We start from the raw sequence: 121,896 nt of genomic DNA on the forward strand, positions 1-121,896 counted from the left end.
AACTGAATATAATCGCTCTGTTCTCATTGCACTCATTTTTAGGATTTTCTACTTGGGGAACGTGATACTGGTTTTTCATTTTTAATAGTAACACGAAGTGTATTTGTAAGAGACGTACTTAAAGTCACCCAAAAATAGTGTATTAACAATAGGACAGATAATGTGAGGTTGTGGCAAAAATCGTGGAAGTGGTACTTGAATAACTAAATTTTGGGAAGCCTGATCCAGTCTACTTTATTCATTTTACAAATGAAAACCTGAGGCCCAGAGAGGGAAAGTGACTTCCCCAAGGTCACACAGCAAGCTAGCAGCAAAGTGGTTCTAGAATTCAGAACCCAGTTGAGTATATTACCTAACGCACTGTATTCAGGTCACTAAGTTGATCATGTCTTAAGAATCAACAAATTAAAAAGTACCCCTGGAAGTGAGTGGTCACTTCTTTGACATCCTGGTACTTAAGCTATTATTATGGAAATCCTCAACTACAACGAGCCACTTTGCTTTTTTTTTAAAAAAAAGGAAATAATATTTTCAGAGTTTTCAAAGAATTCAGGCAAGGCACAAAAACAATTCAGAACTCAGGATACTGTTTTCTTTGGAGCATGTGTAAGGTATGCCTTTGGGTTCCTAATTTCTTTTCATAAAAGCATATGACTAAAGCAGAAAATACGGTGATGACTTTTTTCATAAAAGCAAAAAGGGCAAGCGAGAAAGCATTTGTTTCATTGGAGGACAAAGGATGAATTTATGTGGTCCAGTGTAACCATAGCATAACAAGATTACATCGCAGGGGTAAAATCAGTACAGTGGCAATCGGAGAGCAAAAAGCAAATTGCTTTCCAGCCCTGTCTGGTGGTTCCTGGCTTCAAACTGAACAACAAATTCCCAACCCTCTCCAGTTCTTTCTCGCTAGCAGGCAGGGCTGGGAACCTTTTAATTTCCAACTTCCTTTAGATATTGATTACTTGTAAGTGTACTAGAAACCAGATAGCGGGCTTAATTCTATTAGTAGGAATGAATAACCACCTTCGTCCAGCACCTGCTGCAATGAGCAATGTATTAAACTTCTCCAGCTGTGAAGAGTTTCTTCCTTCCTTTTAGGAAGATCGAATTTGTGTCTTATTACTAGAATCTGGGCAAAAAGGAAGAATTTGAGGTGAAACTAGAAAAAGAGATCTACCCAGGAGTTACCCAGTGACTGTGAGTGTTCTCAGGTGTATTTCCCACTCATGACTCTATATGAGGCTCACAAACTTGGAAGTCCTCAGTGGCCAGACAGGGAATGGAAATGGAGGGAGTTGTCTGGGGAAAGTGGGGACCTGGAGTGTGCCTGCCTCTCTAAAGGGGTGACAGCAACTCATCTGCAGTCACCTGTCACCTTGTGATGTAGGCTCAGTATTGCCAGATATTCTCATCACTAAAGAAATGCCAGAAACCTAGATTTTTGTAAATTGCTCTTATTTTTAAATGTCAGTGACTAGTTTGCTTTTTTCCAAAATTCAGTGTAGACTCAACACAAGCATCAGAGTGTGGCTTCAGCCTGCAGATACCTCTGCTCTGTCCCTTCCCCTAACCAGTCTCGCTCTCTCTGATCTCCAAATGCCAAGCGTGAACAATGACTTTCAGTCTACACTCCAGCCTGGACCCCACCAGAGCGCTATATCTGCACTTCTGTGCTAGGGCCCACCTCCTGGTTTGTGTATGTATGTGTAGTTTTTTTGCTTTGTTTTTTATTTTTTGGACAAACATTTAAGGCTTTGATTAAGGAGAAGGAGCCAATGAAGGAAATAGAGGAAAAGAACCCAGTTGATGGCATCCAACATGGCAGAGAGGTCAGGACGGTCCCTTGTTCTTCTTGTTCACAGTGCCTGGTTCACAGAAGGTGCTTAATAAATCTTTGTGAACAGATGACAAAAAGGAATAAAGTGAAAGACAAATGGAGTCACTATGTTATCCATAAGGAAAAATGACCAGGACCTGAAGCAGAAACTATCAGCCGCTGAAATGGAATCAACAAGGGAGAAACCAGAGCTTATAAAATCAGAGGTCCAACTAGGAGAGAAAAGAATGGTAGAGAATTTAAAATCCCGTAGCCTGAGCCAAAATTGGGATGTATCATTTGGAGACAGAAAGCCTAAATTTGAATCATTGCTCTGCTAATTAGGAGCCATGAGATTTGGGGCAAGTCATGAATCCCACTGGGTGTTGGTTTCTACATCTGACAACAGGGACTAAGATTATCTAGCTCCATGAGGTTATTGGGGGATCAAATGAAACAACGGAACTTAAAATGCTTTGCAAACTAAAAGACACCCCAGAATGGGGAGAGGGGAACAGGAGAGTCAAGTCACGTAGAAAGTGGTGAGTCAGAAGGGCAGTGCAGAGCCAACATGTTTCTTGGACTGTCTGCATCATTTAATGTGTCAAGTCGGTTGTTGGCTTTGCCCTTGACTTGGATCACCCTGATTAACAGGTGCCTGGCCAGCCAGAAGTTTGACTCCGACTAAGCTGATTGGACAACTGAGTGGGGAGGAGCGCCTTAACTTGGCCAGTGATGGAAGACAGCTAAGACAGCAGCCAAAAGAAAAACCAACCTTCTCCATCCAGCTCAAGGATGGCTGGATTATCTGTGAAACTCATCCAACAATCTGTCTCCAAGTGTATGCGTGAAAAAATCCTTCCAGGGCCTCATTGTTGATGAAGAGCGCGCACCAACGAACGAGCTCATTCAGGGTGTGAATTATTTATGTTCATAGGATGCAAGTTTACACAGCTCCATTAACAAAAATTACATCTGGCAACCACTTCTAAACAAATACAGTAACTGTGGTTTTAAGTAGTGAGCTAGGCAATAAAGCAGAGCAGCTTCTTCAAGCCTGCTGAGTAATTCCCTCCTTGACCTCAGCAGCTGGAAGCTCAATAAAGGGTTAGGAATGTGGGCTCTGGAGACAGATAGACCTGGTTCAAATCCTAGCTCTGTCACCTTGGGCCACTTAACCACTCTAAGTCTCAGTTTCCTCAGTTACAAAGTGGGAATAATAATAGTAGCTACTTTCAAGAGCAGTTGTTAGGATTAAATGAGATGACCTTTGCAAGAATCTAAGCACAGGGCTTCTCTCAAAGAAAGCAGTCCAAAAATGATAGATAACATATTCACTCTTACAGTCACTTCAGAATTTTACTTATTGAGATTTGGAGGATTTTAGACTGTGAAAAGATGTGAACACCATTGAATTAAGACTATTTCGTACAAAGAGTTTCTTTTCTTGTGGCCAGAGGGTATATCGAAGGCCCGTAAGAAGCTTTTGGTAAGACATAGAGGACCCCAAATTTAAAAGCCTCTAGGCAACCTGTGAGCTCTTCAGCTAGAATGGCCCCACTTTGACCTGTTTTTTTATGTAGGAGCTGTATGTACCATTTTGCTTGATGAAGTGTTTTTCACTACTAAAAATAAGTCAACCTCTTCATTGTACAAAGAGAGAAGCTGAGGCCCAGAGATAAGTGACTTGTCCAAAAATACATTGTGAATATGTACCAGACACAGGACTGGTTTTTTATTTTTGTTTTTGTTTTTCTGAGATGGAGTCTCCCTCTATTGCCCAGGCTGGAGTGCAGTGGCACAACCTCAGCTCACTGCAACCTCTGCCTCCTGGGTTCAAGCAATTCTCCTGCCTCAGCTTCCCAAGTAGCTGGGACTACAGGCATGCACCCCCATGCCCAGCTAGTTTTTTTGTACTTTTAGTAGAGACGGGGTTTCACCATACTGGCCAGGCTAGTCTCAAACTCCTTACCTCATGATCTGCCTGCCTCGGCCTCCCAAAGTGCTGAAATTACAGGCGTGAGCCACCATGCCCAGCCAGGACTGGCTTTTATGTCTCCAAATGTTTGTTAAGCAAAAATAAATTAGTCTAAATGATTAACTATTAGATAATTAATATTCTCAAAACAACCATTCTGTCTTTAATTAGATCAGTGTTACACCCTGTCCAACATGCTTCTTCTCCTTTGAGACATAGGCTAAAAAGATCTATCTTACATCCAGATACATGGAGAGCCTCTCTTAGGCACACATACACCTTGTACCTAGGATCTGCAGTACAACACAAAAATTTGCACATTCTGTTATTTTGCTTTTGCTTTTATTTTCAAACCAATTCATAAAAGAGCAAACAAAGCCAAATTAAAAGAGATTGGGAGGAAATAAAGAAGGAGAGAGAAAAGAGAATCCATGAAATCCCGTATTAGGCAAGTTCTGTATATATACAATGTCTAGTTTCCAGGAAAGCCATTAAATTATTGTCCTCACATCCTCACATGCAACCTCAGAGCTGGCAGCTGTTGACTATTTATCTGAACCAGGTCCTGTGCTTAACATGTCACACATGTTGATTTTCTCATCTGGATCTCTCAAGTACTCTATGAGGCAGGCATTACTATTCCCATTTTACAGATGAGGAAAACAGAATAGAGAGAATTAAGTAAGTAGCACAAGATCACAAGACAGGGACAGAGCCAAAATTTGAATCCATGTCGGCATAACTCCAGAACTCTTGCTTTTAACCACGGTATACAGTGGATTCACCTGTAGCTACGTGTAACTTACATGAATTGAACTAGATATATTCAAGTAAACAATCAAAACAAGCAGAGAGAGAAAAACAAGTGAACAGTGAACGTGATCCCACCTGTCCTTCGTCCCACTGACCGTAGACCCCAAGATGAGTGTCAGATTGCATATGTGCTTTGATGGCGCCTCCACGGCCACACACACATCATCACCACCACATGCAGAGAGTGACTCTAGGGTTTAAAGACACACTTTAAACACTTCACTGAAGTGTAAGCCAGCTACATCATCTGAGGCTCCAAGAAGCAGTAGTGATCTGGTCCAAGACTGGGAGAAAGATGACTGCATTCTCTCAGTCTCCAACTGAAGGGCAAGGAAGCCCTTCAGAGGGACATTCAGGGAAATTTTGACTATACCCTGTTTTTCTGCTTAGATGTTCACTTGAGACCTCCCTTAGGAATTGTGTCTTCTGCCTCCGGACTGAAAGTGAGCCTAATGGGGAGGCAGGAAGGCCAGCTTCTGGCCCTCACTCTGCCACCATACTGGAGTGAGATATATTCTGTCTGCCAAAAGAGGATCACTTAGGGAGCCAAATGATTAAGAAGCCCTCACTTGGTATTTGGGTTTAGTCTCTGAGGGCTGCAGGAACTGGGTTAAACCAAGTTGATCTCTATGAGGGACTGTCCAGACCCTCAGGAGATTCCACATCTCACACAGAGGACATCTACCTGTACCTCCCCCGTTCCCAACAACTCCATCTTGTTTAGTGCTTCAGGCAATCCTTTCCCTGGACCTATGGGGGAATAAAAGGGGACAGCCTCTTGGCCTGGAGGCACAATTGTGGCTGGCCTGGGGCTCAGACTTAGACTTGGAAACAAAGACAGGCTGCAGCCCATCTCCATCCCAATCAGCAACGCCTGCTCAATCCCAGCAGCTGACCCCTTGATCATTCATAATCTCAATGACGGAAGAGGGTGGCAGGAGCCAAGAGAAGGAAGGAGATCCTTTCCAGCCAACTGCAATCTGAGCTGTCCAATCCAAAGTTTATATTATTAAAAATAAAAAGGGAAATGAAAAAATTGACCAAATGTGGTTATAGGGAGGCTGAGACGGCACACTGTAGGGCCTCTTGGTGAAAGATGAGGACTTCTTATTTCAGCTAGCGGCTTTTGTCTTTATCATGCCAAACAACCATTCACAATAATTTTGTTTTCTTTAAAGGAATTGACCCGTTTTATTCGAACAAATAGACCAGTTCTTTGAATACCAGGCAACACAGCCTTCATATTCTTCTGCAGCTTAGCAAAGTTTCTCAAATAGCAGCTTTGCACGCCTGCCTGGGCTGACGAAACATGTAAATTAATCATCTGGGGCCAAGAGCCAATGTGACTGCTGGAGGAGAGAGTCAAACAGAGCAGTCTGTGGGAATGAAGGTCCAAGGCTCTATGGAACTCAGTGGACAGCAACGCTCTTTGGAGCTTGACCCTACTACAGTAGTTAGACCCTTGCCCAATTCAATTTCACCTGCAAATACTGAAAGGATCTAGAAACAAAGCCTCCTAGACCTGTTTTTCTGCTTGCATTGCACTTTGTAGCACAGTAGCCCCTGACTTCCTTGGTCTGCTCATTGGAGAGGGACCCCAACCGGAGGGCTGGGCTGTAAGTCAATCTACTTAGCTAAGGCTCAAGAAACCAAGCCCCACCCTGACTCCAAGGCTAAGGCAGGTAACCATTTGCTACTAGTACCTTTATTCTGCAAACAGTTTTAGGGAGGGGTATGTAGGGGTGTGTGTGTGTGTGTGTGTGTGTGTGTGTGTGCATATTTAATATTACTATTGTATATACACATATATATCACATGCATATTTCGCTGTTATACAACCCAAGAACCTTTCTCTCCTATAACTCTTTTATTCTCAAATTGGATTATAGGTAAGTCTTTTCTTCTCTTTCCAGGTTATAACTTATGAGGCCAGAATTTTTTCTTGTATCCCTACATTGAGAGAATGCCAATGGATCTTAAAGGAGGAATCATAGAGATTCATTTTCCAGTCCAATGCTTGGCTCCCTACCCAGAGCCCAGTACAAGACTGGCTCACAGTGGCACTCGGTAAATATGTGGCAACTCAATCAAGAGGCTGGTTAAAAGGCTGACTGGGGTTTGCCCCACTCAAAGGCAGTTTCAGGTCCTTGGGTCTACATCCTTGATTAGGCTAGAGCTAGAGAAGACCCCAGCCATTATCTAATAAACACATGCACACACACAATTGTAAGCTCTACAGGACAGGTTAGGATGTCCCAGTGCCTTCAAGGGGCATCCCTTGAGCCAAGGATATAAGCCCCAGTAGTTCATTTAGGGGATGATCCCAGAAAGCACCAGTAGGAGATTTGGAAAGTAAGATGGAAAGGAAGGCAGCCAAAACGTGATGTGTTAATGAGCAACTGAGTCAGATTCCCACTGGGGACCTCTGGGTGACAACGTAGCATGTGCCTCAGAGTTGCCCCTACCAAGGGGTATTTTCTACCAACTCTCATCTGTTAACTGAAGGCTTCTCCTGCAGCTCTCGGTCCCCAGCACTCCCAGATTGCCCTGAACATTGGCCAAGCATGCTGAGAAAGTCCAGTGCCAGAGTCCTGGGTGCATGCAGCATGAAGCTAGGGAGTAAAGGAAAGATGAGTCCCTGCGGGTAGGAGCAGGACTGTGAGAGCAGCTGACACAGCTGGAATCCCCGGTGCCTATAGCAGTGCCTGGAATATAGCTGGTGTCAAAAAATCAAGTTACATAAATGAATGCATTCATTCCATTGGTTTTACAAAACTTTGTAAAATTATCTTCAAAGGGGGGACACTTTGTTCAAAGGAAATCTTATGAACAAAGTTCAAAATGTAAAAGAGATTAAAGGAGAGTTGGCTGATTTAAGGACCAAAGCCCCATCTTCTCCCTCCACTATCTACAGACACACGTGAGGAACATCCAAGGTGCCTCAGAGAACAGGATGGAAAGTCCTGGTCTAATTCACTGGCTTATTTTACAAACAGGACAATTGAGTGCTCTGTCTCTGGTTCATTGGCGTAAACTCCAGTGAATATTAGCATGCCATCTCAGACTCTTCTTCAAAGCAGAAAACCACGAGTTAGTGCTGAAAATCAAAGGTAGCTCAAGGGAGAGTTGGCCAGCGAGGGTGGGCGCCATCCCTGGGCTTTGGCTCAGACTAAGAACCTCCCCTGGAAGCACCTGGGAAGCCCGGGCTAAGGACTGGGATGTTCTTTCCCAAGACTGGGGAAAGGAAGAAGCATTGTTGCAAAATCATGACACCTCAACCGTCTCCAAGAACACAAGCAGTTAAGTCCAATGTCATTTGGGTCCCATTGCTCCAGAAGCAAACTTAGTAGCCAAGGGGGATGTCAGCACCATCCATTGTCACTCTCACAGAAGCTGCTTTTCACAGCTGCCAAAGGGGCTGTCATCTTGGACACACATGTGTGGAATTGAGTCCCCTTGTCCCTGGGAAGATTTGCTGGGCAAACACATCTTGAGGGGGTGGGATGGCTGGGAACAAAACTCCTGAAGAAATTAGGAGCACAAGTTTGTGCTAGAAAGCCAAGTTTGAGGTCACTTAATTGGAATGTACACTCATGAACAGGGAGAAAGAGGTAGAAGGAAAGATGTGTGTCCACCTCCAAGAGCTGGACATGTTGGGCTTCCTGCAGCAATGTTTGGATCACACACACGGTACTCACTCCCCATGAGTCTAGGTCTCTTGCTGCCGACACTGAAAACCCCAGACCAGCTGCCTTCCCTCTGGTCTTGGCATTTTCTGAACATCAGGTGAGGCAGCCAAGTTCGCCTTCTGGTTTTATGGATGCAAGGGGAAACACACCTCTTCTTCATTCTCTTTGGAGCACCCGGCATTCCCTCTGCTGACAAGAAAAAGAAAAGAAATAATAAAAATGGTTTGGTGTGAACCCCAGTGGATATTAGCATGCCGTCTCATTCTATTCTCCAAAGCGGAAAACGAATGAATCATTCTACCTGGGACAACTTGCCCCCTCTCCTCATCTTACAGATGAAAATGTGAGGCCCAAAGAAGTGACTTGCCTAGGACTGCAGTTATTTAATGAAAGCTCTGGAACTAAAAGGCCAGTTTTTTCTGATTTCTGGTCCATCGCCTCTTTTTCTAAACTAACTTTAAATAAAATCTACTTTTTGTTGTTTTAACTCTGCCTTTTTTCCCCTTTCCTTTCCTTGTTTCTTTTAGTTTTTTTTTAAATGTTTAGCTCTGTGCCTGGCACATAGACTTTCATTTAATATTTGTTGAACAAAGTATTATTATGTGAATATATAAATGCATCTCCCTTCTGAGGGAAAGCTGGGGCTTTTTAATTTATTTTGTTTTATTTATATGTGATGGCATTTCATTATGTTGCCCAAGCTGGTTGCAAATACCTGGGCTCAAAGGATTCTCCACCTCAGCTTCCCAAGTAACTGGGATTATAGGTGCACACCACTGTGCCTGGCAGGACTTTTTAATTCATTTTTCAGTCATCATTGATCTTTCAAATGGTACACACATAAGCATGTTGGGTAAGCTGAGTTCTTTAGAGAAAGTTGAGATTGCTAGATGCAGTCGGGGCTCGGAATAAGAAGGGGTGATAAAAAGTCAGCAGCATTTGGTAGCAATTGAGAAGACTGTTACAGTAACACCTCCTTGGAGCGTTCTCAGATCCTTGCCCGTAGCCCAAGGCAAAAAGAAATTCAAGAGCTTGCCTAGTGGCAGGCTGAAATTACTTCCAGTTCCAAAATTCTGTAATTCATCATATCAATTGACCTAAAATCAGGATATCCCTGCTGCTGGCTATAATCATATCAACACCCTCAAAACACTCAGCTTGATAAGGTGATTTATAAAATCTTGTTCCTGTCCAAAACGGCCACAGTGATTGCCACCTAAGAGAGAAGTCTCTGGACATCGGAATGTCTCTGGTGCAGCCTGAGCTTGTCTCTTTTGGTTTTACCTACTTATCCTTAGCACTCAAGCATTGCAAAGCCACCAATAGGTTTCATCTTTGTTAGTTGGGATTTTGCTATTTACTAACCACTCCTTTTTTTCCCAATAAAACAGGCTGACTGTAAACACAATTTTTTTTCAAACAGCACAGACACTAACAACGAAGAAAATTAAAATAGCTGTCAACATTTTATGAGCATCCTTCTTTTCACTTCCCTGATTCTATCACCTAACATTGGAACTTAATCCTGGTGCTGTCAGTGCTGAGCACCACCTTTTTTTTTTTTGAGGCAGAGTCTTGCTCTGTCACCAGGCTGGAGTACAATGGCCTGATCTCAGCTTACTGCAACCTCTGACTCCTGGGCTCCAGTGATTCTCCCGCCTCAGCCCCCCGAGTAGCTAGAATTACAGGTGCCCACCACCTGGCTGATTTTTGTATGTTTAGTGGAGACAGGGTTTTACCATGTTGACCAGGCTGGTCTCGAACTCCTGACCTCAGGTGATACACTCGCCTCGGCCTCCCAAAGTGCTAGGATAACAGGTGTGAGCCACCGCACCCAGCTGCACCACCTTTCTTTACACTGGATGGAGCCCTTTACGCTGCCTCCTTTCATTCTCACGACATCCCACAATGTGGTGACTACTGGTTCCATTTTACAGATTGGAAACTGAGTCCCAGAGAGGTTGTAACCTGCCCAAAAGCACACAGCCAGTAAAGTGACAGAAATGGGTTTCAAATTCAGCCTCCATTTCCAAAGGTCAAGTCTAAAAATAAAAATAGCTACTAACTTTTTTACCTTTACTATGTGCCAGGCGCTATGCTAAGTGCCTCATGTACATTATCTCAGATCTTTACAACAAATTGATAAAGCAGGCTTTATTCTATGATTGAGAAACCGAAGGCAAAGAAGGGTTAAGTGACTTGCCTGGCATTAAACAGTTAGAAAAATGCGACCAAGAAGCAAATTCAGAATTTCTAACTCCTAAGTCTGTGCTCTTAACCTGGGAGCTACATGATTCCCTCCACTCCATAGGCTGAGACAGTTTTATGCATAAATGGAGTCATATGCTACACTCTATTCTGTAATTTGTTTGCTTTTCTCATCGGTAAAGGTGGCAAGTTTTTTGTTTTGTTTTTGGCTTTTTTTTTTTTTGAGACAGAGTCTCACTCTGTCACCCAGATGGGGCTCTCACTCTGTTGCCCAGATCTCAGCTCACTGCAGTCTCCGCGATTCTCCTGCCTCAACCTCCCGAGTAGCTGGGATTACAGGTTTGCGCCACCACACCTGGCTAATTTTGGCATTTTTAGTAGAGACAAGGTTTCATTCACCACATTGGCCAGGCTGGTCTTGAACTCCTGACCCCAAGTGATCCGCCCGCCTCGGCCTCCTCAAATGCTGGGATTCCAGGTGTGAGCCACCACACCCAGCCTGGTGGATTTTCCATTCTTATCTGTAAACTTGAAATAATGTGACCCAATCCTGTGCCCTTAAGCCAACGATTGGCGCTTCCTCTATCTGGTGGTCCCTCTATGTGATCACAGCTCCGCACCCTGGCCCCTGAGCTCAGCCATCTTGCCCTCTGTGACTCCTTGACTCCTTACCTTTCACTCACCTTCAGTTTGCCGTCTCACACCAACCCCTGCAATTTCATACAGGCCACTGACCCAGAACTCAGGTTTCAGACAAACCCTCATTACTCCGATTTGGTCACTTCTGACCCAGACTCTGGAAAGATAATCACCCCTTACAGCCAGCTACCCAGTACTGCAGCCGTCAACACAGCCCTTGCCTTGCAAGCAGTTGTCCTCCCCACCACTTCCCTAGATTTGCTCTGGCTTCATAAACAACTCAATGACAGAAAGTCCATCAGATAAGCTCTAAAATTCCTATAGTTAAAAAATAATATCTAATGTTGTCACTTCACTTAAGTAGGGAGATAAAAGTTTATTGATAAACACGCACAGACGACCCCACTCTGAGGCTGAATTATGTCCATTACTCTGCTTAAGGTAACCTAGCTGTGTGACTTTGGGCAAGTTACTTCACCTCTCTGGTTATCAGCTTCTTTATCTGCCAAATAATGGGTAGAACTAGGGAATCCCAGGTCCCTGAAAACTCTGAAATCCTATTATTCTATGATTGAAAGAAATGACAAGCCTGGTAGCTATTACTCCTATCAATGTTTTTGTACAATCATTAACCAAACTAATGAGGCTGTTTTTGCAATCCAACTGCAAAGTTCACTTTCAGAGAGAAGGGGTGGATTTGGGAAAACTGGACATTGCTGGGAACCAAACACTGAGTTGATCATAGTGTGTTGCCAACAGTGAAAGAAAATCTAGGGGATCCTCACAGAAATGGGGCGCACTTTGGAATGAAGGAGCACTTTCGGTGAGTCAAAAACTGTTAGCTGACTGCAGTCAAGATGAAATCCACTTTGGAAATGTTTGGTTTTTTTTTTTTTAAGTTTGGCTCAATCGCTTGTTTTTCACTGTTCCTTATGTAATCTTGCGAGATGTGGCCTCAGAAAGTCATAAATCATTCATGGTGCTTTGGGGAAAAAAGAAAACCACTGTGCAAAGCAGACACAACTTAAAATGAAATGAGAGAAGTTTGTGCGTGAAACCTTAAAGAAAAGCGTAACTCGCATGGTTCGTAGCCAACACTGATCACTAATTCTCGCAATCTCTATATGTCTCAGTCATTTGTTTCTGGTTTCTTGTGCTTCATTTTAAATGGAGACTGAGTTAAAGATACAGCCTGTCACAACTGCATTGCATTTTTCCAAGAGTCTTAAAAAAGATGCTATAGTAGCGGCATTTTTGGAAACAATTCAAACTGGCAGATTTTTATTTCCTGCTTGAAGAAACCCAGAAGCCCCCCTTTTTGTTCAGAAAAAAATCCCTTTTTCGATATGCTTGTCACTGCTGTTAATAATACCTATGCATCAATTAAACTCTCTTTGTAAAATATGCTCTTCCTCAAAACCTACATACAAAAACACAAGTAGCCCCTGGCAGCCGTAACCCATAAAGCTAACTCTACAACATTAGCACCTTAATAAAAGTGGTTTAGCTGAATTATTTCTGATGTGGCAGCTTGCTACAATGTTTCTAATAAACAGGTAAATTATGTCTTTTAAATTCTCTTTCATAATTACTAACTCATTTGAGCTTCACATAAGTAGCAAGGAGAGTTGTGTGTTCATTCATTAATTTACTCCTTGAACAAACTATTGACTGCCAAGCACTGTATAAGAGTTCTAAAGATACAGACAAGATAATAATGCCCAGCCTGGGCAACACAGAGAAACCTCATCTCTACAAAATTTTTTTTGTTTTTAATTGGCCAGGTATAGTGGTTTGTGCCTGTAGTCTCAGCAACTCAGGAGGCTGTGGCAAGAGAATAGCTTGAGACCTGGAGGTCGAGCCTGCAGTAAGCCATGATCATGCCACTGCACTTCAGCCTGGGCAACATAGTAAGACTCTACCTAAAAAAAAAAAAAAAAGATGGTCCAGGCAAGGTGACTCACACCTGTAATCCCAGCACTTTAGGAAGCCAAGGCAGGTGGATCACCCAAGGTCAGGAGTTCAAGACCAACCTGGCCAAAATAGTGAAACTCCATTGCTCCTAAAAGTACAAAAATTAGCTGGGTGTGGTAGCACATGCCTGTAATCCCAGCTACTCTGGAAGCCGAGGTAAGAGAATCTCTTGAATCCGGGAGGCAGAGTTTGGGGTGAGCCGAGATCGTGGCACTGCACTCCTGCCTAGGCGACAGAGTGAGACTCTGTCTCAAAAAAAGAAAAAAAAGATAATAATCGTATTTGCCTTTATGCCACTCACAGTGTAGTGGGGGACAGACACATAAAAACCATTACAGAGACACAAACCAGAATGAGAATGTCTCCCAAAAGTTAAGTGTTTCGTCCCATGTCAAACAACTAGAAAGTTCTGGATTAAGAATTTTCTGCAAAGTCTAAGGTCTCCAAAGTGTAAGTTCAGAACATTCTTAACAACATTCTACAGCATTTTATGAATGGACAAATTTTGATGAAAGAAAATGAGGACAAGAAAGCTCCTAAACTGAGGTTCCAGTATTAGAGGAATAAGTCGGGTTAGTTATCTCAGGAAGCAGTGAGCGGCCAGCAGAACTGAGAGACATTTCTCAGCAGAACAAAGAGAAGTATTCCCATAGATCTACTTCATAATTTCTCCCCAGCAACCTAGCACAGCATCTGGCATTGGATTGGTGCTCAAGAAACATCTACTTACTCTCTGTTCAATTGAATATAAATTAATCATATAACCTCTTGTGGGTATATTACCAAATGTCAAACAGTTGCCCACTGCCCCTCCCCCAAAATCCTTGAAATCTCGATGTTGCCTTGAACCCCAAATTCTACAGCATGGGAAAGCCTTAAGCCGTCCTCAAGACCTTTGCATGTTTCTGGTGTTAAAAATCTTATTGTTGGCTCACTAATTCCATTCTACCCTGTGTACCAATGTATAGTGTACCAAGGCATAGCGCTTTCTCTATTTTACATGAGAATTCTATTTGTATCTGCCCTTTGCCAAGCTTTCAAGAATTCACTGAAGATCACACAGTTCTGGGGAGTGATTCTATCATGTACAGTGCAGCACAGCTGATTCACCATCTTGCTGGTTCCACCACCCTCTCCCTTGCCCTCTCTCATATCTCCCTCTCCCTTTCTTCCTCTTCACTCGGGGACAGCTCTACGTGCTGTAAGTGCTTTCCAGTAAGTAGACTTGTCAAGGGGTTTTTCTCCACAAAGGTGGATCTCTCCTCGGAAAGAATTCTCAAACCAACTGCTAAGACAATGAAAGTTTTCCGTATCTTATTCAACCCGTGACTGAAATCAAAGATGTAGACCACTGTTCTTTATCTTCAGTGTTTCCTTTGACCACATGATATCAGAGTCCCTATCATAATAGAGCTCTCTTACCTCAATGGAAGAACTGCTTTCACCTTGGTCCAATTGCCAACTTATCTACCTGGTTTTGATTCTCTGGAACCAAAGGCTTTCTTCACTGAAAGTGTGGTCTAATGTGTTCTGGATCTGTAGCTATAAACAACAGGAAAAAAAAAACGTTAAACACCCATTGCAAACAAAGCAAAATGCTAGGGAATGAGAGAGAATTATGGCCTCTGTTCTGAAAGAACTCATGAGCCCAGCGGTGGCACCAACTTACCACACAATTTTAGAAAAATGACTAATCCCCAAGCCTCAGTTCCATCATATGTAAAATGGTGATATTATAAACACCTACCACATAGGGTCATTGCAAAGAATAAATAAGGTAAAAGCAAAACAAAAAGGCAAAACATGTAAAGTACTTGGCTTGGTACATGATTAATAATGACAAATTATGTACAAATGAATCAGTGCTAATTGCTCAATGAAAAGGGAAAAGATGCATAATATAAGGCAGACTGACAGGTTTTACAGGAGAGTTACAATGTCCATGGGGAAATATGGGAGGGAAGGATTCATTCTAATTTAGAGGATTGAGAAAGGATCCTCAGAGTAGATATGAGTTGAACTAAGTGTGAAGAATAAACAGGATTGGGACAAATAATCTGGAGAAGTTTCCATGAGGTGTTGAGAATCAGTGTTGAAAACTTGTGTATTTTTGGTAGTGTTTCAGTCTTGAAGGATGATGATCTTGGCTCCTACCAGTTATGGTGAAAAACTATGTTGCTATATTCAGAAATGATTTGGTTGATAGAAGTCTTTAAAGCTTTGTGGCTAAAACTCTACCTGACTCCTATGCAGTCTATGGGTGGCATAGTTTTTATGAGACTGCAGGTTACATTACCTGAAAGATCATTTAGACCAATACTCATTAGATGTCTCAATGTTGTTGGAGGTACAACATCCTTATTCAAAAGCCGACTCATCATCAGCTCATACACCTCCAATGACAGAAAGTTCATTGCTAACACTATTTTGATCGCAGTTAATACACTGAAAAGAACCAGAGGATAGGAAACCCACCAGGTTCATGGGACATCATGGTAAGAAGGACATAGTTTCCAGAAAGTATAAGTTCTAAAAGGATACTTAGTTTGACTCTAAGCAAGCCATTCAATCTCTCTGGACCTCAAAGCATCTCTCATGTTCCTTATAGCTCTAATATCCTAAAGCCTCAAATAAAAAAAGGTAGCAGAAATTGAACAACATATTATAGAGAAAAATCAACTGAAACCAAGAATGCATACATATTTTGTAATTTTCAGTTACAAAGTAAAGGGATTATTATTACCACTATGAAAGCATTTCATTTGAATTCAACAAGCATCATGTCAGTCCCCAGGGTTACAGAGCTGAACAATCATACTGTACTCCACCCTGGACAACCCATGCCTAGAAAGCCTTGTGTCCAGGTGTGGATGCCTCCATTTAACAGGTGTACCAGTACACTATGGTTTGGCCAGAAGCTGGAGATAGAGCTGAAACATAGGCTGTCATTTAAGTAAAAACTCTTATCAGAGCTATATGAGAGGAACTGAAATTCTTTTAAACTACTGAGAGCAGAACAAGCGTCCATAGGTAAAATGACCACAGAAGTGAATTTAAGTTTTATGTAATGAAAATCATCCTAGTTATTAAAGTTGCCCAACTGGAAAAGCTAATGAATCCTATTGCCAGAAGTATTTCAGAAGGATCTGGAGAACTAACTCTTAGAGTAGTTATAGAAGACATCTTTGCACTGGCTTGGCAATTAGTCCAGAAGATACACAGTAATATGGATCATGATTCATTCATTTCTTCAACATATATTTAGTGAACACTTCCTGACTTTGGGGCCTGTATGCTTGGGTTTAAATCTCCACTGTGCCAATTCCCAGCCTGAACAAGTTAGTGTCTCTGTATCTTAGTCTCCTCATCTACAAAGTGGGAATAATAATCATTCCTGCTTCAGAGAGTTATTGTGAGGATAAAAGTAGATGATTTATGTAAAGCAGTTTCTAACAGTGCCTGGCACATATTGCATAATCAAATAATATTAGACATTAGTACCAGTGATACGTGATATGTTATTGCTATAATATATTGCAGTCAATGGCAGGCACTGAGCTAGACACTAGATTACCATGGTTAAGAAAACAGACATCAATCCTAACTTCCCTGAGTTTAAAGTCAGCCAAGTGGTTGGAGGGTGAAAAAGATAGCGAACAAAAAGTCACAAAAACAAATATAGTTTCAAAATGTGACAATGCTATGAAGGGAAAAAAAGAGAATGCCATGATAGCATATGACAGAGAGGAAGAAGACTCATCTAGACTGGGAGGTGAAGGGAAGAGTTCTTTGAGGAACTGACACTTGTGCTGAGTTGCAGTGTAGATGCACCCCTGCACCAGTGATTTAGAGGAGTGCCCTCATGCTTGACTTATTTTAAGTCCACAGAGAAAGTAAGCCATCTGTCTGCAAAAGTGTGGCATCACTTGGCAATCTGATTCCCAATTTGTGCATCAAGTCTAACATTGGCAGTGTAAATGTAGACAAGCTCTCTTTGCTTTGGCTATTAGATTCCATTTGATTTTCTCTGAAATCGGCAAACTCATCAATAAATCCATCCAGCCATTCAACCATTCATTTATTGATCCACTGGCCAATGGGAGATTCAAGGATCTGTAGCACCCAATGTCAAAAAATTCTGCAAGGGAAGCTGATGTGTGTATAAGTGAAGATACATGGGAGTGATGGAGGGAAATGGTATGGAATTTTTAAAAGTTAGAAATTCAGCACTAATAAGGGTATGAGAAATTGTTGGGAAAGGTGGCATGTTGAAGTATACTGGGGATTCTAAGCAAAGTGAACTCAAAGGAATCAAATCTTACTCAGCATTTGTGTTCTAAAATCAATGCATAAAGCCCAAAAAAAAGTCATAAATAGAGGATAGTCAAAAGTTCTCTTGAAAATCCCTTATGAGAGACTGTGTTGGAAGATGACACTATCTCTCAAGAAATTCGATACGGCCACTGGGTCCTGTAGTCCTGAAATCAATTGTCATTGCTTCAGCTGAATTTGTGAGCTTGCTTTAAGGGGCCAGGTTGTATGAAAACTTTGAAATCTTCCACATTGGACTCACATATGGTGTGATGAGATGCTCATCCTGTGGAAAGACCATGGGAGTGGTGAGGAGGAGTAGCTCTGGCGAGGAGGAGTAGCCATGGCCATGTTTCCTGCATCCTGCAGGGCAGCACTCACCACTCAGCATGGAAAAGCAGGCAGAGCTGTCCCTAGCAGCTTAGCCATCAATTTGCTCTGCTCTCAGCTTCTTTCAGTCTACCTCTTCTTTTTATTCCTGGTCAACTAAATAGTTACCTGTATATGCATTAAATATAAACATAATAATGTGTCCAGTGTAACATGGTTAAAGACCCAAGGTCAGCAAAGAACTGGACTATTCAGGAAACAGCTCAGTGGCCCAATATAACTGGAAGTTGGGTTCTATATTAGTCTCCTAAGGCTCCCCTAACAAAGCACCACAAACTCAATGACTTAATGCAATGGAAGTTTATTATCTCACGGTTCTTTCTGGAGAGAAGTCCAAAAATCAAGGTGTCACCTTTCTTCTCTCACACTTCCTCTGGAGGCTCTAGAAAAGATTCATCCTTTGCCTCTTCCAGCCTCTAGTGATTCTAATTCACTGTGCCCTTGTATCTCAACTTTCCCTCTCTTTTGTTTTATAAATACAACAGTCATTGAGCGTAGGACCCACTCTAAATCTAGGATCATCTCATCTCAAGTTTCTTAACATCATTTCCAATAAGGTCACATTCACAGATACCGGGGTGGTGGGGTGGGGTGAGGACTTAGACACATCTTTTGGAGACCTGCTATTCAACCCAATACAGAGTCTAAGAAAAAAAGTTATAAAAGTATATTGAAGCCCCTTTTTGAAAGGCTTTGAATGCCAATTTTTAATGACTTTGAGGTTCTAGTTCTCTGCAGGCTTGTGATGGTAGCAACTTTTACTTCCATGCTATTTAAACATCTCTCCACAGGGTCTCCTATTCCGCCTTACTGTTCCTCTCTGACATCCTGGAGCCCTTCCCCACCACGTTATGTACTCATTAGGGATCCTGCAGTACAATAAGCTTTAATAAACTTGATAAACTTCAACAATGCTTTTTCATATCCTAATCAAAATTCCCAACCTGTATCGTATCCTCTACATGAGTGATGATTAATCAACTAAAATAATCTTATAAGATTAAGATATTCTCATCTCTCAGCAGAAACCCTACAAGCCAGAAAAGAGTGGGGACCAATATTTAACATCCTTAAAGAAAAGAACTTTCAACCCAGAATTTCCTATCCAGCCAAACTAAGCTTTATGTGCGAAGGAAAAATTAAATCTTTTGCGAACAAACAAGTACTTAGAGAGTTCACCACCACCAGGCCTGCTTTACAAGAGCTTCTGAAAGAAGCACTATACATATAAAGGAACAACCAATATCAGCCTTTCCAAAAATATATCAAAAAGCAAAGAACTTTAACACAATAAAAAATTCACATCAACTAATGGGCAAAACAGCCAGCTAGCATCAAATGCTGGTATTAAACTTACATATATTTTAATTGGATAAAAAGCCAAAACCCATCGGTATGCTGCATCCGGGCCCATCTTACATGAAACAATATACAAAGACTCAGAGAGAAGGAGGAAGATTTACCAATTGAACAGAGAGTAAAAATAAACTAATAAACAAAAAGCGGCAGATGCAATTCTCACCTCTGATAAAGTAAACTTTAAAGCAACAAAGATCAAAAGAGGCGAGGAATGACATTACATAATGGCAAAAGGATCAATGCAACAAGAAGAGCTAACGATTCTATAGATCAACGAGATAGAAAATTAACAAGGATATTCAGAACTTGAACTCAGACCCGGAACAAGTAAACTTAATAAATATTTATAGTACTCTCCACTTCAAATACACAATACATACATTACCACCTCACACCTATTCCAAAGGTGACTATATAATTGGAAGTAAATCACTCCTCAGTAATCGCATAGCATTTCATAGGTTTAAATTAAATATTGGTTGGCTGTTTGTTTGTTATCTTCTTCCCTTACTCTTTCCTGATTACATCATTAAGTATAATTATCAGTATAAAAGAGGTTTTCAATACCCATTACTAAATTGCATTCTAGCCTGGGCAAAAAAGCAATACTCCCATTCTCTCTCCTTCTTTCTTTTCCTTCTCCCTCCTCCCCATTCTCTCTCTCTCTTTCTCTTCCTTTTTTCTCCTTCCTATTCTCTCTCTCTCTTTCTCTAAAAAAAAAAAAAAAAAAAAAGATATTCTCATGATTAATCAAATAAAATAATCTTATTTTAAAATAATAAAATAAGGCACTGGCTCACCAACATTGCTAGAAACTGCACATGTGGCCTTTGGAGTGTGTCCACGTTAATGAGTGCTCTTGCTTGCAGAGATGCAGCTGCTGCTGGGGACACCACCTGAAGCAGGGAGAGAGAAATGCCCTGACTACCTGCTTCTTCTTGTCCCCAAAATATCACTGGCCAAACTCAACTAGAAGCCAGCTAACACAGAAAGCCAGGAGCTGCAGTTTGCAAAGACAAGCTCCCTGTGATACAGAACAGAGGCAGAAAGGGAAAGACACGATGGGAAGACAAGTGGGCCCCAGACCAGCACACTATTATTATCCCCATTTTACAGAAAGGGACATGGAGCTCAGAGAAGGTGATTTAATCGCCTAGAGTCATGCAGCAAGTGAGTATGAGTGTGGACTTTGAATCCAGGTCTGTCTGAACCATAAACCTGAGGTCTTGACAGGTCTTGCCTGGCTCTCACTACCATCATAGAAATTTCATTCACTTTGTCTGACTGCTTGGTCAGGAGATAGATTAAGGTTCTGACAGGCAGCTTCATGGCTGTGAAATCTGCAAGAAAACCTTCCCTGGATTCAAGATCTGAGCTTTTTTTTTTTAACTTTAAGTTCTTGGATACATGTGCAGAACGTGCAGGCTTGTTACATAGGTATACCTGTGCCATGATGGTTTGCTGCATCCATCAACCCATCATCTAGGTTTTAAGCCCAGAATCCATTAGGTATTTGTCCTAATGCTCTCCCTCCCCTTTCCCTCCACCCCCCAACAGGCCCCTGTGTGTGATGTTCCCCTCCCTGTGTCCACGTGTTCTCATTGTTCAACTCCCACCTATGAATGAGAAGATGCAGTGTTTGGTTTTCTGTTCCTGTGTTAGTTTGTGGAGAATGATGGTTTCCAGCTTCATCCATGTCCCTACAAAGGATATGAATTCACTCTTTTTTATATGGCTGCACAGTATTCCATGGTGTACATGTGCCACATTTTCTTTATCTAGTCTATCACTGATGGGCATTTGGGTTGGTTCCAAGTCTTTGGTATTGTAAATAGTGCTGCAATAAACATAAGTGTTCATGTGTCTTTATAGTAGAATGATTTATAATCCCTTGGGTACATACCCAAGATCAGGACTTTCTGAAGGACACAGAGTTGCTATGCTCAGGCCTCCTTCAGGAAAGAACCCACTGAGCCTGCTGCTGCAAGTGGCATCAGCAGACACTCTAGCTGTCGGCTCGAGCTTGGCAGCCTCAGCTTCAGAGAGCCACCTTGCCCAGGAGAGTACCCTTCCCTGACAGCACACATCCAATCACTGATAAAGGCTCAGTCTTTTGGGCTCACTGAGGACAACTCTAATGAACATCACAGTTGGACTTCTCCCTCTGTCCAATCCTGTTTCTTCTCCCTTCCCCAAGTGCCAACCCCAAACAACAAACCCTGACCCTGACAGCCTATTACAGGCCTTGTTGTTGTTACTGTGCTCGCCTTAGAGCTCCTCAGTCTACACATATAGTGGATGATGGTGGCAACAGGAGTGAAAGCCATGGCAATGACCATCGTGTACGTGGTTTTACCTCCTTTCTTCTCTAGACAGTCTGCAGGCCTGGGATTTTTCTGGTTGATTTAGACAGACAGCAAGCGGAGACACCATGAAATGGTGAGGCATTTCATCATTTTTTTGATGATCATCCATTGCTTCATTCCCCCAGAATGAATCGCCAAACTTGTATTTGATTGGAAGGTCAGTGGAAACACGACCAACAGCTTTTCAGCCCCACCTCTTGTTTATTACACAGAAGGCAGAAAATGTCTTCTCAACTAGTTACTGTCTTGATAGTGTCTCCCGCTAGAACTGAAACACAACCTAACGTTCTGTAGCCCTTCTGGGCTACTGGGGTCTTCTCTCTAGAGGTAGCCTAGATTTGTTTCTGCCTTTCTGTAGAAGGTTCCCTCTGAAGACCCCAGGATGCTTGGAGAAGTGCTCAGACCCACTGATTTCTAATGCCAGCCCCAACAGCCACGTAAAGACCTGAAGCATGGTGGGGCTTCCAGAAGCCACCAAGTCCGCCTCTCTGCCCCCAGAAAGAAATCCCCACCACCAACAGCATACACACATTTTCTTTCTTCAAAACGAAATAAATGCCTTATTTTCTTGGCTATCCCAGCTCACCAGTATCCAATCAGATGACACAAGCTACTGAAGCTCTGTGGAACTGTGGGTGGCCTCCTTCGCAGTTTTCTTCCCTGCCAACTAATTCCTGACCTTAACTTTCTTAGGTGTCAGTGCAGCACCTATTATTCATGACTTCATTGACATTTCTTCCAAATCCCTGAAGCTAGTGGTGACTCATCCTCTCTTGTCATCGAGGGGCATCATTGGGCTGTACACAGTACACGGTGTGAAGTTCATGTTAGCTGTTCTCTGATGCCTTGCAACAAAGGTGCTCTCAAAACTTTTAATTTGATGACCTGGAGGCAAACATGAAGATTCCCAATTTAACAGCCTGAAGAATTAAATTAATCAACCTGTGTGGGTCGTGCAGGGACAAGGACTCTGGACTGGCCCCCTTGAGGGTCAAAGTCCTCAGGTCCACAGAAAGTTAGTTTAACAAAAGTCTAAAATGTCCACAGCAGTCCAGGCCTTCCCTAGAGGGACCTGTTTGAATTTACTCATGCACCCAAATGCAGTTTGCACGAAAGGGGTATGTCCTTGAATTTTCCATGGAATATTTTCTTTCACTGAAAAGAACTGAACGTTTACTGGGCTAAATGGGAACTGAGAATTCATGCTCCTGCACAAAACTTGTGTCTTCACAGCACTAATTAAGTCAAACAGGATGACAATTTTCTGGGAAGTTACATCAAAACGCCTAGCTTTGTGGTCTCTCAGTAGTACAGATCCCCTCCATCCCCATTCTTAGAGCCTGACCCACACTGACATTTAGATAAGAGAAAGGGGCTTTGGTAACATAATTCGTGGTGGAGAAAACAATAGTGGCCTTTTCAGTAGAGAACAAGACTTATGCTTGTTCAGTAGAGAACAAGACCACACACAAAACTTATGCTAAGAGAAGGTTTACCCTGCAGGATAAAGGCTTGCTGGTTTGCAGATGTCCTACCTTAATGTCAGGAGACAGTTATATCATTTTTTCCCTTTTCAACCCTCCTCTGTTCCCCACTCCCATATAACTCAAGCCCACAACCACAGCCCCTACCCAACAGCAAAATCTGAAATAAGTCACTGACAGCCTTAAGGGTCAAGCTCAAGGAAAAATGAAACTCTGGGGTTAAACCCAGGTCACAAATATATGACCCTGAGACCACATATAGTGCACAGATATGTCAGTTTGGTTCATATACAGTGTCTTACTTTAAAATTTGAACATGCATTTCTAAATTGAGAGAGACCTAAAATTCCAGTTTTCCGATTTCTCCTGAAAAACAAAAATATCCGGCCACACCTGGGTAGCATTACTGCACAGCCAGAACTAACTGGAGCTCAATAACCAGCACCAGCCCCTTCGCAAGGGTCACACACTCTCTAATTCACTTCCCTTATGCCACACAAGTTCCAGTTTGCATAGTTCTGCTCTGACCCCTTCAGGCATCCAGGTTTGAGTCCCCTGAATTAAAGCAGGGAAGGGAGAAGAAAATGGGAGGGTTGACTGAGAAGAGTTTTCTCTGATGGTTTTTTCAGATGCTTTGGTATAGATGGAACAGAATACCTAAATAAAAGTTGTTTAAACAATAAGGAGTCAGGCACGGTGACTCACACCTGTAATCTCAGCACTTTGGGAGGCTGAGGCTGGCAGATCACTTGCGGTCAGGAGTTCAAGACCAGCCTGGCCAACATGGTGAAACCCTGTTCTACAAAAAATACAAAAATTAGCCAGACGTGATGGCATGCACCTGTAATCTCAGCTACTCAGAAGGCTGAGGCAGGAGAATTGCTTGAACCCAGGAGACAGATGTTACAGTGAGCTGAGATCACACCACTGCACCCCAGCGTGGGGGACAGAGCAAGACTTGGTCTCAAAACAAAATAAAACAAAACAATAGGACTTTTATTACTTAATTCAACAAAAGTCTACAAGTTGCCAGTTCCAGGGTTAGATTGTGGCTCAACAATGTCAAAACTCTGAATCAGCTTCTCTGCCACGTTTTTGGCTCTCTCCTCATGGTGTCAGGATGGCTGCCAAGCACCACATACTCATACAATGACGTGCAAAAGAAGAAAGAGAGAGAATGAAATTTCTCTTCCTATGTCTCTTTCTTATCAAGGAGCAAAATCTTTTCAGAAGATTCCCAAAGACTTTAACTCAGATCCCATTGGCCAGAACTGAACCACATGACCATCCCTAAACCAATCATTGGTGAATGGGAATAAAATTGTCATGTCTCTGAGTGAGACCAAGCATGGCTCATTCCCTAGATCAAGCAGAGGGGTCCATCTTAGCACACTGCTGTGGATACAGTTCTGTGAAAAAGATGGGGAGAATGGTAGGTGTGGGTGACACATACCGTTTGTGAAAGGTGTGGCCATGGGGGGGGCATCCTGAGATTCTGTTAGAATGGCTCTGTGTTGGAATGCTGGGAAACTGAACATGTGGCTGACTGGAATCTGCCTCTGTGGGGTCTGTTGGGGCTATAAGTAAAAAGTAAAGGACCATTTGTCCCTTCTTCTGGACTCTATATATGACCAGCTGACAGTAAGGTCATTTTGTTGTGAACTCTACCACTCCTCCCTTTTACCGTTAGGGGCCTGGCACTTGTGTTTCAGTTACTTGTCTGGCCAACAGAGAGCAGGTTCCCATCCCTACCAAGGGCCCAGAGGTTGTTCTCTGGATTTTCTTCCCCTAAGAGGTGCATAAAAGGGGGTTGCCTTTGAGAGCAGTCTTGTGACTCAGGCCTGCAGTCAGAAGGGCAGCCCCTCTGGTTGAAGCTCTTTACTAAAAGGACTGATGATGTGTTTTCTGGAATGGGAGCCTCGGGTCATAAATCAAGGCTTGTTGCCTGGCCCCATGTCACCTCCTCAGAGCAGCAGGCTCTGAAAAACACTTAACAAATAAAGTTTCAGCTCCCTTTCCCCTGTGCCTCCCCTCCACTCTTTGTAAACCACTCTGCTAAGCTAGAAGAACTGAGCAAAGCTGATGGCTTCCAAAGACCCTGGAACAATAGGAGAACTCTGTCCAAGCCCCTTCCCTCCCACTGCACCAGATGGGAAGGTCAGGCCAGGAGCCAGCTCTGGGGAAGTCCTTCACGCCCTCTGGCTGCCATGCACTCAATCCATGGGTGCAACAGCACATCAGCTGGCAAATGTCAAAAACTGAGAAAATAGTAATTTCAGTACTCCATGTTGACGTCATGCTCTCCAGCCTCCTTCTAAACACATTCAAATCTCTTACCTCATCAGGTCCTCCTGATGACCCTGAGCAGCCACTAGGGCAGTGGTCACAAAAACCATCAAAGCACAGTCATCATGGCCACTATTGTATTGATTCCCTACTGTGCACCAGGCACTCTGCTCAGCACTTTGCATCCATTCTCTCTCTCAATGCTCTCAGCCCATAAGGTAGGGACTGTCCCTAACTCCACTTTATTTTTATTGTTTTTTTTTTTTTGAGATGGAGTCTTGCTCTGTCACCAGGCTGGAGCACAGTGGTGCAGTCTCGGCTTACTGCAACCTCCGCCTCCCAGGCTCAAGCGATTCTTCCGCCTCAGCCTCCTGAGTAGCTGGGACTACAGGTGCGTGCCAAACACCCAGCTAATTTTTCTATTTTTATTAGAGACGGGGTTTCACCATGTTGGCCAGGATGGTCTCGATCTCTTGACCTCGTGATCCACCCGCCTTGGCCTCCCAAACTGTTGGGATTACAGGCGTGAGCCACCGCGCTCGGCCTCCTAACTCCACTTTATAAGCAAGGAATCTAAAGCTCAGAAAGAAGGGGCAGTGTGCCCAGGGCTGCCCAGTTCACAAGCAACAGAGGCAGGCTTTAAGCTCAGATCTCTTCAGCTGAAAAGTCTGGACTTTTAATAACTACTACTTTATTCTCCCAGTCTAGGAAGTGATGTGTTGATGCAGCTGGAATGAATGCTCTTGAAATCCACTTCCTGATTCTTCCTTCTCTCCTGAGCCTTACCTCCTGTTTTCTGACCTCTTCTGGGAACAACCTGAGCCTCAGGTGCTGGATTGGGTGCTCTGTAACCTAGAAGAGCAGGTTCAAGTCTCTTCAGCTTGGTCTTGTCAGGACTCCAGGGCTGAACGAGCCCCAAGAATCCGAAGACCAAATGCCGAGGCAATCTCAGGCAGCTCTGACAGTCCGGGATGTCAGGCCCAGCAGGACTAGAGTTGCCCTCTGGAATCAGTTGGGTCCAGAGATGAGCAGCAGCTGTTACCTAAGCTATGTCAGGACCAGGAGCCAAGGTAAGGGTCCAGGACCAAGAGGAAGAGCATGTGAGGGCTGAGCACAGGGTTTGCACTGGGCAGCTGGGGTCCAGTCCAAGGAGCCTCCTGCCCCAGCTGGAAACAAAGTTCCAGTCACACATCTGAGCCGATTGAGAAGAGAACTCCCACTCAGAATAGGGCTCCAGGCCAAGGAGGGAGGCTGGGAAATAAGGAGCCAAAAAACCAAACCATCTCAGGCAGTTCTGGATTCCCTGTTTTCCCTGTGCAATCTGTCCAATTAATTCAGCTAAAATGTTATTGGCTGATAATAATACCTCATTTCCCCAAGGTAGCACATATAAGAAAGTGAAGCAACCTATTGCACCATCTTTAATCCCTACCATGACTCCCAAAATACAGCAAGTATTAGGGAGTCTCCATTTTACAAGTGAGCAAACCGAGGATTGTAGAGATTAGGTGACCTGTGCAAGGTCTTCTACAAGAAGTGACAGGTAGAGGCCTAGTCACCTTAGCTCCCTAAAAAATGTTCTTTCTTCTCTATCATGTATCTTACTCAAGAACCAGAACTGTGGGGTCTTCACACACTGAGGTATTGCATAGATCATGCATGTATCCATTTATCAACTAACATCTGTGTGCTTGGTGCCAGGAGTGCCAGAATGGATGAGACAGACAGCCTGTACCCAAGAAACTTACTGCACATGCCGCCTAGACTTTTCTGGTGTCCCTCAAAACCCAGCAAAGGGCCAGCTGCCTCCTCCTGTCCCCACCCCAGCCCTATGTGAGGCAGTTCAGGTCTGCTGTTGCATATTACTCATGGCACTTTCTCTGCTCGCTACAGAAACCACACTGTTGACAGAAGCAGGGCTGTGGGGCCAACGGATTAGACTGTATCATTTTGAATCTAAGCTGCATCCTCCACAATCAATGGTCTCTGCTGTCCCAGAGATTTGTGTTTGTTTGGGGTTAGGAGGATTTGCTCGGATTAGCATAGAGATTGTCTGTGCACCAGGGAAAGGGGCCCAGCGACTGCCGATGGACCAGCTGGAATGCAGTCAGCTCGGCTCCTCCCATGAACCACAGCTCTGGAGTGACACAGCGCTTCTGCTGGCTCCAGCAGCAACAGGCGCCTGCCTCTAAGCACGGCGGTGGGAATGACATCTTTTGGTTATCTGATCACTCTCCATCACTGAAACTCTTTAGGAATAATTCCAGCCCCCTCTCCAGCAGCCAGGGCTATAAATAAAGATTCCCTGGGGATTCTGAATCCTGCCCTTCCTTCATCCTGGCTGTCTCTGTGACTCATTCCACAAGCCAATTCTTCTTCCATCTTCTTGATTATGGGGAGGGAGGAGTGAACGTCTGTGCATATCTGCCTGCATGCTGTGTGCATTGTCTTGGTTGCAGTCCATATGCATGCATGTGTGTGTCTGTGTGTACGTGTGTGCTTACCTGTGACTCGGTGTTTAAGCTTAGAGGGTAGAGAGGTGGCTGGGCACGGTGGCTCACACATATTATCCCAGCACTTTGGGAGGCCGAGGCGGGTAGATCACTTGAGCTCAGGAGGTCGAGACCAGCCTGGCCAACATGTTGAGAACATGTCTCTACTAAAAATACAAAAATTAGCTGGGCATGGTGGCGAGTGCCTGTAATCCCAGCTACTCATGAGGCTGAAGCAGGAGAATCACTTGAACCCAGGAAGCAGAGGTTGCAGTGAACTGAGATCGCACCACTGCTGCACTCCAGCCTGGGCAACAGAGCAAGACCCTGTCTCAAAATAAATTAATTAATTTAATTAAATTTTAATTTTAAAAATTAAAAAAATAAAAGGTAGAGAAGAGATGCATTCCTTATACAAGTTTCAGTTTGGCAATGTTAGCTAAGGCTCCATAGTAAACCATATCTACATTTATTAAGGCCCTTTTTGGGCACTGTCCTATGCTAAGCAAGGTGAATAAGACACAAGCTCTATTGTCTTCATGGACTACAACTGCTTAAAGCAAATAAAATCCCTGAAGCGGTGGTAGCAGTTGAGAGCAGCATTTCATAAAAAGAAAACCCTCACCTATAACAGAGAAGAGTAAAGAAAACACTCACTCACTGAGTTCCTTCTTCCCTATGTTAGACACTTACTAAGCGCCACATAATTCATTCCTTACAACAGCGCAAGAGAGTTTCCCATCCCAGTTTTCAAACGCAAGAAAACAGGCCTAGAGAAGTTAAATAACTGGCCTAAAATCACACGGACCATGTGGGCCCAAGGTGAAATGTGAATTCAGGGGTTTGGGCCAGAATCTTAAAGGTCATCTCATCTAAACCTCCATCTAATGCTTGCATCTAACCCTACAAAACTCGTGAAAACTGGTCATTCAGCACCTTGGTAGGAGAAACTCAACTCTCAAGACAAGAGCTTCCATCTTCAGGCAGTGCCAGCCTCTAGGAAGCTCTCCTCTGTGTTGAAGCCAAATCTACCCTGTTTTTATTTCTACCCACCCAAGTTTTCTTATGCCCTCTGGAGCCAATAAAGCAGTTCTATTTCCTCCTCCTTATCACTGCCTTTCAAATAAGTCACCTTCCATTTCCTTACCTGGCCAGGCCATTCCACACTTGAAATTACTTTAAATCCCTAAATATTTGTTCATCACTGTATCCTTCATGCTGGTACCCACAGTGCTGCCACATCCAGGTTAGGTAAATATCAGTTGAGTGAATGAAGAGATACATGAGCTGTTTCAGGGTAGATGGTGCCATAAGTTGCTTTATTAAGTCTTTTGTCTTAACTAAAGATTGCCTGGTTGCCAGGAACAGTCTATTCTGGCTACTTCAATAAAAATTCAGATATGATGGAGGGATACAGGGGACTCTAAAGACAGCTAAATGTAGAACGACTACAGGGACTTGTGGAATGAGAACAATATCAGAAAGCTTTTCTTTCTCTCTCTCTCTCTCTCTGTCTCTGCCCCTTTCTCCTCTCCCTCCACCCACCCCCGTGTTCTATCTACCTTCATTTTGTGTATCTACTACATTCTCTTCTTAGCATGCAAATTTACTCTACTGCACATGGCTCAACATAGCAGCTATCCCAAAGACATACCCCCACACAGCTTCATGTCGGTCAGCATCTAAATGACAGAGACTCTGCGTCTTAATACAGAGGAATCGACTGGTCAAGTGATCACTCCTAGATCTATCAGCAATGGTTGTCAGGCAGTGGAGAGGAACCTCCTAGTACAAAACGTGGCTGCATTAAGCATCTCTTTAGCGAGGTTTCGAAGGCTGTCTTAGAAAGGAGGGAAGAATCTTTGGGAAGGAGTATTAGTGAATAGAATAGAAATGCTGACATCTCTTGTACACCTTTAAATATCAATATTATAAATTGATCTAAGAGGTCAGGATGCTCTCAGAGAAGTATGTTATCCTTAGGATGTCCAGACATGGGCTCTAGAAACTGGAGGCTTTCAGAACTTTGTGCACCTCTGAAATTCTGATTGAGGGCCATGAAGCCCTGGAAAGCCTGACTAGTGACATGGGTGGCCCGAAAGGGCTGAGGCTTCTCTCTTGCAGGAGAACATTGCTCTGGACATATCTGTGGCTTCTTAGCATCTTGTCAATGATCCTGGCCATCTCTGGAAACACAGAAGATCCAATCCACAAGTGCATAACACAAAAACATCTCATTTTTTTCCTCCCTGTGTGCATAGAGAAAGTTTGTATGCGTTCAGAGCTGAAGATTATGCAGTAGGGAGGGGATGAAGAGGAGGGGACTATGGAAATGTGACTGTTTCATTAAAAAAAATGAATAGACTTGTAGGCTAGAAAACCCCTTACAGATCATCTAGCCCTGTAGTCATCAAAGGATGTGCCTCAGACCTCTAGGGTTTCCCAGAAGAACCTCAAGGACCAAAAGAGGAGGTAGCAGGAAAGTATTCAGGAATCCTTCCTGGGTAGACAGGATTCCACCCACCAGCATCCTCTGGCAGCAGTGCAATGCTGCCGTTCTTAGTTTTATATGTTGGGTTGCTATGTATTGTTTCAATGGTTTATAGGTGAGGAAACTGATTGCAGAGAGGTAGAGCAATTTGCCCAGGGTCAGGCAGTGCTGGTTCCCAGCTGTTCTGACTCCCAGAGCTCTCTTTCTGCTGGCACAGGTCATATTGAAACAAAAAAGAGAACAATTATTTCTGACAAGGAAAACTGTCATGAGAGCTAACCATCTGTGTCTCCCACCTGCACAAAGCATCAGGCATTCACTGTTGACATGTTTCCATCACCCAATAGCCTGATCATACAGCTGTACTTGGTGGTATCCAAGCTGTAGAACAGGGATGAACTTGTGGCTTCAGGGCTCAAGCTCTCTAAACTGCCAAACTTGCTCCTTGGGTGTCCGTTCATTTTGCAATTAGCTAATTGGCAAAGGGACCCTGTAACTGTTAGGGCAATTTAAATGCAATCAACAGAACTCAACTCTAATGAAAGAGAGAGAGAGGGAGAGAGAGAGAATGTTGAGAAGCTCTCCAACTGACATCAAGTTGTCGTGGCTGGAATAAATGACAGCCAACCAATCTTCCCAAAATTCGGGGTCCTAGGAGAGGGAGACAGACTGGATAAGCTCTGTTCACATGACCACCTCTTCACTGGCCACTGACATTCTTGTGTGCCAGTGGCTGGTTCTAGGCTTTCCAGGCCACCATATTTACTGTTACCCTTGAGCCAAGTCTTGACTTGTCACTTAAGCAAGCTCTCTATCTCACAAGTGGCCCTTGCTTCTTCTCTTTTTTCCTCCTTCCAACTTGGTTCTTGTCATGCCTCCACTCCTATAATCAAAAGACCCACCTCTTATCAAACTCCCAAGAAGAGTTTCCCTGTGTTCTCAGTGTCTTGCAGCCTGGTGTGATGATTCTTTTATTTGACTCACACATGTAATTTTTTACCATGTCCTCTCTTCTAGGAACTTCAGAGAGGTTTCTTTGGGATTGAAACAGAGGGCAAGATGCAATAAGTGTTACATCCAAAATTATCCCTTCTCTAACAGACCATCCGAGAATTAGACTCAAACTTAGAGTCAGTTCAGTATAAGACTTAAAGGGCAACTCTTGTCCTCCACCTTGGTTGAAGAAATTTAGCCTGGAGCCACAGTCAGTGCCAACATATACTCTCACTGGTTCTCCTAGAAGGCCTACAGGGACTCCATATAAACAGGACCTCTGTGTCAGAGTCCCTGCAGGAGGACACAAATTAGGCCCTCCCCATGGACTTGGCTGCAAAAACACTTAAACACATAATGTCCAAAGCTACTTCAAGCTCTAAGAGTCTATGACTCCCTGATGATGCAAATGGAATTTATTTCTTAGAAGAGGGTGACAAACATCTTACTCAATGAACCATAATTCACTTCACCAGATTCCAGAGACTTCCTGGCTGGTTCTTGAGAGAACTCCCATGGTGCTGAATTTCTGCCACTTGCCTGGGAGTTTATGACATCAGACAGCAGGGTCTAACCTGACCTGTGGAGGAAATTGTTATCTGCACTATGAGGCAATAGGTTCATATATACCCTCAATACCAAACACATCACTTTCTAGTTGACTCAGGCCAATTGGCCAGTGGATGAGTGATTGATGATGGTTGAATGAGTTGATTACTTGCAACAGAGAGAAGTGTTCTGTGTCATCTTCTCCACAAGAAGCCTTTGTTATGGCCCAAAGCCAAAAATAAATAAAAAGAAAAAACTAATTTAATTATGGATGTAGAATTAAGCTATGCTTCAGGATTGGGATGCAAAAAATAATTGATTGTCCCATGTAAATGAGGAATATTTTTCCAATCCCTAAATGGCATGCTACTATGTTTGGGTTGAAAACTCATATGCTGGAAATTTGAAAACTTAATTCCTCATGCAACAGTGTTGAGAGGTGGGACTTTTAAGAGGTGATTAGGTCAAGTGGGCTCTGCCCTCATGAAAGGATTAATGCCATTATCCAGGAAGTGGGTTTGTTACTACGGAAGTGGGTTCCTGATAATAGGATAAGTTTGTCCCTTTCCCCTCTCTTGTGTATGTTTTCTTGCCCTTTCAACTTCAACCGTGGGTTAATACAACAAGAAAGGCCTCACCAGAATCAGGCCCCTTGACCTTGGACTTCCCAGCCTCCAAAACTGTAAAAAATAAATCTCTGTTCTTTATAAATTACCCAGTCTGTTATATTCTGTTACAGCAGCGCAAAGCAGACTAAGACATGGTTGTTTCTCCAAAAATGGGAGTGGCTTTTCACCAATCTAGCCACACTGGTTCTTCTTTTAAAAAAAAAATGTGTTGTCAGGTGCTGTGGCTCACACCTGTAATCCCAGCTCTTTGGGAGGCAGAAGCAGAAGGATAGCTTGAGCCCAGGAGTTCGAGACCTGCCTGGGCCATATAGCAAGACCCTGTTCTCCACAAAAAGGAAAAAAACAAAAAGACAAAAAAAAAATGTATTAACTATGTAATCTGTGACCATAAAACACATACAAGTTAGCCAAATGAACTAAAATGTTCAAATCTACCACCGTGCAATCCAAAACACTATTTGAGATGGGCTTGCCATCTTGAATAGAAAAAGGACTCCCATACATATGACTGAAAATGCAGATGCTTTGGCACATAATCAACTGTATCCTCTGCTCAGTTACACAACTCACTGTTGTTAGTGACAGGCTGGAATCTTGAAATTAATTTCCTCTGGCTGGTTCTTAGTAGCTCAGCATACCTGGGAGTGTTTGGCTATTCCACCTGAAGTGTTTGTAAGAGGGGAAAGAAAGTTGGAAGCAGAAATGGTACATCTCAGCTGCCCTCTCATCAGAAGATGCAGGACCAACTTAGCCCAGCCCACAATGAGAATGCTGAGTAAGATCAGAGTCACAGACTGTCAGAACAGGAAAGAGACTGGGAGAGCAAGCAGTCCAAACAAGAAAGTGATGAGAATAAGCAACAGTAACAATAAAAATAATAATAGTGAAATTTATTTATTTTTCTGGAGATTTTTGCCAGATACCTAGCCAGCATCCACATCAGCCTTCTTCTTTCCTAATAGAACCTCAATTAACTTCCCTCCATCTAGCCTCAGGTGAAACTGACTGTAGCCCTCAACTCCAGGGTGAGTTCCATTGGTCAAATTCTTCCAACCAGTGATTGGTCACAACAGGCATGTGACCCAGTTCTGGCCAATGAGACAGAAGCAGATATTTGCTAATGGGATTCTACAAAAGAGTTTCATTTCAAATAGAGAATCTCAGGAGAGACATCCTTTTTCTTCCTCTGGACACTAACACTAACACATCTGGATGTGATGCCTGGAAGTGATGTAACCATTCTGCTATCAGCCTAAGGTTGGAGCCAATGCTCAGAATCACAAAACAGAAATACAGGAAAACCCAGGTCTTTGATGACAACACTGAGGCACTTATTTAACCAACCTTGAAGACATCCTTTTCCAGAACTTCAATTTAAATAAAGCTATTGCACATTCTTTTTTAAGCCACTTTAAGCTGGAGGTTTGATGAGCTGCAACCAAAAACCTCCCAAGTTAGACAGTGTTTACCATGAGCCAGCCTCTGTGCTTGGAACTCTACAAACATTATTGCACTTAACCCTTTTGACAACCCTCTGAGATCAATATTATTATTATCCTCATCATACAGTTGAAAAAGACAAAGGCTTAGATTAAATGACTTTCTCAGAATCAATTCATAGATATAGAGACTAGATTCAAAATTTAACCAGTCTGACTCCAGAGTCTGTGCTTTTAATCTCCATGCTATGCAATCCAGAAAAGGGAAGAACTTGCTCTAAAAAACAGAGTAAGTTAGTATCATTCAGGGATTAAAACTGAGGTCCAGTGATCTTTCAATGCTTAGGTAATGACAATGATTTTGGAGAGAAGGAGCTAGTGTAGTCATTGGCATCACCTTAAACCAAGGCATCCTTTCTCATGGGACCCAGAGACTGCCTTAAATGTCTGGCTCTTTTTTTCTAGTCGTTGGCCACATTCTCTGGATCTCTATGCTCATCCCCCTTCCACCTTCTTCTGCATTTCTGCCTTTTCAGCTCAATAATTGACTTTTTGTAGCCATTAAAGAGAGACATGTGAATCTCCTGGAAAATCCCCCATGACAGGAGTGAGATCCTTGCCAATGAGGAGCTTTTACCAGCAAGGAAATTAAGCTGTCTGCTGGGAGCATGGAGGATGAGTTGGCAGGTCTCCCATGCTAATTGGTTTCATCTTGATTCAGTGAGTCTCCCAAGCCAGGTGACAACTCAACAGTGCCCAGCAGTTCCAGGCAAAGGAAGAAAGCAAACACTTGAAGCTGCCTTATGCTAAGGATAAGTCACAGGGGGCCCTGCCACAGGGACCTCATAGGTCTTGGATTGTCCATGAGCAAGGAGACATACTGATGATGGCAATGTCATCATGGTGATAAACAGGAATGGAAAGCCCACTCTTACATTGCAGGGTGTTGTGATTATGAGTGTGGTCTTATAATTAAGCAGATACAGACCTACAGATCTGACTCTCAGTTCAGGTACTTGCCAGCTGATAAATAAAAAAAAGAGAGTAATGGAACTTTCCCTGAATTAAGTTTCCTCCTCTGTATATATGAGTAGGATGGTTGTGGAGATTAGATATGATGAGTATAGTACCCAGAACCTAGTAAAGCTCAATGCCTTCAAAGATAATGATATTTTCGACTTCAAAGATGATCATGATCATGATCATGATGAAAAATTGAGTGGATACATAATATGTGTTAATTCTCATGGTCAAAGATTCTCCTTAATAACAACTCAAGACAGATGTCAGACTCATTCAAAGAAACTCTCTTTCTCTATTTTGCCCCATGTTACCATGTTTCTTCCCTCCTTAATGAAAGTACAATTCAGTACACTTGAGCTTTAACCAAATCATTAAGCAGCTCTTCTGTGGTTGGCTACAAAGATGATTTCCCATTATATCAAGCTATGTCAATGGCGAACACCCATCTCAACTGAGTACAGACAATTAGTCAGGCTACCTATGGAGTTGGAAAAGATAAACCAACACAGATATGGTTAATTTCAATAGAGAATGTTGGTTACAGGGCAGCTAAGCTTCAGTGTTCAAAGCTATTATAATGATCTTATCAGACTGATGTTGAAAAGACTTCAACTATCCTTACTCCAAGATCTCCCCATGATTCCATCTATATCCACGATTGAGTCTGGTGTGGTTATCCAGTTGACCAAAATATACATGCCTTGTTTTACATGATTTTGAGGAAGACTTGCACTCAGACTTCTAAATCAAGTGGTATAAGTCAGGCCATGTTTAGACTACAATTTGAGCACTGCTTGGACATCGTATTTGGTTGGTTTTGGATACCTACTTGTTTACCTGAACTTTGCTTTACATGAAGCTATTACACTTCCTTTTTTAAACCACTTTGAGCTAGAAGTTTGATTAGTTGCAGCCAAAAACATCCCACATCCCGTCATGTGCCAGCCTCTATGTGTAGAGGTGGAATATACAGACGTCATCTAGTGCAGAGTTATAACTATGCTCCATGGAGCCGTTGCATTTTGTTGGAAGTACCAACAAGGGTTTGGGGATGAGGGAGCAGTAGAGTCCTCAGAATTCTAGAATGCCCAACCCTCACTTGAAGAGTGTACCTATTTCTGTTTTCCATATTGGGCTTACAAATAATATCTTTCATAACTTTTAAAAGAGGTTGGTAAATCACCCTCCTGATTGAACCCATTTATTTTTCAGGAGAAAAATATGCAGCCAAGAGAAGTCAAGACTTGCCCAAGGTTGCACAGCTAGCTACTAATAAAATCTGACTAGAATTCCAGGCTTAGAGATTAGCACATTTTCCTAAAAAGGGCTATTGGAAGCATTTTTTTTTTTGCAAACATACACCTCAAATCTTCATGGTCATCACTGTACACATCGACAAACATTACTGTCATATACCTACTATGAGTGTGTGGTACTTGTATTTGGCACCTTAGAGCTTAGGAGGACAGAGTGTGGGGGTGATATCAGAGAATACTTCGTGGAAGAACTAATGCCTGAACAAAGTTTTGAATAGTGGATATGAGTTCCCCAGATGGAAAGGGGAAGTAATAGAGTCTATTTGGAGTAGGCTCCTTCAAACATGAAACCTATTTGGAATTAACAACTATGTTATAAATGTAAGGTATATTATTCTTACCAAATTACCGTGTATATCAGTAGAGTCTAGTCAGGAAGCAAGAAGCATATTAGGTATCTCAAACAGAGGGGATTTAATCCTGAAACCTAGTTATAAACTGTTGAAAATAATAGAATAACAGAAAAGAAAATGGGAAAGGAGAAGTAACTCAGAGAGTAGGAACTGCAGAAAGTAGCTACCCCTCCTAGGGCTGGAACAAAGATGAGACTATTATTATTATCTAAGCCCAGGAATGCACTTATGACTGCACCAGTGGGCGTGCCAAGAAGGGTGATGGAATCGCCAAGGAGAAGCCACCAAGCCAGTACTAGTGCCAACACGGAGAGCTCATCCAAGCTAGTACTGAGCAACTGTGACTAAAGTTGGAATTGTTAAAGATACATCACTCCCAAAGACCACATGAGAAACAGTGAGAGAGAAAGAACATGGCTTCCTGCCTTCTCTCATCTTCCAGCCTCCTACCAGTGCTTCACACTGACTGAACCTACCAAGAGAGCCTGGGGTCTGTGGTTTGCAGTGGTGTAGGACATGAGATGCACAGCATGGAAGGACAAGAATGGTGCTGAGAATAAACGGAAAGTAGCCGCCACACTGTATTTTCTAAATTTAATATACTTTATAGCAATTCTTCACAGTTCTCAAATCCAAGGTCTATCCTCCCTCTCCCCACCACAAATACACATCTACACACTGATGTACCCGTATAGCAACAAGTCCAGAACACACAGCAGTGGGCATTTGTAAGTTTTTTTCTGACTGGTACTTGAAGCCTCTTCCTACTGGGGAGGAATTCCCCATTGTCCGAAGATGAAACTCTAGATCCCTGTCTTGCCAGCTTCCCTTGTAGCTAGGAGGTGGCACATGACCTAGTCTCCCTCAATCAGTGTAACTAGTGATACAAAGAGGTAGAGACAGAGAGGTTCCATCCTGATGGAGAGGTAGCCACATCCAGGTTCGAAGAACCATAATGGTGGTCATGCCAGTGGCTGCATCTGGGGTTCAATGACATTTAAGTTCCAATGGCTGTGGCAGCCACATCCTTACTAAACAGCTTCTGTCATGTGATTTGGCCCTTATCCTCTAGACTTCCCAGTGATTTTGAGAACTACCCAAATCTTTTCGATAATCTCATTTTCTGCTTAAATCATCTAGAATAACCATCTGTTGCTTGTAACCAAGAACATGACTAGTATAAACTCCTTCCTTGTTTTGAAACCAGAGATCTTCTATCTTGAACTTAACACTTACGATTGTTTAAATGCTTTAGGGACCTTCATCTCCTATGATATACAAAAGAAATGGACAATGGCAGATAAATAGACTCTGGCACAGAAGCCTCCAGAAGGTGCTAAGATATACTACAAGCCTCCAGCATCCAGAGGTGTAAGAGCATGCTATCTCCAGCCATGACCATGGGCAAGGGGTGCTTGCCTTGAAAGTCAGGCTCCAAACCCAGCAGTAGACACAGAGTTGTTTTTCTGTCTCTCCCTGAAGGATTCACCCTGCCAGGAAGCTCTTGGTTCTGTTGCCATTCCTGCCATCTCCCAAACCATAGATGGCCCTAGGAAGCACTGTCGGAAACAATTGAACTCCACTCCCTTGCAAATTCAGAACCCCCAACCTCCTCCAAATATCAGCCAAGCATTTTCCCAGGGGTAGGATACTTTCCTGCTCCTCCTATTCTAAATTGTCATCTATTAAATTAGTCATCTATTGCTGCATAATAAATCACCTCAAAACGTAGAGGTTCAAAACAATAGTCATTTATTACCTCTCATCGTTTCTGAAGATTGGCATTCAGACAGAGTATGGTTTAGATGAGTTGTTTCCATGATCCACAGAGTTCAGGGATCTCAGCCAGAAAATCGAAGGCTGAAGGCTGCACTCACTTATAGGTTCATTCATTCACATGTCTGGCTGTTGATGCTGACCATTGGCTGGGGGCCTAGTCATCAACTGAAACACCCACACACGTATGTAGTCTTCCTTACACATGACAGCTGGGCTCTAGGAGCCAGACAGAAACTGTATTGCCTTCTACAGTCTAACCTGGGAATCCACACAGCATCACTTCTACCAGATTCTATTAGTCAAGGCAGCTACAAAGATCTGCTCCATTTCAAGGGAAGGGAACAGAAACAATCCTCCATCCCCACCCCAAAGGTGGTGTGTTAATGTCTCATTGCAAGACAAACCTGTGAGATGGGAAATCCACTGATGTGGCTATCTTGGGAAAATACTTCCTACCACAGTCACCTTCAATAATTCCCAGGTTTAAAAGACTTCCTTGGACTCATTCTCCTTAGATCATACAGCAACTCATGCTGCACCTGCCACTCTAACTATATCCCCTCAGTGAGTCCAGAATATCCTATAACCACCCACCCTCTAAGAGGGAAGCCATGCTCAGTGAGTTCCAGATGGTCTTCTGGCTCCTTCTTCTGAAGAAAAACAAATAAACAAACGCAAATGTCAACTCAAAAAGCCTCCCTGCTACAAGCGTTAACCCAACGATACTAATTTCAAGAACCCCTCAGAGCTATCTACGCACTGCTTTTGCTTGCACAGGCTTATTAAATCAATAAACTCCAAGATGACTTTTCTGATGAAAAACGTAAATAAATAAAACTACACAGTGTCAAGTACAAACATGGCTTGAAAATCACTCACACCACTCTTCCCTAGCTCAATTTCCACCTACTTCAATGCCGTTGGTTAAGAGCTAGCTCCTCAGGGACTGACACCTCAGGAAGAAGTAGGGTTCTACATGAGCAATCTGGTTGATGGGGGAGGGAAAAGCAGGTAAGAAGGTGCTTACACAGTCAGGAAGGGGAGACTCTGGCACACTCGAGTTAATGTTCCCAAGCTGGGGACCCTGCAGGAGCTGGATGACTTGGAGGGGGAAAGGTACCAAATAAATTGACTGTGCTTTTAACCCTCAGGCAAAGCATCAGTGATTCATTGTTGAGAATTTTCATAACACCCTCCTGCAGCCCTGCTCTCCCAGGTCTTCAGCTGCAGGCCTGACCTGACTCTGGATGAGACAAGGACAAAATGGGAGCAGGGGAATCAGAATGGGGCACAAACTTTCGACTGCTCAATCTAGGCCCTGATTTTGGTAGGGGAGAGCTGCCTTAGGATTCAACCATGGCTGCAGAAAAGGAGTAACTTGCATCTGTCAAAAAGCTTAAGTTATCAATGCTGAAATTTGAAAGGGGCTCCTCGCGGTAAATGAAAATAACAGCTCTCCTTTGAAGATGGTTGGTTTGCGCCAGTCACTGAACTAACAGCTGTATGAGCATCATATATTTTTTTAAGTTCGGGGTACATGTGCAAGATGTGCAGGTTTGTTACATAGGCAAACATGTGCCAATGTGGTTTGCTGCACAGATCATCCCATCACCTAGGTATTAAGACCATCATCCATTAACTCTTCTTCCTGATGCTCTCCCTCCCCCCGCCCTCAACACTCTGACAAGCCCCAGTGTGTGTTGTTACTTACCAAGTGTTCTAATCATGCAGCTCCCACTTATAAGTGAGAATATATAGCATTTGGTTTTCTGTTCCTGTGTTAATTTGCAGAGGATAATGGCCTCCAGCTCCAACCATGTCCCTGCAAAAGACGTGATCTCATTCCCTTTTATGGTTGCATAGTATTCCATGGTATATCAGTATCGCATTCTCTTTTTTCAGTCTATCGTCGATGGTCATTTAGGTTGGTTCCATGTCTTTGCTATTGTGAGTAGTGTTTCAGTGAACATATGCATGCATGTATGTTTATAATAGAATAATTTATATTCCTTTGGGTATATACCCAATAATGGGATTGCTGGGTCAAATGGTATTTCTACCTCTAGGTCTTTGAGAAATCACCACACTGTCTTGCACAAGAGTTGAACTAATTTACATTCCCATCAACAGTGTAAAATAATTCTTTTTTCTCCACAACCTCGCCAGCATCTGCTGTTTTTTGACTTTTTAATAATAACCATTCTGACTGGTATGAAATGGTATCTCACTGTGGTTTTGATTTGCATTTTATGAGCATTATTTAACTTAATTAATTAATGGAATTAATTAAACACATGTCATTGAGTACCTATCATGGTTTCCTGAAGCTTGTATTCTTTGAGGCAGGTGCTGTTAGAGCTGGGACTGAAAAACAGCTCTATGGAATTCCAGAGCCTAACACATTAACCACGAAGCTGTAGAACCCATTTCTAGTAACTTTCATGCCTTTGGTGACTTGAGCAGTTGGTGCCAGGCGTCCAAGGGTTTGCCTCGAGCTTCAGGGTTAAGCAAGCTGACCTAAAGGTTGAGTATATGTTGATAATCTGTAGAGACAACTCACAGGAGGAAAATGGAGAGGCTTTAACAGACCCAGGCTATGCAGAAAGATTATCAGAAGAACCAGTCAAACCTGGGGTTGAATCCCAGCTCTACCAAACATCGGGTGAGTTACTTCACCTCTCTGCAAAGAGGGAATAAAACAATTAAATGAGATAATGAGTTTATGCCCAGGGCTTTATCCATAGGAAGTGATGAAGTAACGCTTAACAGGGATGAATATGAGAATGGAGATGCAGCGTGGAAGGAGGGGCTCCAAGTGGCACCAGAGCCTGGGAGCCAGAACTGATAGCTGAGTATGCTGCAAAACAAAGTGGAGCACAAGACATGCATGCGGGGACCTCAGAGGTGAAGACTGGGAGTTGTACTAAGCCAAGAAGAAGGGAAAGGTCAGGTGTCGAGATTCAATTCTTTCTTTCTTTCATTCGTTCATTCATTCAGTATTTCCTAGGTTCCTGCTGCATGCAAGATGCTCTGTTGTGCCAAAAGGAGCAGAGACTGGGTGCTGTCTGTGGAAGGTGGGCTGATAGGGAGTCAGGGGCTCAACTGTCATCAAAAGGCTTTTGAAAATACCAGTCCAGAGATTTAGGAGCTGCCCTGGTGGGTCAGGAAGCAAGCAGAAACTTGCAAGTTTTCCCCACAGTTCAAATAGCTTCACAGGCCCTGAATCTGCACCAGGTTCTGGGAGTTTAATAGGCCACAGGGGCCTGGATTGGAAAGGCTTCTCTGGATGGTGTGTCCAGCCTGGATCATCCCAAGTAAACCTAATCACTCTTGGAACCAAACACTAAGGTAAACTCAGTTTCAGGGGACTCAGGCTGGCCCCTCACATGGCCAGAACATCCACCTCCCTGGCAAAGGGCCAAGTAGTCAACAGCTACACTTTGCTGAAGTGCCAGAAACCCCCTCCCCACAGACAGGCCTTGGTGCCCCGCAGGGAGACACCCATTCAGTGGCTTCCTTCACATCTACTAAGCGCCTACTATGTACCAGTTCTGGTCTCGGCCTGAGGCTACAACTTTAAATAAAACAAATGTGATCCCTGCCCTCTTGGGATTTATGTGCTGGTTGGGAAAACAAACAACTAGGAGTCTGCAATCCTTTATCTAGAAATGCTTGTCACCAGATGTTTCAGGGGATAGAGAATTTTTCACATTTTAGAGAGGTTATATAGTTCAAATACCATATAATATGCTACACTCCATAGAATCCAGGCTAGCACATCAGAGTCGAGCACATTCACAGTTCTGTCATCATACATATAAATATTTACACTAAGAGGGATAAATTAAGTAGGCAGATAGTTTTGCATCGGTTTAGGTCAAATTTTGCTACAAAAACTGCAAATTCATTTCAAAAATAAACTGATGTGTGCCAAACTTGTTTTTTTTAACATTCGGTTTTCAGAATGTTTGGAATTTCAGTGTTATGGAGAGGAATTGTAAACAAATTAATTTTAGTTTGTGGTACAATAAAAGAGGGCAATATGGTCATGCATGAGGTAGGGATAGAGCAACTTCAGGGGAGGGGCCCACTCACCACGCACGACCCCTCACATGCATTCGCTCACGTCAGCTCTCTAGCCCCAGGAACGTGATGTTGTCACTTTCATTTTACAGGCAAGGAAAAGGAGAACTGGTACCATTAAGAACCTCATTCCAGGCCAGCATTCCCTACATTCCTTTTAGCACAACAGAGCATCAAACAAGCACCACCACGATTTTACCATGTTCCATACCTCTGCTAGTTCTTCAGTTTCTCCTTTAAATCAAATCATGTTTTTAATGTATATAAATTTATCTGTAAAGGAAGCGCTGTAGAACTACTGTAAATGGTAAGACGGTATCTCTGTAATACACGCAAAAATACACAGCTCTTCAATTTGTTCAACACTTGCCTCTGTACCACTTTAACGCTTTAACACTATCTAAGTAGCCCGCACACTCTGAGAAAGGCTGACCTAGGCTGACAAGTGGAGCCAGCCAGAGCCTGATGCTCTTCCTCTCACAAGGCACTGCCCTTCTAGACCAAGATGGCAGCAAACACCACATGGACCCATTTCATCAGCTGACCACATCCCAGGCCCAGTGACACCATCATCTTCCCAGGAGCTTGTCCTCATCAGAATTAACTCTGAGAGCAGAAGAAGAGTAGCCACCAGGCACTGTGTTACATGCTTTCTTTACAAACAATACCTCCTTGAAGCTTCACCACCTGGAACCAGATGCTACTGCTACCCTCTTAGAAAACAGGAAACTAAGACAAGGGGACACCAAAGTCACACAGTTACTGGAGACAGAGCCAGAATTCAAACCCAGGTCTCAGGTTTACAAGCTTGTGCTCGGTATTTACAATCCCAACCTCCTTAAGATCATTCCCATCCTTTCTGTGCAGCAGACCGTTATGGCACATGTTTACCTTTGTAATAAACCTGTACATCCTGCACATGTGCCCTGAACTTAAAAGTTGAAGAAGAAAAAAAAGATCATTACCAACCTCCCTTTGGCATTCCAGGGCTCTCTGCAGCCCAGATGTATTCAAGCCCTGACATACTGTTTTGCATTTTTTGTGCTATGTCTGCCTCATACACCAGGCTGTGAGCTCCTGGAAGGCATGGTCCAGTTTCAGTGTTCCCAGTCCAGGTGAGGTGTTGCCTGCAATCCCAGCACTTTAGGAGCCCAAGGCAGGTGGATCGCCTGAGGTCAGGAGTTCAATGCTCCCGGTGGACTCTAGGGGCTATGAAAGCAAGGATCTCTTCTGTTTCATTCACCTGTGTCCCCTTCACATAGTGCTGTGCCTGACAACTATAGTAGGTGCTCAATAAATACTTGTTGGTGAATGGACGAATGAAACGTTATATTGGTATCTACCCATAAATCTGGTATTCCCAATACCTAGCACTGTGCCTGGCACATAGAAGGATCTCAGTAAATATTTGTTGAATCAATAAATGGCAGTCCTGTTACTTGAAGATGAAGCAGAACTAAGATTTTGACATTCTACTTTCTAGAATTCAAAAGAATGTGAATTTTAAATAGGACTTCCTTCTGTTAAAAATAAATAAATAACCTAAAGGAAGGAAGGTGAAAGGAAGAAGACAGGACATTAAGATAAATTTAGATAAACATAAAATTTTTGAAGCTTTGGATATGAAATCACACCTGAGCCCAAATGGAGCCATCTTCTGGGGAACGTGCTTCCACAAGTGTGCTTGCCGTAATTCCCAGCTCTTGTGTCAATTCTCCCGAGACTGATGGCAATGACTAATTGTAAGTGATTAAATGTGTTCCTGGAATTCTCAAGTGTTCCTCCTAAGTCAGGTGGAAGATGTCTGCTCAGGGAAGAGAGGAAGCACTTAAAAAGCTATTGTTCAGTGAATGCGGGTGTGGAAGAGTGGGTAGGAAGGGTAGAGGCACAGGCACCCCGTATTTCTCAGGGTTTGGAGAGGAAATATGATGTGAGACGAATTGCATGTTGAAGAGCATATTAGGACCTCTGTCAAATCCATTCCTGTTTTATGGTGTGATCATCTCAAGGTAACATACTCATCAGCCGCGCTCCACTGAAATCACAAATGTAACAACCCCTTTGACAAAATTCTCAAGGGCACAGAGTACTGCCCAGTGCAAGGGAAAGAAAAAAATCATCTTATTTTTCCAAGTCATCAACTCAGAAAGATGCAGGATTGTTGCATATATTTAATGACTTCACATGGAAAAGCACCTAACTCTATGCTCAGCACATCAAAACGAGTAAAACAGCTCCACGTATCCAAATTCTGCCCAGTTCCCAAATAATTATTTATCTAATATGAGACAATGGAAAAATTGCCTGCATTTTTTTTTTTTTGAGCTGGAGTTTTGCTTTGTTGCCCAGGCTGGAGTACAGTGGTGCAATCACAACCTCACCACAACTTCCACCTCCTGGGTTCAAGTGATTCTCCTGCCTCAGCCTCCTGAGTAGCTGGGACTACAGACATGCACCACCACATCTGGCTAATTTTTGCATTTTTAGTAGAGACAGGGTTTCACTATGTTGGCCAGGATGGTCTCGAACTCCTGACCTCGTGATCCACCCGCCTCGGCCTCCCAAAGTGCTGGGATTACAGGCATGAGCCACTGTGCTCGATCATCTTTTATTTTTCTCTCCCAGCAATCCTTTGGAGCCTATTGGCAATGGCTAGAAAGTCAAGGCTCAGACAATCAAGCAACTGATCCAAAGTCACACAGGAAGGAGGTGACAGAGCTGGGGAGAAAATGCAGCTTTTTAAACTCCAGCAACTGTTTTCCTCATTTTCTCTGTTTCTCCCACTAACTGACCTGGCTCTGCTTAGGACTGGTCCCTTCCATGGGTATAAAGTAGGTAGCCATTTAGGTAGAGTGATTTTTAGAACTTCCCCACTTCCAAAAATGTCTCTCTCCTTCAATGGCCTTCCAAGGTTCCTAAAATCCCTGCCCGCTTCTCCTCAAGATCAGGCCCAGCTACTAACCTTCCACAGAGTTGTTCTGTATGGGTCTTTAACAGAGCCTAGGCCTGTCCTTGCTGTTAAACATTTGAGTCAAGACGGTGCTTCCAGAATCCCAATGTCTTCATCTGTAAAAGTAAAAGTCTGGGTCACGTGATCCTGAAAGTCCCTTCCTGCTAGGACATTCTCTGTCACTCTGACCTAAGGGGACATCTAAGGGGTTTGGCCACCTCTTCCTTGTCCACTTATAAAGGGCCCAATGGCAGGGTAAGGACAAGGAGCACTGGCACCTGAACAGAAATGTTCCTGCCAGAGGCTAGAATGACAGAGGCCAATAGGGCTCCCTGCCACTTCCCATTCCCAACCCCTTCCCTCTCTTCCTCTCTCCTCACCCTGCCCAGCCAGGCAGGCAAACCACAGGCAGAGAAGCCCTGGCAAGGCTGGTCTGTGGTGTCTCTGCTGGCTCTGTTGATGATTCCACTTAAAAGGAACCAGTTGTGCTGGCATCTCGGTCCAGCAAATGTGTTTGGTTGCTTCTGGAATGCCAAGTGGGCCACTGAAGAACCAAGAAGGGCCACTGAAGAACCAAGAAGGACCACTGCTCCTAAACCCTGCTGCTGTCACAACCCTGCGTGTCACTGGTTTCCTGCGAACACAGAAAGCAGGAGGAATGGGAGAGACATGGACTCAGGAGACAGCCATAAGACAGGAGGGCAGAGAGAACTATCTCCCATAAATTTTAACAGCTTCCAGATCACAGAAACCGATTCCCAGAAGTGGGGTGTGTGTGTGTGTGTGTGTGTGTGAGTGTGTGTGCGTGCGCGTGTGTATGTGTGTGTTTGATGGCTGAAACTCTGATAAACATCTAATTCTCAACAATACTCAGCAGTTTGTATCTCTAATGTATGTTTGTAACCTAGGGGTTAGCTTGAGAATACATTAGGGGCTGTTAGCAAAACAAACACATATTTATAGACTTCAACAAGGTGATTTTTAAATAGTTCATTGTTATTTGAAAACAGTAATTATTGGCAGTCACTATCTAAGGATTTTAATTGCATTTTTGCATTTAATCCTTAAAACATCCTCTAATGTTACCATGGCAGTATTGATTAGTTTGTTTGGCAGTTTTATCACCGTCTGTGTTGGTATCAATGAATGGAAGCTGGGAAGAGACTTGGAAGGCGAATCCTTCTGAGGACAAATTTGAGCTACTCAAAACAGTTAAAGCAAATGGATTTTAGTTCAAGGGCCAGCTACAATTGAAAGCTAGTGGAGGCTGGAAGCAGTGGTTCACACCTGTAATCCCAACACTTAAGAGGTGGAGGCAGGAGGATAACTTGAGCCTAGGAATTTAAGACCAGCCTGAACAATATAGTGGAATCCCAACCTCCAAAAAGAAAAAATTTAATTAGCCACGTATGGTGATGTGCACCTGTAGTCTCAGCTACTCCGGAGGCTGAATCAGTAAGATTGCTTGAGTCTGGGAGGCTGAGGCTGCAGTGAGCCTTGATCATGCCACTACACTCCAGCCTAGGTGACAAAGTGAGTCCCTGTCAGGAAGGAAGGAATGAAGGAAGGAAAGAAGGAAGGAAGGGAGGGAGGGAGGGCAACTAGTGGAAGAACTGGGTTGAGATAACTTAACTTAGAGGACTGGGTTGAGAAGGATTCGGAGATTAAGTCTGGGCACAGTGGAAAAGACTAGCATAATTGACAGGCAATGCCTATCACGTGTGCTGGAGAAAGAAGCATCACCATATGTCATAAGTATTTGCCATCCTTGCTGAAGAATGAATTCCAGATCTGTCCTCCTGAGCAGGACTCTAAAGTATGCCCATATAGACTGTGCTCTGCACAGCTCCAAAGGGTTCCATTCATATAGATTTTGATGTAAATGGAAGCCCTGGAATGATACAGTCATAACCTGCACAATTGCACCTGGCAGCCCTGCTCCTGTGATGCCTCATGGAAATGAAAACTGTGGTAGGAGACATTGAACTGGACTGTAAAGATGAGTTTTTAAAGGGTAGACAGCTCCAAAAGGGAAGGGAAGAATCCTTGGCCCTGCTATTAACGTGTTGTGTGTCCTCAGGAAAGCTCTTTCTCCTTTCTGGATCTCAGTTTTACAGCCTGTGAAATGACTGTTTAGACCACGGGATCCCCAAAATCTCTGCCAAGAGATTTACCTGGAATGCATAGTGTATGTAAGGTGAAAAGTAGAACAGTAACTTTATTTTTTCCAAATATCCAATTAATATATTGATAAAGGTTACATTTCCATTCTTCACAAATACCTTTATCAACACAGTAATTCTCATACGTCACTGAATCTGGTTTAAATAGTCTATTCTATTCCAATAATCTGCCAGCCTGATCCTCTGCCAGTAGAACTCTATTTCAACCACAGTCACATTATCAAGTCTTCATCTGATAGGGAAATTCCCTCCACCTAACCTTTCTTTCTGAAATTTTTTGACTATTCTTAAGCATTTATTCTTCCAGAAACACTTTGGAATCATTTTACTAAATTCCCTCCAAATCCCAGTGATATTTTCGGTGGAATTGCATTAAATTAATAGTTTAAATTGAGAAGCATTGACATCCTTACAACACTCCCAGAAGTAGAATACATCTTTCCGTTTATTCAAGGCCTCTTTTATGTCCCTCAGTAAAGCTTTGTCACTTTCTTCACGTACATCCCGTAGGTTCCTTGTTAAAGTTATTCCTGGGCATTGCATATTTGGTGGTTGTTGTGAGTAGACTCTCTTTTCTATTATATTTCATAGCAAGTTCATGCTGGTGTATATCAAGCCATTGATTTTTTTGTAGATGTATTTGTACTACTAGACCTGTCCGGTATAGTGGGAGTCATGAAAGTGATGAAACTTAATCAGAAATAGCCCACAAGGGAGAGAGAGAGAGTGGGCAAAGGGGAGAAATGTCCTCACTTCTTCCATCTCTCTCCCTCCTGCCATGCCCCCCATTGACCAAGCCCAGCTGGCAGCCAGATGACAGGGAGCCTGGATGGGGCGTAGGCAGCCCCCGAGCCATGCAGAGCAGTGAAAGACAGGCCATGGAATGGACTTGGGACAGACAGGCCAAGGACCAGCTCAGAGTGTCTTCATAAGGACTATGGATTGCTTCTGAAAATTACATCTGCTCTCAAAGAATGAGTGCTTAATTCCACCATGATGGTCACAAGAATGTGCAAGTTGGTTTGAGAAGAACAGTGAAAGACAAGAGAAAATAGTTTTAATTGGGTTATGAAAACAAGCTCGTGGCCTCCTGAGGTGACTACTCTGATGGGAAAACCCTCCCTATGGACATACTTATTATTATATATTCATTATATTATGTATTACTATTATACATGTTATAGATAGCAGACATATATATGTATTATTTTTAAGTAGGCACATTAACTTATAATTATTCATTATGTAAAATGGGTGTCATTCCAATAAGCTCCCAAAGAGTAGAGATCGAAGATAATCCACTCTCTTCAAGAACCCAGAGAAATGCCTTTCTCAGAGGATAAAGACAAAGGGAGAAGTGAGGAGACTTTTCAGCAGGTACATCCTTCGCTCTTCCAGCAGAACCAAATAAGCCAAATAGAATCCCACTAGGATCAATACCAGAAGGAGGAGGAGGAGAAGAAGAAGAAGAATTATTGTTATTTCTAGATACCAGTATGAACTAATTAACCTGTTATAAGTTATAATTTTAATTTCTGTGTAGTTTAAATTTCTTATAACTAACCAGATACGTTGCTTTGAGAAAAATTCCAAAAGGCTTCCTGAAAGCATCTTGAGGGGCTTCCTGTTCATCTCTGCTCTTGGCATGTAGACGTAGATGCTCGAAGAATGCTTGCAGTGACAAATAGCCTAATTAAAAAGTAGGCAAAAGAATAAACATTTCTCCAGAGGAGATATACAAATTGCTAACAAGCAGAAGAAAAGATATGCAACATCAAATCAAAACCACAAGATATCACTCACACCCATTAGGAGAGTCACTATTAAAAAATCATAATAATAACAATTGTTAGTGAGATTGAGGAGAAATAGGAAGCCTTACACTTGGTAGGACCGTAAAGTGGTACAGCTCCTATGGAAGACAGTATAAAGTTTCCACAAAAATTTAAAAATGGAACTACCATAGGATGCAACAACCCCACTTCTCAGTATATATTAAAAGAATTGAAAACAGGATCTCCAAAAGATATTTATGCACCCATGTTTCCTGCAGCATTATTCTCAATGTTGCGGAAGCAACCTAAATGTCAGGTGAGCGAGTAAAGAAAATTTGATATATACACAATATATACACAATAGAATATTACTCAGCCTTAAAACCCAGGGAAATTCTGATGCATGCCACAACATGGATGAATCTTGAGGACATTATGCTAAGTTAAATAAGTCAGTCACAAAAAGGCAAATGCAATATGATTTCACCGACATGACGTAAGTAGTTGAATTCGTAGAAACAGAGAGTAGAATGGGGCTGGGGGAGGGGAAATGGGGAGTTGTTCCATGAGTCTGCAGTCTCAGTCATGTAAGGTGAACAAGTTCTAGAGATCTGCTGTACAGCAATGTGCATAGAGTTAACAATGCTGTAATGAATACTTAAAAACTGTTAAAGGGGTAAATAGATGTTATGTGCTTTTTTAATGAAAGAAAAAAGGAATGTTTGACATGAGGTGAAGTTGAACCTATTCAAAGACAAATGCCTGACATGCTAACTCCTGGGGCCTTCCCTCTTCAAGGCCCCACCCTGGGCGATACTCCCTGTTGCCACATCTTAGTCAACAGCCCAGGTGATGGTAGAGTCAGGGTTTTTCCCAAGTTTGTGTATCCCACACTATTTAACATGATGCTTGGCACAAAGCCCTCACTCAACCGATGTCCATGGAACAAATGAAAGAGTGGATGTAATGGGTCCTCAGTTTCCCCACCTATAAAATGTGGAAAACGCCTGCCTTTTAAGTGGTGTGTGCAGTGGAGAAATTCCTCTCCATCCCTTTGCTGGTGGGAGGTGAGAATGTGGGGGTTTTCCTTCCTCCTATGCCTCCAGCGTCTGTCTATTCCCTTCCTGATGAGTCATACAGGAATCAGACACTGTCACTCTCGGACAGAGCACATCAGGTACTTGCTTGGGAGCAGCAGACCCATGAATCTGTGCTGCATCCCTTGCAGTTATCTAGGGAACTCTGGGTACAGGCAGGAAGGGGGACTCTGCAGACAGAGAGGGCTCTGGCCAGTGTCCTCACCTCTCCCTTGACAGCCTGGCAGGACCTTCCCATTCTCTAGTTTGGAACCAGTGACCTGTCCCTTTAAAGGGACAGGTACTCCCCAACCAAGAGGCCTGGAAAAGCATCAAGGTCCCCACCCCAAATGTTCAAAAAGGCAGAAGCAATCAGTTAGCAAACGACTGCACCAGGAATCAGGGCAGCTGGGACCTGGCCCTGTGTCTTAGTCCTTCTCTGAACACAGGCAATGATAAGCAAATCCTTCCACTCTCTGTGCGTGTGAAGACTGAATGAAGCAATATATTCAACTGCTTAGCATAGCCCTGATATCTAACAAACAATTAATAATTAATAAATTAATAATTAATAAAAATTAATAAAGACAGCTCTAAATTTAACTACTATTTTCATTAGTACTAGTGGTGGTATATTATCTTCACTATGATCCTCCAAGTGTTATCACATTTCACAGATGAGGAAACTGGCCTCAGAGGTTAAGTGACTTGTTCAAAGTCCTTTGGCTACGAATTGGATCCACTGGTAATGGCCAACTGGCTTCTTTAAAGGGTAGAAATTATTCTGGCAGTTCCCATGGGAGTGTGTGGGAAGGGCAGCCACATTCACTCAGCTCCATTCACACCCAGACAAGCTCTCTCGCTGTGGCTGCATGGCAACCACAACACCTCCAGACCTGGCTCCAAACCTCATATCCTCTCATCTTCAAATCCCACATCTTAAGAGCACCTGGGCACTCCTTGGTTCTGACTGGGTCAGGGGTCCACCCTTAGAGCTGGAGGGGAGGGTCCACCTGGGCCTGACTGGTGGAAGACTCAGGACACAGTTCGGTTACAAAGAGAGGCTAAATGTAGGCTGGGGTCCAAAGAAGAGGCACCTGACCTGTACACACACGTGTGTGTGCATGCACTTGTGTGTGTGCAAATTCTAGAAAACATTTACCAAAATGTTAACAATGATATTCCCTCTTGATGGTGAAATGAGGGTGACTTTCCTTAATTTTCTGTGTTATTTCCATAGTTTTGCAATGAGCACGATTTACCTTGATAATTTTTTTAAACTCCTTTCCTTTGTTTAGTATTTAAATACTGAAAATAACATACAGTTATTTTTAAGACTATGGGGCTGGACGTTAAGGGGCCTCAGTTCTGGTTCTGGCTCTGAGGGACCATGGTCAAATAACTTGTCTGGCCTCAGTTTCCCCACCTGGGAAATGAGGAAAGGGCTACACAACTTCTTCAGTCCCTTCCAGCTCTGATTCTAAATGCCTCTCTCTTATGTAGGCACAGCAAATGAAAAAGTGTGGCTAAGCCAGGTTCTAGGAGACCTGCTTTAATCCAAGGAAAGTAGTTGTTCCCAAATAGAAATTAATCCTGAATGCAAATGGGGACACTTGTGGAGCTGAAAAGGTTTCGTTACAAGTTGCGAGTGCTTTCCAGAACCTTAAAGGAAGACCCCTCCTCAGTGGAGACCAGCTGACCTACTCCAGCCCAGAAAAATCTCTCCCTCCCTTAGACGGAAGAAGGATTAACATTACTGAGTGAGCCTACTATGTGTCAGGCCCACTCCAAAGTGCATTATAAACGCAGTCTAATTTAAACTCATAGCACTTGTGATCATCAGTTGTTTGACAAGTAACAAGACAGTGAAATCTCTTGAAGTGTTGTTTAACTGCCACATCATTATCGAATGTGAGTCCATGACTCTCTTCCCATAAAGAGCCTTGCAAGAAAGAAATACTTTTAATTTATTATTATATAAACCTCAGACCCTAACACAGTGCTCAATAAATATTTGCTAATCACTAGAATCTTCCTCCTATCATCAGTGTTTGGTGGGCTCCATACAGTCAAGGATTTGACCAGCTCATTGAAGCACACAGCTCTAGTTAAGAAAGTGATGATCTTAGTTAAAACTGAAAGGGGAGGAAGAGGAGCGAACAGATCAGGCCATTATCCAGTGTTAGCAGGAATCTATCTCTTTGAACAGTTCCTAACACTCACCAGGCCTGGAGGAAATAGGACATTGGACTGGTAGACTTTGAGAACAAAAGGTTAGAAAACATCAGATTTGGGGGTTGCTGAAAGCAACAGGAGAGCATTGGGATCTTGGGGAGGGGTTATAGTTGAAAGGAAGGGAGAGTTGCAGAGAGGAGAATGGATTTCTAACACAAAATTCACTACAGAAATAGAAAAATTGTGATAGGCACATAGATGATCAAACAAAACTGAGGTTTCAGGAATGCAATGGGCATTTGGAAGCAAAAAGGCTGGGCCAAAAACAAGAATGACAACTTTAAAATGTCTAAAAAGAGAATGTCATTGAAAGACAAAAGTTTCATAAATATTGCTTTATTTTGACTTTCAGTTAAGGCTGAGACCAACCTGCCCTTTTCATTCATTCATTCACTCACTCATCTAATAAGTATTTACTGAGCACTTACTAACCATTAGACACTGCACTAGGCCCTTGAAGGAACGAAAAGAAACACTGCCCTGCTCTCATTGAGCCTGAAGCCTGGGGAGGGAGACAGAGTGTGATCAAAGAGTCATGTGCAGAAGTGTGTAACCACAAACAGGGCGAATTCTATAAAGGAGAGAGGTGATTTTCGGAGAGTGGAGAACAAAGGAACCTTGCCTAGATTGAGTGGGGAGGGGCAAGACGGTCTTCCCTGAAGAAGTGACCCTGAACTGAGATGTGATGAATGGAGAAACACTAGGTAAGAATAAACTATGCAAGTGAAGGTCAATGCCATTTTTTTTTGAGTTGGAGTCTTGCTCTGTCCCCCAGACTGGAGTGCAATGGTGCGATCTTGGCTCACTGCAAACCTCCGCCTCCTGGGTTCAAGCAATTCTCCTGTCAGACTCCTGAGTAGCTGGGATTACAGGTGAATGCCACCACACCTGGATAATTTTTGTATTTTTAGTAGAGATAGGGTTTCACCATGTTGGCCAGGCTGGACTCGAACTCCGGACCTCAGGTGATCTGTTCACCTCAGCCACCCAAAGTGCTGGGATTACAGGAGTGAGCTACCATACCAGCCACAATGTCATATTTAAAGTACAGTAGAGGCAAGACTGGCTGGATTGGCAATCAGAAAACCTGGGTTTAAGACCTGCATCCTATAAGAACCCTCTCTGTGAGACATCCAACCAAGTTCTGGACCTCCACTGGATCATCTGTAAAAATAGCGCTGTTGAACAACCCCATTCAAAAGTGGGTGAAGGATATGAACAGACACTTTTCGAAAGAAGACATACATGAGGCCAAGAAACATGAAAAAGTGCTCATCATCACTGGTCATTAGAGAAATGCAAATCAAAACCACATTGAGATACCATCTCATGCCAGTTAGAATGGAGATCATTACAAAATCTGGAGACAACAGATGCTGGAGAGGATGTGGAGAAATAGGAACACAGTTGGTAGGAGTGTAAATTAGTTCAACCATTGTGGAAGACAGTGTGGCGCTTCCTCAAAGACCTGGAAATAGAAACTCCATTTGACCCAGCAATTCCATTACTGGGTATATACCCAAAGAACTACAAATCGTTCTACTATAAAGACACATGCACACGTATGTTCATTGCAGCCCTGTTTACAATAGCAAAGACCTGGAACCAACCCAACGCCCATTGATGATAGAGTGGACAAAGAAAATGTGGCACATATACACCATGGAATACTACACAGCCATAAAAAACGATGAGTTCATGTCCTTTGTAGGGACTTGGATGAATCTGGAAACCATCATTCTCAGCAAACTGACACAAGAACAGAAAACCAAACACCACATGTTCTGACTCATAGGCAGGTGTTGAACAAGGAGAACACGTGGACACAGGGAGGGGAGCATCACACACTGGGGGCAGTTGGGGGGTGCTATAGGAGGGACAGCAGGGGGTGGGAAGGGTGGGGAGGGATAACATGGGGAGAAATGCAGGATATAGTATGCACCTATGCAACAACCCTGCATAACCTGCGCATGTACCCCAGAACCTAAAGTGAAATTTAAAAAAATAAAAATGAAAATAAAAAAATAGGGATGTTTGGACTAAAATGATGTTTCTCAAAATGCAGTCTTCTGCAATCAAATCATTGGGTTACTTACAAAAACATAAACTCCTGAATCCCATTTCAAACCTCCTGAATCAGGATATCTAGGGCTGAGGCCCAGGAATCTGCATCTTAAGGCTTACACTAGGTGATTTTTGTTCCCTGTAAAGTCTGAGCATAGCTGGCTAGGCAGACAAACCTTTGCCTACTCAAGGGCTCTACACACCTTCCTCTCTAAATTCCAGGCTCTTGATGGAGCAGGACCAAGAAGGGGTAAAGTGGGCTGTTCCCTAGACTGAGCAAAGAAATAAAGTTTTCACGGGACAACGAAAGGCCAGACTTTCACACCTGGAGACGATCCGGTTGTTTTAGGGACAAGTTCCCCAGCCTGACGTGAGAGCTCCAGACTGAACACTTTTTTTTCTTTTCCCCTTAGTCCCTGGGATTTAACTGAAAATACAAATTCATTGGCACTTGTTCCTTGCCCTTTGCTCCTTCTCTTCATCCCCTTCTCGTGGACCTGGTCCTCTGTGTAAGTATCTAGGAGCAGAAGGAGGCTCACATGAGTCCTCCTGCCTCCCCCACCCTTCTAGGGTACGAATGGCCAGCCTCTGATAAGACGGTTTATAGTGTGCGAGCCTCTTTGGTCTGATACACAAGGAAAATTCCTGTTGACACTAACTGTACCAGTGGCCATGAATTATAGTCCAAGGACCTGCCACTCTGCCTGCTGAACCGAGCTGGGTTTCTCTCCTGCTGCACAGCGAGCTCACTGGCCAACTGCCCGCCACACCCCATTCCCCAAGCTCACCAACACCCACACCAGCTTGATCTCCAACCTCACTGTGGATACAAATATTTCCAACAAGCCCGAGCTCTCTGGATATGGCAATTTCAGAAGTTGCATCTCAAAGGCCAGACATATTATTTCTGCCTACCTGAAAAGATTCTTGTATTAGAATGAGATAATTCATGTAAAGCATATAACAGATGCCTAGTACACAAGAAGTTCTCAACAAATGTTAGCTGTTGTTACTTGTATTGTTGTTCTTTTCCCAGCCACTGTTGGTTCAGGGCAATTTATGTCAGAAAAAAAAGCATCAGTGACATCATTTGGCAAGTAAAGGGCTGTAAGGATAGCTGAGAGATTAACAGAGAAAATCTGTACCTAAGTACTCCAGATACTGAGAAATCTTTTGTGTGCTTTTAAGATTATACAAAAATATCTACAATAACTAATATTTATTGACAGCTTCCTGGGTGCCAGGCACAGTTCCATTTAATCTTCACAACAACTCCATGTAGTAAATACCATTAAAATCCCCATTTTACAGATAAACAGATGAAAGCTTAAATAAATAAAGTAACCTGCCCAAGGTCACAAAGCCAGGAAGTGGCAGAAGCTAGAATTGGATCCATCTGGATGAAACCAGTTTGGTGTTTAATAAGCTACTTCCTTAGGGCTAACTGGCATTTCTCATGCTGTCTTTGTCTTTGGAGTCTATATCTGTGCATTCTCTCTCTCTCTCTGTCTCTCTCTGTCTCTCTCTGTCTCTCTCTCTCTCTCTCTCTCTGTCCCTCTCTCTCTGTCTCTCTGTGTCTCTCTCTGTCTCTGTCTCTCTCTGTCTCTATCTCTGTCTCTCTCTCCCTGTCTCTCTCTCCCTGTCTCTCTCTCTCTCTGTCTCTCTCCGTCTCTCTCTCTGTCTCTGTCTCTCTCTCTGTCTCTCTGTCTCTCTGTCTCTCTCTCTCTCTCTCTATCTCCTTCTCCCAGTTGACAAGAGTTGGTTGCCATAATGAGAACGATAACTTTTGCTATCCCTAAAGACAATTATTAAATCAGGTCTCCCTTCTATCTAGCATTTCTCATGGAAGAGTTAAGGCAGGATCCTGATATAAACTCATTTAAGCTTCCCCAGGAGGTGTTAGGAGGAGAGATTCGATCCTCAGATATCACCAGGAAGAAGGGCACATACTTGAGCTGTGCAGTAGCACGCAGCCCAGCACAACTTCTGCCCCCCTGGATCCACGTCCCTGGTCTGCTGAGGCTTGCACAGAAGTCCCTGCAGTTTTGTTTAGCAGCAAGGCCAGTCTGCAGCCAAATTTTGGGTACCTGGCAAGTGAAAACTATTAATATTCTAGTCAAACTGTCTGCGCTCTAATCCTATCTCTGAATAGCCTTGGACAAGTTAATCAATCTCTCTTATCTTCAGTTTTCTCACCTGTAAACTGGAACTAACGGCATCAACCAGGCTGGCTGGGTGTGGTGGCTCACACCTGTAATCTTAGCACTTTGGGAGACTAAGGCAAACCGATTACGAGGTCATGAGATTGAGACCATCCTTGCCAACATGGTGAAACCCCATCTCTACTAAAATACAAAAAGTTAGCCAGGCACGGTGATGTGTGCCTGTAATCCCAGCTACTCAGAAGGTTGAGGCAGGAGAATCGCTTGAACCCGGGAGGAGGAGGTCACAGTGAGCTGAGATTGCACCATTGCACTCCAGTCTGGGCAACAGAGCAAGACTCCATCCATGCTATGGTTCAGATATGGTTTATTTGGCCCCATCAAGTCTCGTGTTGAAATTCAATCACCCAGTGTTGAAAGTGGGCCATGGTGGGAGGAGTTCAGATTGTGAGGGAGGACCCCTTATGAATGCCTTGGTGCCATTCTTGCACAAGCTGGTTGTTCAAAAGAGCCTGGCACATCCTCCACTTCCCTGCTCTTTCCCCACGAGATGCCAGCTCCCCTTCCCCTTCCACCATGGACTGGAAGTAGTCTGGGTCCCTCACCAGAAGCAGATGCCTGCACCATGCTTCTTGTACAGCCCCCATAGACCTTTCTTCTTTGTAGATTGTCCAGCCTCAGATACTCCTTTACAGCAGTGCAAACGAATTAAGACACACCACAGAAGTGTTGTTCGGAGAATTAAATGAGATGATGCATATGGTTTCACTTGGCACAATGCTGCATGTCTAACTGCACTCAGTAAGTCACAGTTAACTCAAATGGGGCCAAAGAAAACAGGCAATGCCTACCTGTAAGTGGGTAGCACTCCAAAGGGCCGGGGAAATATTTGGGGCCCTCCCAGGCACTTGCAATTCACACCACATAGCTAATTACCATTCTACCAGGCTGCCCCTGTCTAAAGTTTCCACAAATCTTCCCCATTCTCCGAGTACTCACTCGAGAAGTGCCATAAGGAGCCAAACAACCAAAATACTGCCTCTTTCTCCCCTCATCTTTTCAGGACTCCCAAGGCAACCTTCCAAATCTTTTGGTTTGCTGTCCAGTAAACAGCAGAGACATGCTGGGCATTTCCCATCCTAGCATTCCTCAATGCACGATGAAGATGGGCAAAGGAAACTGCCTCTTTCTCACCCTGATCCCCCCTTTACTACTCTCCCCATTCCCAAGTGATGCCACATGCTATTTCCCAAGCAAGCCCACGCTCATTCCAGGACCCTACACTGCCACCTCTGCCAGAGAATGGAGATGAGAAGGCAGAAACTGCCTTCTGACCTCACTGCCTTGCCTTGCTCCCCTGGGGCCTGGTCTGTCCTCTCCAAAGCTGGGCTCTAACATTTTGTCCAGATGTAATTTTTAGACGCCCCCAAGGAAAAGATTCCCACCGCTTCCTTTAGACCTTTCTGAACTTGGTAGCTACAAGTGAAGATCCCCCAAAAGGGTTGGAGGTTTTGATTCAGAGAGCACAACAAAAGGAAGAAGAGAAAGGATGGAGAAATTTGAGATTTGTGTCATGTATTTATTTCCTTATTTAACTCACATTCCCGTTCAATGTCAGCCACAGTTCTCCATGCATCCTCCGTTGCACATTCCCGTTATTCATCTTAGACTGTAAACTCCGGGAGGACAAGGAAGGCCAGCATCAATTCACTATGTTCAGTTCGAGTTCTGTTCCATGATAAACGGTAAAACGCTGAATTAGTTCTATTGCCCAAAAGGGAAAGAGTTTACACCTAGATAAAGAGAGTCACAACAGAGATGCACTGCAAACAAAAATAAGAAGTGACAAAGTGGAAATCAATTTATCAAGGGACGCTGCCACGGACTTGGCACTGAGGATGCCCCTAGAAGGAATTCAGGACAAGTGTAGGGTAAAGAATGTACCCACAGCTGTATTCACAATTTGCAGCAGATTCTCAATAAGGTCTAGAACCCAAAAAGTTTAAGAACCACCAGTAAGGGATAGCCCTTTCCCTTAAGAAATCTGGAGTGGGGGAGATACAACTTACATATATACATACATACATATACATGCGTGCATACATACATCTCCTGGCTAGCGACCCTGGCTCCACCTAGACAAATTTCTTCCTCTTTCTGGGCCTCTGTTCTCACATGCAAATTAAGAGCATTAGACTAGATGAAGGGTTAACAAACTTTTTTTTTGTAAAGGTCCAGAGAGTAAATATTTTAGGCTTTACAGGACAAACGGTCTCTGTTGCAGCTACTCAACTCTGCCATTATAACCTGAAAGCAGCCATAGACAACATGCAAACAAATTGGCATAGGTGTGTTCCAGTAAAACTTTATCTGCAAAATAGACACAAGGCTGGATTTGATCCACAAACTATAGTTTGCAGACTCTGGATTAGATGATCTCTGGAGTTTTCTAGTTCTGACACTTCTGTAGTCTCTTATCCTGACTTGTGGCAGTGCAGCCCAGAGGGGCAAAGTCCTGAAATGTCAGCTGTAAGGAACTATTGCCATAGATCTTTTCTGCTGTTGTTTTTTTCGTTTTTATGTTTTCAACCTTTGATGACTTTAGGACATACAGTTGGAAAATAGATCCTGGCAGTAGCAATACCCAGGAAGCTTGGGGGACTTTTGCCCCAGTAAAATCTCTGTCAGCTCCCTGCCCTCGGTCTGTGATGTGGACAATGACATCTATCTGGAGAAGGTCATGGGGCAAACAGCTGCACACTCACCTTCAAACCAGATTGCAACTTAAAAATCTTTTCCAGAGAAATTCTGGAGGCACCACAGACTTTCGGCCAAAGTGATGGTGGCAAACCCATGGCCAGCAAGATTCAGCCAGAGCCATTCAAGAAAGCAGCACACGCTCCCCTTCACCCTCAGTTCTGTAGCAGCGTGGGTGGGTTTTGACAACCTGTTTACACTGTCCCACCAGACTAACATAAACGCATAAAAGAGAATGGATCTGCTCTCTAGTTCCAGAGACAGCAGGCCTTTCGGATTCTCCCGCTGGCACCCTGTGCCTTCACACCCTAGCCCCTGCCTCAGGGCTCTCAGTCTCTCCCCAAACATGTGATGTGCACTCAGCCCCTGGGTGACTTGACAATTAATCTTCACCAGCCTGCTGCAAAGGGCTGCCACTGAGCTCTCTCTGCCTTACCAGGGTGTGCTGTATGACTAGAAGTCCTGGTTTGGGGGAATGCATGCTCACCAGAGTGACAACTTGTAATTACCAGAGAGAAACAGCAGTCCTTCCCAGAGGGAGCTGACATTCCTCACTCTTGGGAGTCTCTGACCTGCTGCCTTTGGAGGTAGAAGAGAAGGCTTTGCTGTAGTTACTGTCTGCCACCCAGAAGAAAGAATGCAACTCATCCTCCCACCGGGGTATAGGTGGGGCAAAAATTCTCCTTTGAGTCCCCACAGACCCTAGTGTACCTCCAAAAGCAGAGGCCTCACTCCTCCAATTCCTTTTTTGTGTTTAGCCTCATTTACGGGGTGTTTTGTATTTCAGCTGTGCCACTTTTTAGCCCTGTGGCCTTGGGCAAGTCATTTAACCACTCTGTGACTCAGATTCCTCATCTGTCAAATGTCAACAATAATAGTACCTACCTCATAACATGATCACTAGGATTAAATGAGATAACGTACATAAGGCACTTTGGGCCCAATGCCTGGCACCTAGTAAGCACTAACTCCTAGCAGATAGTGTCACTGTTACTCTGTGGTAAGCACTTTACACACATTTTCACATGTCATCCTCACCATAGTCCTGTAGAGGTAGGAACTATTCCAATCTTCATTTCACAAGTGAGGAAACTGGGCCCAGAGTGGTTAAGTGACTTCCCGAAGAACACACAACTAATACATTAGCAGAACTGAGACATAAACCCAGGTGTGTCTAATCCAGCATTCAGGCTCTTCACCACTTCACTCTCCTGCCCAAGATCACATTAGTAAACATTAGATTCCAAGTTAGCTCTCAACTTCCTCAGCAGATCAGGTGCTGGCCTGGGAGGCAAGGAAGACTAACCTAGGGTGCTCTTCTGGGGAACCTTTTCTCCCAGACAGTTCTCCCTTGCCCTCCCCTCCCTGACCTCTGCCTTACTCAGGACCCTGGTCACATTCTGTTTTCTGCTGTTATTTCCTTCAGGCCAACATTGAGCCATTTGCTGCCTTTTTTTTTTTTTTAATCTCAGTCTGGTACAGAGAGAAGGATGCAAGCTTTGGAACCAGACGACAATGCTTTGAATACCAATGCTACTTACTCACTGAATGGCCTTGGCCATGTCACAGAACCTCTCTGAACCTCAGTTTCCTCGTTTGTAAAATGCAGAGAATTCCTCCCTTGCATTGTTGTGAGTAGCTGACTAAATGTACATAGATTGCCTAACACAGTGCCTGGCACACAGTAGGTACTCTCTGAAAGGTGCTTTAGCGTTATCTTCATCTCCCACAGTACCTAGCCCAGTGTCAGGTTATTGTTTGCTTGGTTTAATTCATCCTTGAATCGCCCATGCTACTTAGCATGATGCTTACACAGAGTAGATGCTCCTCTACATGCCTGGTCAAATTGAAAGCTAGAGAGAGTACCATGAAAAACTGCAAGATCACAGATGAGAGTTCTCCTCCCATAGATGTCTTAAGCAGATCCTTGAATCTCCCATAGCTTCAGTTTCCCTCCAGGTCAAATTCAGTGGCAGCTTCCCCCAGAGGGTTCACAGAAATGGGAGTTCTGCAACATCAGAGGTTTCTAATGCAATAAGACGGATAATGAAAAGATTCTTCTTGCACAAGCGTCGAATGAGTCAGAGCTTTGTGCTTGGCTTTGCCCCAGGGAGTACCGAGAAAATGAAATATCGTCTATATTCTCATGACACCTAAACAAATGGTCAAGTCCATGGGTCAAAAATCAACCAGAGAGGTTAAGAGGCATCTCCAGCAAAGGGAGGGGAGGAGCAACAAGGAAAGCACCATTAGCAAAGGTTGCTGAGTGGGGTCCTGCTACGTGGCTGCTATTAAGGCTAATACCTGTCTCCCTTACAATGAGATGTTTGTTTTGCCTTCACAAAAGACACTGGTAAATGACAACATGTCTGAAATCTGCAAGGATTTTGAACTTGTTGATCTGCTCAATAATTTCTTCCATATCCTGACACCTGAATCAAGACATAAGTTCTCATTTAGGTAACAAACTGTTTTCTTTCACAATGAGGATAAACCATCTCTGAATCTCAGATTTGCTCTATTTTTTTTCCTCCTGGCCTTTTGCCACCACAGAAAAATGTCTGATAGGCTGAGTTTTCACATTGCAGCTGTGATTATGTAGACACAGCCTCGGTAAATTCAATGGTGTGTTGCTGGCTGTTCAATAGCTGGTGAAATTAATGCCCAGGGAAGTGGGAAATGGGCCACTACAATCAAAATGTGGATTTGGAACTTGCTCTTCATTTTATCCCACCCTTACTCTCCCCTACACCCTGTCTTTGTGCCAGTGCCAGCTACGTGCCAGGTTACCAGTATTCTCTTCCTCCTCCCTCTCCCCTTGTAAGTAAACCAGCTCAAGAGAAGCCCCATTACCCTAGACTTGAAGATACATTGGGAATGGTGGGAACTGAGTTCATGATTCCTCACTCCCACCCCTACTCTGGAAGATGCTTGAGAGAAAGGACAGCAGGTGCCTTCAGGGGCCACTTTATCCAGCAAGAGAAGCTGATTGCCTGGAGCTAGAGGATCTCAAAAGATCATCTAAGCCAGCTCCTATCTGCAGATAGACTAGTACAGGAGCCACCCAGGACCAACGACAGCCTCTCCTTTTTATAAAGACCCCTGGCAGAGGGCTGCCAAGTTGTTCCAGTCTCACACCCCACTGTGTAGGTCATGCGTGGTTGCAGCAGCAGAAGGAGCACCATCCTGTAGGCCAGGGAAACAGAGTTTGCTAACCGGCTCTGCACCTGACCAGCTTGCCAAGTCCGTTTCCCCAGTTCACCACCTCCAACACAGGAAGAGTAAACAGGGTTCTGAGAGCTTCTGAAGATCTAAATCACTACAAACTTGTGAATCTCTTGTTTTCAAATCTTCAAATACAGCTTAGGGTAATTTGATTATAATAGAAAAAAAATCTATTTTCAGGGCTGTCTCTAGCACAGATGTCTTAGCCCAAGGGAAACCCCCTGAAAGTGTGTATTTTGCACATTTGTGGAGTCTGTGCATTTTGCTGGGAGAAAATGTAAACCTTCTATAGGTGTGTGACAACCACCTGCCCCCTTTCCCAAAAAATAAAAAGAGGTTAAGAACTTACCTCTAGGTTGAGAAGCTTAGGTGTAAGTCACCCTGAGTGACTTCCACCTTCCCCACTCCTGAATATTAAGTTATAATGAGGATCAAGAGCAGGAGGTGAGAAGCCCAAGATGCAAGTTTGTGAACTGGAGTAAGAGAAGGTATCAGGCTTTACTTTCCAGTCTCCACCTGCCGCTGCCCATTGCTTTGCCACACATCTGCTAGCCTGCGGCCTCAGGAATCAACTGACTCTCTCTGAACCACTGTTTCTCATCTGTCAATGAAGAATGGTTATGCTTGTCTCAAAGAACTGTGAAGAAAGAGTAAAAGAAAATGAATAAATGCATGGCTATCAGTAAACACTCAATTCATGGGAGTCCCTGCCCAGCACCAGTGGCTCAGGCTCCAAAGTTTACTACTCGAAATTTCAAAAGGCAACTCTATCTATAACACTGGTTCTATCCCCTACCTTGCCCCAGGGGGAAAAGTGTGACACAGTAGCTGAGTACCCAACTTTGAGAGAGACCCCCACAGTTGAGTTCCGTTCCCAGCAGCTCTCTTCCATGGCTTTGTGGACTTGGGACAACAGCTAAACTTTCCTGTAATTTGGTGTCCCATCCATGAAACAGAAACAATGGAGAGTATATTATTTCTCTCATAAGAGTCAGGAGAAACTCCAGAAAGAATTCAGCACACTGTCTAGGTCATAATAAATGTTGGATAAATGTGAACATAAAGTTCTTTGTCTTTCTTTCTTTCTTTGTCTTTCTTTCTTTCTTTCTTTCTTTGCCCATACTTTCTCTCCTAAGTATCATTCACCCACCTTTGAGAGTGTGTCCCTGTGACAGAATGTCCAACATGGATATCAGATGGAAAGGAAAAAACTCAACAAATAACGAAGATCCTCTAGGTCCCTTCCTCAGGTCTCTGATCTCCCTCACCCCCCATTCCCTGATAGCCAGCTAGCTTCCTCCCTCATTCCCTTCAGGTTTCCTCAAATACCACTTCAGTGACATCCCAAGCACCCACTTAGCATTTCAAATCCACCCCACACACACCTCACTGCATTTCCCTCTCCTTACTTTATTTTCAGCCTAAATCTGTCATCACATTACACACCTCATCATTTGCTTATTTCATTTACTGTGTCTTCTGTCAGGAGAATGTACGCTCCTAGAGGGCAGGAGTCCGTCTATTTTGTTCAGTTGCTCTGTCCACAGCGCCTAGTGCCAAGGCAGAGAGTGGAGATTCAGTAGCCGTTGGCTGAATAAATGAGTGAATGCCTGAATGAATGAAACGATGGAGAGAAGCCGGATTTTACTGGGACCAAACAGTTTGCACGGGGCGGGGGAGCGAGATGACGGATGGGGGCTGGCCTCAGACCCGACTCAAGTCCCTCCCACCTGCCTAACCCTAGAATTCTCTCTGCCTCTGTTAGATGCCGAACAAGTTGCATATCCCGTTAAATCCGGGTCCTGACTCCGGGCGCCCCCTATTAGAGGTAAGCAGCCCCCAACCCACCTTTGACACGGAAGAGTGACTAGCGGGGAAAACAACCCCAGCGTGCCGCCTCGGGGAGGGTGACCCGCGATCTCCCCGCCCAGGTCCCGCCCTCCCGGCCCCCCCGGTCCCCGCAGAGGGCGCGCCCTGGGAGCGGCGGGGGGCGCGGTCGGCCTCCCGGCTGGCCCGGGCGGTGGCGTCGGGGCTGCGGGCGCCTTGGCTGGACCCGCATTGCCCCCTAGTGCCGCGCGGAGTCAGGGCGCCGAGCTCCCCCGCCTGATGTCACCGCCGTGCAGTCAGCCCAGAGGCGGCTCATTGAAAGCAGACCCTCGGCGCTCGCTGGGCGGAGGACGCGCCGCGGTCCGCAGACCCGCGCCAGCCGGGCACCCCCGGGCGCCCCCGGCCCTGCCGCCCCCTCCTCCCCGCCGCTCCCCCGCGAGCCCGGCCCGGTGCGCCTGACGTGGACCATTAAACTTGGAGCTGCCGCCTCGTCCCCTCTCTCCTCCTCCTCCCTCTGACAGGCGAGCGAGCGGCTCGGTGCAGGCAGGAGACGTGCTGCCGGGCTGGGCTGCCCGGGGGAGATGACTCCTCGCCGGGAGGGCGCCTCTGGGAAGAAGACCACGGGGGAAGCAAAGTTTCAGGGCAGCTGAGGAGCCTTCGCCGCAGCGCTTCCGAGCCCAATCATCCCCCTGGCTATGGAGGGCGGACTCTAAGATGAATCCCGATCTGGACACCGGCCACAACACATCAGCACCTGCCCACTGGGGAGAGTTGAAAAATGCCAACTTCACTGGCCCCAACCAGACCTCGAGCAACTCCACACTGCCCCAGCTGGACATCACCAGGGCCATCTCTGTGGGCCTGGTGCTGGGCGCCTTCATCCTCTTTGCCATCGTGGGCAACATCCTAGTCATCTTGTCTGTGGCCTGCAACCGGCACCTGCGGACGCCCACCAACTACTTCATCGTCAACCTGGCCATGGCCGACCTGCTGCTGAGCTTCACCGTCCTGCCCTTCTCGGCGGCCCTGGAGGTGCTGGGCTACTGGGTGCTGGGGCGGATCTTCTGTGACATTTGGGCAGCCGTGGATGTCCTGTGCTGCACAGCGTCCATTCTGAGCCTGTGCGCCATCTCCATCGATCGCTACATCGGGGTGCGCTACTCTTTGCAGTACCCCACACTGGTCACCCGGAGGAAGGCCATCTTGGCGCTGCTCAGTGTCTGGGTCCTGTCCACCGTCATCTCCATCGGGCCTCTCCTTGGGTGGAAGGAGCCGGCACCCAACGATGACAAGGAGTGCGGGGTCACCGAAGAACCCTTCTACGCCCTCTTCTCCTCCCTGGGCTCCTTCTACATCCCCCTGGCGGTCATTCTGGTCATGTACTGCCGTGTCTATATCGTGGCCAAGAGAACCACCAAGAACCTGGAGGCGGGAGTCATGAAGGAGATGTCCAACTCCAAGGAGCTGACCCTGAGGATCCACTCCAAGAACTTTCACGAGGACACCCTCAGCAGTACCAAGGCCAAGGGCCACAACCCCAGGAGTTCCATAGCTGTCAAACTTTTTAAGTTCTCCAGGGAAAAGAAAGCAGCCAAGACTCTGGGCATTGTGGTCGGTATGTTCATCTTGTGCTGGCTACCCTTCTTCATCGCTCTACCACTTGGTAAGTTGGGGACTAGCGGGAGGGGAACTGGGCATTTTTGGACCTTGGGTTTACTGATGAGCTTACTCTAAAGTTTTTCTGTGAGTTTTGTTTCTTATGCAGTCTGTGCATGTTTAGAGATTGAGTAATATTGTTTGTTCTGCAAAGGCTTTGCAGATTGGGGAGCTGGCTAAAAACCAACTCAGGTGTTAGTGGAACACGCTAAGGTACTAGCCTCTAGAAATAGAACCACAGAAGGAAAATCTGGTATGGGGAATGACTCACTCAACAGCCTCGGTTTAATAATTAAAAAGGACACTGGGCTTGAATATCACACCGGCGTTATTTCAGTAGTAATGATGTGTCGGCTGAGGCAGCGTCACTAATGCAGCATACAAAATAGTTTGTAGTTACTGCAGACGCGGCATTTGGGAAGCAGGGAGGCAGCTCATACACAGAAAGCCAGCATTCATTCAGCATTTCCAGGGCTAGTGCAGAGGCCACGCTTCTCAAGAGCGTTGCAGAGGCTGCATTCTTTCCCTCGCCTCTTCACTGACAGCTATCACCCAGATATACTACATCCATTATCCATTAATAAGAGCATTTTACAGCCACACAGCCCCAACCAGCCTTTAAGTTATTGAAAGCTTGAGGTAGAAAGAGAAGATGACTAGAGGGTCACACATTTTTAGTTTTCACCCAAAAATATTTCTAACTCTGGTGATTTATGGAATGCCCAGAATTAAATTACAGCTGTCCCTCACCTAAGCTGACAGACACCAAATCCCGGTAAGATGGAATTCAGTGTGTCCTTCCCCTCTTCTGAAAACGTGTCTGTCATCTTTTTCTTTGGTAGTCCTACTAACTGAATTGTTCAAAAGGCTACCTAATTTTTTCTAAGGAAGAATCCAAGGTCTGGTTAGCAGGTAAACCTAAAAGGGGGCATCTGTCACATGCTGTCCACATGGCCTGGGAAACCCTTGTCCTTCCTCTGAGGCACTGATCTGCTTTGATTTTTTTCTCCTATCCCTGGGAGACACTACAGAAAATGAATGGAGGGAGGTGATCATGACACAGTCATGTGCCATGATATCAGGAGAGGTAACAGCTGCTACATGCCGCGGACCACATACGCCCACAATCACACTGGGGTCTCAGGTTAGACCCAAATGTAACCAAATCCCTCAAGCAGCTATAAATTCTGAAGACACACTACTTTCAAGAGAAAAAGGCAAATGGAAAGGAAGCTTCCATTTAAAAAGAAAGAAAAAAAGAAAAAGATTTTCAAAAGCCGTCTAACCTATTCTCCATGTCGTCTTTTCTAAGGCAGGCTTGCAGGCTGATGCCTTTCAGAAATGTTTTCAGTGGTTAGTGTTGAGTGGAAAAGGGTTGAAAAAGTTCTGCTCCCCAGGCTTGATCACATACCATTGCAGGGAAGCTTGCTTTTCTTTCCCAAGGTCTCAGGGTCCCTTTGCAGGCTTGTTGGGTTTTCAGTGAATGACAGTTCACACTGCTTTGGGCCATTACAAAGATCATGGTTGTACATGCAGCTGATGGAGGTGACTTGGCCTCTTATTAGCCTCATGACCTTGGGCAAATGGCCACTCCTGTATGAGCCTCCATTTCTTCATCTACAAAATGGAGCTAATTCATATTTGCTCCATGCAGTTTGTACTAACGTATAGGAAGGACTTAGTACAGTATCTGTTATATAGCACATGCTCAATGAAAGTTAGCTATGAGCAGTACAAACCAAACCCCAATCTCCCAGTGGGTATAACTGTGTCTTTTCTTCTTCTCTACTCATTTGCCAATCCCACACCTGTTACTAAAGTCTCAGAAGAGAACTGAGTCTTTCTCCTTTCTTCCTTCTGCCCCTGCCCTCCAGCCTGCAGAGGCTGTGACCGGATCATGCTCAGGAAGAAGGCCCCAGCAGGATGCAGGAATGGTTCAAAGGTGCAGGCTTTGGCTTTACGGGTAGGGGAAATAGCTCCAAACAGGTAAAGAGGCTTACAGCGTACTGAAATGGGAAGAACGTGGCTCTGGTGATCAGGAGCAACAGAGTTTCCATCTGAGTTTTGCCATCAATTAGCTCTGTGACCCTAGGAGTGTTGCTTTGCTTCTCTGGGCTTCAGGTCTCACATCTCGAGAACAAGGGGGTTGAATTAGATGAAGGGATCTCAAACTTTGCTAAGTATCAGAATCACCCGTGAAACGTGATAAACAATAGTAGCTGCCTGGGCCGAACCCCCACCAAATGGGATTTAGTAAGTCAGAAAGATCCCAGGAATCTGCAGGTGTAATTAGCCCACCAGGTGATTCTAAAGAGGGTATCCACAGACCAGGTTTTCAAAATCACTGGCCAGAAAATCTCTCAGTTCCCTTCAGACTCCAGCACCCTGGAAGCCAGAGTTTAAAATGCTGCAAATCTCAGACCTTTCCCAGCCACATCGTAGTGTGAGATGATGTGGCTTCTCTCTGGGTCTTGCTCTTCAAGTCATCAAACCCACCCTCAGTTTCTTCTCACTCACATTGCTCCCACCATCTCTCTCCTTTCTGTCTGTGCCTTTCTGAGACCTTGTGCCCCTAGCATCTCAGGTCCTGAGTTTCTACACAGTAGAAAGTGAGAGGTTTTTGCCACCCTGATGCTATCTTGTTTCTCTTCTCCTTGCAATGAAAACTTTCTATTATGTGACGATCACCCAGAGATCTTCCAACGAATTTGTCCCTGAGCAGACCCCATCAACATCCTTCTTCCCTGAAAACCCAATGGATAAGGTGAGGAATGTGGACTCCAGGACTTAGGTTTGGGAAGGGCTTCAAAAAGTACTCAAGAGCTTCAAACAAAGAAGGTACTTAATTACTGTTTTCTTAATGATTCAAGAAGAGCGTTCCAGCAAAATAGAGATGTGAGTTTCTACTTCCTCTGAGTTGAAATAACACCCAAGCAAAAGTAGCATGATATAGAACAATAACTTCTTTGGAATCTGAAGAAGGTTCCAAATTCTAAATTTTCCATAAAAACCTTTTCACTCATAAGGGGAGGAAGCACATGTCGGGGAGGACTGTGTTTGACGAAGGGAGAAGTGCAGGTAGGAGCAACTTCCAATTGGTGATAGACTTTCAGGTGCCAGGATGGCACAACATTTCCGTAGCTGTGTTTGTTTTCTCCGTGGGAGAGTAGGGTTGGGACCTCTCCTGGGAAGGAGGGAAAATAGCTGTGCCCCCTACAGGATCCTGTTCAGGGGCACCATTTGTTTTCCTTCATCTTTTATTTTCATTTCTGGGAGCAGGGTTGGGCTACCTGCAGAGCAGGGCCTCTTGTCTCCTCCTGTGCTCTTCTCCACCTGGGACACCCTCCCCCACGTCCTCTCAACCCTTTCCCTGTGGCCTCAGACCAAGTTGGACCAGGGACCAGGGCTCACTTACTCAGGAGCAAGGATGGACTCCACCAAACAAGGATCTCTTCATTTGGTGCTAGAATCAGGCCAGGAAGGGACAGGAAATAATTGGAATAGAATATAGCAGTATTTCTACTCCATAAGCCATTTGCAAGATGTCAGAGAATCTTCAGATGCCCAGCATTAGAACAAAGACTAACTTCCAGCCCACCTGGGGAAGGCCTGGTCAGGGTCTCAAGAAGTGGCTGAGCTATTGAGGATGTATGTTGCAGCAGTCGGGGAAATAGGGGGACACAGGGCCGGTAGCAGGAAGTGCTCGGCAGCCAACCAGTGACTGGGCTTAGTGAGTTGTTTAGAAAACACTGGAACCTTGCCTTGCTCCAAATCTTGCCTCTGTCTTTGAAAATTCTGGAAGGCACCGGGAAGCCATTATTGAACTAACTGCTTTCCCCTCCAAATAAATGAAGGTCAATTTCAAAGAAACAGTTGTGCTCTCTATAGTATTGGAACAAAATAGGAATTCCTCTCTCCATTGATTTGATCCTCCAGCCCTTCATTCAAATGGGGGCTGACGAGTTTCCACCTTCCACAAGCACAAGGGTCTCAGAGATGACTCAAGACAGAGCCACCCCCACAAATACACATTAATCTTCCAGCTCTGAGATTTCAAAACACAGGGATCTGAGTTGCCCACAGGAAAGCAATTGGTTTGAGTACTTGGCAAGGGGGACGTTTTTACACACGGGATTCCTTCCTAGAAGAGGGAAATCCAACTGAAGTAAAACACATTTGACCGTGTATTAAATCACTAATTAAGACTTCCTAAAGCGTCTACTACATGCCAGGCACTGTACCAGATACTGAGTTATCAAGCCAAAAACAAACCTGGCCCCTGCCTGAAGGAGGCTTCAGCCTAGTGGGACTGTCATTATTATTAGATACATACTATGGGTACCAGACATTGTACTAGGCCTCCTATAGACATTATCTCATTCATCCTCCAGCTACCCCAACAGGCAAAAGTAACTGCTCCCTCTTCCACGGATGAATATACTGAAGCTCAGAGAGGTTTGACTTCTTGTCCAAGGTCACACATCAAGTAAGCGATAGAGCCAAAAGATGAATCCAGGTCCATCAGAACACGCCCATACCTGTTCCACCACACCAAGGAAATGTCTGGCCTTGGTGCCATCTGGTAGCAAACTGTGTTCATAGCAAATGTTCTCCAGGACACCCAGAACCACCCTGTCAAGAACTAGTAACGATGCTTCCGTTGCAAAAGCTGCCTTTCTTCCACTGCCTGCTCACTCCTGAGGAAAAAACCAACCCATGACGTGTCAGGGCAGGTCATCCATGTTCTAGCTCAGGGCTAGATGGTCCCCTGTACTGTGTATGACAAGGGTCTCTCAGGATTGGGCATCTTGTGTCACCCCAGCCAGAAAGAAAAAGGAACCTTGCTCTTCTAGGGATGTGAGGTCACATCTTTAATCATTCATCCATTCACTGAACAAGTATGTGTCCATTAAGTGGCTACTATGTCCAGGCATTACACTGAAGATATAATGGTGAGCAAAATTGTTATATTTCATAGAATTTGGCTCTAGTAGGGAGCACAGATATATTGAAACACAAACAAGCATGAACAGAAATTGCAACAAGTGACTTGAAGAAAAGGAGTGAGATGCTGATGGAATTCTAAAACAGAGGTTAGTACATCACAGGTCCCTGAGGCAGTGACATTTGGATAGAACCCTGAACAGTGTGGAGGAGCTAATTCAGGGAAGGGGGCTGATAGAGGAAGAAAGATGTGGGCAGGAGGAGGGGAACGCTTGGAAGTCCTGAGGCAAGTGAGATGGGAGAACTAACAGGGCCCAGAGAATAGAAGGGAGGCAGGTGCATGTCAAGGCCAGAGGCGTGGGCAGGGGCAGGGCCATGCAGGGGCTTTTAGGTCACATTAAGGACTTCAGATTTTTATCTTAAGTGCATTGGCCACTACAGTAAGGTTTGAAGCAGATGAAAGATACTGTCTGAATCGTGTCTTTTAAAAGTGACTCCAGCCACTGTGTGGAGCATACACTTCAGACGAGACAGGTAGGAGGCTTTGCAGTGGCCGTGAAAGATGATGATGACCTCGACCAGGCTGGGGCAGTGGAGGTGGAGAAGCAGACAGCTCCAAGGACCTGGGGATGGGTTGGTGACTGCATAGGAGAGTCCATGAGAGAGGAAATATGTTCAGAATAACCCTGGGGTTTCTAAGTAGATGGAGGTACCATTTGTTGAGAAGAGGAACAGAGTGGGAGGGAAGGGAGGAGGCTGAACACAGCAAACAGGATTCCTCCCAAGATTTCCCTCTGAACACACAATGCTAGGAACAATCCACCAGACACTCTCACAAGCTGAGCAGACAGAATGTCCAACCCAAAAGCCAGGGACTGTGAGCAACAGCAAACCTAGCTGCTCATCAGAAACATCTGGAGGAGGGGGCTGTTTCTAAAAGCATAGATCCTTGGGCCCCATTGTAGATCTCTTGTATCAGATTCTGTCCTCGTAGTGCCAAGAATCTTAATTTTAACAAGTTTCCCTGGCGACTCTTACACAGCCAGCACAGCACAAGTCCTTTCCGTGCCTAGAAACCCGTGGAAAGCTTTGCAGAGCAAGCATCGTCATCCCTGTCTTTACGCTAGTGAGGGAACTAGAGTTCAGAGAGTTTCAGTAACTTGCCCAAGATCACACAGTTAGTAAATGGTAGTCTATCAAACATTACATTTGGTGCTCAATAAACATTCATTATATTACTCCTCTTCTTAGTACACTCCTTCTCTAACATTTATCTGACATCTGGCACCCAGAGTTTTTACTGGCTTATGGCAAATCAGAAAAAAAAGTTAGGAAAATGCTGTGTCCTTTTAAAAACTGAATGTATTTTATATAAATGATTGTCTTTTTCTTCTAAGACTGTGTCTTTTCTATTTGGGGACACTGAAATAGCACTTCTTTGATGGAACGATGGTAATAAGTAGTGGTGATAGCGTGTGTGTGTGTGTGTGTGTGTGTGTGTGTGTGTGTGTGTGATATCCTACTTGGCAAAATAAAAAGTTAGTACCCTATGTCAGTCCCTTTCAGAAATTTGTTTTCAAACTTTACTGAGTCTCCTAAAATCTTGGAATCACAGAAGATGCCATGGAGGCTAGACACAACAAATATATGTAAAGAAAAAGGGAGAGAGGAAGGAAAGAAGTGAGGGCAAGAAAGAAGGAAGGAGGGATGTGTGAATGGGTTAGCCTCAGCTTTGCTGTCAGATTCGGTGGTCTGGGGCAGAGGGGCAGGGAGGAGAAGAATGATGTGTGAAGAGCTATGCCTGTCAGGTCCGACAGGATAACAGGGCCAGTGGTGGAGGCACCCACCCTTGCTGGAGCAAAACAGCCCACAGAAATGCCAGCAGGTGCATGTGTGGCTGCAGTGCCACCTCGGATGGGCCTATTAAGATATGTTATGCAGGAAATGCCTTTACCTGAGTGTGTGTGTGACTAGTAAAAATAACTGATGTCCACTGGGCAGAACGGGGAAATTGCTTTCTGCCATATCTGCTGAATGTCTCTGCAGTCACTGTACTTCCTAGCCACATTTGATCATAGTAATGCTAATAGCTACCATTTATTAGGTCTCATCCAGTGCCAGGCTTACTGTGCTCTCCATGCTGGGTGGGGGTCCTTTCTCTGCATTCACTCATTTGTACCTGTCCACGGGATTATGAAGTAGGCACTGGTATTGTCCCTATTTTACAGATGAGGAAACAGAAGCTCAGAGAGATCAAGTGATTTGCCTTAGGGTTACCCAGCCGATCATTGACAGAACATGGATTCGAATGCAGGCAGTCAGATGGGTTTGTCTCTGGAGTTCTCCTAGAGGTGGGGCTCTAAGCCTGATTTAAGCAAGTGCAGGAAGAAACTGGGAAAGCCAGAGTTTATTCTGAGAAGGAGGAAAGAAAAAGCATGTGACTGCCCGTCATTCAGCAACCAAGAGGCACCGTATCCTGGTGAGACTGTAAAGAAGATAAAAATAACTGGGTCTTTCCTCTAGGAAGATAAGTCCAAATTTCTCTTTTATTATTGATGCTTTAGAAGACTTTTTTCAGCTTCACAATTCATTATTGGTAATGTCACTACATTTTTAAGATTTTTATCAAATTTGGAGAAACACATAAAATTTAGAGGACTTTTTTACAGTTTAGTTTCTGGCTGCATACATTTCAGACCTGGATTCACCACCAACCACCCACCTACATGTGGGGCCAGCAGCATGGGGACACTCTTCCATCATGAATCAGCCTCTGGTCCTACTTCTTGATGCCACAAGGTCAGGTGAGTTGGCATCATGGGCAAGACAGTATTTCTAGAAGCTGTTTTTTCACTTTGCAGTTACTGTGGCTAGGGGTGACCTAGCTATATAAAAAGACTGTAAACCACATACGTATATTCAACAGAACACAAAATCTATCATAACTCAACTCTCAGCTGGTTCCCCAAAATGCCCATGGCTCCTACATTACCACTTACATAAGGGGAAATAGGTATAATATTTAAATAAGGGGAATAACTAATTGCATTAACAAATCCTACTTCTGAAAACTTTGTGTGGCCATGGGGGTGAGGTGCCTTGCTAAGGCCCCTGCTCAGGCCTTGTAAGGTCCAATGAAGAGAGAAGCCCCTAAGGCTACTCTACTTAGGGCTCTCTCCAGCAACTTGTCAACTATTCTCTCTCCTCTACCTACTGTGGATGTCTTTAAGCAGTGACCAAATTCTGCCTAACACGGGTGATCGCACAAGCTGAATGAATGAATGAATGAGTAGAACAGAGTCCAGCAGAAGAATTAAGAGTGCACTCAATTGAAGTAGAATTATTGGCCACTTCCCAAATACACTTCGCATTTTCCTTTTTCTGTGCATGTGTTCCCTCTCTCACTGGTGTGTTTCTCATACTCTCTGAATATCCAATTCCTGCTCATCTGTAAACATGTGGTTCTGTTGACACCTTCCTCATGAAGTCTTCCTGGATCTCACTCTTTTCCCTATTAGTAATCACTCCCTTTATCCCTGGTTTGTGGTACTTGTCACATTTCTCTCTGGGGATAAAGACTGATGTGCACAGCTTGTGCAGCACTGCCAGGCTGCAAACCTTTGCGGGGTCCAAGTTCAAACTGTCTTCTTATCCTTCATGCCCAGGAATGTGTACATAGCAGACTCAATAAAAATAGCAATGACCAATAGAATTCATACAGTGTGTGCCAGACTTCTACCATTTGAACCTCCCATGGCCCATCAGATAGGTATTCATGCTTTGCCCATTTTATAAATAAGGAAACGGGGCTGGGCACAGTGGCTCAACCCTGTAATCCCAGCACTTTGGAAGGCCAAGGTGGGCCGATCATCTGAGGTCAGGAGTTCAAGGCCAGCCTGGCCAAGATGGTGAAACCCTGTCTTTACTAAAACTACAAAAAATAGCCAGGTCTGATAGCAGACACCTGTAATCACAGCTAATCCAGAGGCTGAGGAAGGAGAATCACTTGAACCTGGGAGGCAGAGGTTGCAGTGAACCAAGATTGGGCCACTGCACTCCAGCCTGGGCAACAGAGCAAAACTCTGTCTCAAAAAAATTAAATTAAATTAAATTAAATTAAATTAATAAGTAAACAAATAAGGAAATGAGCCTAGAGGGGTTAAGAGGCTTGTTTCATTCCTTGAAACTACCACAAGCTCCTTACAAAGAGACTGTCATAGACTGGTCTTCTAAAACCAAGACGCCCATCTGGGCCTGGTCACGAAGCCAGTGAAGAAAGATTGGGTTGGTGAATACCAGTGTGAACACAGGTAGGATCTTGAAAATGGAGGACCTCTTCATTCTTTATTAAAAAGCTGCCATTCCACCTGCCTCTGGGGGAGATCATCCCATTGCCAATTGGTCCCATATTCCCTCACCCTACTAGCCCTGGTCACCTGCCTCTCACCTCTGAGAGGGATATGGTCAGAGTTGATCCCTGCAGAAGCAGGAAAAGAGGAAAGCATTCCAGTGACTTTATAGCAGAGCCAGATAGAGACCTCTAAAGGCCTAAGGTATTGAAAAGGGAAGAATAAAATTACACATTAAAACATGTACACACACAGACACGTATGCGTACAGCCCTAAAATAAATATAAGGAAGGCCAATAATATTCCGATTCTTTCCTCAGAGGTAACTTTTATTTCTTTAGTATCAGATTATTTCACCAAAAATACAGATGCCCCAGCTTTGCAAATGATCTGAAGACACACTGGGTCTTTCTGTCGGTTAATGTGTCACTGTTCTCTAATGCAGTGATCATATGTCCCATTTCACAGATGGTCTCCTTTCATGCCTATTACCAAAACATAGTTATGATTATTATAATAACCCCTTCTTATTCTCAAAAGTGTCTCAATTTGAACAATAAAATGTCTCCCTATGTTAAAACCTGGAATAAGGGTGTTTATAGTGGGGACATCCAATAGTAACCCAGTTTTATGCCAGAGCCTGAGATGGGGAGGAAAGAGAAACTGGCACTAACAGCCTCAACAGTCCAGAGAAAGATTCGTGATGAGCGAGCAAAGCCATCATCCGTTTAAGAAGGAAAAACACGACTTACCATGTGTGTGTTTTGTGGGAAGTGGGAGTTTTGTAAATGTAGGTTTGAAATTTTTAAATAAAGTGTTTATTTATTTTACTTGCCCTGATGACACGAGTGAGTGGCTGAGCTGGGATTTCAATCTGTGGCTGGCCAGCCCGAAATACTTAGGGAATAAATGACTAAATGGAGGAATGGATCAATTTCAGCACAAGCTAAACGGTGCTATCTGAATGACCAGTGTCTCCAGAATGCAGAAACTGAAAGAAAATTGAGCTGAAATAAGATTTGGGGGAGGAGAAGGAAAGTGAGCTGTGTTTTAAGGACTTGTAAGGCTGGAATCAGTGCGCGGGAGGGCCATCTTCACCCCACCCATCATCACTCCTCCTGGCATGACAGCACATGAGTCAGCTTAGGAAACAGTTGAATCTGTCCTCACTGGCAGGCTCTGCTCTCAGGGCTCTATTAACAGCACACTCCTGGCCACACCCACCTGCAGCTCATCTGAGCCCCCTTTGAACACTCAAGTGCCCCTCTCTGGTGCGAGTGCCGGAATTGCGCTATAAAAGTTGCACCAATGAGCAATTCAGTTCAAAATGTTCAGAAACAGAATGTTCTAGCACATGCAAGTGGCCCATTCCTCACAGAGCCCCATTTAACTTTTTCCAGGGGTGTCTGCCCACAATGTCTTGCTCCCCTCTAAGCTTTCTCTCTCCCGCTGGGATGAAATTGGGGCTCGGTTTTGCACACTTTTTGAAATTCTTCAAGACAGAATTTCCTGCCAGGCTAAAGTGCATTGCTTAGAGGCCGAGCTTAGCACCCTGGCTGTGCCCGAAAAGGAGGTTAAAATGGGACCAAGGGCAAGCCGGGCTCACTGTCATTCACAGGAGTCAGCCCCAGGGCTCACACCACAGGGCCGGGCGGAGATCCAGGCAGGCAGCTGGTTGGGGAGGAGGAAGATCCACCAACTGGAACAGCAACAAAAAATTACATCTCTGATTCATATATTCAGGCCATTAATCGGCCCCTGGCACCAAGAGGAAGCGATAGGGTCTCTTCTCCCAGCTTCTAGGGACACTCCCCACAGCGCCCATTTGTGATTCCTTGTCCCCAGCCCTTTAGCATGTACCTTAACATAAAGGTTCCTGGGCTTCATTGTTTTGAGGACCTGTTTGGCAATCTGAGGCAGCCCGTTCTCAAAGTCAACACATCAAATAAAAGACACACGATTTCAAAGAAAAGCAATTATATTGAAATACATTTATAAGCTCGAAAAAACAAATTTATTATAGAGTAAAAAATGTCCTTTAACATATTAAACAAGCTCTAGCAGCAAGTCAAATAAATGACTACTATAATTTTGAAGTACTGACAAGTAGAACTATTTCAAGATATCTGCAACAAATGTAATGTGATATCACAAATCTAATTTCTATTGGTGACAAATCCTGCTGACTCTAGAGTGGCTGCTTGCCTACATTCCTATCAAAGAAAATGCAAAGTTTCAGCCAAAGGTTAATTTGGGGTTGTTTTTGGTCTTTGTTTTTGTTTTTAAATAGGGTTTTTTTCTCATCCGAATTCATGGACCCCCCTAACTCCAGAATAAGAACCCTGCCTTGGAACATTACAAAGGTGTACCTCAGGATATAAGATTTTCTATACTTTTTTTCTTTACGACATTTTGTAAAGAATGCCTGTTTTTAGACATAGGACCAAAGGAACTTGGACCAGGCCATAATGCCTTGTAACTATTTTGCATGATTGCTTGTAGCAATTTTTAAAAATCAGCTAGTTTATTTTTAGATGATGCATAGATTCTTATTCAAATCGGAAAAAAAAAATGAAAAAATTCTTCTGCTCTTACCTACCCCATGTTCACATCCAACATGCTGTTTTCTTTCCCCAGAAGTAAACATTGTTACCAGATTGTGTATGCTCTCCAAAATATTACATTTATTTGTAAGCATACATATCCATATGTGTATGTGTATATGTCTGAGTGTGTATGCATGTAGAATGTGTGTGTTTTCACTGTGTTTATTTTGATTCATGGTGTCATTTTAGAAACACTTCAGTGAAGGTTTCGTTTTTCACTCAACAGCACAGCATATCTTAGACACTGTTCTATGTCAGAATGCATAGAGTTACTGCTGTTTTTCATGGCCACATAATAATCCATTTTATGGAGTGTCCTATTTTACTTATCAGTAAACTGAACCTTCAACTGACATTTAGGTTCATTTCAGTCTTTTACTACAATGTTGTAATGAATACTCTTGTATATATATCTGTGCGCACATATTCAGGATTAATTTCTAGAAATGAATTTGCTGGGGCAAGGAAGATTTGGTATTTTAGGTTTAACCTGATTATGTGTAATAAGAAATTTAAAATTAGTAAAATGTAAAGTGGTGATAAAACAAATAGGTCAGGCCAGACACAGTGGTTAGCACCTGTAATCCCAGCACTTTGGGAGGCTGAGGCGGACAGATTACCTGAGGTCAGGAGTTCGAGACCAGCCTGGTCAACATGACGAAACCCATCTCTACTAAAAATATAAAAACTAGCTGGAGAATCATTTGGACCCGAAAGGTGGAGGTTGCAGTGAGCTGAGATTATGCCACTGCACTCCACCATGGGCAACAGGTAAGAATCTGTCTCAAAATAAAAAAAAACAATAGGTTAGATCTACATCAACTAATCTATTAGAAGAGGTGTTCATGGTATCTAAGTAAAAAGGTAAGTCATAGAGTTTTGTCTAATCCCATTTTTAAAAGCTATTAGTTTAGTTACCTCAAGGGGTGATTGGAGTGAGGAGGAGTAGATTATTAGCTTTTTCACAACCTCTGAACTATTTCATATGTTGCAATGAGCAAATACTCTATGATTAAGAACATCAAATTAAGAAAATGTGATAGAATACAAATTGGGTTTCAATAGAATTATAGTGGGGACTATTAAACATTTTTATGATTTAGAAGAAAACCTATCAATGGTAAAAAAAAAGAAAAGATTGTTGTTCTTAGTCATTTTCAATCTAATTTAACATATATATATTAATTTCAATCTAATTTAATATATCTATTTTAAATATATTATATATATTTAATATATTATTATAAATATATATAATTTAACAGACTATATATGTAAATGTATATATATCCTGCTCTGTGATTATGAGCCCTGGAACACTTAGAAATTGCTTTGGCCCATGCTGGGAGCAGTGACTCATGCCTGTAATCCCAGCACTTTGGGAGGCTGACACAGGAGGATCACTTGAGCCCAGGAGTTCAAGACCAGTCTGGGCAACATAGGGAGACCCCCATCTCTACAAATAAACAATAAAAAATTAGCCTTGTGTGGTAGCACGTGCTCGTAATCCCATCTACTTGGGAGGCTGAGTGGGGAGGATCCCTTGAGCTCAGGAAGTCAAGGGTGAAATGAGCCATAACCACACCACTGCACTCCAGCCTGCACAACAAAGACCCCATCTCAAAAAAAAAAAAAAAAAAAGACAGAAAGAAATGACTTCAGCCCCTTCCTCTACTGTTACAGCCCTGCTCATTCCCCTAGTTCAAAATCATGCCATCAAGTTGGTGATTTTTTAATTTTTTCAAAATGAGAAGAATTTTCTCTTTCTTGGTAGCAAAAACTAATTTATACAAAAGAAAGGAAATGTCATCCATAATCATATCACCTGCCTTAGTCCATTCAGGCTGCTATACCTTCAACTGGGTAATTTATAATATACGACAGAATTTATCGCTCACAATTCTGGAGGCTGGGAAGTCTAAGATCAAGGAGCAGGCACATTCAGTGTCCTCACATCTTCACATGGCAGAAGGGGCAAACAGCCTCTCGAATGCCTCTTCTATAAGTGCACCGATCCCATTCGTGAGAGTTCTGCCCTCATGACCTACTCACCTTCCAAATGCCCCACTTACCAATACCACTGCACTGGGGGTTAAGTTTCAACATATTAATTTTGGGAGACACAAACATTCAGACCATAGCACCATCGATATAACCATGTTTAATATTTGCCTATGCAACTTTCCAGAATTTTCTATGTGTGATGTTATGTGTATTAACACAAATTGGATGACACAGTGCTTTTTTCACTAATCAGTGAGTCATGCTGGCTGATTTCTTATCATATCAATGAATATGAGTCTTTTCATCTTTTTGTTTTTCCTTTTTTCCTTTCCTTTTTTTTTTTAAAAAAAAAAAAAGAAAGACAGGGTATCACTCTGTCCCCCATGCTAGAGTGCAGTGACACAATCATAGCTCATTGCAGTCTTGAACTCTTAGACCCAACCAATCCCCTACTTCATCCTCCCAAGTAGCAGGGACCACAGGTGCACACCACCACACCCAACTAATTTATCAATTTTTCTGTCCAGATGGGGTCTCCTCAAGTTACCCAGGCTGGTCTCAAACTCCTGGCTTCAAGCCATCATCCCACCGCAGCCTCCCAAAGTGATGGGATTACAGGCATGAGCCATCATGCTCAGCCTTTCCTATCTTTTTAATGCTGCACTGAGTTCCATAATAGAAGGTATCATAATGTACTTAACCAATCCAGTTATGTAAACAAGTCATTTATACCAATAGATAAGACACACACAAGGTATCACATTTACAAGGTACAAATGTGGAGTGAAAAGTCTGTCTCTCACTGCCTTGGCCCCAGTCATCCAATTCCCCTCCATCCAACAGGAGGCAACTACTGTTACCAGTTTCTTATATATCCTTCCAGATATATTCTATGCATATATAAATACATTTATGTGATCTCTTAAATGGAAATAACATAAACACTAGTCTACATTTTGCTTTTTTCACTGAACAATGTATCTTGAAGGTCTTTCCATTTCAATGCAAACAGAGTAGCTTCATTCTTAATAGCTGCATAGTACTTCTGTTTTTTCAAATAGATCTCCATGGAAAGACATTGTAGGTTATTTTAAATTTTTGTTGCTAGAAAATAATATTCCTATACATCACCAATTTCCACGAGTAAATACATCTGTAAAATCTTGTAAGTGGATCATTCTGAGTAAATGTTTTCATGTTTATAAATATTGCCAGATTGTCGTCTGTAGAGATTATATCAATTCACATTTCAATTCGAGGGTGGCCACACATTCACTAAGAGCTGTTATCAAACTTTTGGATTTTTGCCAACTTGACAGGTGGAATTTTTGTGAATGAGGTTAAGCATCTTTTTATATGTTTAAAATAATCCATTCCCTCTTGATGTGCAATTTGTTTTCAGTTTTTAGCTGTGATAAATATTCTGATACACACATTATTTTCCTTAATATCTTTAGGGCAGTTGCCCTTTAGGATTTCGTTGAGATAAAGTCCACTTTGAATGATTAGATCAAAAGGCAGACTCCTGGAAAGGCCTCAGATGTATATTGTCAGATTACTCTCTGGGAAGGGTGTAGCAATTTGCACATCCACAACGTGTGTTTCAACATTGACGAAGAAGCCAGTTTTTCTGCCAATAGCTTCTCACTGCCTGAGGCACAAGAAGTTTCAGGCATCTACATGACTTCCTCTAGAGGTGATAAGATGTCTTGAAAGCTTCAAATCCTTCCAGCTAATTTGGTGTCAGCTTCCCTGAGTTCAGGGCTAGCTAGCTGCCCTCTTGGGATGCAACACCCATCCATCAGAGAAGGCAGAGGAGACAGCCTCAGAACTTGCGTATTTTATCCAGGAGCTGAGAACAAAAAGCAGTCAGCCATGATGTGTAAACGAATTTGATCTTTCACATGTGGTGGGCTGCCAGGCCCACCGCGGTCCACATCAGTAGTTTGAGGCTCCAGGACTGATGTTCCAATTTAAAGCCATAACAAAATAAAACACTATTGCCAACCCCAGGAAAACAATCCAGTTGGAGGCACTCACAGGATGAATTAATAAGGAAGAGTTCCTCTAGGTATCCAAGCTCACCCCCACCCCACTGTGGGGGCCTGTGTGGATGAGGGAATGCACCGGACAGCCTATATTTAAATCAGAGCACAGCAAACGCGCCACATTTTCGTTGCAAAATTCGGATTGACCCTGGAAGATGCCAGACTCACGAACTGAAAACTCAATTGAGCACCATTCAAGAAGCAAGAAGCTGGCAGCTTGAGCAGATTCTGCCAGGGAAGGAGACCTTTTGAGAGGGAGCCAATGGGCCCCAGTCAGGGGCGTAATTTAATCCTACCCTTGAACTGCTGATCTAGAGGGGGAAGCTGGGTTATCTTCAGATTGTACTAAATCTAGACGTGTTGGAACCAGCAACTAGGACAAGGCAGGGATGGGGTGAACTTTGACCCACTTGCCGCAGGGTTGGGAAATCAAGGGAATGCCACTAAGCCAGAGGCCTAGTGATTTCCAGAATCTGACCAGGAAAGCCCTTCCTGCTACCTGCCTCCGTCACTGCCATCCTACCCCCTCATCTTGAGGAAGAGGGCTGGCACATTCCCTTCTCTGGGACATCTTGGTAACTCTTCCTGACTCCTGCTTGAGCGGCAGCTTGCTGTACTAGAAAGAACAGAAACTTGAAGGTCAGGTCCAGTAGCTCACTCCTGTACTTCCAGCACTTTGGGAGTCCGAGGTGGGCAGATCACTTGAGGTCAGGAGTTTGAGACCAGCCTGGCCAACATGGTGAAACCCTATCTCTACTAAAAACACAAAAATTAGCCCAGTGTGGTGGCAGGCACATGTAATCTCAGCCACTCAGGAGGCTGAGGCAAAAGAATAGCCTGAACCCAGGAGGTGGAGGTTGTAGTAAGCCAAGGTCACACCACTGCACTCTAGTCTAGGAAACAGAGCAAAGCTCCATCTAAAAAAAAAAGAAAAGAACAGGGACATTGAAATCTGACATATCTGTCTGGCTCTGCTGCTCAGCTTGCTAAGCCTCAGTTAACTCATCTGTAAAACGAGACTGAAATCATCAACCTCAAAGAATTGCAGTGAGGAATAAATGAGAAATGGATGAAAAGAACTCAGCTGGGTACCAAACACTGGTAAATATTTCATGAACATCAGCTATTAATGTACATGAAGCCAGAGGAGGTATTTAAGTACCTGTTACTATTATAATCATGACAAATTCTATGAATGGGCTATGGTTTTGAGGAAACAAAAATCAGACAGGTTTCTTCTCACTGAATAGTTGGGGAAATCCTCTATTAAAAAAAGGCAAAAGAGGGAAAAACTAAAGTTTTTTTAGAGGACCAGGTATGATGGTCACACTGTCAAAAAATATCAGATGGCTTTACCTAACATTTATGGTCATGTTTCTCTCTTTTTAAAACTGTTTCAATATTTAGATTTGTCATATTTTAGTCATTCCAAACAGTACAAAAAGTAATTTGGGACACCCATGAGTCCTCCACCAAATTTAACATGTTGCTGAATTTGCTATACTTCTTTTAAGAAATAAAAATATTACAAATACGTCTAAAAGGCCCCCCACCCCTCATCTCATTCACCTCTCTCCTTCCCGAAAGCAACTACCAGAATGTCTGTGACTGAGTGGACTTTGCTCTGTACATTTTTTTTTTTTTTTGAGATAGGGTCTTGCTCTGTCACCCAGACTGGAGAACCGTGGCATGATCTCAGCTCACTGCAACCTCCACCTCCCCTGTACAAGCGATTCTCGCGCCTCAGCCTCCCTAGCAGCTGGGATTACAAGGATGCGCCACCACACCTGGATAATTTTTGTATTTTTAGTAGAGACGGGGTTGCCATGTTGGCCAGGCTGGTCTCGAAATCCTGACCTCAAGTGATCCACTCACCTCCGCCTGTCATCTCCCAAAGTGCTGAGATTACAGGCATGAAGCACGCGCCTAGCCTCTTCTATTCATTCTTAAATGTGTACTCTAAGAAGCAAGAATGGTAGTCAAGACTGAGGCTCCGGATTGTCAGTCCTGGGTTCAAACTCCACTCCTGCTTCTTTACTACTTGTACAGCCTTTGGTAAATTGCTCAACTCTCTGATCCTCTTTTCTCCTGTCTCTAAAATAAAATAAATAACAGCTAATTTCAGTGAGTGTTGCAAAGATGCAATAAGATTATTCATGTAAATCAGTAGTTCTCAACCAAGAGCAATTCCTCCCCAGGGGACGTTTAGCAATGTTAGGAGACATTTTTGATTGTCACACTGAGGGTGCTACTGGCATGAGCTGAGAAAGGCCAGGTATGCTGCTAAATACTCTGCAGTGCAAAGGACAGCTCCCACAACAAAGAATTACCCAGCCCAAGACATCAATCATTGCTGAAGTGGAGAAAACCTGACATCAAGCATGCTGTCACTTTATAAGGGCTCAATAAACACTTGTTCAGTAAACACAATCACATAAATTATTATAATTTGTTCTTTGAAAGCCATTGTCTTAAACAATTTTACATAAATTATCTCACTGGTATCCAGTGAGTTGCCCCTTCTTGATAAAAAGAACGACAGACAGCAAGCACTGTTTTTTCTGTGTGTCTGAGAATGTCTATACCATTTGTTACATCAAAATGATAAGCCTATTAAAAATGTAAACTTTCAGACTGATAGATTAATCAGAAATTGCTACTTGGAGCCTAACTTCCCTTTGCTCTCAGTGAAAAACAAATTGTATCAGTGCTTTCAGCCACAAAATTAATTCATTCAAACCACAAAAAAAAAATAAAAAATCCCTTCAACCTAAGCAGGTCCAGGGACTGGCGTGGCTATGAATAAATAAATAAGGCGTTGAAATTAAGACAACATTTTCGGCCCCTGTGTGCAAAGACTAGCTCTCAAGGACTCAAGACACCACAGAGACAGGGTAGAAATTGAGGAATAGGAAAACAGCCAGAGCTCTGCTTCTCTGACTCACCCCAGGCTCAGGTGGACTTGGAGCACTCTGTCCTGCAGCTGCTTGCCTGTGTTGTCGGAGAACATCCACTGCGAGTGGTCTTATCCAGCGGGTCTTCAAGTGGGGTCCTCAGCCCAGCAGCATCGACATCACCCAGAAACCTGTTATAGATGCCAGTTCCTAGACCCCAACCCAGAACAACTGAATCAGAAACTGGAGGTACAGCTTAAGCAGTCTGAGTTTTCCCAAGCCCTCTGGGTACTAGAGGCAGGCACTGAGCTAGGTATGTTCACATATATTATCTCATTTAATTATTTTCACAGCCTTAATATGAATGTATGATTATTGCTGACTTGCAGTTGAGAAACAGGAGCACAGAGAGGTTGAGTCAGCTTCAAAGTCAAACAGCTAATAAGAGGAAAAGCCTAGGAGATCACTGACATGTGAGAAGCTTTGGCCTCCAGTGGGGCAGTGTCGTGAATCTGGGGGCTACTTCAGAGGATTGCATACTTAAGTTTAAGTACTAAGCTGGGCGCAGTGGCTCACACCTGTAATCCTAGCACTTTAGGAGGCTGAGGTGGGTGGATCACCTGAGGTCAGGAGTTCAAGACCAGCCTGGCCATCATGGTGAAACCCATCTTAAAAAAAAAAAAAAAAGAAAAGAAAAGAAAAGAAAAAAAAAAAATGTTTAAGAACTACCAGCCTAATAAGAACAGACCCAGCCGGGCGCACTGGCTCACATCTATCATCCCAGCACTTTGGGAGGCCGAGGCGGGTGGATCACGAGGTCAAGAGATTGAGACCATCCTGGTCAACATGGTGAAACCCTGTCTCTACTAAAAATACAAGAATTAGCTGGGCATGGTGGTGCAGACTGTGGTCCCAGCTACTTGGGTGGCTGAGGCAGGAGAATTGCTTGAAATCAGGAGGCGAAGGTTGCGGTGAGCCGAGTTTGCACCATTGCATTCCAGCCTGGGTAGCAGGAGCGAAACTCTGTCTCAAAAAAAAAAAAAAGACCGGATCCTACATTTCCTGTGTATATTTCCTGTTTCCCCACCATAGCCACAAAGCACTCCAACACCAGCTCAGATGTGGAGGAAGCCCTGCTCACTGGCACTTGCCTGGTGTCAGATGCTTGCCACATATTCTGTAACTTCCAGAAGATTATGAGGAAGCTGCTATTATCTCCTTTCCGGATGAAAAACACACAGCTTAGGGAGTTTAAACAACTTGTCCAGGGTCATACCTGCACAAAAAGGCTGGAACCAGGATGTGAATCTCAGTCTGCCTCAGGCCAGATCCTGGCCTCTTAATGATGACATCCTACTGTGACATCACACTGCCCACTGAGGATGAAAAGAAACAGATCACAAAGATCAGCAGCACTCAGGCCAAATTGCGAGCCCTATCAAGTTTGTCTTTAGTGACCCTCAGTCACCGATCCTGGGGTTCACCTGGCTTCAGGCAATCCTCTGAAGTTGTTAACCCCCAGGTTCATGCCACTGCCCCACTGGAGGCCAAAGCTTCCCACACTTCAGTGCTCTCCTAGGCTTTTCCTCTTACTCACTGTGTGACTTTGAAGCTGACTCAACCTCTCTGTGCTCCTGTTTCTTAACTGCAAGTCAGTGATAATAATACATTCATATCAAGGTTGTTAAAAGAATTAAATGAGATAATATACGTGAACATATCTAGCCCAGTGCCTGTTGCACAGTATAAACTAATTACCTCGTCTTTCATCCTCCTCTGCACACCAGTCACTATCAAAACTACTCCATCCAGAATCCATTCTGTTGAAATCTCTTGTATTGACCAATTAGCTAATATGATGAGCTAATCCTCAGATGTTAATTCATAATAATGGTTTTCTGCATTTGTCTCGCAAATGGCATCTGCATTTCAACCAGGGGCCCTTATTCTCAAAGTCTTGCAGCCATGGAGTGGTTAATGATGGAAACGTTAGGGAATATGGAAGACCACTGGGGAGAGATTTCCCAGCCTTTCTCCACCCCTCATATCACTCCAATATCCTGTCATTAGGGTAAGTGGATGGGGAATCCCAGAGAATGGATAATGAGATTAAAACAGAAGATATGCCTTAAAGGCTGCACCTGGCTTCAAAGAGGAAACATGAACTACAGGCATCTGAATCTCAGAATAGACATGAACAATGCAAAAAAAGAAGTGAAATCAAAGACTAATGGGTCATTTGCCAACATTTAATACAATTGCTTAGGATTTGGGTAGTTGAATGTAATAAAGCTTCATTAAAAAGTAGTTATAACAACTAATAACACCCTAATTAAATTAGCTTTCACTGGGCAAGCTGCTTTCAAGGTCCTAATTAGGTTATTTGCAGCCATTGGCCTAGCCTGAAAACCAAAGAAGACTCTTTTTTTTTTTTTTTGAGACGGAGTTTCACTCTTGTTACTCAGGCTGGAGTACAATGGCGCGATCTCGGCTCACTGGAACCTCCGCCTCCTGGGTTCAGGCAATTCTCCTGCCTCAGCCTCCTGAGAAGACTCTTACGTCCTCAGCGATGCCTAGAAAATTCAGTCTCTAAATGCTAAGAGACTGTCTAAATTTGTGGGCAGCCAGTCCGAAAACTATCTTAGTAGTATGCGGCCAGAGTGAAATCCCTTAATAGGTCCCACCACTCCTAGAAACCAGACAATTTTAAAGATGGAAAGGGTGTGTAAAGGTAGAAACGCCAAGGATTTCATTTTACAGATAAGGAAACTGAAGCCATGTGAGAAGCGATTAAGTCCAAGGTCCCTCAGCAAGGGGCAGAGTCCCCAGTCCCTCTAATCTTCTTCCACTGTGATCTTTCATTTGAGAAGGAAGAGGGAAACAAAGAATGCTGGGTTCTCAAAGGCTCCTTTCTTTGAAGGGGTGTGTGTGTGTGTGTGTGTGTGTGTGTGTGTGTGTGTGTGTGTGTTGTATGTGATGCCCTGAAGATAGTTCAGCCCAAGGTAAATTGCTGACGTGCTTACCAACTGTCTTTGCTTTGCTGCCACAAAGATCTTCCCAGAGCACAGATCCAGTCAAGCTGGTACCCTGCTGAATTACCCGAGGGTGACTTCTGAACTTCTGAGTGTGACAGAAAAGACTCTTCACAATTGGAATCTAACATACCCTATCTCCCAAGATAGGGCTTTGCGCTCAAACAGATCAGAATCTCAGCCCTGTCCCTCACTAGCTATGCAACCTTAAGTAAGTTACTTAACTTCTCTCAGCTCCCATTTTTCTGCCTGTAAGACAGGGATGACATTTTACCTACCTCATTGGGGTAAATAAAAGATAGGAAGGCAGGCAATCACATGTGGCCCATGCTGTTGCTCCTCCAGCCGTGCAGAAGCAGTCTCCCTTCCTAGAACACACCTGGCTCTGTCACGCCCCAAGCCTTTGCCAGTGCAATTCCCTCTGCCTGTAACACCTTTCCTTCTCTCCTGTGCACTGTGAATTCCTCTAATTCAAATGTCCAGCTCAAATGTTGCTTCTCCTGTGCTGTCTTCCATGATTTCCCAGGCAGTGGCTACTGTCTCTCCTGTGCTTTCTCTGTCCTCCCTCCGTGCTCATCCGAGCCTTGTCACACTGGGCTTTTTGATGTCCGTCTCTCCCAGGAGACTGAGTCTCCGAAATGAAATCTGATCAGAAGAACTGTGAAGAGAACTGTAAGGAAGGAACAAGATTGATTCCAATGTCACTTTTGCTCTTCTACCAAAGCTGAAATACAGTTGAATTCTGTGTTTACTGACAAAGATTTTGCTTGACCAAACTTGAGTCCAGCTCCTGAATCTTCTTCTAGACTTATCTGTGCACTTCTTTGTAAAACCCAGTTTTAGGAAGAACCATGGTGAGTCAGTTCAGAAAGAACTACCTACATCAATATCTGATCAACCTCAATATCTACTCACTCTCAATAGCTGACTGATCGGGCTTCTTATCCTCCAGCATCCCACAAGTGACGTGATCATCCTGGCCTGCCTTCAGCAAGAACCTCATTAGTTCGCTTTAGCCAGAATCACCCTTACTCCTGATGTTTTCTCTTAATAATTTTCCATCTGTTGCCCTCAACCCTGCTCCTTGTCTATAAATTCCCACGTGCTGATTCTGTATTCACAGTTAAGCCCAGTCTCTCTTCCCTACTTCAAGGCCCATTGCAGTAATTCCTATTCCCATCTCAATGGTTTTAAATAAAGCCTTTTTTACTGTGCTTTAAGAAGGATTATTAAATAACATTTTCTTTAACAGTACACACATACACATGCATATACACACACTTTCCCATACACACACCCCCAAGATTTTAGCAGCAATTATCACTGGTAGTTTTTCTTTTCTTTTCATGCTCCTCTGTAGTGAGCATGAATTCCTCTTGTACAAAGAAACAAAACAATATAAAGATAGTTCTTTAAACTGGTGAGCTAAAAGGAAACACATGAAATACCAACTTTCCAGGCATAATTCTGCATAAGTTGGGAGTTACCTGAATTTCAGTGTGGTACAATTCTGATTTAATGCATCACAGTCTCTGAGTTTATTCTTTGTGATATCTGTGACAAGAGCTAACTTGGAGTTGCAAGGTGCATGCTAGAAGGTGGACCACTTCTCCGATATCTTTATGGTGACCTTTTGGGTACTGTCATTTTTTACATACAGGAGAGAATAAGTACTGTGTTATCCAATACAGTAGCCACTGGCCACGTGAGTATAATCATATTTAAATTAATTAAAATTAAAAATGTACTTCCTCAGCCACAGGAGTCACCTTGCAAGTGTTAAACAGCTACATGTGGCTAGTGGCTGCCATATTGGATAGCACATATTTAGAACACTTTCATCATCAGAGAAAGTTCTGCTGGACAGTGCCGAGTTGTTTGTTTTTCAGCTTGCTTCAAATATGGCTGAAATGTCACAAGAATAAACACACCCATTTGGCCCATGAACATGTTCTTCCTTGTTCTTGTTGCAAAAGCTCACATTTACGGCAATGTAGAAGGGCACAGCCACTTTGGAAAACAGTTTGGTAGTTCCTCAAAAGTTAAGCAAAGAGTTGCCTGATGACCCAGCTGTCCCACTCCTGGTATACACAGAAGAGAACTGGAAACATGTCCTCACACAAAAACCTGCATGTTCGTAACTGCATTATTCATAATGGCCAAAAGGAAGACACTCAAATGTCCATCTGCTGAAGAATAGATACGCAAAATGTGGTATATCCATACAATGGAATATTATTTGGCCAAAGAAGAAAGAACAAAGTACAGATACATACTACAACACAAATGAAACTTGAAACTGACATGCTAAGGGGAAGAAGCCAAACACGAGGCCACCTTTTGTCATCTAATCCTGTTAAAACAAAATGTCCAGAATAGGCAAATGCACAGAGAGAAAGTAGATGTGTGTTCACAGAGACCGAGAAGGGAAAATCAGATGACTGCTAATGGGTACTGTGTTTCTTTAGGGGGTGATGAAAATGTTCTGTAATTAGATAGTGGGGTTGGTGTACAACTTCGTGAATGTACTAAAAACCACTAATTCGTACACTTTAAAAGGGTGAATTTATGGTATCGGAATTATGTAGCTCAATATGGCTTAAAAAAATACTGTTCTAATTGGGAAGCAACCTAAATGCCTGTCCATAAGCAGGTAAGGAAATAACCTCTCACGCTTTCATACAGTGGACTGCGATACAGCAGTTAGAAGGAATAAATTAGATCTGGATACTAATTAAGAAAGATCTTTAAGATAAATTGTTAGCTGGCCAGGTGTAGAGGCTCACACCTGTAATCCCACCACTCTGGGAGGCTAAGGCGGGAGGATCACTTGAGCCCAGGAGCTCCAGACCAGCCTGGGCAACACAGTGAGACCCCTGTCTCTACAAACACACACAACAAAGACAAAATTGTTCTGGGAAGAAACAAGTTTCAAAGCATTGCATATAGTACAAAATGTGACATGTTTTAAATCCCAAATAGTCTATTTTCTATATGTATGGAAATACATAGAAAAAAACTGGAAGGTAATGCACCAAAAAGATGAAAATAGTTCCCTATAAAGGAAGGATATGAAATTAGAAATGGTAGTCAAAAAATTTGTTCTTAATTTTTAAAAGAAAAAGTATTCATTTATCATATATGTAATTAATAATTTATAATGCTTTCTTTATTAAAATAAAAACATAAATTATATCATCTCTGGGAGGCCGAGGCAGGAGGATCACCTGAGGTCAGGAGTTCGAGACCAGACCGGCCAGCATGGTGAAAGCCCGTCTCTACTAAAAATAAAAAAATTGGCCAGGCGTGGTGGTGAGCGCTTGTAATCCCAGCTACTCGGGAGGCTGATGCGGGAGACTCACTTGAACCCAAGAGGCAGAGGTTGCAGTGAAGCAAGATTGCGCCATTGCACTCCAGCCTAGGCGACAGAGCAAGACTCCATCTCAAAAAATAAATAAATAATAAATTAGGTCATCTCAGCGGAGGATAAAGAGAAATATAATACAGCACAAGTTTCAATGATACAAACTAACTAACTAAAATGAGTTACTTTTTCTGTTTGTAAATTGAGCTCTCATATTTTCCCAGAGAAACAAAGTTACCTCTTAAACTTTGCTTAGCTCTAAACCCTCTAGGGCTGAAAAAAAAATAATACCCACAGGGCCAGTTCTCTAGTTTAAGACCCTGATGAAAGAACCCCAGACATGAATGTCCCTAACTCCCCAGCTCCAACCTGATTAAAGATCGTTAGTCTAATGACTTCCACCCTGTCGTCACCTGTCAGCATCTCTCCCTAACCAGATCTATCTAGGTAACGCCTCGAAATTCTTTTATGCTTGCTGTAGCCGAGCCTCTGCGGAGACGATTGAGGATACTGTGTGTGACCTACTTAGGGAATTTTTTTTTCAGGAGTTGGGGAGAGGAAGAGATTTGCTTTTCATTTGATTTTTTTCCCAGTGTTTTCTTCCTCAGGTCGTAAGAAGAAAAAATATAAAAATTTAAAAGAACAAATGATTTTCTCATTTTGTAACTAAAAATTTGTGATGATTTCCTTCCAATCAGTATATTGTTACCTGGGTGACTGACTGACTACCACAATTGGATCTCATTCTCTCTCTCTCTCACTCTCTCTCTCTCTCTCTCAACTCTCACTCCCTAGTTTTATTCTTCTTGGTTCTCTCTTCCTTTAAAACCCATACCTCTTTACCATTCAATGAGGTTCCTAACCCAATATTTGCTCATTTATTTACATCACATCTTACAGAGACCACTTTCACCTTTACCATCACAGATTCTTAAAGTGGCAGGCCCGTTTCTTTCTGAAACTTTCAGGCAGTTTTTTTGTGTTTTGACAAAACCCTTCTAAAGATACCAATTTACTCAGGATGCCCAGGAACAAAGGGCCCCATTTGTCACAGCAGAGAGCCATGCTATCAGCTTTCTCACTGGCCACTGGCTCCTGGCCAGAGTGTCCTGCTCCTGTGCTTTCATTTACTACCTGTCTGACCGAGGTGCAGTGCCCTGCAGGCTACTCATTATTCCAGATACAAATTCCATCTGCAGTGTCTTTTAAAGAATGCTCCAAAGTAGTACAAGGTCTCTGTTAATCAGTTAATTATTGTACATCACACAGAGAAAGGCTAACACTTAGCCAAAGAAACATCAGAACAATGCTGTGAAACCTGGTCTCTCCACAGGCTGTGTTACCATTTTGTCAAAGGGCCCCTAATAAAAGATGATTGCTTGCTCATGGCTTCTGGTGGGCGTAAAACTAACAACGCCTTACAATTAGCACACGGGGAACGCAGCCACCATTTGTACCGTGTGCCAGGCACTGTGCTAAGTGCCTCACCTATGTTATCTTCTTCCATCTTTACAACAACCCTGGGGAAAGGGGTGGGGGGGGGGAGCTTGTCATTAGCCTAAATTTACATTGAAATTCAGAGAGTGAGAGACTTGTAAAGATCACATAGCCAGATATCTATTAAGTGCTTAAGTGCCTTCTATGTCTCAGGTACTCTTCAAGGCACTGCAGATACAAGAGTGAAAAAGACAGGCAGTCTCTGCCTCCATGAAGCTTACAGTCCTGAGGGGTGGACATGGACAGATCGTACTAAAAATAAACATGTGATATCAGGTAATTGAGGGTATGTAGAGGAAATAAAATGTAGGGGTGTGCTAGAGAGGAGCAGGGTGGTGATGATCAAGAAAAAGCATGAGCTCAACCTGAGGAAGCTGATTGAAAAGGAAAATATTTTTTTTACCAAAAAAAGAAAGCATGAGAAGGCTGAGAGGGAAGGACTCTTTGAGGTCACAGGCTGAAACTTGAGTGAATAGAAGGACCCAGCCCTGCAGGAATCTGGGGGGAAAGCATTCCAGGCTGTAAGGGCAGTAAATGCAAAGACCCTGAGATAGGAATGCTTTTGACATGGGTGACATGGAAAATGGCAGCCAGGGTGCTGGACTGCACAGAGGGAGGAGAAGAGAGGTGGCAGATGATGCCAGACAGGAAGGAAGCATGGATATCCTGTGAGGCCTTGTAGGTCAAGATAGAAAGGTTAGCATTTTCTCTAAATGCAATTGAAAATTACAGGAGGGTTTTGGAAAGGGAACAATGTAATCCGATTTCTGTTTTTAAAGACCTCATCGGGTAAGTGGAGAATGGATTGTAAAGGCTTAAGGATAGAGACGGGGAGGGCAGTTGTGAGGCTGCAGCCATGGTCCAGAAGCAATGATGATGACCTTGGATTGCATTCTCTTCTCACCTGTAAAAAGCTAGACCATTCAGGAAAAAGCCTGATCCAGGATTTAGAGAGAATTCCCTGGTAAATTGACATGAGGCCTCTCCAGGATTTTTTCCCACCTCATGCTGAATGCATACACACTGTGTGACATTTACTTCTCTTTAAATAAACTTTTTGTTGAAGTATGACATGCTTTCAGTAAAGAGCACCAATCAGAAGGGATGACCGTGTCAGTGTTCACAAAATGAACACATCCCAGTAAGCAGCACTCGAAATAAGAAAGGAAAGATTATCAGTACCTGCAAAGCCTCCCCATGTCTCCTTCCAGTCCACCTCCGGCATTCCAAGTGTGTCTGTCACTTATTTTGCCAGAATGACATCCTGTAAATCCATATTCTCAGTCTTGCTTATCTCATGACTGCTTTTTCTAAACTGAAAGTTGCATGCCCTCTGCAATCAGAGATTTTCTGATACCACCAGCCAAGATGATTTGAATTTTATATTCTGTGCTGTATATTATGAAAGCAATTTAAATTATAGTATAATATTAAATATGCTCAGATTCTATTGTGCCCTCTCTTAAGAATCAGAGCTCACACATAAACATGGCACAAATTCTGGAAAGTCTGCAGGTTACCTTGTCTAGAATCATCTGGAAATCCAATGTCACAGAGTGTAAGACTAAGACACACGCGTTTGTAGCATAGAACAAAGACATGATTTCAGGGCTTTGTTCAGAAGATAAGACACTGGTGGAGAACTAATATTTACTGAGTACTTATGATGTCCCTAGACTGAGCTAGGTGTTTCAGTATGTTTTCTTATTTAATCTTCACAACCCTTTGAGGATAGCATAATTCTCTCCATTGTGCAAATAAGAAAACCATGGCTAGCTGGGCATGGTGGCTCATGCCTATAATCCCAGCACTTTGGGAGGCCGAGGTGGGTGGATCACTTGAGGTCAGGAGTTCAAGACCAGCCTGACCAATGTGGCAAAACCCCATCTCTACTAAAATAATAAAAAATTAGCTAGGTGTGGTGGTGTAGGCCTGTAATCCAAGCTACTCGGGAGGCTAAGGCAGAGAGAATTGCTCGAACTTAGAAGGCAGAGGTTGCAGTGAGCCGAGATCGCACCGCTGAACTCCAGCCCTGGAAACAGAGTGAGATTCCATCTCAAAAAAAAAAGAAAAGAAAACCAAGGTTCAGAAAGGTAAAATAATTAACCCAAGTTCTCAGGGTGATAAGTGGTAGAGCTGAGCTTGCAAGTAGTTCTGTCTGCCACCAAATCCCATGCTTATTTCACTCAACCATTGCAGCCTCTTTGGTACTTTTCTTCATTTGATCTGCATGAAATAGATTGAAGTGTTGGTCTCAACACTTGGTTGCTGCAATAAGCCTCATTTCTTCTAATGGTTTCCCTTTTACATTCTTTTTTTCAATACACTGGCTTTCGAATTAATGCTAAAGCTATTCATAAATGAAATAGAGGACCTGGCTATGACTTTGCTTCTTTCCAGAAATCAAAGACTCTTTAAGCTTGATGAAGTTTAACGTTTGCTGTATATCCAGGAAAGAAATGAACGAGCACAATTTAAATCTCTTCAGCCTAGAGTCTGGCCACGTGAGGGACACGAGATCTACTTTGCATCACCATATTATCCATTATTGAGAAAGGAGGCAGCAATTAGCACAGCAATTTAGATTAACCACGTTAACATCTCTAGGAGAGGGATTCGCATTCTCTGGCTTTCTGGAAGCTCTTCCAAGCTCAAGCTATCCCTGGGTTCTTTGGCTCTGCGTCATGAAGGGAATTGATTTGATCAATTACATTGCTGCTGCCTAATTAGTAAGCATGGCCACACTGGCCCATCGGTTTCACAGAGATTAAACTTGGGATCCTGACTGCAGACCAATTTTTGTAGCTGAAAGTCTCTGTACCTTCATCCTGAATCCATACCAGTTCCCTGGAGTTAATGATAACAGGCCTTTGGCCCAGGGCTGGAAGCATATTCTCCAAGTCTGGGTAACAGGGCTTCCTGAGTCCTCCTGCATTACAGCAGATCATTTTGTGAAAGCTCCACAGGTTAAGAATCTGGGCCTTTTCACACATGCCATGCACCACCCTTCACAAAGCACTTTATGCTCACTCTTTCCTTTGAGTTTCCTGGTATCTCAACAAGGAAAGAAAGTACAACTCTCATTTCAACCTGAAGAAAGGAACCTTCACAGAAATGATGACTCAAAGCCACAAAGCGTTTTTCAACAGAGATCAGTCATCATTTTTTCAAAAAGTAACTTTTATTGGCTTAGTCATGTTTTACTACAAGAAGTTATACACAGGTTTTCCTTTTAGAAAATTTAAAAGATGCAGAAAAACAAAAAGAAGATAATAAAAGCCACCCCTTAAACATAACCACTGAAATGTCGAAAACACATACTTATTCAGCCATTTTTCTATGGCACGATATCAAACATACTCGCTTTTTGTCTTTTGATGTATTATGAACATATTCACTTAGTTAATTTTTACTGGTTGAATTGTATGTGTCATTAAGCCAGTTACTTATGTTGGATATTTGGGGTTGTTTCCAATTTTTAGTTATGATAAATAACAACCCAATAAAATCCTTGTGTCTAAATAATAATAACATATATTGAATATTTATGTTTCAAATACTGTCCTAAGTGTTTTACGTGTATTATCTCATTTAACCCTTCCAAAAATCCTATGGATAAATAATATTATCTCCATTTTATAGATGAGGAAACTGAGTCCTAGTGAGGTTAAATAACTTTCCCACAGTGACACAGATAATAAGTAGCGATGTTAAAATTTAATTCAAGTCAATCTAACTGCAGAGCTAGCACACTTAACCGCTAAGACAAATTCTTAGAATTGCAATTTCAGGGAAACTAAGTACATAAAACTGCAAGCCTTTTGAATCGCCTTACTCAATTACCTGCCAGAAAGCATATTCCAATTTATACTCCCACCATCAATGTATGAATGCCCATCCACTCACATCATCACCAACATGGGGTACTATTCAATCTGTATCATTCATTAGGGAAAAATGAAGTCCAATCTTCTGATAACCCATTCACGCTTTTAGAGCATGCATGCAACACAGTTCCTGATCAAAACAGTGATTTTCTCTAAGTCAATGGCTCTTATCTTTTTTTTGGTACATGGGCGCTTTTGAAAATCTGAGGAACGCTATGAAACAGCTATGCAGAAAATGCATGTATGCACATCAAATAACCTTTTATTTTTCAGTGGCTCACAAACACCATTAAGAACTTCAGGGCTTGCCAGAGGATTGATGCATCAACAACATGAAAACTAAAACTAAAAGCAGGACTAATACACCCATTCTTCAAATGCTGGTTTTGCCATATTGTTCTTTTTAATAATCCTGAAGCATAAGCAACTGGATCAGGAGAGACTGGAATGAAACGCCCAGGCACTATAACGGTGCATTTGCCACGTAGTGGAAGGTACCTGGGTCAAAACTCTCTCCTGAGGTCATGCCGTCCTCCACTAAGATCAGCAAGATCTCAGAGCAGATGGACTGGCCGGCACCAGCCTGCCTCCGTTTGCGCACTTCAGCAACCTCCCAAGAACAAGTGTTGGATTCTCTTGCCAAATGCACTTCTTCACACGCTGGTGTTTTTCATTATCTCCCCTTGCATCCTGCTCCTTTATGGCTTACAAAGCCTCGTCCCAGATAAGTCAAACCTCCACCAACCTACCCGTTCTCCTCCTGTCACAAGCAGTGGATCAGGGCAAGCAGGGAAGAGAGAGTGAGGTCCAGGGCCTCGCCCGTCCATCTGCTCCGAATGCTGTTGTGCCAGGCAGATCTTTCTGTGAGCCCTCCTTAACCACAGCGCATGTTCCCTGGGAGGAATGGGGCAGTTTTTCCTAATGGTCCATCAGGGCAGTTTTTTATAATAATCTATTGAGGCTCAGTGACACATCAGGATTAGGAGTGGAACATCGGGTTCCAGCTTGCAAAGAAGGAGGTGGACAGAGGAAGTAGCAAGCTTGTGATCTGCCCTTTTGGGTGACCCTGGTAGAGAATTGTTTTCTTTTTTTTGGCTGAGCACAGGGGACTTTATTGATGGCACATAACAAGATGGGGCTCCCTAGGCCCCTCCCTCTTCAGGATGTCTGCATGGAAACTGTGAGGAGGGGAGATTCTCAGTGTGGTGGGAACTGAGGGTGGCAAGGACTCCCCAGCAGTGAGGGCCTCTCTCTTCCTCTCATGCCCTCTCTGAGGCTGGTGGTCCAGGGGTCTTACTCCTTGGAGCCCATGTGGGCCATAAGGTCCACCACCTTGTTGCTATATCCAAATTTATTGTCATACCAGGAAATGAGCTTGACAAAGTGGTCATTGAGGGCAATGCCAGCCCCAGCATCGAAGGTGGAGCAGTGGGTGTCACTGGTGAAGTCAGAGGAGACAACCTGGTGCTCAGTGTAGCCCAGGATGCCCTTGAGGGGGCCTCCAACACCTGCTTCACACCTTCTTGATGTCATCATATTTGGCAGGTTTTTTCCAGATGGCAGGTCAGGTCCATGACTGACATGTTGGTGGGGACACAGAAGGCCATGCCAGGGAGCTTCTTGTTCAGCTTAGGGATGACTTTGGCCAAAGTCTTGGCAGAGCCAGTAGAGGCAGGGACAATGTTCTAGAGCGCCCCATGGCCATCACACCACAGTTTCCCGGAGGGCCATCCACAGTCTTCTGGGTGGCAGTGATGGCGTGGACTGTGGTCATGAATCTTTCCACAATACCAAAGTTGTCATGGATGACGTTGGTCAAGGGCACTAAGCAGTTGGTGGTGCAGGAGGCATTGCTAATAATCTTGAGGCTGTTGTCATACTTCCTGTGGTTCACCCCCATCACGAACATCAGGGCATCAGCAGAGAAGGCAGAGATGATGACCCTTTTAGCTCCTCCCTGCAAGTCGGCCCCAGCCTTCTCCATGGTGGAAGATGCTGGTGAACTTCACGACATACTCAGCGCCAGCATCACCCCATTTGATTTGGGAGGGATCCTGCACCTGGAAGATGGTGATGGGATTTCCATTGGTAACAAGGTTTCCATTCTCAGCCTTGACAGTGCCATGGAATTTGCCACGAGTGGAATCATACTGGAACATGTAGACCCAAATCTGTTGACTCCAGCCTTCACCTTCATCATGGTGTCTCAGGGATGCAGCTGGCGATGCCTGAGAAGATGCAGATGTCTGTCGAACCGGAGGAGCAGAAAGCCCCTAGTGGAGAGTTTAGCTCAGACTGGATGGATAGACCAGTCCACTGTGAGACAGGGGCAAAGAATGCAGTCTGCTCCTCGGGCTGGAGCCTGAGCTGCCCTGGCCTGGCTGCCCACCCATGGCCACCTTTGGGGTCTCACTGTGCATAAAACTACCTTAGTCCGATATATGGAACAGAGTGGTGAGGGGAACAAGGGCTGTTGTGCCCTTTTATTGTCTGGCTTAGTTCTATCTTTTCATCCCTACTTATCTTTTTCATCCTTTGAAAACTCACTCTTTGCTCTATCCTCTCACTTTTGTTCTTGGCATCGCCCGTCCACAGATCACAGAAGAATGTGTGAGTTAGGTATCCCTTCTCCCTCCACCTTCTTTGAGGCCCGGAACTTACTTTCACAAGGCCTGGAGATGGCAGAAGAATGACTTTTCAATTCTAAATTATTACAGTTTCTCCCGGATTTGACTGGGAAAATGAGCCATCTGAATACTGGTGTATTCACACTCAAAGGCTTAGCCCCTGCACTCTCCATTCCCCTGTGGAATCTGCTACACTTCCTTAAATTCCCTTTTGGTACAGGAGGCCTTCGTTATTCTTGGGGGATATGTTTCAAGAGCCCCAGTGAATGCCTAAAACCATAGATAGTACCTAACCCTATATACACTAAGTTTTTTCCTATACATACATAACTAAGATAAAGCTTAATTTGTAAATTAGGCACAGTACGAGATTAACAATAATAATAATAAAACAGAACGATTCTAACAACGTACGGTAATAAAAGCGATCTGAACGTGGTCTCACTCGCTCTCTGTAACATTTTTGGGCTGCAGTTGACCTCGGGCAACTGAAAGCATGGACGGCAAAACTGTGGATAAGGGGGAACTACCGTCCTTGGCTTCCTGGTGGCTGCCTCACCAGGTTAAAGCAGCAGCAGATGGGAGAGCAGGAATTCGTGGGTTGTACTGTCATAGCTCCGTGACTTTGAGTAAATTACTTCTAAGTGTCGATTTCAACATCTGTAAAATGAGGCAGTTAATTGCATCTCCCACATAGAATTGTTTTGGGTGCATGTTAGAGGTTATTACAGTGCTTGCCACCTATAAGCTCTATGTAGTTGGTAACTACATTTACTATCATTGTTATTGTTATAAAATTCAGATTCCCCACCATCTCCTGTATTTTTCTTTGAATTTTCTCATAAAGACCAAGTTCATTTCTAATTATTGTGAGAATCAGCACACATTCTCCATCTTCTCTATAATCAGGACACTGCATAAGAAGCCAGGCCTCCCCTCCCAAGAGCTAAATAAGCTTTTTACATTACAGGCTTTCTGAAACACACTTGCCTGTTGCAGTTACACAAAGGGGATGCTATTTCCTGCCCTTCCAGCTCCTGTGTCCTCAAAATATGTGAATATGAAACTACTTTTATAGGAACATTCTTTGAAAGTGGCAATGTCAGGAGCCAGGTGCGGTGGCTCACACCTGTAATCCCAGCACTTTGGGAGGCCAAGGCAGGTGGATCACCCGAGGTCGGGGGTTCAAGACCAGCCTGGCCAACATGGCAAAACCCCGTCTCTACTAAAAATACAAAATTAGCTGGGTGTGATAGCGCACACCTGTAATCCCAGCTACTCAGGAGACTGAGGCAGGAGAATCGCTTGAACCCGGGAGGTGGAGGCTGCAGTGAGCCAATCATGCCACTACACTCCAGCCCGGGCAATACAGTGAGACTCTGTCTCAGAAAATTAAAAAAAAAAAAAAAAAGATAGCAGCAATGTCAAATAATGCCTCCTTTCCCAACTATCCCCACCACACATCTCTCCATCCCTACGTGTAACCAGCACCTCCTCTTCTTCTAGACACTCCCACACCGAATATTCCAGGGGCGTCACGAGTCTCCAGTCTGTGGCAATCAGCACTGGGGTGGTGGACAGGCCGGTAGCTGTGGGTCAGGCTTCAAATTGAAGCCTGTCTCTACCACTGTGTAATCTTGAGCAAGTTCCTTAATCATGCGGAGCTGTCATTGTTTCATCCATAAAATGGGCATAATAATTATACCCACCTCATAGGCTTTTGAGGACTAATTAGTGAAAGCTCTGTGCTTCCTGAATCAGTGTTAATCTGCTTGATCAGATGCAGGCATTTAAGAGATGTTCAATACAGACTTGCTGTGAACTGGAGCAAAGCTCGGGGGCCTCCTGCTGAGGGCGATAATCCAAAACATAAGCCAAATTGAAAATGGAGCATTTATCTACATGAAAAGAGCTGGTGAAAAAAAGAAAGAAAATGAAAGCCATTTTCCACCCTTACCATCCCCAACTCTCTCTACTTGGCTGCCCTCAACAAGGCTGACACCAAAGCTGCCGGAAGACAGGACAAAAATGCCCCCCTGAAAAGAGACATAAGAAAAGCAACAAAAGACATTAATATGAATTTGGAACTCCTGGAGCAAACTGAGAGGGAAAAGGAGAGGAGCAGAGATAGGAGTGGACAAAGAGGGGGTCAGGGAGACCCGCATCAATAGTTCTCCCCCATGCGTGGTGTCTGAGTCAGCTCCTGCTGCTGTAACAAGGTACCATAGACCAGGTGGCTTATCAACAACAGAAATTTATTTCTCACAGTTTTGGAGGCTGGAAGTCCAGGATCAGAGTGCTGGTATGGTCGGGTTCTGGTGAGGGCTCTCTTCCGAGGTGCAGACAGATGCCTTCCTGTTGTGGCCTCACATAGAAGAAAGAGGAGGAGGAAGTTCTCTGGGTTCTCTCTCTCTTTTTTTTTTTTTTTTTTTTTTTTTTCTTTAACAGCACTCTCCAGGCAGTCTGGGGTCTCTTTCATAAGGGTATGAATCCCATTCATGAAGGCTCCACCCTCATGACCTAATTACTTCTCAAAGACCCCACCTCCTGATACGATCACATTGCTGGATAGAGCTTCAACAAATGGATTTTAGGAGGACAGTCAGTCCATTGCACTTGATATGGGTGATTTTTCTCTTGTGGAATCATTGCCTCGGTGTGGTACAAACGAGGAGGCCACTAAGGGAAGTGGAGCCCACAAGTCAGGAGAGGCCAGAATGAAGGTAGCGTCCCTGCCCTATGACAGGAATCGGGAGACTCTAAGGGAGGGCTTTGAACTTCCAGGGTTATGGGAAAGAGATATAGGAGATAGTCTCACCTAACTTTCAAGGAGTAGGAAGGCCTCCTCCACCTGGCATCCAGGCTACCATATCCAGCACAGGCAATAATACTGAACACATTCAGACCTCTTTTCATTGAAATTCTCAGAAAACATTCTTAAATAGCCACGGTAAGCCCACTCAGCTGGGTGTCCTATAGGACATCTCTGAGTTGTACCTGGAAGGTTTCCCCACTGTAAGGAGACTTTGGGAGCTATAATTTCGGGGTCATTTATGGCATCCCAGTAGACCTAGACAGAGAAGCAAGATAAGGGTTCATCTTGCTGGAACCTGGAGAGTAGCACACATTCAGCAGCAAAGACTAATCATTTCATTACAATGGGCTTGGCCTTCAAGATACAGAAAGGCAAGAAAGGGGTCTGGTGAGAAGATCTGACACCCTAGAGACAATGTATCAGCATCATTCACTTTGTACTGGAGAAGCCCTGAGGGCTGCTGGTGTCAAGAAAATTATGAGCCCCAGATGTGGCCTCATCAGAGAGGAATGCATCCCAGATTGGGCCAGACATGTGAGAAGTGACACAGAGCCATCCAGGAATCCAGACACAACCTTAACCTGTCATGTCAGTCTGGATACAGAAACAGTTTCTATGCCCACCAGCCAAAGGACAGAACAAAGGGATGAGTCAGAAAGAAGAGGGCAGGGAAGTCAGCGAACAGCTGCTGAGAGGAGGGATGAAAGGGACTGCATAGAGCCTAATGGCCTAAGAGGCCCAATCTCGATGTTTTACTCTCTGATTCCCCAAGGCTGGAAATTGTCCCTGTTCTCTTGTAGAGCCTTTCATCCCAAGACACCCGGGCCTCTCTGCCAGCCGGCAGGTTCATCTGCTGCTTTGGAAGGAAGGATCCAGTGTTGTGTGGCCTGTTTGTCCTAGGCTCAAAGAAACTCTGGCTGGAGAAATATCTGCACCTTCTTCCCTCATTTCCATTTACTTCTAAAGGGTGAACACAAGGCTTAGAGTCAGAGCAGGAGGGGCCCTGGTAGCTAATGCAACCTCCTTTTTTTGTACATGGAGAAACTAGAGTTCAGAAAGGCCATGACCCAGCCTGAAGGTCTACCAGCTACTACTAGCCCTCTCCTGGCTCTTTTCCCATCTCTACAATTTCAACCTTTGTCTCTTCCTCAGTCTTTCTTTTCTCTCTCTCTCTCTCTCTCTCTCTCTCTAGTTACCAAAGAAATATTTGGTGCCAGGCATAATGGCTCATGCGTGTAATCCCAGCATTTTGGGAGGCTGAGGCACGTGGATCACTTGAGCTCAAGGTTTTGAGACCAGCCTGGGCAACATAGGGGAGATCTCATCTCTACAAAAAAAATTTTTAATTTAGCCAGGCCTGGTGATACTTAGTTCCAGCTACTCGGAAAGCTAAGGCAGGAGAATCACGTGAGCCCAGGAGTTTGAGGATGCAGCAAGCTATGATCACGTCACTGCACTCCAGCCTGGATGACAGAGGGAGACCGTTTTAAAAACAAACCAACAAACAAAATGTTCATTGCAGAAAGAATTTTAAATACAAAGTGAAAATTTTCACATAAACACATTCCAGAGATAACAGCTATGTACAGTTTGGTGGTGTATACTCACCCAGATTTCCAGATTTTTTTCTTTCTTTTGCTGTAAATATACCAAAACACACACACACACACACACACACACACACACACACAGAGGTTGTTTTTTTTAATAGAAATCCAAAGCATTCTAAGCATTCGCTCCTGAAATTTGCTTTGTTGCTATTTAATTTTGTTATGGGCATCATTCCATTGTTGACAGCTTGCCATTTTAATAAAAGTATGGTTTTTCATTATGTAAATGCTACATGGTTTATTTCATAATCCCCTATTGTTAAAAATTTAAATCATTTCCTATTTAGGGAAAGCATTACTGCAATTATTTATACTTTCATCTTTGCTCTCTTTCAAGAATACTTCTGTAGGATAAATTCCTGAATGTCAAATACTTAGATCCAAAGCCATGTTCATTTTAATTTTATTAGATAATACCAGTATACCAGTTTTCCACCCAAAATTTACATCTCCATGCAGAATGTATGACAATGTCTGTTTTCCCACACACTTGCCAAATTGAGCAAAAGCACTTTTTAAAATATCTTCCACAAAAATACACCTAAAATATTTTTCTTTTTTCTTTTTTTTTTTTTTTTTTTTTTTTTTGAGACAAAGTCTCACACTGTTGCCCAAGCTGGAGTGCAGTGATGCAATCTTAGCTCCCTGCCACATGTACCTGCTGGGTTCAAGCAATTCTCCTGCCTCAGCCTCCCAAGTAGCTGGGATTACAGGTGTGCACCACCACGCCCAGCTAATTTTTGTATTTTTAGTAGAGATGGGGTTTCGCCATGTTGGCCAGGCTGGTCTCGAACTCCTGACCTCAAGTGATCGGCCTGCCTGGGCCTCCCAAAGTGCTGGGATTATATGCATGAGCCACTGTGCCCAGCCTTATTTTGCTGCTTTTTAATTTGCATTATGTATTTTATAAAGAAATTTCAAGCCAGGCATGGTGGCTCACTCTCATAATCCTAGCACTTTGATCTGCCATCAAGGTGGGAGATCACTTGAGCCCAGGAGTTCAAGACCAGCCCAGGCAACATGGTGAAACTCCATCTCCACCAAAAAAATACAAAAATTAGCTGAGTGCTGTGGCACATGCCTGTAATTCAGCAACTCTGGAAGCTGAGGTGAGAGGATCACTTGAGCTTAGGAGGTCAAGGCTGCAGTGAGCCAAGATCACACCCCTGCCCTCCAATCTAGGCAACAGAGTGAAGGAGTCTGTCTCAAAAAAAAAGAAATGTTATGTTTTTCATTAATTCTTTTGGTGTCAATTATACTTACTCTTTTTATTTGCTTATTCATAAAATTTAGCTTTCTACTGAGTTTTCTCTTACTGATACGTAAAAGAGTTTTGTGTATTAAAAATAGCATTCCTTGGCTGGGTGTGGTGGCTCACACCTGTAATCCCAGCATTCTGGAAGGCCGAGGCAGGTGGATAACCTGAGGTCAGGAGTTCAAAACCAGTCTGGCCAACATGGCAAAACCCTGTCTCTACTAAAAATACAAAAAATTCGCCAGGTGTGGTGGCAGGCACCTGTAATCCCAGCAACTTGGGACGCTGAGGCAGGAGAATCGCTTGAACCCAGGAGGCAGAGGTTGCAGTGAGTGGAGATCATGCCATTGCACTCCAGCCTTGGCATAAGAGAGAGGGAGAGAGAGAGAGAGAGAGAAGGGAAGGAAGGGAAGGGAAGGGAAGGGGAGGGGAGGGGAGGGGAGGGGAGGGGATAAATATCATTTCTTTTACTATCATTTGAATTACATATACTTATCTCAATTCTTTTGTTTTTGACGTTTGCAGCCTTATAAAAAATGTCTAGACAAATTCATCAGTACATTTATTTACAGATCCTGGACTTTTAGCTGTGCTTAAAATGGTCTTTCCTATTTCATACTCATAAAAATATGTACCTACATCCTCATCTAAACTTTAACAATTTTTCTATATTTAAAGTATTGGATCTGTCTGAGTTTATTTTGCTGTAAGAAATAAAGTAGAGATGCATCCTTATTTCTACCTTAAATAGCTACCCTGTTGCCCCAACTCCACTTACAGTCTATTTTTTCCCAGAAGCATCGACATGGCATGTAAGATTCTCATGGATATTTGGTTCTTTTTCTAAATTACATAATTTCATTCCTCTTTCTTCTGCTTTTTTCTGTACTTCCTGCCCTAGGATTTTTTTTAATTACTATGATTCTATGACAGTTTTTAATATTTAGAGAGCTGAATTTAGCCATTTTCCTCACACCCACTCTTACCATTCCTCTTTATTTCCATTGATCTGGATTCTCATGGTTATTCTTCTAAATTCCATATTCTTCCATAAATTTGGTTTTGGATTATTTAGCTCTCCACACAACAACAATAAAAACAAAACCTGTTGGGATTTTAATTAGACTGTTTTGGATTTTCAGATTAATTTGGGGAGAACAGAAGTTATCTTGAACAGAGACTTCCTATACAAAAGCAATATGTGTCTCCATTTATAAATATCTTCTTTTATGACCCTTTATAAAGTTTCACGGCTTCTTCACGTTAAGTCCCACCAATGCTCAGTTCCTAAAAGTGTTCCGTGGGGAAACTGCTATTTCCAATGAGGTCAAAGCATGGAACAAACTCAGTCTGGCCTCAAAGATGGACCCCTTAGTGCCGCAGAACCCATTTCATCCCATCTATTTTCAACTCTGGGCTTCCGTCAAAAGGTAGCTCCCCTACTGGAAGTTGGAATGGGTCGATCCATTAATCAGTGGCAATCAATGGGCACTGGCTGCATACCCAGGCCTGTGCTAGAAAGACAAGATGCAGACCTCATCCTTAAGGAGCTTTTACAGTTTCCGAAGAGACAAGAGGCACACCCCCTAACAATGGTATTTTATATGAACTCATGTACTATGGGCTCTCTTTGATGGTAAATAAAAAAGAAGAGATCTGGAGCAGTCAGGAAGGGTTTCGGGAGGAGATGGGAACTGAGCTGGTGTTGGTACATGGATGTCATTTAGGTAAGCAAAGAGAAAGGAATCAAATACAGGCAAGGGAATCAGCAATCAACAACCATTTATTCAGCACCTCCTATGAACCCAATACTGAGTTAGGCACATGAAAAGGAGTTTATGTTCTCAACAAGTATCTTTATACATTCACTATAAGACAAGCTCTGTGTTGGGTGCTAGAGAAACCAAGACAAGTAAGATTGAGCCTGGTTTTAAGGAGCTTGTGAACAAGGAAGACAAATCTTTAAATAAGTTCAACTGTTATGATGGAAATCTGTAGAGAGAAGAGCAGAGACTCTTAATCTGGGGACTATGTACTTCCTGGACATCCATGGATGAGATTCAGCAGGCCTGTAAATCCCTGAAATTACATGGCGCTGAATTATCTGCTTAACCAGTATTGGCAAGTTAAAAGTGACACAAAACTTCTAGCTTCTAGATACTTGCATTTTAATTCAGATAAAATACATGTAAAGACATCATTACTTCTAGGAGTTGTTAAAATAATATTAATTTTAATAAAAAAATTTAAAAATGTAAAAACACACCATAACAAAAAAAAAACCCTAAGTACCTAGTTCTAATCTTCCCCACCCCAAAAGTATTCTAAGAGTTTAGAGACAATATTGTGTCTTATGGAAACTAATTTGAGGCAGGAAGATTAGGGTTTCAATCATAACTCTACCACTTAATATCTGTGTCAAATTGGGTGAGTTCCATACACACACGGCTTCCATTTCCACGGTTGTAAATTGGGAATTATAGAACCCTAGGCGTTACACAAGGCGCCATCATGCCTGTTGTAAAGATAAAAACATTTGGGAGGCTGAGGCGGGTGGATCGCGAGGTCAAGAGATCGAGACCATCCTGGTCAACATGGTGAAACCCCGTCTCTACTAAAAATACGAAAATTAGCTGGGCATGGTGGCGCGTGCCTGTAATCCCAGCTACTCAGGAGGCTGAGGGAGGAGAATTGCCTGAACCCAGGAGGCGGAGGTTGCGGTGAGCCGAGATCATGCCATTGCACTCCAGCCTGGGTAACAAGAGCGAAACTCCATCTCAAGAAAAAAAAAAGATAAAAATATTAATAGGTTGGACGTGTAGGTCATCTGGATCTTAGCAGGCCTTCCCAGCCTGTTCATTCCTTCCTTCTGCTTTCACACTTCAGAAGAAAATGGTTATGAGAAGAAAGAATTTGAGCCAGGCCTGAAAGGATGGAGAAAAAAAGGCATCTCAGACCAATGTGGACAGCATGAATAAAGGGAAAGGGTCCAGAAAAGTCAATGCTGTTGCAAAGAATCAGTCCATTGCAGACAAGTTGAACAGGTCTTATAGTCTAGCCTAAGCAGTTTGAACTTGATCCTATACGCTAGAGGAGCCACTGGAGGACTGGGGCCAAGGGAGTCAATCTCATAGTGAGGTGGCCCTCAGCCCAGCCTTTGCTCACCCATGAATCCCAAGATACACACAATAACAGTTCTTAAAAATAAAATTGTAATGTGGGCTAAGGCAAAACTTCTCACCTCAGAATCTTGTTAAAAAGTAGATTTTGATCTGGACATAGGGGCACCTGCCTGTAGTTCCAACTACTCAGGAGGCTGAAGCAGGAGGATTGCTTGAACCCAGAAATCAAGGCCAGCCTGGGCAACATAGCAAGTTCAGAGCCAGCCTGGGCAATATAGCAAGACCCCAGCTCTTTAAAAAAAAAAGCAGATTCTGATGCACTGGATCAGAGATTCTGCATTTCTAACTATCACTCAGGTGCTGCTTATCCATGAACCTCATTTTGCATAGCCAGAGGCTAACACATTTTGGTTTTATTATTTTCATCACTATTATTCATGCAATACCTGTTGGCTGAGTGCCTGTCACATGTCAGGCACTGTGCTAGGTAGGCCTTGCGCAGAGAGAGGAGTCAGACGTGAACTCTCTTTTCTAGTCATTCACAGTCTAATCAGAGTAGATGAGTTATAGACCTAAGCAATTGTAATCCAAGGTCAAAAGGGATAAATGCCACATTTTCACTTCAGAAAAGGTGTTTTGACAATTCAGTGTTCCCAGTTAAGGGAGAAATTGCCTACTGTTTACAGAAATGAATTAATACTCCTCTTTCTTACTATTAAATGAGTAAAAACTTAAACTTCAAAATTGGATTTTAATTACAGTCCACCACATACTAGGCATGTGACCTTGTTAGCCTCTTAAGCCTTCATTTCCTCATCTGCAAAATGAAATCCATAGTAGCAGGGCTGTTGGAGAATTGCAATAGAGAATGTTTGTAAATGTGGTACCTTAATAACTCGTTTGGGAATGGAGTTGTAAAAGGTGGCTCTGGTGATTATTACTGTTTTCAGCGATTGTTTCAAAACTTAACATGACTCTATTGGCCCAAAGGTATTGTATTCATTGGACAAGTTTATGATTTCATTCTAGGGTTAAGTGGAAAATAAAAATGGAAAAACCTTGAAGGGAATTTCCAAATCCAAGGTAACCTTCTTTTACAAAGCTGGTGCTGAAATAATGAGCAACTCTTGTAAATCTTTCCAGTTTTTGCTGAGATGTGGTTTGGCTGACAGTGTAGCCAAATGCCCCTAATAAGAGTCACGCTGAAAAGGAGTTCCACTCCATTTACAAGAGGATCAAAAGAGTTTCCCCACCGACTGACTCCCCTAAGGTCATTGGCTTGTTTGACACTGTGAAATAAATCACATCAACTTTATAATCCCATAGTCCCAGAATGTCAGGGCCCAGAGGGATGTTAGAAGCCACCCAGCCTGTGGCTGGTATTTTGTGGACCAGATAAATGATATTTCAGTCCCCACGCCACGCTGTCGTCTCCAAGCCCTCTCATTGCCTCATTTCTTCAGCCAGTATTGAGTGAAGGCCAATGGGTTTAAGAATATGTAAAGACAGACAGCACTTTGGGAGGCCGAGGCAGGTGGATCACTAGAGGTCAGGAGTTCAAGACCAGCCTGGCCAACATGATGAAACCCTGTCTCCACCAAAACATAAAAAACTAGCCCCAGCTACTCGGAAGACTGAGGCAGGAGAATCGCTTAAACCTGGAAGGTAGAAGTTGCAGGGAGTTGAGATCGTGCCATTGCTCTCCAGCCTGGGCAACAGAGTGAGACCCTGTCTCAAAAAAAAGAGTATGTAAAGAATGAAAAGATCCCCCCACTTATGCCCCATAATAAGGAGATAGCAACAGGGGGCCACAGGCACATCAGGAACTAATGAGGGAGCTGTCTGGGTTAATAGCCAAAGATTTCATTTAAAAAGTCTCTTTCTCAGGGACCTCAGACTGATGCTGACATCTGTCTGAGTGGTGCTGCCATCCATCTGATTTCATTTTAAACCTCTCAAATCATCTGATTTCATTTTAAACCTCTCTTTCTCTCGCCTGTAAGGTACCTTGCACCAGTGCTACCATCTACCCATTTCCTCATCTGCAAAATAGGGATAATCCCACCCTGCTCAGGGAGCTGTTGGGCGGGATTAAATGAAATAGGATCTAAGAAAGTTGGCGGCACATAAGGACCCAATACGCACAGCATCTTTTGGCTTGTTTGTTTTTCAGCTTTTATTTTACCTTTTTTTTTTTTTGAGACCAAGTCTCACTCTGTTCCCCAGGCTGGAATGCAATGGTGCCATCACAGCTCACTTCAGCCTCAACCTCCTGGGTTCAAGTGATCCTCCCACCTCAGCCTCCTGAATAGCTGGGACCACAGGTTTGGGAACCACCGCACCTGGTTATTTATTTATTTATTTATTTTTTGATCTTTTGGCTTGTTTGATTTTTAGCTTTTATTTCTTCTTTTTCTTTTCCTTTTCTTTCTTTTTTTTTTTTTTTGTGTGTGTATGTGCGACAAGGTCTATGTTGCCTGGGTTGGTCTCAAACTCCTGGGCTTGAGTGATTCTCCTGCTTCGGCCTTCCCAAGTCCTGGGATTATAGGAATGAGCCACTGCACCTGGCCTGTCTTTTAGCTTTTAGATAATATTCACTGGATTTTCCCCAGTTACAGAAGGAATTTGTGTTCATGGAGAAAATTTTGGAAAATACCGAAAAGCACAGAGAAGGAAAATTCACCCGTAATTCCCCCACACTGAAAGATAAGCACTGTTCGCATTCCAGTGCACACCCTCCCTCCCAGTCCCTTCTATAATGAGCCTTGAGTCTTGACAGTGAATAAACAAAAATATTAAATATATATATGTATGTATATATCCACACACCTAAGTATGTATATTTTGTTTTCCTGTGAGCTGCATTGTGATGATTAAGAGCCTCTGTTACAGCTGCCTGGATTTAAATTCTAACTCTATTACCCACTAGCTCTGTAGCCTCGGGGAACTTACCTGTCAAATTTCAGTTTCTGTTCCTGCGTGTATAAGAATCATGGCCCCCAGGCCAGTGATGCAGGTTGGACACAGTCATCAAGAATTGTTGTAAATGACAGTATGAATGGTGCCTTCTAGAACACAGTCATGAGGGGCTGCCCTGGGAACAGTGGCGGCTGTTGAATGAGTAACTGGCCCAACAGCAGTTAAGCGCTTAGCCCATTCCCTGGCACAGAGTCAGAGTTTGTTAAGTGGTAGCAACTATTCTACAGACATGCCCTGAGGTTGTGACGAGCGGAGGTTCGCAGAGGGTTGAGACCTCCACGGTTCACTGTTTACTGTTCAGATTTGTTGAATGGCACCTTAAGAATGACTGGCTGGGGCCATGTCCAGCCAAGAAATGTTTCTCCCTGTGTAGATACCGCTCACCGTGAGCCTTTGATCCTGCACTTCTCAGTCCCTCTAAATCACCCTTGGGCAATTAAAGTCTAAGTGACATGGGGTGGGCTCACAGCAACATCTGTTCCTTGATTTATCCGTCCTCCCCTCACCGCCCCACCCTGGGAAAAAAAGAATAATAGAAATGCCTCCCACACGTGGTTTCCCAGGGCTGCATCTACACAGCAGGTGAAATTCACCATGGATTTGGGTGGTGTGCAAGACTGAAATGACAGCTAGAGAAAGCACAAGAAACTGGGAGTCACATATTCAGCCAGTTTATCACGGAGCAAATATCCATTCAGCACCTGCTGCGTGTGCCAGGGCGTGGTCTCTCCAGTGACAAAGCGGTTCCCTGTTCACTTCTCTTTCAATCCTGTAGGTTTCTCAAAGAGGAATGCCTCTCAGTTTAGGGCCAGAATGTCTTCAGCACCTCTCAAGCACTGCTAATCCCCCTTTTTGAGAAAGAGGGAGTAGGCCTCATTCACACCACAGTCTGGAGCTATCCAGAGATACAAACATTGTTTTGTTTTCATCTTATTTTCTCCACCATGATGTTTTATTTATAGTAAATGATGCAAGTTTTAAAACAGTGACAGAAAGCTTCCTTTAAAAGAATTGAGATATCGAAAGCTAATTGATGCAAAGAAAAGCACTAAGTAAATGGTGGTCCAGATGGCAGAGTGATGAATGCTTAGGAAGCTTTAGACCTGATCCCTTTAAGACCATGATGACAGCTATGGACCCTCACCAGTGAAAATACAGGAATATTGCCCACAATTTTAGCATGTTCAGGAACCATGTGGAGCCCATCATTCAGCTGGCATTGGAAAGAGCAGAAGGGTAAGTCTCAATGCCCAGACAGCACATAGACCTCACCCTCTTCACTACCTTCCTCATCTTGGTAGCAGTGGTAAGGGTGGTAGCAGCAGCACTGGCAGCTGTAATAGTAGCAGCGTTCAAAGCAGTCCTCATTGCTATACTTATTGAGTGCTTTCAATATGCCAGGTACTTACCAAGACTAAGTTCAACTCATCCGTAAAGAAAAGAATTATTACCCTCCCCATTTTCCAGGAAACCAAACCTTAGCGAACTCGAATATCTTCTCCAAGGTCACCCAGCCGAGAATGCCAGGGCTAGGGTTTGAGCCATGATCTATATACCTATGATGTCTGAGCAGGTCCTTAACCACTAAACTTTACTGCCTCAATACATATTTGTTGAAGCAAATAAATGGCAACTTGGACAGGTCCTGGTGGTCACTCTGCCGTTCACCAGATGAGTGACCTTGAGTGAGTCACTCCTCTCACCTTCACTGACCCTCCATTAAGGAAGAAGCCTTCCCAGGCCTGGCAAGCCAGGATTCCAAGAGGCAGAGCAAGGAGCATCGGGAATATTCCATGAGCAAGAGAAGCGGAGACAGACTCAGGGCCGGGCTCAGGAACATGCACAGAGGGTTAGTGGCATTGTTAAAGAGTCCAGTGTAGCTCTGACTTCCAGCACAGAGCGTGCGGGCTTCCAAGAACCCATACTCCCTGTTGTATTTACTCTCCTCTCCCGGCAGCTTCACCCACCACACTATTCTCCAATGACAGGTCTGTTTGTGTGCTCAAGGAAAAAGATCCCTGTCACACATCCTTTTACATGCCTGACAGGCTCAGCACCTTGTCACTTAACGACAGCTTCTTGGTTCTCACCAGGGCAGGCCAGTGCAGCAAATGGGACCCTCCTAATCCCAGCAGCTACTGTGCTAGTGGAGGAAGAAGGAGAGAGGGGGCCGAAAAATTTGTGGACTCTGTGGCAGTCTCGCGGTCCAGCCCCTGTCCCACACTGCCCCGCTGTGGTGAGAGTCTAGGGAAGCAGGCATGTCGCAGCAGGGATGGGCAATCTCGGTTTCATGAGGACTCTGACTTCATGAGGACTCTGATTTTTTTTCTTTTTCTTGAGACAGCCCAGGCTGTAGAACAAGGGCATGATCTCAGCTCACTGCAACCTCCACCTCCTAGGTTCAAGCGAGCATTTTGGCTAATTTTTGTATTTTTAGTAAAGACAGGGTTTTACCATGTTGGCCAGGCTGGTCTTGAACTCCTGACCTCAGGTGATCCGCCCACCTTGGACTCCCGAAGTGCCTGGATTACAGGCATGAGCCACCATGCCCAGCCAGAACTCTGAATTTTAAGGCTGAAAAAGACTCAGCTCACACCACTCAATTAAAGAAGGAAAACAGGCACAAAATTGGAAAGCATTTTACCCAAAATGATATGTGGAGTTAGTAATATAGGTCTCAAATATGTTCCCTAAAATTAGATTTCCAGCCCAATCACGGATTTACAGGAGCAATAATTATTATTTAGTTAATTACTGTTCATGCAGAGTTGACTGGGTGACAGACACCTGGGATCCAGAGTGCTTATAAGGACTTTACATGTTTTTACCGTGCTTAATCCTCACAACTCAGAGAGGTCAATACTATCATCAGCCCATCTTACTGATGAGGAACTAAGGCTTAGGAACAGTATAAAACTGGCCCAAGGTCACATGGCTAGAGCCAGGATTCTATCCCAGGGAGCCCCATTCCAACAAAAAGGGGGACTCCCTGTCGGAAGTCACTGTAGACTCGCTCAGGGTATCCTCCTTTGCAAGAGGACAAAATAAAATGAAATGTGAATGGAACAAGAGGGCAAGATCAGTGTTCACCTATCAAACAAGTGAGGGTTAAAGAGGCTGAAAGAGCCCAGAGCTGGGGAGTCGTAGGGAAAATGTCAGACTCAGGCACAGTTGATAGGTAGGTAAATTAGTACAACCAGTTCAGAACGCCATTTGGCTGTCAGTGCTTAAATGTGGAAATGACCCAGTGATTCCACATGTGGAATTTATTGTATAGAAACACTCCAATGTGCAGGTAAAAAGTGAATGCATGTAGCTTTCCATCACTGCAGTCCACAATAGTCAAAATTTGGAAATCACCTATAGAGAAGGCATTAGGTAAAACTACCTTCTATCCGGACAGTAGGATGTAATGCAGCCCTTGTGGGGTAGGGAGAGAAGTGAAATAGCACCACACACCTTGACAGGGAAATACCTTTTATATACTCTAAGCAAAGAGAGCAATTTGGGGAGAGGTATGTGTAGTAAAAAAGCCCATTTTTTTAAAATCTAGGAGGATTCAAAACAAAACTGTTAACTCTGATCCCTTCTGCTGAAATGAAGTATTTTTGCTCTATATTTAACAGATTTTTTGTAATATGTAATTTTTAAATTCAGCATGTATTACTTTTGAAATAAAAAAAAATATACAAATCTAGAGGGGAAAAGAAAAGAAGATACAGCTCCTTCCCAGAAGGAATTTACAATCTGGGTGATGAACTAGGGCTCAGCCAGTCCTGGGATGGCTTAACATGAAAAAGAAAATGATAAAATAACAAAATACGATCTGCCTGTGTGACTTCTATGGGGTCCAGAATAAAGAAGTCCATCTGAGTTGGGTGGGGCTAATCAGAGCTGAGTTCCTGGAGGAGAATGGACCAGGATATAAAGTATATTTAGAAAATGATCACTATTATTTTCAAGATGGCAGACCCTGTGTCAAGTATTTTACATGGATATTTTCATGTATTCACAGTAACTCTATGACACAGATATTGTCCCCATTTTATGGATGGGAAAATTGAGGCTGAGATGGCTAATTAACTCTTCTAACAGCCAATACCTCAAGAAGGGCTTCAATACGGGTCTGTGTCATCCGAAGTTCTGGATTCCAGCCACTTGAACACACTGCTTAATCAGCCAAGGGCAAAAAATGGCCTTCTTCTCAGAGAAATAAACAGTGTAACGAGCCCAAACCCAAAATGTGGCAGCAAATGCCCATGAGAAAAGTTGGCATCACCTCCTCACCTTTGGCTGGACACTTCTCAGGGCCATGGTTCTTGGAGGGTGCTTTGTAAGAAAACAAAGGCAAAAATCTAGCCCATCTTTGTCCTTGACAAGGCGCTTGCAGTGTGATGAACGTGAAGAACAACCAAAAAAGATATGTCACTTGTACACAGGGGAAGAGTGAAATTTACGCCCCCTCTCTAATGCTACATTTGTTCTGTTGAATGGCCTCTTAGCTGCCATGGTGCAACACCACACCCCAAACTCATCTCTGTATTCCCATGGCTTGTCCTCATGCCTAGCACTTAGCAGGAGCTCAGTGTTTGTGGAATAGATGAATGAATGAATGAAATGAATGAATGTATAAAAATTTAAATAACTATGATTATCCTACACTGGTGTTCTGATCCAAAAAAAAAATGAGACCAACAATAGTACCTTACTCAGTGGTACCTTCCAATTATAATTATTCAATAAGCTAGTAGTGTGAACAGTTAACTCAGGACTTGCATAGCACACACAGTATAAATGGTGGCTATGATAGATGTTAGCTATTAGCATTTTTTTATATTTGTGTATCCTTTAAAAGAGCCAGTTTCTCAGGTTGCATCCCCATTTATCCATTTATTGCCTATTTCACAACCACCTTCAAGTTGGCACCAAACAAAGTTACAAGTTTGTCTGCAACAATCATGCTTTCCTGCTCTGGATCCTGCCCACCTGTGGCCACCTCTCCAGCCTCCATCCTAGGCCCTATGAGTCCTCATGCAAAGTAATGTGCTGCCTACATACACACTCATCCCTGGGTAATGCACAAGGCTTCCAGACTTTACTTCCTTCACTCTACTTCTCCCCTAAATTTTCTTTTTTGTAGAGAAAGGAGTCTCATTATGTTGCCCCGGCTGGTCTTGAACTCCTGGTCTCAAGCTATCCTCCTGCCTTGGCCTCCCAAAGTGCTGGGATTACAGATGTGAACCTCCATGTCTGGCCCTCCCAAAATTTATTCTCCAGTTTCCTATTTTGTCAAGGTCAGTTTCCTACATTCTTCAGACTCAGTGACGGAAATAAGCCCATCCCTGTGGACAGAGACAACTTCCCCCATCAAGGAATACTTGATGTTCACATACCATAGTTGCATTTCAGCTGGGGCCTTCTGTACACTGTCTTAATCCAAAAGAGTAGCTCCAATGGTGAGACTCAAACCTAATGGTATGAGTCTTGTCACAAATCAGACCACAAGATGGTGCCCTCTGGCCGGGTGCAGTAACTCACTCCTGTAATCTCAGCACTTTGGAAGGTCGAGGTGGGTGGATCACCTGAGGTCAGGAGTTCGAGACCAGCCTGGCCAACCTGATGAACCCCCATCTCTACTAAAAATACAAAAAAATTAGCTGGGTGTCATGGTTGGCGCCTGTAGCCCCAGCTACTCAGGAGGCTGAGGCAGGAGAATCACTTGAACCCAGGAGGCAGAGGTTGCAATGAGGTGAGATCACACCATTGCACTCCAGTCTGGGTGACAGAGTGAGACTCTGTCTCAAAAAAAAAAAAAAAAAAAGATGGTGCCCTCCCTTGTCTCACCTAGACCAAACCTAGAAAGTAGCCCACTGCCACATTTCCCACTACCTGAAGAAGTCAGTATTTATACTTACCGCTTACCTCCAGGTATGGATAACCTTCTTTCTAAGTTGAACTCCTGGCTGACTTAGTCCTGCACCAGGAGCCCAGCCATTGCCCTCCAGCAGCCACCACTGAGTTACTGAGCAGAGAATTAGGAGTCAGGCTCCTGTATTTCTTCTCTGTAGCATTTCACCTTCTTGATTATTTGAGATTCAGAAGAGGCCAAATCTCAGTTATAATCAAGAAGGTGAAATGCTACAGAGAAGAAACGCAAGAGCAATCCAAAATCACAGAAAGGAATCCTTGTGGCATCTGTGCCAACCACCTCAGGAATTTTCAGCTACTCTCTGGGTCTTGGTGTCTCCACCTGCAAAATGGTTGGACTTTGCAGGTTGGACTCTTCATTTAACAAATAGATTCAATGATGACATCATACACCAGGCCCTTGGGAAGCTCAGTCTGAGAAGACAGGAATACAAAAGTTAATATGCCACAAGCCAGGTGGTAGGGACGGAGATATGATTAGAAGATACAAAATGTTCTAGAAAGTCTTCCATTTTAAAAAATATTTATGGCCGGGCACGGTGGCTCACGCCTATAATCCCAGTACTTTGGGAGGCGGAGGCAGATGGATCACGAGGTCAAGAGATTGAGACCATTCTGGTCAACATGGTGAAACCCCATCTCTACTAAAAATACAAAAATTAGCTGGGCATGGTGGTGCATACCTGTAGTCCCAGCTACTCGGGAAGCTGAGGCAGGAGATTTGCTTGAACCCAGAAGGCAGAGATTGCGGTGAGCCGAGATCACGCCGTTGCACTCCAGCCTGGGTAGCAAGAGTGAAACTCTGTCTCAAAAAAAAAAAAAAAAAAATTAAATTTCTATATACAAGAGGAAAAATCTGAAAGTATATACACCAAAATGTGGTATTTTGGCACTGTGGAGTTATATGTGCTTTTAAAATAGTTTTTATTTTTGCATTTTTACATTTTCTCATCTTTATACAGAGTATTATTAATTGCATCTTTTTAAAAAAATTTTTATTCAAATAGAATTTAAATCCCAGATATATTACAAGCATGCTGTGTGACCTGGGGCAAATCATTTAACCTCTCCTGACTTATATTTAAAATGGAAATTGTTTTTAATTTAATATTGCCATAAAATGTTTTGGGATCTCAAATTCAGAGGGATGAGTTAATCATGTTTCTTATTCATAATGTCTCATCATCATGAGTCTATGCCAGGCCTCTCTCTTATTATATGGATTTATTTCCTTTTATTCCCATTCCCATTTCCCTCTGCCTCCACCCCTAGGCATTCTGTCTCTAGTATGTTTCTGTTAATTTGAAAGTGTTTTTGCAAAATGCATCTGGTTGTTTGGCGAGCTACTTAAATGGTATTATGTCATAAATCTCATTCTGTTTCCTACTTTTTTCACAAAGAACCATGTATTTCAGATCTTTCCATGTGGCCATGTGGACATGTCACCCTAGGCCTCTAAGTGCTGCATAATATCCGAGAATGCATCTACCCCATTCTACTTTTCCCAGGGAGGGACATTCCCAGGGAGGAATTTGTCTCCAAATTCCTGTCACTACAAACAATATTGCCATGAGCCCCCTCACATATGAATTCTTAGGGACTTGTGTGAAAATTCATTGAGATCTGTGACCTGGAGCGGAATGGCTGGGTCACAAGGTGTATGTATACTTAATTAGACCAAGTGCTACCAGAGTCTTCTCCAGGATGTGTATATAGCCTGTGCCCCCACCAGCCATGCACAAGGCTCCTCATGTCCCCACATGCCTGTGTGCACTTGGAACTATCCAGCTTCCTAATTTTTGCCAACCTATCACGTATGTCCCTTTGTGGTTTTCATTGTCGTTGTTGTTTTTTAGAGACAGGGTCTTGCTCTGACACCCAGGCTGGAGGGCAGTGGCATGATCATAGCTCACTGCAGCCTTGAACTCTTGGGCTCAAGGGATCCTCCTGCCTTAGCCTCCCAAGTAGCTAGGACTACAGGCACGCACCAACACGCCTGGTTAATTCTTTATTTCTTTTGCAGAGACAAGGTCCCCCTATACTGCCCAGGCTGGTCTCAAACCCTTGGGCTCAAGTGATCCTACTGCCTTGGATTACAGGCATGAGCCACTGCACTCAGCCTCTTTGCCGTTTTTATTTGACTGCCTACTATTTTGATTATTTTTTGATATGTTCATTAGCCTTTGAGTTTCCTATTTTGTGAATTTCCTGCTCATTTCCATTGCCCACGTTTCTACTGGGAACACTTTTTCTTGCTGATTGTAAGAGTTCCTTGCATATTCTAAATATCAATCCCTTGACTGTTTTGGACATTGTAAATATCTTCTCAGATTCTTGCCTCATGATTCGTCCTTTTGAAGTATTGTTTTTCCTCACTCCTAGATCAAAAAAATGGTCCTTTATGTTGTCCTCTTTTACCTTTAAAACTTTACCTTTCACATTTAGGTCTTTAATACACCTTCTACTTTTCACGGAAATAATTCGGCATCTACTTCATGGCGTTTTGTGAAGGTTAAACTAACATAGGGAAAGCACCCATCACGGTGCCTGACCCAAAAGAGATGTGCAATTGTGGGCGATGATTGTTAGCCCCTAGATCGAAGGGGGCAAGTGCTACCGAAGGAAATCTTAGAAGCTTAGATGTTGTTTAACTAGATCAAGAAAGGTTGCACGGACAAAGGCGAAGTTATCGAGGCCAGCCCTAAAAATGAATGTGGGATTCATTCATTCTGAAATAGGGAAGTATTCCAGGCAGAGGAACTGGCTCTGGGAAAGGCCTGACGGCAGAACCGCTGCGGGCTGAAAAGGTTGAGGAGGAGCATATTGGGGTGAGAGCTTGACTACTCACAAATTGCTGTCTTTCTGCCCGTGCCCACCCCCCTCCCCACTGCAGGCTCCCTGTTCTCCACCCTGAAGCCCCCCGACGCCGTGTTCAAGGTGGTGTTCTGGCTGGGCTACTTCAACAGCTGCCTCAACCCCATCATCTACCCATGCTCCAGCAAGGAGTTCAAGCGCGCCTTCGTGCGCATCCTCGGGTGCCAGTGCCGCGGTCGTCGCCGCCGCCGCCGCCGCCGCCGTCGCCTGGGTGGCTGCGCCTACACCTACCGGCCGTGGACGCGCGGCGGCTCGCTGGAGCGCTCGCAGTCGCGCAAGGACTCGCTGGACGACAGCGGCAGCTGCCTGAGCGGCAGCCAGCGGACCCTGCCCTCGGCCTCGCCGAGCCCGGGCTATCTGGGCCGCGGCGCGCCGCCGCCGGTCGAGCTGTACGCCTTCCCGGAGTGGAAGGCGCCCGGCGCCCTCCTGAGCCTGCCCGCGCCCGAGCCCCCCGGCCGCCGTGGCCGCCACGACTCGGGCCCGCTGTTCACCTTCAAGCTCCTGGCCGAGCCCGAGAGCCCCGGGACCGACGGCGGCGCCAGCAACGGGGGCTGCGAGCCCGCGGCCGACGTGGCCAACGGGCAGCCAGGCTTCAAAAGCAACATGCCCCTGGCGCCCGGGCAGTTTTAGGGTCCCCGTGCGCAGCTTCCTTTCCCTGGGGAGGAAATCATCTTGGGCGGGAGGGGAGGGCGGGCGGAGCGGGGAGGGGAGCGTCCGCGCCGGGTAGACGCGCGCCCCAAGGGGAACCGGGGGGAGGGCCGGGGAGAGGGGCAGCTGCTTTTCTGGCAGGGGCATGGGTGCCAGGTACCACGCAGAGAGCCGGGCCGAGCATGCTGAGAGCCTGGGGGACCCGACGCCGCCGGGATTTACCTCTCTCTCTCCCTCTGTGTATATATAAACGAGTCCCTCTCTACTTGTATTTAACCGTGGGTGCACGTGCGTGTGTCTGTGCGGTGTGCGTGTGTTCCGCATGTGTGTGCGCGTGGGGCCGCCCTGCGGGGGCGGAGCGAGTGTGCGCCCAGGAGGCAGCCGGGGGCGTTGTGTGTGTCGTGATTTCGTACCTCTCAAGCCCCTACTTGTACTTCACTGAAGGATGGCACTTTGGTGGGGTTGGAAACAAAGTCGGACATTAAAGGTCATTTCTCCTGTGCGGCTTTGCGTGGTCTGTGGACGAGCGGCAGGCAGAGCCTTGCGTTTCCTCTTGCTTCCGCTTCGGATTTGACCCAGTCCTGTGTCTTAGGCTCCTTCTTCGCTTTCCTTTTCCCTGCCCTCCAGCCTCCACCCTAGAAGAGTCGCTCTCACCATGTCCTGAGGACAATTAGTGCAGGCTCCCCTAGGTCCCTTTTATGCCTTTGTGGTTACTGACCTCCGGGACTGCACAAATCTGGCCCTGTGGCTGAACGTGACCCCCCGGACTTGCCTAATAAATCCTGCTTACCTGCTTTTGACCCTTAGCAGCATGTGAATCCTCCTGTGGCTCCTTCCTGCTGTGACCAACACTGAGCAATGTCTGGCTTGGTCCTGATCCCTAGAACCCCAATCCCAGGTGGGGTTCCCTGGCCCATCCCCTAAATGGGCCTGTTTCCTGAGAGGAGATGAAGCCCAGGCACAGAGAGGGGCTGGTTCCCTTCCCTCCCTGGGCCAACACTCCACTGATTGTTTGCCTGTGCCCACAGAACCTGAAAAG

General features: G+C 43.9%; 1 protein-coding gene and 1 long non-coding RNA gene across 3 annotated transcripts; one reads left to right on the forward strand and one right to left on the reverse strand.

Moving 5' to 3' along the window:
• Nucleotides 1-11,849: 11,849 nt before the first annotated feature.
• Nucleotides 11,850-121,478, forward strand: ADRA1B (adrenoceptor alpha 1B). Of its 2 annotated transcripts, XM_064376499.1 has the most exons (4): nucleotides 11,850-11,969; nucleotides 64,656-64,718; nucleotides 65,239-66,380; nucleotides 120,229-121,478. In XM_064376499.1, the coding sequence occupies exons 3-4, from the start codon at nucleotides 65,432-65,434 to the stop codon at nucleotides 120,837-120,839; spliced, it is 1,560 nt and encodes a 519-aa protein (XP_064232569.1). In that variant the 5' UTR covers nucleotides 11,850-11,969; nucleotides 64,656-64,718; nucleotides 65,239-65,431; the 3' UTR covers nucleotides 120,840-121,478. The 2 variants fall into 2 exon arrangements, with proteins under 2 accessions (XP_064232569.1, XP_012316477.2); XM_012461054.2 differs by lacking the exon at nucleotides 11,850-11,969 and having other exon boundaries at nucleotides 64,588-64,718.
• On the reverse strand, nucleotides 58,473-64,484 carry LOC105723187 (uncharacterized). Its single transcript, XR_001108772.2, has 3 exons — nucleotides 64,337-64,484; nucleotides 63,240-63,527; nucleotides 58,473-58,636 (listed from the first exon to the last, which is right to left on the reverse strand). It is a non-coding gene; the product is annotated as an uncharacterized LOC105723187 (long non-coding RNA).
• Nucleotides 121,479-121,896: the final 418 nt, after the last annotated feature.

Source organism: Aotus nancymaae, unplaced genomic scaffold (assembly GCF_030222135.1).
Source record: "Aotus nancymaae isolate 86718 unplaced genomic scaffold, 86718_ANA_hifiasm-v0.15.2.pri h1tg000015l_0, whole genome shotgun sequence".
Lineage (NCBI taxonomy): Eukaryota > Metazoa > Chordata > Mammalia > Primates > Aotidae > Aotus > Aotus nancymaae.

Excerpts from the sequence above, each read along its gene's own strand:
- ADRA1B (XM_064376499.1), top strand. The coding sequence starts at position 65,432 with ATGAATCCCGATCTGGACACCGGCCACAACACATCAGCACCTGCCCAC. Across the intron at positions 66,381-120,228 it reads CTTCATCGCTCTACCACTTG|GCTCCCTGTTCTCCACCCTG; the intron begins GTAAGTTGGGGA and ends TCCCCACTGCAG.